Source organism: Schistocerca nitens, chromosome 8, assembly GCF_023898315.1.
Source record: "Schistocerca nitens isolate TAMUIC-IGC-003100 chromosome 8, iqSchNite1.1, whole genome shotgun sequence".
NCBI lineage: Eukaryota > Metazoa > Arthropoda > Insecta > Orthoptera > Acrididae > Schistocerca > Schistocerca nitens.
In genome coordinates, this window is record NC_064621.1 from 437,149,989 (window position 1) to 437,291,640 (window position 141,652).

The following is a 141,652-nucleotide window of genomic DNA, read 5'->3' on the forward strand; positions in this document are numbered from 1 at the left end:
ATCTCTACGATCGTCTCCATGGGAGAATAGCAGCCTGCATTGCTGCGAAAGGTGGATATACACTGTACTAGTGCCGACATTGTGCATGCTCTGTTGCCTGTGTCTATGTGCCTGTGGTTCTGTCAGTGTGATCATGTGATGTATCTGACCCCATGAATGTGTCAATAAAGTTTCCCCTTCCTGGGACAATGAATTCACGGTGTTCTTATTTCAATTTCCAGGAGTGTGTGTGTGTGTGTGTATCGACCATAAACAGCAATTTCTGACGTAGGGGTGTAGGCAAATATGTACTTGTGGAAAGGTTACGAAAGACTAATTACGAAATGATAATTTCGTTAACTAGTCCAGTAATTGGTAGGAACTTTTTTATAACACGTATATTCGCAATATATAGAAACAGGGAAACCATTGTCAACGAAACATTTTTTATGCATTCATACACATATGAAATATAATATGCTTGTGGATTCAATTATGTATTTACTCTATGGGAGCTACGGTAATTATTGAAATGTGTCATTGGTTTTAGGATGAGAGTTTTAATTGTAACTTTATTAAAAAACCCTTTATAACAATACTGACGATTGTTCGGATTTGTATATAAAGAGGCAGCCATATTGGCAAGGGGGGCAGTCTTATTTGTGATTTTGGATGGGAAGCATGTAGCTTTCAAAATTCACATCAGAATTGTAAGTATGTCACTAAATTATTTGAGTTTTGTAAAGATGCTTTGATTTTTCGAGATTACAATAAATAATCTGTTGAACCATAATACTTGATTAAAAAATATTCATTGGACTTTTGAGTCTATTTTACAGTCGTTGTCCAAGAATCCAGGACCACGACTGCGACAGATGAGCAAAAACACCCGATATTAACTTTTACTTCGAAATAAGTTACTTTTCAACACAGAAGGAATAAGTTGGGCTGAAAGCTAAGTATTAAATAATATTTTATTTGATGACAACATCGATCTGGCTCAGTTCAAGAAACTCACGCTGAAGATGAAGATCAACTTAAATTGAAAGGCAAGATCCCAGGTTACGATCTAGTTAATGCAACGTATCATCATGCATGTGGCGTGGTCACGTATATTCGATCTGCAATTGGACATGCCCACCTGTGTTCATATATGAACTTGTTGTTAAGACAGGAGAACCGTCAGTGAGTAATGTGTGCAAACCACCAAGCACTACCTGACCTCAAGAAGTCCTGCCCCACCTACCACACCCAGCCACACATGTGGAGGATTTTAATAGCCACCCCCCCCCCCCCCCAGGAAATACAGAACAGCTGATGGGAATGGAGTGACTCTTATCAACTGGGCAGAGAATGACAACACGGCCTTAGTTTTCGACCGAAAGGACCGAGAAAAATACAGGCCAGCAGCTTGGAGAAAGGAACACAACCCAGACCTCTGCTTTGTGACGACTGACGAAAACCACACACCACTAAGTTCTACAAGACGTGTGTTAACAGACTTCCGTCATAGCCAACACCGTCCAGACCTAGTCGAAATTGGAACTAATATACCACTAATAAATCATACAACGCCCAAGGTGGAATTTCAGAAAAGCAAAGTGGAATATCTACTCGAAAAAACTAGAGAAATGCGTGTGACGGATTCGCTCAACAGCCAGTAACTATCATAAATTAATAGGTACCGTTAAAAGTGCAGCAAAATGCCGCTGTCCTAAGGGGGTTCCGAAAACAGTATGAACCAGGCTTGGACAAAAAGTGTGAAATCAAGTACCAAAGATTCCTTGACAGTGGAGACTCTGAGATAGCAGTTGGCCTGCTGCACAGCCTAGACGATGCTCTATGAGAGAAATGGGTCGAAACCGTAGAGTCATTTGATTTCAAAACATCTAGTAGAAAGATCTGGTCTCTCCTCCGTAAACTAGGTGTAGCTAACAAATTACATCAAAACTCTACAGATATTTCTACAAATACTAGGGTGTTTACTGCAGAAAGAAAGAGCTTCACCAATAATCAACAACGGGCTACCACAGGGCTCAGTCCTGGCCCCATTGTTCTTCAATCTGTACATTTCCGACATTCCAAACACACAATCTATGAAGTTTGGCTACGCGGACGACTGGGCACTAGCTGCTCAACACTGATCATTTTAGGCCACTGAAGACATCCTGTGCTCCTATCTAAAGTCACTTGGCTACTTTCACAAACGGAGACTGTAACCAAACCTGAACAACACCGAAGTGTCACGTTTCCACGTTTGCAACCATTCAGCAAGAAGAGAGCTCAGTGTTAGTGTTATCTTTGAAGGGAAACGCCTTAACCATAACAACTACCCCAAAAATCTAGGAGTTACACTGGACAGGACGCTCTCTTAGAAGGAGCGCCTGACAAAGACTGCAGGCAAAATGAGGACGAGAAACATCATCCATAAATTGTGCGGCACTACTTGGGGCTCCGCAGCAGACACACTCCACACATCAGCAGCTGGGCTCGTCTACTCAGCGACAGAATACTGCGCTCCTGAATGGATTAAAAGCCCGTACACAAACAGAATTCATGTGGTGTTAAACGACACCATGCGCAACATCAGTGGCACAAAAAAATCTACCCCTACCGTATGGCTGCCAAACCTGAGCCATATATCACCATGAGAGATATTGCGGAAAAGTGCTCTCCTCAAAGAATACAACAAGGTAATTAATAACCCTCAGCCGCCCATACACAATGATACAGGTCACCTGGAGTGCAGCAGAGTTAAAACGAGAAGACCACAACTGCTCAATGCTAAAGAGATGACCTCCTCCAAATTTGACATACACAATTTGTGGAAACAACGTTGGCGAGAACACTGCCCACCAAAATGCCAAAGCTTCATCATAAATGAGAAGCCGCCCGGCTTCAGTCAGTCACGAAACGTGTGGACAACTTTAAACCTCTACGAATCCTGCATCTCTTCAGACAGTTAGTTCGTTAGTCGATAAGTTCGTGTTGTGTTCCCTAAGCGACAGTGCGGAACTGTAACGAAAACCTTCCGGAAGACAAGAAACAGGGCGTCAACTCGGGAACCATTGTCTACGGCGCTCTGATTCTCACAAGCAGAAAGAGCGGCTTGACTTTCACATCTCTGTTTACGGAGTCCATCGTACTTCTTATACAGGAGATATTCGTCCTCCAAAACAGTCATATGTATTTTTCATGGTCCTAAAACATTTCTATTTAGCTATATGGGCCATAATTTAAGAGCATCGGTCCTACGACCCTTCTTTTAAAAGGGAGATCGACGTCCGCTTTATTTTTTATTTTTATTTATTTATTTATTGAATTCTCTTGGTACCCATCCAAGGTCCAGCGACGTACAATCAGCTGCTGCTTGAAGGGGAGCAAGCTGTTTTGCTTCAGCTATGCAGCATCGTCCAACTACCTCGTCAAGTCTAGATTTTAGTGAAGCCGAGATGGGACAAAAGGAAAGGACGCTGGAATTATATAGCTCGTTGACGTCAGAGTCATTGAAGACTCAACTATGTTGGACGAGCACGGAGATGGAAGTGGGCTTTGGAATTTTCGAAAGGAAAATCATGGAGGCATTCACCAACAATGTAAGGAAACCCTGAGTGACTCAATTGTTTGTTGCTCTTCGGGGGTTCGAAACTCACGCCCTTCTCCTCTCTCCCCCCCCCCCCCCTCTCCCCGGCCACCCGGGAATGAGAGCCCAGTGTTTTAAGCATTGCACCATATCGTTCGATAATGGGCAACCGACATTTTTGTTTCTACCCCAATTCTTCAGTAACTATTCAGTGTTACTGAAGAGTGATTTTGTTAAAATTATTTCCTCGTGTACTGAAGAAACAATGCGTCACTCTGCCTCAACAACTTTAAAGCAGTATTATACTTTTCTTGCCTTAGTGTCGTGGGTTTTACGGCGTGATTTCGAAAGAAACAAAGCATTCATGCCTCTGAAAGTCTACATTTTAGACCTGCATTTTCTAAACCAGCCTGTAAAGATAAGAAAAGCGTTAGTTACTGTTCGCACATACTGATGGGACCTTAAATTTAAATAATCATACAATGGGTATGAGTAAATTTCAAGTTTTTCTTGTTCATAATTTTCGGTGACAGAAAACAGTGGGCTGATACATTTAGTATCTACATACTAACTGGTGGTTGTCTAGATAAAATTTTATACCAATTTTTCACTTAGTCACAAATTCTTCACTGCACAAACGAAAGTAATTACTATAACATGCACAACTTGAATACTCCTATTAAGTAAATATTAATGCAATCCTTCCAGTAAATTTATTAAACGATGAAATTTTGTTGTTAAGCTTCCAGTAAAGTTTGGGAATAATATTGCTCTATACAAACAAACTTTTAGAAGTCCAATGAGCTACACTAACACTCCAGTGAAATTAACTATAGTGAGTGAAAAATACAAACGTAAAACTCTTAATAAACTATTCACAAAAATAAAATGTCGCACAAAGACTACTAGTCTTTTTAAATGTAGGTTTACTAGTTTAGAAGACCTAAAAATGTTGATGAATTCTTGCATAAAAATAAGCAGTCAGTCTGTGCATGCAAATCGATAGGTGACTGGGAAAAATGTTAGATCGCAGTCTACGGTTCAGTCCTCAGTTAGTCGTGGTAGTTTGACTGGCATTTATCGCTTCTTTCACTTCTGACAATAATTTGTTGCAGTGAACATTCTAAATTACCCCCTGGTTTGGGGCACTTTAACTGTTCCGCCCCTCCACATTCATTACCACGTAGTAGGCTGTCAGTTAGAAGTTTGGAGGAAAGTAAGGGAAAATCACTTCTAATGAGACCACGCCAAGAAAAGCACTGCACATTGAGAACAGCTTACTTTTTACTCATGTGTATGTAAACAGGCCAACTGCCTTGCTGCAGTGGTACCGGTTCCCGTCGGATCACCGAAGTTGTCGGGCAAGGCTGGCACTTGGATTGATGACCGTCCGGATCTGCCAGCACTGTTGGCAAGTGCGATGCACTCAGCCCTCGTGAGGCCAGCTGAGGAGCAGCTTGACTGAGAAATAGCGGCTCCGATTACGAAATCTGACAACGGCCATCAGAGTGATGTGCTGATCACGTGCCCAACAATATCCGCATCCAGTGACGCCTCTCGGTTGAGGATGACTCGGCGGTCGGTCGGTGCCGTTGGGTCTTTGGCCTGTTCGGACGGACCTTTGTGTAGTATGTAATAGACACATAAGACACACACTTAATAAAAGTATTTAATTATTTCTCGAATTACACCATTTGCGTCGCAGCGTTCACCACGTATGTAATCAACCAAATACCTAACTAACTAACTAACCAACAAGTTCGCTCCCTGTGACTGTCTTATTGGAATATTGCACTGGTACACCTTTTGTACGAATTGCCTCGCATTTACATGATTTAGCGTACGCTGGCAGTCACTACATCAAGTGGAAACTTTTCACATCGCCCTGGATGTCATGGTCTTCATCGTTCGAACACTGGAGAGATTTGTTTAGTTTGCTTGGCAGATTGTTCATACTGCCTAGAATATCAACGATCCTGAAGTGTTTCAATGGGGAAATCATGACCCTATGCCCGCTTTTCTCAAGTTACTATCAAATTTCCAGGTATCCTTTGCTTCAAAATATTCCTTTACAAAACGAATATTACTGCTGCGGAATCAGTCAAGGGATCCGCCACCTGTAACTGCATCAAGAAAAAATAGAATCTTATCAAATGAGACAGGAAGAACATGTATAAAATATGGCAGTATTTATATTAAAGGAAAGGACATAATCGTACTTGATAGTTAATGCACAACGGACTCTTTCAGTAGATGGGTTTTGAAGTTGGCTAAAAATATGCGACATAGGAGATCAACGTGGGTCCCTTTCCGAATGTGACTGGTAGAGAATACAGAGGAGATTCAGAGAAGAGTTGCGCCACAGAGAGATACATTATTCATCAAGGAAAGGTTTACTGCTGAAATTCCGAGAGCCTGCGTCCCAACAAACGTCAGGCAACATATGAATTCTTCCTATGTGTATTTCACGAAATGTTCATGACGATGAAATCAGAAAAATTCGAGCTCACCAGGAGGCTTACAAGGAACGACACTCTTTCCGCATCCCATTCTAGAATGGAACAGGGAATAATAGCGATACACAAAAGACCCTCCATCACATACTGTAAGGAAACATGCGGAAGATAAATCTAGAGGTAGTTATTGACAAAAACAAGTACGTGTATTGAACAACACCTCGTGGAAAAATTAGATAACGCGTAACTTTCTTCCAGATCGTTTCAGAAAAAGAAACAAAAATATTTATTTCTTCGCGAATAAAACTGAATATGGGGTTTCAAAGGGTACTAATATTTGTGAAACTTTGATATATAATTTTCTCTGTCATATACAATAAATCATTAACTTACATTATCCTGCGGGCCTTTTGGAATTTGCCACTGCTGTGCTTTTCTACATAAAAGTAGGATATTTACGCAGCTGCCGAAAACTGCAGGCCATTGTAGCGCTGTTTACAGCGTATTCTTTTTTTTTTTAAATTTAAGGGTTGAAAACAGCTGTTACCATTATTACTCGTTTCACAGTGTGGATTTTAGATGGGGCATTCAACTGAGAAGATTATTTGTATGTTCACGTACTCTATAACAAAATCGTTAAATAACAAAAAAAAAAGTATATCCAAGTCATCTGGCTGCAGGAAGGAAGGAGGGAAGGAAGAAAGGCAGGAAGATTGGATTTAACGTCCCGTTGACATCGAGATCATTAAAGACGGAGCACAAGCTCGAATTGTCAAGGATGGGGAACGAAATCGTCCAGGCCCTTACAAAGGAAGCATACCTGCATTTGAACAACAAATACCATTCATCACATCCGGCTGAGGTTTCTTTAATTTTTTTGGTTATATATGAATGAATTACGAGTGTCAGAAAGAAGATCTTTGTTTTTTACAAGATGCAAGAAATGTTATTGATCCAATCGAAGAAACATTACTTTTGTTGATGTTGTTAAAGCCTATGCAGAAATGGGCTTGCTCTGAAAAGAGTTTATTTACTTTTGCATTAAAAAAACGATACTATTAGCCTACAAATAGCAGGCAGGTTCTGCAGTTTTGGAATATGCGTTGGTGATTTATTATTGTGGTCTTCATTTTGAAAACTAGTTTGATGCAGTTCTCCACGCTACTCTATCGTGTACATTCTTATCACTTTGAATTACTGTTGTTACCTACATTCATTTGAATGTACTTACTGTATTAAAGCTTTGGTCTGCCTCTTCATTTCTACCTCCCCCCCCCCCCCCACACACACACACACAAACAGTTCCGACCGTCACCAAACTGACAACTCAATGTCTCAACAAGCTGTGCCATACATTTCTTATTTTCCAAGTTGATCCAGTATCTCTTCATTAGTCCCGCGACCTACCCATTTAATCTACAACGTTCTTCTGTTGCACCACACTGCAAAATCTTCTTCTCTGAACAGTTTACCGTCCACCAAAACTTTATTATAGACAAATATCTTCAGAAAAGGCTACCCAACATCTAAGTTTATAGTAGATGTTAACGAATTCCTCTTTTCCAGAAATATATTTGCGGTATAGCCGGTCTGAATGCTACATCCTCTCTATTTCGGACATCTCCTTTTTGCAATTCAAACAGAAAACTCACTACTTTAGTGCGTCATTTCCTAATCTTACTCCTTTAACATTATATGATTTAACTCGACTTCATTCCAGTAGTACTGTTTTATTTTTGTTGATGTTAATCTTATATCCTTCTTTCAAGACACCATCTATTCCATTAAACTACTCTTCCAAGTCTTTTGCGGTTTCTAAAAAAATTAGAATGTCATCAGCACACTAAAAAGTTTTTATTTCTTCTCTCCGGACTTTCATTCCTACTCCAAACATTTCTTTGGTTTCCTTTACTGCTTTCTTAATGTACAGATTGAAAAATTCGGGGATAGGCTACAACCCATGTCTCACTCCCTTCTCAACAGCTGCTTCCCTTTCATGTTCTTCGACTCTTATAACTACCTGGTTTCTGTACAAGTTTTAAATAACCTTTCCCTCCTTGTATTTTATCGCTGGTATCTTCAGAATTAGGATAGTGTATTCCAGTCAACAAAGTCGATAGGTTTATGTAAATCTACGAATCCTATAAACGTAGGTTTGCGTTTCTTTAACCAATATTATAAAATGAGTGGCAGGGTAACTAATGTCTCCCGAGTTCCTACATTTCCCGGAAATCAAGCGGGTATTTCCCAAGGTCAGTTTCTACCAGTTATTCAATTCTACTATAAATAATTTGTTCCACTATTTTGCAAATAATTTTTCTCAGTAGCTTAAGCGTGTTAGCACCCGCTTTCTTTGGAATTGGAACTGTTACAGAGGGTATTTCAACAGTCTTATATATTTTCCACACCAGGTGGAATAGTTTTGTCGTATTTATCTCTCCCAAGGATTTCTGAGAAAATGCCGTCTACTCAGATCTTTTAGTGCTCTGTCAAATTATGCTCGCATTACCTGATATCCCAACTCATTTTCCTTTACTTTCTCTTACCTTTCTGTAATATTGCCTTCAAGTACATTGCCTAATACTGCCTTGACATCTGAGTTCTTGAAAGTCGACAGCTGCTTTTGTTTTCTCTAAAGATCTTTTTAATTTTGCTATACTATGCATCTATATTTTTTCCTAATTGTGCATCCATCTACAACCTTGCATTTCTCGTCTAACCATTCCTGGTTTGACATTTGGCACTTTTTGACAATCTCATTTTTAGACGTATGTATTCCCTTTTATCTACTTCATTTGTTGCATTGTTATATTTTCGTCTTCTGTCAATTAGATTGAGTTGATGAGTATTCAATCTAAATACAAATAGCTTTCCTTCATTTACTGGAGTCACCCTAAAATACCCTATCTGAGCAAAAGAATCCGGAAAATTATTAGTGGATATTAAAAAATTCTATTTTTCAAAAAATACCTACTTTATAGCGCACATTTTTCTGAATAGTTTGATGCATAAAACATATATATTTGAGACATTATAAGGCACGTTATTTGAAGTGTACCAAGATGCAGCGCCACACCTCTTTGCACAGCATGCTTCTATAATACGTAAGTGTATTTCGCTCGGTAGAATGCTAATGTTCAGAGAAGCTGCTGCGAAGGGCGTCTGATTCCAAAGGAGCGGCCTATTATCAAGCTCCGGGGCTTACAACGTCGGTTCTATTACCGGGAAGGATTTGTCCGACCTACACTAGTTTGAACAACCAAACATCATAGAATGTCGTCACAAAAAGGACACTACCCCAGGTAGTACCTCTTTGAGGGAATCTACCACTCTTAGGAGTGCAATCAGGGCTATGGATTCTGGGGAGCCTGAACCTAGACGCTTTGAAGACATTACGCATACAAAATTCAAGACAAAATAGAATTACTATTTTGGGACTTTGAACGTCAATTCTCTATTGAAAGTTGGGAAACACAAAGAGTTGACTATGATGATGGACAAACATGACATAACCATCTTGGCCATTCAAGAAACCAGATACCTAGATGAAGACACATTGGACATTGAGGGCTAAAGGATTTATAAAGGCAAAAGGGCAATCAAAATAGGTAAGAAAATGCTTGTACTTGGCACAGCTTTTGTTGTTCGTAAGAAGGTATTCAGTTGAATCGTGGAGTGCTTCAGCCCTTCTGAGAGACTTTCTATCCCAACTCTCAGCTATGGTAAGAAAGAATACACACTGATTAATGCGCATGCACTAATAAATGAAGACAGCAGACGTAATCCGGAGAAAGTTGAACAGTTCTGGGACCTTCTTGAAAAACAGTTAGAGAAAATACTATCTAAAAACATAAAGATCCTACTAGGTGACTTTAACGCTCAGCTGGGAATAGAATCGCAATTCAGATCAACAGTTGGAAAGTATTCCGCTCACAAGATGACTAACAGAAATGGTATAAGTTTCGTCAGATAATTTCAACATTTTACAAACACAAGCCAAGTAAACAGAGGACTTGGCGATCACCAGGCAATATGTGTGGAGAGAAACAGATTGATCATGTAGCAATCTGTAGGAGAGCAATTAAGGAAATAATGAATGTTTAAGTACAGAGAGGTGCCCAGTTTGACTCGGATCATTACCTCTCCAAGATCAAAATGAATTTCATCCCTCTCAATAAGGCCGTGAAAACCGGAAATGAAATTCATAAATATGACGTTGCGACGTTCAAAATCAATCAGGACATATTGGAACAATACCACCAGCAACTGACATTTGAATCTCATAAGGACATCGCCTCCAAGATCCAACAAGCACCTAATACTGCAATCCTGACTGATAAAAAGAGAAAGCGTAGATGGTGGAATGAGATTTGTGATGAGGTGGTGGCCCAAAGAACAAATGCCTGGAAAAAGTGGAACTCGGCTAGGAGACCTGAAGAAAATATGCAGCCAGAACTTTACGAAGGGCTAAGCAGTTAGAACAGATCGATCAGGATTTCCGAAAAAACAATGCCAGAGACTTTTGTCAGACGTTCAAGTCCAATTTGATAGTATACCAAGCCCTTAGTCTTTGTTTTAGAGACGAAAATGGAAAGCTCGGCCTGACCAACAAAGAAAACTGCACGATCATGTTTCGTCATTTTGTAAACCTACTTAATTGTGATGAACCTAAAGAAAGATTCCCTATATGTGTTTTGATCCACAAACTACCCATCTCATCTCCATCTGGTAACGAGGAGATCAAAGAGATCATCAACAACCTTAAGAATAATAAGGGAGCTGGAGAGAATGCAGTGGTGGCGGAACTACTGAAGCTGGCAAATAGTGGCTCTCTAGATGTACTAGTCCAACTTTGTGAGGAGATCTGGAGAACTGGGATGGTACCAACTGAATGGCAGTCAGTTTTAATCCAATCTCTACACAAAAAAGGTCATAAGAAGAATATCAATAACAATAGAGGCATCTCATTGGTATCTGTTCCATATAAGATTCTCTCTAAAGCAATACAGAACAGAATACAAGGTCATCTTAACCAAGTGATTGAGGAATATCAAACTGGTTTCCGAAAGGGCCGTTCTTGCCCAGTGGTCGTGTTTGTTAATTTTTAGAAGACATATGACTCCATCGATTGAGAGTCATTACTGAATATTTTGGAAGAGTTTGGGGTGGATGACACATCAAGAAAGCTTAACAAACAAAATCTCACTAACACAGTGTCGAAAATAAAATATATGGGTGAGATTGATGGGTGAGAACCCTTTACGATCAGAACGGGCGTAACACAAGGAGATGGACTATCGCCACTCCTTTTCAACTGCGTCTTGGAAAAGGTCATTCGAGGGCTGAGAAAGCTGTTAGTCAAGAAGAAAAAATGAAGAGCAGTTCAGACTTGATCATAAGAACAAAATGGTGTACATTGACTGCTTGGCCTTTGCGGATGACCTGGCCACTTTTGCTAACAACATAGAATGAGCAGTCAACAAGATCAATAGGCTGTCAGAATTTGCAGAAAAAGCTGGACACCAGAGCTCTATTCAAAAGACAAAATATATGACGAACATCTTTGATGGACTTGAATGGATGATCACCAACCTGGGAAAAATCGGACTAGTTAAGAATTTCAGGTATCACGGTGATTCATCCAGTAGAATGGATTACAACAAGAAGCAATTAATGTCAGGATGAGGCATACCAACTGACAAAGAATACCTATAACAAAAAGTCTTTGACTATATGTGACGGTAGTATCTGTTCCCGAAAGAACAGTTACCGTTGATGACAATGCAGCTTTGCTAGAATGAAATGATAATAACATGGACACCCTAGCAGCAAACAGACGTTGATAAGCTTCGTTAGGGACATGTTGAAAATGTGTGCCCCGACCGAGCCTCGAACCCGGGATGTCCTGCTTACATGGCAGACACTCTATCCATCTGAGCCACCGAGGGCACAGAGAATACTGCACCTACAGGGACTTATCCCTTGCACGCTCCCCGTGAGACCCATATTCCCCATTCCCACACGTAGCGTGTGCGAACGCGCACGCTATGCCCGAACTCGTACGGGACTTGGTAGATTACCAGAATGAGATTTTCACTCTTCAGCGGAGTGTGCGCTGATATGAAACTTCCTGGCAGATTAAAACTGTGTGCCCGACCGAGACTCGAACCCGAGTTCGAGTCTCGGTCGGGCACACAGTTTTAATCCTTGGTAGATTAATCTGGCATGACATCTATTAGGCGCACTACGAATGTAGTGATGTGGACATGTTGGCAAGGTGGGTCTCACGGGGAGCGTGCAAGGGATAAGTCCCTGCAGGCACACTATCCTCTGTGCCCTCCGTGGCTCAGATGGGTAGAGCATCTGCACATGTAAGCAGGAGATCCCGGTCGGGGCACACATTTTCAACATGTCCCTAATGCAGTATATCAACGCCTGTTTGCAGCTACGGTGTCCATTTAATTATCATTTCATTCTAGCAAAGCTGCACGGTCATCAACGGTAACTGTTCTTTCGGGAACAGATACTACCGTCATATATATTTTCCGCGAAACAAATTTCTGTAGTTAGGTACATGTAACATCCAAAATAAAGATCCTATTAGTTTCAAACTTGGTATGCTTATTAAACACGCAAAACTCTAGAATTTTCCAAATCTATTAAAAACTGTGGTAAAAATTGAGATGTTGTTGTTGTTGTTGTTGTGGTCTTCAGTCCTGAGACTGGTTTGATGCAGCTCTCCATGCTACTCTATCCTGTGCAAGCTTCTTCATCTCCCAGTACTTACTGCAACCTACATCCTTCCGAATCTGCTTAGTGTATTGATCTCTTGGTCTCCCTCTACGATTTTTACACTCCACGCTGCCCTCCAATGCTAAATTTGTGATCCCTTGATGCCTCAAAACATGTCCTACCAACCGATCCCTTCTTCTAGTCAGGTTGTGCCACAAACTTCTCTTCTCCCCAATCCTATTCAATACCTCCTCATTAGTTACGTGATCTACCCACCTTATCTTCAGCATTCTTCTGTAGCACCACATTTCGAAAGCTTCTATTCTGTCCTTGTCCAAACTTGTTATCGTCCATGTTTCACTTCCATACATGGCTACACTCCATACAAATACTTTCAGAAATGACTTCCTGACACTTAAATCTATACTCGATGTTAACAAATTTCTCTTCTTCAGGAACGTATTCCTTGCCATTGCCAGTCTACATTTTATATCCTCTCTACTTCGACCATCATCAGTTATTTTGCTCCCTAAATAGCAAAACTCCTTTACTACTTTAAATGTCTCATTTCCTAATCTAATCCCCTCAGAATCACCCGATTTAATTTGACTACATTCCATTATCCTCGTTTTGCTTTTGTTGTGTTCATCTTATATCCTCCTTTCAAGACACTGTCCATTCCGTTCAACTGCTCTTCCAAGTCCTTTGCTGTCTTGGACAGAATTACAATGTCATCGGCGAACCTCAAAGTTTTTATTTCTTCTCCATGAATTTTAATACCTACTCCGAATTTTTCTTTTGTTTCCTTTACTGCTTGCTCAATATACAGATTGAATAACATCGGGGAGAGGCTACAACCCTGTCTCACTCCTTTCCCAACCACTGCTTCCCTTTCATGCCCCTCGACTCTTATAACTGCCATCTGGTTCTGTACAAATTGTAAATAGCCTTTCGCTCCCTGTATTTTACCCCTGCCACCTTCAGAATTTGAAAGAGAGTATTCCAGTTAACGTTGTCAAAAGCTTTCTCTAAGTCTACAAATGCTAGAAACGTAGGTTTGCCTTTTCTTAATCTTTCTTCTAAGATAAGTCGTAAGGTTAGTATTGCCTCACGTATTCCAACATTTCTACGGAATCCAAACTGATCTTCCCCGAGGTCCGCTTCTACCAGTTTTTCCATTCGTCTGTAAAAAAAAAAAAATTGAGATAATGAACTCTAAAATTTGAGTTTTTTCTAAACATAAAGTTTAAAATGTAACAGCTCATTCATTTTTGATACACTAAATAAATTGTATAGTTTCATACACCTGTAAGTATGGTTTGTATGCTGTGTAAAATTCATCGAAGAATCTCTCTTACTTATGAAGAAAAGTGTACCTATAGCACCAAATGCAGCCAATAGTAAGTGAAAAAAATCATGAAATTTGACATGTAAAAAAAAATTATTTTGTTATGTTTTTTGAACTTCCACTGCTAAGAGTGTGAATCTTTAATCCTTCCTGGTCATGCTGACAAAGTTTAATGAATTTATTTGAAAAAGTATAGACAGTGTAAATTAAAATGTCCTGTGTTGCCTCTCCTGCTCCAAGTCGGCCCGTTTGACGTCCTGCCCCCCTTAAACGGTGTGTGTCCACCCTTCACCTTTATGACGGCGAGAAGTCTGCTGGACACACTTTCAGTGAGATATGTGACAGTCTTTGGAGGAATGGCAGCCCGTTCTTCCTCAGGATTCGAAACCAGGGAAAGTGGTGATGTTGGACGCTGGGGTCTGGAGCGAATAATGTTCATGTCTGGCTTGGCCAGTCCATTTAAAGAAAGTTATCGTCCACAAATCAGTGCTTCAGAGATGCCGCTTTATGTCAGGATGCGTGACACGGTGATACAAGTAATCATCCACTACGAACTGTTTCTCTGCAACTGTGTGCAATACACAGTGCTGTAAATTGTGTTCATATCCTTCCTCATTTAGTATTTGTTAAGTACAATAAGGGTTGAAGTTAAAATCTTCTGGGTTATTAGGCCGCGTCATGTTTCTTCTAAAATGATCGACGTTTCGACCCCTCTGCTGGGATCTTCCTCAGGATCTTCTGGTGTCCTCTAGTGCTAGAACACTGTCAGAGACGAGTGTCGCGTCCTCTTATAAAGGGGGAGTTTTCACGTGTTCGTGCTGGAGAAGTGATCGTATTGGTTATATGGCCACACTGCGAAGAAGAACTTCATGTTTACCACAACTTCTTAAATGGAATTCACCCCAAAATCAAATTTACCTTGGAGGCCGAGAGTGAGGTCGGTCTCCCGTTCCTAGATGTGTTGGTATACAGAAGATCTGATGACACTCTAGGTCACAGAGTGTACAGAAAGCCGACTAACACAAACAGGTATTTAGATGCCACTTCGCACCACCACCCAGCCCAAAATCAAGCAATACTCAACACTCTGTCTTCACGTGCCTTCCGTATCAGCGATGACGACAACTTGGAATCGGAGTTGAATTTTTTAAAGAGGACATTGAAGGCAAATGGGTATGATAGTTATTCAGTCGACAGGGGTTTTAGGCTGAATATTTATACCGCTAATAAGAATGACGAGGAACCGCCTTCTCACTCCGTCAGGTTACCGTTCGTTTCTGGGGTCACTGACCACATAAGCAGAATTTTAAAGAAAAATGGTATTCAGAAATCTTTCTTTAGTCAAAACAAAAGACTTTTCCGACGGAAAGCGGATGCACCTCATTGCTTCCACAATGCAGGCGTCTATCAAGTGACATGTGGCTGCAGCGAAGTGTATATAGGCGAAATGAGAAGAACTTTAAAGAACGTATTAAGGAACACGAACGGTACATGTGGCTAAAACAAAGTGCAAAATCGGCAGTAGCGGAACATCACGAGAAATGTGGCTCTGACATCGATTTTAATAGCGAACCTGTACTGGCTAAGGAAACAAACATTTATAGAAGAAAGGTCCGAGAAGCGGTTGAAATTTCTAAGAATGCATCTAATTTCAGTAAAGAGGACGACTATAGGCTTCCAGCATCGTGGCTCCCTGCCATCAAGGAAGTAAGTAAGCGGCCGCAGTGTGTGAGCGGCATAAACAACGCGCTGCAAGTCATCTTGGCGGACAATAATATTTTGGGTAAACATTCCCCCTCTCTTGCTCTCTCCGTTTCGAATCTAGCCAATGATGACGACCAACAAAAAGCCGTAGCAGGAATTTCAACCAATAACCCTTCCCCAGCGTAAGTGTGGAATAGTGTCTTTCTATCCAATGAAGATGAGCCGCCAATGGTATCCACAGGAGAATAGCTAACAACGCCCCTTCTTCTGCATCAGAGCGGGAATATTAGCCTATGACTATGGCCCACCAATGGTAGCCATATGAATTTTAACCAATACTATCACCTCTCCAGGACGGACGCGTGAAAACTCCCCCTCTATAAGAGGACACGACACTCGTCTCTGACAGTGTTCTAGCAGTAGTGGACACCAGAAGATCCTGAGGAAGATCGCAGCAGAGGGAACGAAACGTCGATCATTTTACAAGAAACACGACGCGGCCTAATAACCCAGAAGATTTTAACTCCAGTGACACAACGGCCACGGAAGCCTGCAGACTTACACCTAACCGCGAGGAACACTCCCCCCCCCCCCTCCCCCGCAAACTGTAACACCACTTCCTCCGTACTTCAAAATAATGGTTCAAATGGCTCTGAGCACTATGGGACTCAACTTCTGAGGTCATCAGTCCCCTAGAACATAGAACTACTTAAACCCAACTAACCTAAGGACATCACACACATACATGCGCATACACCACGCCTGTGCCATCTGTGGGCCTTTATTTCACGACTTTTGCTAAGCGAATGTGCTGCCCCCATTCATGCATTTACCTCGCTGTTTGAGGCCCAGGAGCGTGCCACTCTGGGAGGAATGGTTAGGGTTAAGGAGCAACTAACCGCCGCCTTTGAAAACAACGACACGGCGTTGCTGTTCCTCGTTCCAGCTGCTGCTGCAGAGGAAGCACTCTTAACGCTCGTCCGGATAGGGGGGCATTGTCCACTGACGCTTAGATTCCTCCTCCGGCAGGAGGATTCACCAGAACGTAGTTCGCAGATACCTGTACACCACATTTTAACAGAATGCGTTTTGTACCAAACTCTAAGTTTAAACGCAGCCAAAACCTCTCAGACAAACAGAAGCTAAACGATGTCAAAGTTAGCGTAAGGAGGGCTATGCGTGAAGCGTTCAGCGAATTCGAAAGTAAAATTCTATGTACCGACTTGACAGAAAATCCTAGGAAGTTCTGGTCTTACGTTAAATCAGTAAGTGGCTCGAAACAGCATATCCAGACACTCCGGGATGATGATGGCATTGAAACAGAGGATGACACGCGTAAAGCTGAAATACTAAACACCTTTTTCCAAAGCTGTTTCACAGAGGAAGACCGCACTGCAGTTCCTTCTCTAAATCCTCACACAAACGAAAAAATGGCTGACATCGAAATAAGTGTCCAAGGAATAGAAAAGCAACTGGAATCACTCAACAGAGGAAAGTCCACTGGACCTGACGGGATACCAATTCGATTCCACACAGAGTACGCGAAAGAACTTGCCCCCCTTCTAACAGCCGTGTACCGCAAGTCTCTAGAGGAACGGAGGGTTCCAAATGATTGGAAAAGAGCACAGGTAGTCCCAGTCTTCAAGAAGGGTCGTCGAGCAGATGCGCAAAACTATAGACCTATATCTCTGACGTCGATCTGTTGTAGAATTTTAGAACATGCTTTTTGCTCGAGTATCATGTCGTTTTTGGAAACCCAGAATCTACTATGTAGGAATCAACATGGATTCCGGAAACAGCGATCGTGTGAGACCCAACTCGCTTTATTTGTTCATGAGACCCAGAAAATATTAGATACAGGCTCCCAGGTAGATGCTATTTTTCTTGACTTCCGGAAGGCGTTCGATACAGTTCCGCACTGTCGACTGATAAACAAAGTAAGAGCCTACGGAATATCAGACCAGCTGTGTGGCTGGATTGAAGAGTTTTTAGCAAACAGAACACAGCATTTTGTTATCAATGGAGAGACGTCTACAGACGTTAAAGTAACCTCTGGCGTGCCACAGGGGAGTGTTATGGGACCATTGCTTTTCACAATATATATAAATGACCTAGTAGATAGTGTCGGAAGTCCCATGCGGCTTTTCGCGGATGATGCTGTAGTATACAGAGAAGTTGCAGCATTAGAAAATTGTAGCGAAATGCAGGAAGATCTGCAGCGGATAGGCACTTGGTGCAGGGAGTGGCAACTGTCCCTTAACATAGACAAATGTAATGTATTGCGAATACATAGAAAGAAGGATCCTTTATTGTATGATTATATGATAGCGGAACAAACACTGGTATCAGTTACTTCTGTAAAATATCTGGGAGTATGCGTGCGGAACGATTTGAAGTGGAATGACCATATAAAATTAATTGTTGGTAAGGCGGGTACCAAGTTGAGATTCATTGGGAGAGTCCTTAGAAAAAGTAGTCCAGCAACAAAGGAGGTGGCTTACAAAACGCTCGTTCGACCTATACTTGAGTATTTCTCATCAGTGTGGGATCCGTACCAGATCGGGTTGACGGAGGAGATAGAGAAGATCCAAAGAAGAGCGGCGCGTTTCGTCACAGGGTTATTTGGTAACCGTGATAGCGTTACGGAGATGTTTAACAAACTCAAGTGGCAGACTCTGCAAGAGAGGCGCTCTGCATCGCGGTGTAGCTTGCTCGCCAGGTTTCGAGAGGGTGCGTTTCTGGATGAGGTATCGAATATATTGCTTCCCCCTACTTATACCTCCCGAGGAGATCACGAATGTAAAATTAGAGAGATTAGAGCGCGCACGGAGGCTTTCAGACAGTCGTTCTTCCCGCGAAACATACGCGACTGGAACAGGAAAGGGAGGTAATGACAGTGGCACGTAAAGTGCCCTCCGCCACACACCGTTGGGGGGCTTGCGGAGTATAAATGTAGATGTAGATGTAGATATGACAGCCGCAACCGACTTACAGATAACCTGCCCTCTGTCTTAGCAGACAATGAATCGAATGTGATTCGTACTTTAAGATCCTGTATAATGTCTGATCTTCTACATAGTTTCTTATAAAGAAGATTTTAACATTTTTCCAGGGTGACTGGTTCATTCATTATTTTCCCCCTGATAAACAAGGAACTGTTTTCTTTTTTGCTGTTGTGCAGCTACAGCCTGTATTTTTACACTAAAATGACTTGAAACTTACGTCATGTGGTCTTCTGTGTGAATGGGTGAGTGTGAGTAAGAGAGAGTGTTACATATGTCTGAGAATTATATTTTATATTTTTCTTCTTCGTACATAATTTTCAAAAAAAATATTGATTTAAGGATGGGTCCGTATTCTTGCAAGTAAACAAATTATTGTTTTTTTTGTCATCCAAACATGTTTCACCACAGTTGTGGCCTCCTCAGTGAATTTTTATTCAAAAATGGTTCAAATGGCTCTGAACACTATGAGACTTAACATCTGAGGTCATCAGTCCCCTATAACTTAGAACTACTTAAAACCTAACTAACCTAAGGACATCACACACATCCATGCCCGAGGCAGGATTCGAACCTGCGACCGTAGCGGTCTCGCGGTTCCAGACTGAAGCGCCTAGAACCGCACGGCCACACCGGCCGGCTCCGGCCGGCTCTCCGTGCTTCATTGTAGACTCTACGAATAATGGCAGATAACGCTCTCCAGACATTCGCCAAACCAAACCCATCCACAGAGTCGCCAAATCACTCCATTCCAGGCATCCAGTGTCCAGTGGCCCTGCTCTTTACCCCACATCGAACCGACTGTTAGCACTGACCACAGAAACGTGTAACTCATGAAAAGCTGCTGGACCATCTTACCACATTCTTTCTAACTTCCCACTGACAGTCGTTGTCCTAGTTGGCTTTCAGGTAGCGCTTTGGAACTCAAGAGTGATTCCTTCCGGTGATTTCACGTGTTTTTCTGCAGCTACCCTCCGCAATGCACGACATTTCCTGTCCGTCAGTACACGAGGTCCGCCCGGTCTCGGTTTAGTTGTGATTGCTCCTTCGCATTCCTGCTTGACGGTCACATCACCGAGAGTCGACTCGTGCAGCGTTAGCGGGGTTGAAATATCCCTGATGGATTTGTGTCTCAGGTAACATCCGATTATTGGAAAATTTGTGGCAAGGTCCTTTGGGACCAAACTGCTGTGGTCATCGGTCCCTAAGCTTGCACACTACTTAATATAACTTAAACTAACTTACGCTAAGGACAACAAATACACGATGTCCGAGGGAGGACTCGAACCTCCGACGGGGAGAGCCGCACGGACCGTGACAAGGCGCCTCAGACCAAGTGGCTACCCCGCGCAGCATCATGCGATTATCAGTCCACTTTCGAAACCAATGAGCCCTCCTGAGCTACGCATTATGCTGTTACTGCTTGTCTGGTGGCAACGCAATACTTCCCGCCTCCTTTTATGTTGACGAGTGCGCCCCCCCCCCCCCCCCCCCCCCCGCGACATTTGGTGATCAAACCCTCATTGTGGGTGACCACACTTAATCTAATAGCATAATACCATCTTTGGTGGCACATAAATATGTCACTGAAGAAATCTTACTGCACATTTTCATTTATTGATACCGCAAGGGACTGTATTTTGAACTCATTATTTTTTCGTGTCAAGAAATATTTTATTTCCGAAACAGAAAAATTTAACATTACATTTGCGTTGCCTGTCATACATATATTAGACATTAGCACTGTCAGCCACAACTTACCTGCCATTATCTTGTACTGAAATTTGGGCTCCTATAGGAGTATACTGCCTTAATATTTTTCAATAAATTGTGTAAGGAAACTAGAAACTAATACACAGCAGTAATATCTTTAAAGTCAAACCATTGTACATACACTACTGGCCATTAAAGTTGCTACACCAACAAGAAATGCAGATGATAAACGGGTATTCATTGGACAAATATATTATACTAGAACTGACATGTGATTACATTTTCACGCAATTTGTGTGCATAGATCCTGAGAAATCAGTACAACCACCTCTGGCCGTAATAACGGCCTTGATACGCCTGGGCATTGAGTCAAACAGATCTTGGATGGCGTGTACAGGTACAGCTACCCATGCAGCTTCAACACGATACCACAGTTCATCAACAGTAGTGACTGGCTTATTGTGACGAGCCAGTTGCTCCGACATCATTGACCAGACGATTTCAATTGGTGAGAGATCTGGAGAATGTGCTGGCCAGGGCAACAGTCGAACATTTTCTGTATCCAGAAACGCCCGTACAGGACCTGCAACATGCGGTCGTGCATTATCCTGCTGAAATGTAGAGTTTCGCAGGGATCGGGTGGTAACACAACTGAAATGTAACGTACACTGTTGAAAGTGCCGTCAATGCGAACAAGACGTGACCGAGTCGTGTAACCGATGGCATCTCATACCATCACGCCGGGTGATACGCCAGTATGGCGATGACGAATACACGCTTCCAATGTGTGTTCACCGCGATGTCGACAAATACGGATGCGACCATCATGATGTTGTAAACAGAACCTGGATTCATCCGAAAAAATGACGTTTTGCCATTCGCAGATCCACGTTCGTCGTTGACTACACCATCGCAGCCGCTCCTGTCTGTGACACAGCGTCAAGGGTAACCGGAGCCATGGTCTCCGAGCTGATAGTCCATGCTGCTGCAAACGTCGTCGAACTGTTCGTGCAGATGCTTGTTGTCTTGCAAACGTCCCCATCTGTTGACTAATGGATCGAGACGTGGCTGCACGATCCGTTACAGCCATGCGGATAAGATGCCTGTCATCCCGAATGCTAGTGATACGAGGCCGTTGTGATCCAGCACGGCGTTCCTTATTACCCACCTGAACCCACCGATTCCATATTCTGCTAACAGTCATTGGACCTCGACCAACGCGAGCAGCAATGTCGCGATGCGATAAACCGCAATCGCGTTAGGCTACAATCCGACCTTGTGTGAATGCTCTGAAAAGCTAATCATTTGCATATCACAGCATCTTGTTTATGTCGGTTAAATTTCGCGTCTGTAGCACGTCATCTTCGTGGTGTAGCAATTTTAATGGCCAGTAGTGTAATTCGAAATTTATTTAAAAATGGTAATCGTGTATTTGTAACTGGAGCTGTATATTCTTACAACAACGACAGGCGTCTTATTGCTATCTTTGTCGTGAACAGGAGCGTCGGAACATGTTACTAACGAAAATGGTTTCGTGCTGGACTGTGTATGAAACGGATGGATTCATTGAAAAGCGGCCGGCTGATTTCCCTTCCCACCCTTCTTCTAGCTGAGTTTACGCTCCGTCTCTAATGACCCTGTCGTTGACGGGACGTTAACCCCCTAATCTTCCTGCCTTCCTTCCTGCTGTGGGAAACAGCTTACGTCGGCCGCCATGTCTACGGACAGCAGCGGATTGTTCTAGGCACGCTGTCTGAGAGGTAGGCACGGTATTTGATCTCAGCTTATTTTCGTAACAAGTCGGAAGTGCTCAAATGCGTCATTTTCTCTCTTCATGAAAAACCATTTTTATGTTTCCTGAATTCTTTATACTGAAATACCTCTGTAGATCATAATATTCAACGCTGAAAATTTCTTGTACTTTTATGAAAATCACAGGTTCAATGCAAACCCCGACAATTCTTCCAGCCCGTTAGAGTCAAACACAGACACTTCCATCAGCCCATAACGTCTCCAGATTGGGACATTAAAGACTGTGTGATTTTTGTAACCTATTACAAAAACGTCTGAATTGTACAGTAATTACTTTTCATCGGAGACATAGTCTGAACAATATAGCTACCATTTCTGACAACTGCTATTACAGATAATAATATATTTTCTGTTGTAAAAAAACAGAGGTCGTAATAGCCGCTACGTCTTCTGTCATTTACGTTGAGGATGTGTGTGTTATAATTGTTAATATATGTATGAAATGTTAGCCTCGTTATTTTTGAAAGTATCCTTCCGATCCATGATGTCAGTGTTTTGAACATTTAAATAATTTCTAGCAATTGATAGCTGTCGCGCGGCCAGAAAACAGAACATTGCTGGTGTGCAACAATTAGCCGCCATTATCCGGCAATTTCAAATACTACAAAACATTTCATGTCTTTTTCTACAGCAGCTGCCGCAAAGTATTTTAAAGCATTTCATTTAATAACAGCTTGCATAGCAAAGGATTTACTTTATTACAGTGTCAGTATTTACAATATTTTAGATACAAGTTACGTACAACAGCTTTGGCCTTGATTACGAATGAAAGAATCTTAAAATATATAAATTGTTTAGAAGCCTTGAATGATAAATGCCATAGGAACTTACCACAAATTTCCAAATACCACGTAATTTATAGGCAGACTTGGTGTCGGAATATCAATTAACGGACCCGACAGTAAGTATAAAATGACGTCAGCCAGTAAGCTCCAGCCAATTAGACCACGTGACACATATCTGTGCCAGCTCTTTCCCAAGCATTCCGTTTGAGTCTCCACAATCTGCTGCTTTACATTAGTGTTTGTGTGGTGTCACCGCCAGACACCACACTTGCTAGGTGGTAGCCTTTAAATCGGCCGCGGTCCGGTAGTATACGTCGGACCCGCGTGTCGCCACTGTCAGTGATCGCAGACCAAGCGCCACCACACGGCAGGTCTAGAGAGACGTACTAGCACTCGCCCCAGTTGTACAGCCGACTTTGCCAGAAGGGGATCACTGACCCATACGCTCTCATTTGCCGAGACGATAGTTAGCGTAGTCTTCAGCTACATTTGCTACGACCTAGCAAGGCGCCGTATTCAATTGATATTGAGATTCTATTTGTGGTGTCACCGCTAGACACCACACTTGCTAGGTGGTAACTTAAATCGGCCGCGGTCCTGTAGTACATGTCGGACCCGCGTGTCGCCACTGTGTATTCGCAAACGTAGCGCCACCACAGGGCAGGTCACAAGACACGGACTTGACCTCGCCCCAGTTGTACGGACGACATAGCTTGCGACAAGACGTATCACGTCTTCCTCTCATTTGCCGAGAGACAGATTAAATAGCCTTCAGCTAGTCCATCGCTACTACCTAGCAAGGCGCCATGTGTATCATTGCTAATTGCTTACTACTATGCAAGAGATGTATTTCAACAAGAACAAGACTACATTAAAGTTAAGTATATTAAAATCTCTCTTCTTTTCTTTATAGTTTTCATCCAGTCTCCTGTTTCAGAATTTACGCCCGTCTGCGTTAGTTTCGCGTGCACCTAGCCACTCATTGTGTCGAGACCTTAGGGAATCGACACAACACTATTAATGTATCATCAAGAGCGATGTTCTACAAATGTGGATTAAAGTTAAGTATTCCAGAAGCTACGAACTTTTCTTTATAGCATTCATTACGTATCCTGAGCCGGCCGCTGGTGGCCGAGCGGCTCTGGCGCTACAGTCTGGAACCGCGCGACCGCTACGGTCGCAGGTTCGAATCCTGCCTCGGGCATGGATGTGTGTGTTGTCCTTAGGTTAGTTAGGTTTAAGTAGTTCTAAGGTCTAGGGGACTTATGACCTCAGCAGTTGAGTCCCATAGTGCTCAGAGCCATTTGAACCATTTGAACGTATCCTGTTTCAGACCTCACGCCAGCCTGCGTGAGTTTAAGCGCGTGCCTTTCGGCTTCCTCTCATTGTGTCTAGGCTGTCTTGTCTAGACACAACAGTTTGTTGTTGCGTGGAAGAGGTTCCGTGGTTATTACAGCACGTTCTTCTGCTCCAGTAATGGAAAGAAAGAAGTAGAGGTTAAACTTACACAAAAAGAGATGAGTTCAAGTTAAGAAATTTAAGAAGATATGTCATAAGATCCTAACGGCTAATTTTCCTCCAGTGAAACCGATCTCAGACGGCTGTGGAGAAATAAAACACCTTTATGTTATGTACTGTATGTGCTTTAAATTATCCAACTCCCCTGCACTTTAGAATTAATTTTATATGTCATAGTTATTTATCACGACATCGTGTTTCGGCAACACTGGGAAAGTCGTAGAAAAGGAAACAACGATAATCAGTCGCAGTGAGTACATAGAAATTTAACAAAAATTTATACATGTTGAATGGAATAATTTGTTGAAGTCAGCGACTGCATAAAAATTTATCAAATATTTTCTCTGTTTCAGTCACTTTTTACCACTATTTATTGGCACGACACGTTTCGGCAGCGTGCTGCCATCATCGGCCGCGTTACAGCTACATTAACTTTTAATTACAGATTCCTTTGGAAAGTGATGATGTCTATTTGTTGGTGCACGCAGAATATAGAATTCAACTTCTCCAAAGGAATCGACAGTTAAAAATTAACGTTCATTTTATTGTAAAGCACCTAATAGAGACAGCATGCTATCAAAAGCGCGTCGTGCCAATAAATTTTGTAAAAAGTTAGTGACGCATAAAAATTATTTTTTACAAATAGAAATTTGTGCAGCATTTGGGACAGAACAAAATTTGGGAAGGATTTCACAGTTTACCACTGGAGAAGTCAGGTTAGGCACCTGAAACCTCCAGCACAGTGGCATAGCAACTTTAACGAAGCGAAATGAATGATTTTCTTTCGTTTAGAAGAACTGTGAAGATAAGGGGCGCTGCTTGTATTTAGGAAAAAAAATAAAGTATTTTCTATCTAGCCTTATGTTTCGCTGTTAAGTATATACCTGAAGAAGACAAAGATATCTGACGTTAACACATTTCTTACAAAATTATTACGGTGCCGAGTGGAAATGACGTAATAAGGACGAGTGTTATTGTCTGGTTGTTGCAGCGCAGGAAGCAAGATGAAGAGAGTATCTGCGAACCAAAGGATGACCTACGTATTTGAGAGCTGGATAATTCAGGAAAATACACATTCTTTTGAGGGAGGTTGTGACCTATGTTCCACAAATGTCCAATAATTGTCAGAAATGCATTTTGCTGATTTAATAAAAATTATACTACTTGTACAGTTATTTAAATACAATAATTTAAAACACCTTTCACGTCTGTATTTTGGTTCAGGCATTCAAATACAGTAATTCAATTTAACCAGCTTGTCAAGTCTAATCATTGGAATACTGCCATGAGTATCAATTTCGACACAAAACCCAACTTTCCAAAATATAAATTCTTTTATTTTGGAAACTGTGTGTTTGTCTTGCCCGCCTGATAAAAAATTAAGCAGCTTATCACACTGATATCATGTGACAAAAGCGTGGATAGCAAGAAGTGTAAGCCGGCCGCGGTGGTCTCGCGGTTCTAGGCGCGCAGTCCGGAACCGTGCGACTGCTACGGTCGCAGGTTCGAATCCTGCCTCGGGCATGGATGTGTGTGATGTCCTTAGGTTAGTTAGGTTTAAGTAGTTCTAAGTTCTAGGGGACTAATGACCTCAGTAGTTAAGTCCCATAGTACTCAGAGCCATTTGAACCATTTTTGAACCCAGAAGTGTAATGTTTCCAAATAAAATGTTTCTCGTATTTCCTGAAAAATTAGTGGAAGTGTAAAATGTCGTGCTTTGAATTTGAACGCTTCATTTGCACTAATCTCATCTGTTCCCGCATTCGACACACCGGAAGTATCAAAGACTTTAGTTGTCACAATCTTGTTACTTGCTTTCCGTAGAAGGGTTGAAATATCCGTGATGGATTTGTCACTCAGGTGACGTCCAGTGACTAGTGTACGTTCGAAGCCACTAAGCTCTCCTGACCGTACCAGTCTGCTGTTACTGCTTCACTGCTCCCTCTCGTGTCTTCTGGTGGTCAGTTTCGCATTACATGGGGATTTCCGGATACTTTTGATCTGACCATGTAAGTAGAACAAAGTTTACGATTCACAGGCTGACGACAAACACGACAGATGAGTCCCGATTTCAGCTGGTAAGAGCCAAGTTGTCAACAAGGCATTGTGCAACCTGGTGGTGACTCCATAATCGTGTGGACTGTGTTTACATGAAATAGACTGGGTCCTATAGTCCAGCTGAACGGATCCTTCACTGGACATATGTTTGGCTACTTGGAGACAATCTGCAGACATTCATGTACTTCTTGTTCCCAAACAACGATGGAATTTTTATGGATGATAAAGCTCCATCTCACCAGACCACAACTGTTCGGATTTAGCTCCAAGACAGTTAAAGCAAATGATTTGGCCACTCAGATCGCACGACATGATTCCCATCAAAAATGTATGGGACATAGTCGAGAGGTCAGTTCGTACACAAAATCCTGCGCCGGCAAAACTTTCGCAATTATGGACGCCTATAGAGGTAGCATGGCTCAGTATTTGTGCAGGGGACTTCCACCGGCTTATTGAGTCCATGACACTTAGAACTGCTGCACTGCACCGGCCAAACCAATCTCCGACATGACATTAGCCGGTGTCCCACGACTTGGGTCATCTCAATGAAAAGGTCTGATAAGTAATGCGTCTCTGAAAGTGTGTCGTCTTTATGTAACATAAGTTTGAAGATCAGATCACAGTCAAATCTACAAATTCACATTATGCACACAGAAGAGTCAAAGAGTTCAGAGTTGCTTGCTTTACAGAAGCTCACCATATGAGCAGTTTTTCGAGTGAAATGATAATTAAATAGACACCCTAGCTGCAAACAGGCGTTGATATACTTCACTGGGGACATGTTGAAAATGTGTGCCCCGACCAGGACTCGAGCCCGGGATCTCCTGCTTACATGGCAGACGCTCTATCCATCTGAGCCACCGAGGGCACAGAGGATAGTGCGTCTGCAGGGACTTATCCCTTGCACGCTCCCCGTGAGATCCACATTCCCAACATGTCCACACCACTACATTCGTAGTGTGCCTAATAGATGTTTGCCCATCATACTCATTACTCTCACGGGGAGCGTGCAAGGGATAAGTCCCTGCAGACGCACTATCCTCTGTGCCCTCGGTGGCTCAGATGGATAGAGCGTCTGCCATGTAAGCAGGAGATCCCGGGTTCGAGTCCTGGTCGGGGCACACATTTTCAACATGTCCCCATTGAAGTATATCAACGCCTGTTTGCAGCTAGGGTGTCTATTTAATTATCATTTCATTTCTAGCAAAGCTGCATGGTCATCCACGGTATGTGTTCTTTCGGGAACAGATACTACCGTCATATATAGTTAAAATGTGGCTTCCCGGCCATTGACCTTCTTGTGTGAAAGCACACGCTATGCCCGAACTCGTACGGGACTTGGTAGATTAATCTGCCACGAGTAATGAGTATGATGGGCAAACATCTATTAGGCACACTACGAATGTAGTGGTGTGGACATGTTGGGAATGTGGATCTCACGGGGAGCGTGCAAGGGATAAGTCCCTGCAGACGCACCATCCTCTGTGCCCTCGGTGGCTCAGATGGATAGAGCGTTTGCCATGTAAGCAGGAGATCCCGGGTTCGAGTCCTGGTCGGGGCACACATTTTCAACATGTCCCCAGTGAAGTATATCAACGCCTGTTTGCAGCTAGGGTGTCTATTTAATTATCATTTCATTTCTAGCAAAGCTGCATGGTCATCCACGGTATGTGTTCTTTCGGGAACAGATACTACCGTCATATATAGTTTTTCGAGTGTTCGTCGTCGGATTCTCTTCTACATGACTAAGGATGTCCTCTACAACGTCGAGAGTGCAGCGCATCTGTGAAGCACGACAGTCACCCCTCTGCGCTGGGGACGTAAGAGTATCTCTCAGCCGTTGTTAGAATGCGGGCAGAATAACGTGGTCAGTAGATGCGTAACTGGCAGGGCACGCGTGGGGAGAACGATAGTGGTGACGGTTGTGGGCAGTCATTGTCGGGGAAATTCCGAGTGCTCGAGGGGAGGTGCCGTTCTAAAGTGCAGGCTAGGCTTACATTTTTTGAAAATAGTAAGTGGAGCCCCTCCATCCCCACACTTGCGTGGTGACTGGTGACCATTCAGAAAGATCTACTGTGACCTCTACTTTGGTTAGTATCTGAAAAGAATTCCGCTGAAAATGTAACAAAAGCAGCAATTTATTGCCGGCCGCAGTGGACGAGCGGTTCTAGGCGCTTCAGTCTGGAACCACGCGACCGCTACGGTCGCAGGTTCGAATCCTGCCTCGGGCATGGATGTGTGTGATGTCCTTAGGTTAGTTAGGTTTAAGTAGTTCTAAGTTCTAGGGGACTGATGACCTCAGATGCTGAGTCCCATAGTGCTCAGAGCCATTTGCACCATTTTGAAGCCAGAAATTTATTTTCGCATGGCTTGCAGAGACGCGTCATGACAGGCGCATTTTGAGTAAAACCTACATTTGTCTCGCTGCCATGTTAAAATTTGGTTCTTTTGCCAAAACACAGCGGAGTTTACAAACGTCACCTAACTAAAAGATGTGCAGACGCAATTTCGAGAGAATTCTGAAGCAGTGGCTTATTGAATTCATTAAGTGAGGCACTGAGAAAAAGAAAGGTCAATACCTTATGAAAAAGCACATCCGCAGTACAAAAATAAACGTGTAATGTCTTCACATATGTTGTTCCAAAATCCACTGTATTTCTCGTTTCACAAGCTATCAATGGCCTTTAATAATAACATTTTTTCATCGAAAAAGTCTGTAGTTAGTGGAATAACATGGCAGAAATGAAGTTTTGCATATACCCATATTGCAAAATACTCTCGTATTTGCATGCTATAATTTGCCAAAATCACAATTCGATATCTCAAACCGTTTATGCAATATCAGAGTTGTTGCCGATATTTCATTCTGGCTTTATTGCTGACGCTCTCTACTGAAAATGAGTGTGGTACATAAATTAAATTTTCTCGAGATTGGTGACAGAGACCTCCACCTAAGCCTAAAGAAAAATTCAGTATGTTAGCTAAACTTCATTAGCAGCGAATTATTATATAATATGCACCAAACGCAAAATCATAGCGACACCTATTTTTCATTGCAAACTTTTTTCGAATTTCACGCAGTGTCTTACATAAATGAAAATATCTATGATCATTAACGAAATCATGGGCATGTCATCAAGGAACTGGAATGTAAAGCTACAAGTAAGGCAGAAACGATTTTTTTTTACCGAATTGTTTCTGTAAAATCGTTAGAAAAAGACTGCATGGCGAGTCTGTCATCGCAGTGTGTTGCTAACCAGCCAATAGCGTGCAAACATATAGGACGTCCCGTGTGAAGAAACGAATGATCTCACCCAGCACTATAGACGGAAAATGGTCACTGTGCACCAGACACCACATTCTGGGCAGACAGTATGTCAGGGACTGACATCGGAGCCTCTTTTCAGTTTGTGTGTGTACCATGAAGTGGGAGATTTGAAAGTTATCCAAACTTGAAACTTATTTTATATCCATATGGTATATTTCTGGATGTGGTTCTCTTATTTAAAACTTAATCCACTAAGGCTCATTCTACAGCCCTTAGGAGCCTGTAATGGGAATTCTGAAATTCCCTGTATTACTGAAATTTGAGTATTTTAGAAACCATTATGAAAATTAAACAATTTACAAAATTTAGTGCGCCAAAGTTCAGTATTTAACACGCATAAGTATTGCAAATTTGTTATTTGTTTACATAGAATATGTTTTCAAATGGTTCAAATGGCTCTGAGCACTATGGGACTCAACTGCTGTGGTCATAAGTCCCCTAGAACTTAGAACTAATTAAACCTAACTAACCTAAGGACATCACACACATCCATGCCCGAGGCAGGATTCGAACCTGCGACCGTAGCGGTCGTGCGGTTCGAGACTGTAGCGCCTTTAACCGCTCGGCCACTCCGGCCGGCAGAATATGTTTTCTTACTTAATACTTCATAAGCGTTCCTTTCTCATTGTAAACCAAGATAAATTAAAATTGTAACAACATAAAGTAATTCTTCTTAGTCTACAAGGTTATCTATTTCAGTGACTGCTTAGAAACTATGATCCAGGAACAGCAATGTGAAAATAATAGTTTTCCGTTCCCAACAGAATGTTTTATATCCATGATTCCCCTTGGCTCTCACCATTGGGGTGCATGATTACGTTGAGTTCCCATGTTAGGTGAGCTTGTCACTATAACTTCATAGACATTTTACCTTGGGCATAAGGAAATGTATAAGGACATTGGGGTAGGAGGATATGAATAGGGGAATGTGGTCAGGAGGAGGTGGATAGGGAAAGAGGAAGATGAGGAGATGGCAAGAGAGATGGTGAAGGAGGAAATGGATGGAGAGAGAGGGACAGGAGACTATGAATAAGGGAAGGTGGGAAGGACGAGATGGATAGTCAGAGGGAGCATGAGGAGATGAAAAGATGGATTGGGACAGGAGAAAATGTAGAGTGAGAGAGTGGCAGGAGGAGAATTACGGACATGTTTTATGCTCAAGAATTAAGACGGTTTTTGAAAATGAGCATATCTTCTATAAAAATCAACATGGATTCGGCAAACAGAGATCCTACGAAACTCAGCTCGCTCTGTTCCTCCGTGAGGTCCACAGCGCAGTGGACAAAGGCGCTCAGATTGATGCCGTGTTCCTTGACTTCTGTAAGGCATATGACACCTTCCCGCATAGTCGTTTAATGAAAAAAATAAGAGCTTACGGAGTATCGGAGCAGACCTGCGATTGGATTCAAGACTTTCTTGCGGACAGAAATCAACATGTCGCTCTTAACGGAACAAAATCGACAGATGTAAAGGTAATATCCGGAGTATCACAGGGAAGTGTGATAGGGGCGTTGCTGTTTACAGTATATGTAAATGATCTGGAGGAAAACGTCGGATGCTCTTTGAGGCTATTCGCAGATGATACAGTTGTCTATCCCAGAGCAGCAATGCCAGAAAACAGTAAAAATCTGCAGAACGACCTGCAGAGAACTGATGATTGGTGCAGGCTTTGGCAGTTGACCCTGAACGTAAACAAATGTAACATTTTGAGCATATATAGGAAAAGAAATCCACTACTGCACAGCTACACTATTCATGACTAATAGCTGGGGACAGCGTCTGACGTAAAATATCTACGCGTAACTATCCAGAGCGACCTTAAGTGGAATGACCATATAAAAACAGATAGTGGGAAAAGCAGACACCAGACTCAGATTCATCAGAAGAATCTTAAGGAAATGTAACTCATCCACGAAATAAGTGGCTTATAAGGTGCTTATTCGCCCAATTCTTGAGTATTGTTCATCGATCTGGGATCCCTGTCAGGTAGGACTAATAGAGGAGGTAGATAATATCCAACGATGAGCGGAGCGTTTCGTGACGGGGTCGTTTAGCTGGCGAGAGAGCATTACGGAGGTACTAAACAAACTCCACTGGCAGACGTTACAAGAGAGGCGTTGTGCATCACAGAGAGAATTACTATTGAAATTTCGGGACAGCACTTTTCAAGAGGAGTCGGACAACATATTACTTCCCCCCACTACATCTCGCACATTGACCACGAGGAGAAAATTCGAGAAATTAGAGCAAAGACAGAGGCTTACCGACAATCATTCTTCCCACACGCTATTCGCGAGTGGAAGAGGGTTGGGGAATCAGATAGTGGTACCGAAAGTACCCTCCGCCACACACCATTAGGTGGCTTGCGGAGTATGATGTAGATGTATATGAGAGGAGAAAGAGAGCAGGGGAGGAGAAGGTGAAACAAGGAGAGTTGGAAGAGGAGATGGACAGACGGAGGTGAGAAGATGAGGTGGACAGTGAGATGAGGGGAAGAAGATGAGGACACAGAGGGGGGGAGAGGGGAGATGTGTGCAATATATGTGTCGAATATGTATGGGAGCGAAACCGCATGGAACAGGCTAATATAAAAAAATTCGTAACAATTGTTGATGTGAACGGACAAGGGCCACTAAAAGACTATGTTGATAGGGATATTCTAGGCGCTTCAGTCTGGAACCTCGCTGCTGCTACGGTCACAGGTTCGAATCCTGCCTCGGGCATGTGTGTGATGTCGTTAGGTTAGTTAGGTTCAAGTAGTTCTAAGGCTAGGGGACTGATGACTTCAGATGTTGACTCCCATAGTGCTTAGAGCCATTTGAAGCATTTGTAAGAGATGTAATCAGTATTCATTGCTGTTGCTGATTGGCCAGGTTGGCGAGGGCATTGCAAAATGATGGAGTTGAACAAGCAGAGGTGGAAAAGTGTGTTTTTAATGTTGTGTGTGTCCGAAATTATGACTAAAAGAAGAATTGGCCGAAATTTATTTCGGAAAATCACAAGTTCTCAGTGTAGTATTCCAATAAGGAATAACTGTGATCAAGAATCACCCAGAACATCGATTCTTTAAGAACTAAACACGTTTCGTTACCAGATCTTGCATAAATTGGAAAAAAATTCAGTGTTTTAGAGTAAACTGCATGTATATCTAAATTCTGTATCAATGTTCGTCAGCATTAGAAGAGAAGTGTTACATAACGTAACTACACTGGCAAAGGAAACAAGAAGCAGTACCGCCAAATTGAAATTCTATCACGACTGCTACCTGAAACGCGTCATACCATCACCATACTGCGACTCTGGATCGATCCAAGACGAATACCACGAGTTTTTAGCTGCCCTCGACGCAGAAAGGAATTTGCTTGCATTTGTTGACACGCTTGACAACAATGTATATAGACATTTGCAATTTGTTCTTGAAATTGTTGCCGAAAAAATTAAAATATAAGCGATCATTTTGGGTTTGTGATTGTTTGTTTATTTTACTTATTCAGAAATTATACAGCGAACAATTTCACTAGGCCACCAATCACAAAAATGCAGTACACAAACTGGTTTCGGGGATGGTGCCCGCTTAGTGCTCCGTAAAGTAGGGAGGATTTGAATTCTGAAAGTGGGCCGGCACACTGTCCGCCGAGCCTCCCTCCCCCGGCGTCGTCACGTGACCAGAGGCGGCGGCAGTGAGTAGCGGCGGGTTGACGCAGGTCGGCGCAGTCGCGGCGCGGACAGCGGACGCGGCCCAGCGCGCAACCGGCACACGCAGGTGAGTGTCCTGAAGACGCACCGCGCACAGAGTCCGAAACGCCACTTCCACGACGTTACGTTTTTAGTGTTAGGTGGACAAGCAGCTCCATCGTCAGTTTACTGCACAGGGTATCACGTCCTATTACAACAATTACGACACGATTTCGTCAAGTCAGGCGCATATTTCTTAAAATTTACTGACACCAATTGAAAAGGGCCAATCGAAAGCTGCTGTTGTGAAGCGAATACATCAAAGGACTTACTTCCATGTTCATCTGATTTTAGTCATGAAATGACCAAATCAAATAATTAAAGCAGTCTTAGAGCGAGAAGTTAGGAGAAAGAAGACGATAATTATAACTTGATGCGAGAATCTTGAGAGGTTTTGTCATATTTCGTACAAAGGAGATTGTAACTAATAGCTGCAAGTTGTATCTGTTTATTCGTTTTACTTCTACCAGCCACTTTGACACTGTAATTTGAAGATTGAATTTATTGAAGATCAGTTGTCATACAGCAAATTCAATTCTGAAACAGACGATAAGCACGTATTAGTATAAATTATCATTATACTAATTTCAAAGTGGTTTATGGAATAAAATGTGATACATGTCATTGGTATATCATTAACGTATACCTTAGCAGGAGAAAGAGCTTACGAATGCTATCTGCCTGTCTCTCTCTCTCTCTCTCTCTCTCTATTACACACACACACACACACACATACACACGCACACACACACATACATACATACATGCAATCTATCGCATTATGCAAACAAATATTACACTGAGTACTAACACCCTCGTATTGATCGCGCCGCGCGGGATTATCCGAGCGGTCTTAGGCGCTGCAGTCATGCACTGTGCGGCTGGTCCCGGCGGACGTTCGAGTCCTCCCTCGGGCATGGGTGTGTGTGTTTGTCCTTAGGATAATTTAGATTAAGTAGGGTGTAAGCTTAGTGACTGACGACCTTAGCAGTTAAGTCCTATAGGATTTCACACACACCACCTTCGTATCGATAACATTGGAACGTATGACGATGGCATTTCAGCAATGGAATATATTTTTAATAAACGTACATTTACATCAGTTCTCAGCACATCACAATGAAATGAATGTATCTTATAGTAGAAAGTATGGAACGCTAAAAGGGTGACTGCTTAAATGCTGTAATGCTGGTCTCTGTAATTACACGAAACTCACATAAATATGTAGGCCTCTGTGGCTGGAATCAATCTCATTCAAATGCTTCTAGTTGTACCATCTCACCACTTTTTAAGATACTTAAGATACTAACCAAGCAGGGAATACACCCTAAGGAAAGCGTCTGCAACAGGTCCGAGACGTTGGTTATTTTAGTATTTGTCCCACTTTAAGTGTTTTAGTAGGTAACACGACAGTACACCCAAGCTGATTTTAACATTTCAACCTTATCTTTGCGGTACATACGGCAACGAAACTTGGTGGGGGGCTGTAATATATGCCTAAAGTCCCTCCTTAACGCTTTAGTCATCGTGTTTGGGGCAACTGGGCGCCTTCTTTTCACACATATTCCGACGCTCATTGCAGTTTAACTACAAACGCAATAAATTAAGTGTGATGTGTCATTCGACCTGCTTTAACTATTCGTAAAAAGTAGATTAAGAGATAATAAAATTAGGAGAGATACAAACAGTTTTATTGAAACACGTAAAATCCTTGTACACGCTGTTTATACACATAATTTGCCTGATTGTGGTATATTTCGAAACACTCAGACATAAAAATATCTGTATTACGATTTGGACATCATCAGAATGTTTCTTTTCCGCATGTTTTTTCCTTTTGGCTCTTACTGACATCGTTGCGCACTTTGTAGGCATTTTTGGGCGCGATTTTTTCTCACCAAGTGGTATCTTTTCGGCAAAATGTCTCTCACCTAGTCTGCCCAGTCCAGTAATTTTAGAAGAAAGCATCTCTCGACGTGCCGCGAAAGAATTTCCTGGGAGAGAGCGCACTTCTTTCAGCCATACCCCACCCCATGTCTCCTTGTGTAGCATGAATGCATTCGTGGTGCCCAGCACAAATGGGAGAACACTTTTGCCCTCAATCTGAACTGAGGTCTCTTGAAAGGATAACAAGGAATCATTTGGTCTGATTTATCCACTCAACTCATAACATCAAAACACGAGGCGCTATTTTCGAATACAGATAGATCAGAATGCTACCAGGAATCCTTCATCGTGCAGTCTACGTGCTTACCGATAGAGGGAAGAAAGCGGTAAGGGAGCTACGAAGTTTGACGAACGGTACGAGCAAGACTTGAGTGCCGTCCGTTTCACGAATCCTCCTTGGGTTCCTCGCTAAAGTACCTACTAATACTAGTTCTTATGGGGTAGTTGAGAACTATTTTCAAGTGTCTGCAAGTAAAGGTATTCCGACATTCCCCTAAATCTCTCTAGTGAGATAAATAAACTTGTGACCATTCTTGCTGTCCCACTTTTGTTTATGTTAATTATAATAACACCACACACTTGAGCAGTGTTCTAGGATCGGTGGCAGGAGTGGATAGTAAGCCGACTTGCTTTTTCTTGTATCCTTCCAATGGACGGTCAGCCACCTGCTTTCTTTACGATTGAGCCTGTGTGTTGAAAACGTATGTGTAAAAGTACAGTCATGTAACACATTAACTTCAACCAAAAACGAAGAAATGTTTTACTAAGCGAAGATGAAAGTGAAACTGGATTACAAATCGTGTTTCGAAGAAAGCGGGAACGATCGGATGTGAGTGATGGCGCTTAATTTGTCAGAACCTATGAGAGGAAACCACTGAAAGAAGTCGATATCTTGTGCGTCTCCATCAAGTCACTCCGGAGTCGCCTTATTGCACACATCTGGACAACAAGGATTCAGAACGTTCTACTGTTCACTTAAGCGGCTTTTTAGACATATAAACAATAATAAAATTTGAATCCCAAAGCATCCAAAACATATCTTACGACCACGGTATTAATACGAACACAACATGAATACAAATATCTGGGTGAATCAGTACGTGGGGATATGAAATGATCACATAGCCTCAATCGTACGTAACGTAGGTCGTAGGGTTCCGTTCATTGGTAGGGTACTGGGAAAATATGCTCTACAAAGCAGATTACTTAGGAAACATCCGTGCGATCCATTCCAAAATATTGACCAAGTGTGTAGGACACGTACCGAATAAGACTAACATCGGATGCTGTTACCGACAGAGCTATCCGTACGCTTGTTTAAGAAACGTAATTCATTTCTTTAGCTACTAAAACAGAAGCGAAATATTTGATTGATAGTCGCCTGCGCGGGTACAGTATTCTGAACAACAACAGGTGAACAAAGATTTATTTTTTTCCTTTTTTTTGCCAAGAGACTCTGTGGTTAGTAATTTGCTGTGCGTCAAGGTTACATTGTATTACACAACACGAGTTTAAATTCAATCCTTTCCTGATTTAAATTACGTCGATCTCAAATGGCTTACACGAGCTTATACCGTAACTTTTTGTTGTTGTTATAGTCTTCAGTCTGAAGATTGGTTTTGTGCATCTCTTCATGCTAGCTTATCCTGTGAAAGTTTCTTTACCTACGCATGGCTAATGCACACTATATCAATCTGAGCCAGCTTACTGTAGTCACGCTTTGGTCTCCCTCTACAATTTTTAATGGCACTCCCCAAACACACACTCACAGACTTCACTCTGTTACCAAATTAACCTATTCCTTGATGCCCCATGATGTTCGCGAAAGGCAAGCGTCGTTCATTCAAAATCAGATGCTATTCCGGGTTTTATTCAAGGAGATCACAAGTAGTAATTCCTGTCTGAATTTAATATATACAGTTGTTGTTGTTGTTGTTGTTGTGGTCTTCAGTCCAGAGACTGGTTTGATGCAGCCCTCCATGCTACTCTATCCTGGGCAAGCCTCTTCATCTCTGAATAACTACTGCAACCTACATCCTTCTGAATCTGCTTAGTGTATTCATCTCTTGGTCTCCCTCTACGATTTTTATCCTCCATGCTTCCCTCCAGTACTAAATTGGTGATCCCTTGATGCCTCAACGCGTCCTTCTTCTAGTCAAGTTGTGCCACAAACTCCTCTTCTTCGCAATTCTATTCAGTACCTCCTCATTAGTTACGTGATCTACTCGTCTAATCTTCAGCCTTCTTCACCACATTTCGAAAGCTTCTATTCTCTTCTTGTCTACATTGTTGATCGTCCATGTTTCACTTCCAAGCATGGCTACATTACATACAAATACTTTCATAAAAGACTTCCTGACTCTTAAATCTATACTCGATATTAACAAATTTCGCTTCTTCAGAAACGCTTTCCTTGCCATAGCCTGTCTACATTTTATATCCTCTCTACTTCGACCATCATCAGTTATTTTCCTCCCCAAATAGAAAAACTCATCTACTACTTTAAGGGGAGATATAATCAATTTTAGTCCAAAAAATCGATTTTTCAAAAATATTAATTTCTTGATCTACATAGTTTAATCTATGTTGTGTATGAATTTTATCGTGACAGCCTTTAAATTGTTAAACTGATTAACTCTGCGCTGGCGGCCACTCCCACCTCTTCCGACATTTTGGAAACTGCCTGATTCAGCGGAATTTTTGTCAGTGTAAAGGCTATTTTCTTCCAATATCTTTGGCTGACATCTGTATCTCTGGCTGACATCTATATCTTTGCCTGAAAACTTTCTTGCATGTGGTTTATTTACGTTTTGACAGTACTAACAGATATTAGTGGGTGGAAGGTTGAATTCGCAAACCTTTACGTGGAAGTCAAGATTTATTCATAATGGGTGGTGGAAAAACTGTGTTTAGGAAACAGAGGTTTCATGGAAATCGGTTTACTAACGAAAAAAAGGAAGCAGCTCGAAATGAACACAAGCTCTCAGCTTCAGCATCGAAACTTGGGACGGGGGAATTGTACAGGTGGTGCCCAAATAGCAAAACTCATCAACTACTTTAAGTGTCTCATTTCCTAATCTAATTCCCTCAGTATCACCTGATTTAATTCGACTACATTCCATTATCCTCGGTTTGCTTTTGTTGATGTTCTTCTTATATCTACCTTATAAATGGTTTACTACAGCCACATTTCGAAACTTTCTGGCTGATATATACTATCTGATCAAAATTATCCGAACATTCCTATGTAATGCGGAGTCCGGTGCTAGACGTCACGAGAGGCAGCCCTTCCAGTATAGAAGACGGCAGGGAGCAATGTATCGCCATTAGAGAAGCAGTAACACCGGAATTTGTCGATCAGGAGAGTTCAGCGACTTCGGAAATGGACTAGTCATTGGATGTCTGTCACCTGAGTAAAGCCGGCCGAAGTGGCCGTGCGGTTCTGGACGCTACAGTCTGGAGCCGAGCGACCGCTACGGTCGCAGGTTCGAATCCTGCCTCGGGCATGGATGTGTGTGATGTCCTTAGGTTAGTTATGTTTAATTAGTTCTAAGTTCTAGGCGACTGATGACCTCAGAAGTTAAGTCGCATAGTGCTCAGAGCCATTTGAACCATTTTCACCTGAGTAAGAAATGCGTTAGGGAAATTTCAACCCTTCTAAATCTGTCCAAGTCAACTGTTGGTGATTGTCAACTGTAACCTCGAAGTAACAAGCACAGGGAAACGAAGACCAGGCGGACTTCATGTATTGACGGACACGGTCCGTCGAGCATTGCAGACGTACAGGATTCGTATCAATTGGATTACGATGAGGAATAATTCTATTTATTGCACCAGAAGTATATTGTAAAAAATCGCATCATATTAGCGGAAGGATCAGTCGTAAATTCAAAACTTCTACCAGCAGTACGTTTAGCACACTGCCTATGGGTAGGGAGTTAAAAAGAGTGAGGTACAATGATTGAGTAGCTCATAAGCCACAGATGTCTGGCGACGCTTGATGGAATGGTGAATCACACTGTACCCTGTGTCAATTCGATGGGAGGCCCTGCGTTTGTCCAATATCAAGAATGGTCCCCGTTATCAAGTGTAGTGCCAACACTGAAGTACAGAGGGGTAGTGTTACGGTATGAGGGTGTTTTTCGTGATTAGAGTGTAGTCCCCATATTGTGATCAAGAGAATGCTTAATGAGGAAGGATAAGTACACACTCTAAGGCATTGTGCTGCGGACAGCAGAGGTGCAGTCCTGTATGTTTCAGCATGGCCGTACACCCTGTCATAAAACAGCATCTTCTAAAGAATGGTCTGTGGAGAGTAACATTTCTGAAATGGACTGGCCTGCCGAGAGTCCCGACTTGAACCCAGTGGAACACCTCTGGGATGTGACTTCACAGCAGACTTCAGCGTCCAACACTACTACCCTCTTTGGTTTCGGCTCTTGAGGAAGAATGGACTGCAACCCCTCGACAGACATTCAGACACCTCACTGAAAGTGTCTCCAGCAGAGTTCAAGCCGTCATGAAGACGAAGGCAGGGCATACCGCACGTTAATATCTTCTAATAGCAGTAGGTGGGGGTTGGGTTGGGTTGTTTGGGGAAAGAGACCAAACAGCGAGGTCATCGGTCTCATCGGATTAGGGAAGGATGGGGAAGGAAGTCGACCGTGCCCTTTCAAAGGTACCATCCCGGAATTTGTCTGGAGAGTTTTAGGGAAATCACGGAAAACCTAAATCAGGGTGTCTGGACGCGGGAGCAGTAGGCGTCCAGATACATTTTATGAGATCGTCGGCAGAATGCATTCAATCTACGCCCCGTAGAAATGACATACAGTAGCTGTAGCACCTCTGAAACAAATTCAATTTTATAGAAAGGGGATGCGTACTTTTTCCGTACTCGACTGCCGACTAAATTGCTTGAGCATGTGAAATCCTGTTGTGTAATTGTGAATCCTTGGTCGCATGCTGGTTCTGTTTTTATTAACATTTATTTATGACAGAACCGCTATCGGCGGCTACGTTAGGCGCCTCTGCGTAGCAGTATCATCACTTCTACTCGTGCTCGTCCATCGTGTAATTAGACACTTCACTTAAATAAAAGATCGAATGTATTGTCTTCAGTGCCCGCTATATTTATGAAAAGTAATTTCCTTCTTTTACATAACTATTATTTTAAACTAATGAGACAACGTCAAATATTTTTGTTGTGGCCTTGAGCTCAAACAATTGAAGTAGCTCTTCGTGCTTGTACGTCCTGTGGAAGCCTCTTCATATCTTGAACGCCTGTGCATCTCGACGTAACTGTTGCAACCTACATCCGCTTCAACCTGTTTTCTGTAGTCAAACCTTGGGCTTCCTCAACAATTTTTACTCCCCCTCCCTCTCACTCACACACACTTGCTCTAGTAACAAACTGACTTTTCCTTGATGTCACAAGACCTGCCCAATCAACACATACTTTCTTTGAGTCAAGTTCTACCATACATTTCTATTCTCCCTAATTCGACTCGGTATCACTTCACTGGTTATCCGATTTACGCATCACCTTTCTTCTGTTACACCCTGGTTATCCGATATATCCATTAGCTTTCTTCTGTAACACCACATTTCAAAGGGTTATCGTCTCCCCGTGTGTGCGCTGTTCACACTCCACTCTTCTCTACCACAAAGTATGGATACTCAAACACTTTCAGAAAAGGCTTCCTAGCACCTAAATTTTTATTACAGTCTAATAAATTTCTTAAGCAGAACTTTTATCGCTGCAGCCAGCCTACACTTTACACCCTGCTCTACTTTTTCATCGTCAACTATTTTTCTGCCTAAGTAGCTACTCCTTTTAGTGTCTTTTTGCTGGTCTAATTTCCCAATCATGCCCGATTTAATTCGATTACACTCCATCACGGGTGTTTTATTTTTGTTGGTGTTAGTCTTACAACTTCTTTTCAACACACTATCAATTCTCTGTCAAGGATGACATTCACTATGTGTTCTTGCCTCAGTGTAGATGAGGAACATCTTTTCCAACGTTATTTACAAAAATTGTAACTCCCTTGTTGACGATAGTTGAAGTCTGATGATGGCCCTGCGAGCCGAAAACCGGCTAACTACATAAATATATCCGTATAACATACACAATATTGTGCTTTTCGTTTATAACTATCCATTCATTTCAACTGGTCTTCCACGTTCTCTGCCGTCTGTTTCAGAAATACAGTGTCATTCGCAAATGTTAAACTTCATTTCTTGTTGCTATGTCGTGGTTAGGAGGGATAACTTTTGGAACATGTCACACGGTGTAACGATGGAAGGTATGAGACCGGCATTCCTGTGTGTAGGCTATGGGGTCGATGCATATGTTCCTGTGTAATTAATATCCTTCAATTCTTGCACAACGAATATTTTCATAAATAAAGCTTTCAGGCCTTTGCTTCGTAAAACAGATAAGGATAACCTCACCTATTGCATAGCCAAGAGGTGGGGGAAAACCAAGTTTGGATTTCGTATGCGTTAAGGAACCCATCAATAGCTACGGAACGCAGTAATTTGTCGCCAGATAGCTCGATCAGTCTGCAGATCGCATTTGAATGCGCAAATAACAGGTAGCAACCATAGATCACCGGTCGTTCTCAGTTCCCAAATAATCCACAGAATCGCTCGCAGCGAATTACCTGTGTATCTCAGTATTGCTGTCCGCCTGCGACAAGTTTGTCTGGCTATTATGCTTGTTTTTGCAGTTTTGCTTCGTTACGCTATGGTCTTTCCGTTAAAATTTGTAGAGTTATTCAGGGAGCACGAACCACTTCGAAAAGTGAAGCCAGAAAATTGTCACATACCTTAAGGACAGACAAAATGCAAAATTCATTTATGCTATTAGATTTTTCAGTGATCAGAATTTTGAGACTTGAGCTGCAGAACTTGAAATTAATGAAAAGTTAATAGTAACAGTGACAACACATAGGATTCTGTTGATGATTTTAAGTTATTCGTGAAACAACTGAATGCATTAATAAACTACTTTAGTAGGATGGGTAATATTAAGTGAGGATTTTAATTTCAATGTTTTATAATATACCTTTTCTAGGCTATACTTCAGTCACTTTCTATTCTACATTACGTAATTCTCCTGTCATATAATTTACAACAGGAGTTATGGGAACCAGCAGCACTGCCGTTGGTAAGATTGTTAAAGACACAGCGAGATAGTAATGCAGTAGTAAAACTACAACGTGCATAAATGAAAAAAGGAATCGAGCGCTTCAAGATGTGTTTCCGATATATAGACCAGTTTTACCGGAAAATATTATACATTCTGTAACATAAACTGTTGTCCTAAGAAATTAACATGCGTAGGTAGATTAAATGCCCTTACGCTCCAGGTTTACAAAAAGAATCAGAATATGATGCAATCCAAGGGAAAACTTTAGTTAACATTAAGTGACATCGCAAATTATATTATGAAATTATATGCAAAGTTATCAGAGCGCAAAAATCTGCATTTTCAAGAATTGATAAGCTTCTCTAGCAACAAAAACAAGGAATCATAAAACTGAAAAAAAAAGATTAAATATAAAGAATGAACTGATCTAAAATAGCCCCATAATTGCAGACACTTTCAATAATCTTTTCGGTAGGCTTAAGTACCAGATACTTTCGGTCCGAACAGTTCCTACTGCTCCCAAAACAACGTTCAAAACCAAGTTTAATAAAATATAACGCCATTTTTACGAGTATAAGTCGGCTTACGTTGGAGAACTACCACCGCTGCTAAACATTGCAATTCTTCCATAACAGAAATTTACGACACTCTCATGTTCGAAATACTGGTTTGTGAGTGGCTCGTATGTGATGGGCACAAAGGAATCGACCGACTGCAGAAGATAATTGCTGACGAAGTTACCAGCGATATATTACTGCTGTGTGTGTGCGTGGGGGGGGATCCTTTAAAAGACGTTAAGACCGAAGTTACCTGTACTTGGGACGTCTGCTTCATTGAAGCCGACAGGAAGGACTTTCTCCAGAGGGCCTCGTGCGGGTGTCGTCTGCTCCTTAAACAGCGACACAAAGGATCGTTAACACCCACCGGCGACAACACGTGGCCCCGCGCATCCTTCTTCTGTCACCGAACTGTGAGGCAACGGCGGTGAAAGTTGTTTGGAGACGCTCCTGCTCCGATGCAGATGGCACTGGCGTCCCGAATACGGGAAAAAAGAGCAAATACTTTACATAAAATAAGGTGTCGAGGCCGGCCGGGACACAGGGACGAAGCCTCGTTGCGTAACGAACGTTTTGAGAAGGGAGGTGCTTTGTTGGTGACTCCATCGTGGGAAGATATTCAGGCTTGACTACCCAACTCACCCCACAAGAGTGGAATGCTAACATACTGAAATAGCTACCAGTGCAGGGCATTACAGTGCCACAGTAACCACACCCACCAGAAAGTTAGTCATCCGCAGCAGACATCACGCTGATGCCAGGTAATACCGTCCCTGACCTTGGTAGTGCCCCCAACCAGTCGAGAAAGAGAGTTCCCAGCTTTCTTCAGATACGCCATAGAAATGGCGATTATCACTGAAACAACCGGTTTTCGCTTACACCATTTCTTATCGTCTTCAGTTTATTCTTCACTTTCAACATTTCGTTGACATGGAACAGCAGTTTTATTTAAATTCCTTAAAGCGTTTATTAATCGTTGTATCAATAGTTGTAGTATTCATTAGGCGACTAGTTTCGAACCTTACGGGTTGATTTTCAGGCCTGGTTTTTTTCCTTTATTATTATTTTAATACCTGTACATCAGGTTGGCTGGCAGAAACATACTACGCTGCTCTTCAGCCTCAGTGTGGACAATGAGAAAACATAAAGAAGACACATAATAGACTGAACATATTGATGGTCAAAAAACAGTAGACACAGAATACAAAGAACACGGAGCCGTTCACACTCGACGAAAAAACACACTGAAACACGTTGGCACGGTGCACAAACACTGACGACTTCGACGGCACGGTGAACGGAGGAGCGTGACGGCGAACACTAAACACAAACACGATGGTACACACACGAGAAACCGATGGCGATGATCTCCGGCGCGCGAATGTCCACGTAGCGTGTGCTTGCGGCCTGGTCTACTAAGGCTACAAAAACAAGACATAGTTGTCAGTAAACGGTGAATACAGATGAGGTATTACAATAAAAAGTTCAAATGTAACGGAAATTAGTTATTTGAATACAAATATACCTGCACCGACAGTTCCTGATCTTGCTAATAAACACTGAGTGGTAACACATGCTCCATAAATGTTTGCAGAATTAATGCCACAATCCACAGATGCCTGTTACGAAGTCAAAATCAAACTGGAGGTTAACGTAGCCAGCAGCAGCAGGAAACTTTCGATGGCGCTAGCGTCGCGTCTTACGTACAAGCGCACGTCCTCAAACAACGGGCGTGTCGCGTTTTAAAATGGGGATGCGTCTAAGCACCTTTGTTAAACCTTACATCAGTGCAGTGAATGACAACAACATATATAGAGGTATTACACAAATGCAAATTCTAGTGTGACGTGTACCCGTCACATATTTGAACAGAAGACAATGATTTCATGTTCAAGTGCGCGTCCATGGCCAAAGGACGCATCGAATTAAAATAGGGAACATTGAATACAAAGTACACTGGAACAAATCACATTTGTTGCTCCATTACAAATTTTGCGTTGTACGTACAAATGGTTGTCTTTCAAATACCTACATACATATAGTTGTTGTTGTTGTTGTTGTTGTTGTGGTCTTCAGTCCTGAGCCGGCCAGGTTGGCCGAGCGGTTCTAGGCGCACCAGTCTGGAACCGCACGACCGCTACGGTCGCAGGTTCGAATCCTGCCTCGGGTATGGGTGTGTGTGATGTCCTTAGGTTAGTAAGGTTTAAGTAGTTCTAAGTTCTAGGGGACTGATGACCTCAGAAGTTAAGTCCCATAGTGCTCAGAGCCATTTGTACCATTTTTCAGTCCTGAGAGTGGTTTGATGCAGCTCTCCACGCTACACTATCCTGTGCAAGCCTCTTCATCTCCCAGTACTTACTGCAACCTACATCCTTCTGAATCTGCTTAGTGTATTCATCTCTTGGTCTCCCTCTACGATTTTTACCCTCCACACTGCCCTCCAGTGCTAAATTTGTGATCCCCTGATGCCTCAGAAGATGTCCTACCAACCGGTCCCTTCTTCTTGTCAAGTTGTGCCACAAACTCCTTTTCTCCCCGATTCTATTCAATACCTCCTAATTAGTTATGTGATCTACCCATCTAATCTATAGTTAGCATACATAAATATTTAAAAACAATACATATCGTTTGTTTAGCCAATAAGTTCTGTAAAAAGAAACAGTTACATAGTCCTACTAAAACAGCGTGTTATAGCACCGAATCATTACTACATCGCGTCATGCGCGACCGCCTTGAAATCGCCTTCTCCAATACTCAAAGTCCGTATCTGTTCATGCGAGTCCTACTGTGAACTACAGATGACGAATACTGAAATACGGATACTGAAGCATTTTACGAAATTACAAACAATTTTCCTTTACTCGTCATGCATGCCGCATGAAGAACCTCTTTCATATAATGCCACTACGATTACGCCACCCTGCAGATGTACCCATCACACCAAACTTGCTAATCCAGTTGCAGATGCACTTAAAATGGTTCAAATGGCTCTGAGCACTATGGGACTTAACATCTATGGTCATCAGTCCCCTAGAACTTAGAACTGCTTAAACCTAACTAACCTAAGGACATCACACAACACCCAGTCATCACGAGGCAGAGAAAATCCCTGACGCCGCCGGGAATCGAACCCGGGAAAACGGGCGCGGGGAGTGAGAACGCTACCGCACGACCAGATGCACTTAAACGCTCCCCTACGAAACATTGTTTCAAATTCAAACATCCTGATTTAACATGTTAGCTGGCTTCATATGCACCTCTAACTACGGATTACACTCAAATGATGTGACATACACTACAAAGCGCTCTCGTGTGAAAAATTGTGCTGCGTGTCATACAGTGCGCAGTACTATACTATTTATTCTCTGTGAGAACATCATACCTATTTTGGGCACCTAATGTAGTAACAAAAATTGAAACAGCCACTATACACTGAAGAGCCAAATAAAAACTGGTACACCTGCCTAACATCGTGTAGGACCCTCGCGAACACGCAGAAGTGCAGCAACACGACGTGAGATGGTCTTGACTAATTTCTGAAGTAGCGCTGGAGGGAAATGACACCATGAATGCTGCAGGGATGTCCATAAATCCGTAAGAGTGCGAGCGAGTGGAGATCTCTTCTGAACAGCTCGCTGCAAAGCATCCGAGATATGCTCAATAATGTTCATGTCTGTGGAGTTTGGTGGCCGGCGGAAGTACTTAAACTCAGAAGAGTGTTCCCGGAGCCATTCTGTATCAATTCTGGAAGTGTGCCGTGTCGCATTGTCCTGCTTGAATTGCCCAAGTCCGTCGGAATGCACAATGAATGAATGGATGAAGGTGATCACACAGGATGCTTACGTACGTGTCACATGTCGGAGTCACATCTAGACGTATCAGGGGTCCCATATGACTCCAACTGCAAACACGGCACACAGTACAGAACCTCCTCCATCTTGAACGTGCATGGTCCATGGATTAATGAGGTTGTTTCCATATCTGTACACGCCCATCCGCTCGATACAATTTGAGACGAGACTCATCCGACCAGGCAACATGTTTCCAGTCATCAACAGTCCAATGTCGGTGTTGAGAGGCCCAGGCGATGCGTAAAGCAAAGTGTCGTGCAGTCATCAAGGGCACACGAGTGGGGCTTCGGCTCCGAAAGCCCATATCGATGATTTTTCGTTGAATGGTTCACACGCGGACACTTGTTGATGGTCCAACATTGAAATCGGCAGCAATTTGCGGAAGGATGGCACTTCTGTCATTTTGAACGATTCTCTTCTGCCGTCGTTGGTCCCGTTCTTGCAGGATCTTTTTCCGGCCTTAGTGATGTCGGAGATTTGATGCTTTACCGGATTCCTGATATTCACGATACACTCGTGAAATTGTCGTACGGGAAAATCCCCAATTCATCGCTATCTCGGAGATACCGTGTCCCACCGCTCGTGCACCGACTATAACACCATGTTCAAACACTCTTAAATCTTGATAACGTGCTATTGTAGCAGCAGTAACCGATGTAACAACTGCGTCAGACACTTGTTGTCTTATATTGGTGTTGCCGATCTCAGGGCCGTATTCTGCCTATTTCTCTGTATCTGAATACGCATGCCTATAACAGTTTCTTTGACGCTTCAGTATATGTAACCTTAATGCAAAAACCACATACCATTAATGAAATAGAATTAAATTAAAATTAATGAAATTTAAGAAGTCAAGAAATAAAATTTTAAAAACTTAGAAATCAGGCCACTGTGTCCGACTTGCGTGTACGAGCACATTGCACATTTGGACACTCTGCTTAAAAACCATTTAATCCTAGAGATTGTGCCATACACAACTTAGTCCCTGTCAATATCCTTGCATTAACACTTAGCGATTATCGGGAAACGGAACTGGCGTCCCAGAACGTGTGATAAAAGTCTTGCACACTGTACGTACAGACCTACCGCCTAATATAATAGACTACGCCACACAGCAACAGGTGCATTATTGTCTCCGCGTTGAGATACCGATTCTTATGTCGTGGGTTTGTTGCTAGTTTCTACTGGTGTTTTTGTTATTAATATACGGGGTGTTTCACTAAATGTGTTTGCCTCTGTAAGTTACGAAGTATCAGCAACATGTCAACGTACTCGTTGTTCGTGTATGCCATCTTCATTCGATGTCCGTAATTGTGGTATATTGAGCCCAGTTTGTTTGTGTGGCTCGAACTGTCGGGTGCGGCGACAGTCGGCAGTCTAACAGCGCATCGAGGAAGCTTCTCGCTCCGTGACACAGGCGAAGTTACAACTCGGCCGCACCACATTTAGAAGGCTCATTGCGTTATGCGCAGCGTGTGTGGTATCTGCCCCTGAAACTTTGAAGGGTTGTAGCTCCCAAACTAGAAGTGATGGGAATGAAATTTAAATTGATGTATACACAGCTGGTGTTACTGATTCCAGTGCATGATAGAAACAACTATTGTTCCATTAAAAAAATTGTATCTTTTTGCGGTATCTCTTTGGATAATAATGCAATAAACTATGTTCATAGCTCCACAGATATTGTAACGTTTCTTATGGTGATCTACCGCAATAAATATCTCCGTCGCCTATTACTTCGTAATTTACAGAGGCAAACACATTTAGTGAAACACCCTGTATAGTGCTGATCGCTCTTGCCAATTTCTAACCGCGCTGCTGCTATGGTCGCAGATTCGAGTCCTGCCTCGGGCATGGATGTGTGTGATGTCCTTAGGTTAGTTAGGTTTAAGTAATTCTAAGTCTAGCGGACTGATGACCTCAGATGTTAAGTCCCATAATGCTTGGATCCATTTTAACCATTTTTTCCAATTACTACAATATTTCAAAGCAATTGAAATTTTATGAATAAGCATTGCTCGTTTTTAAAAAATATTTTGCTTAAACAATAAAAATTTAACACTGCTTTTATGGCAAACTGATATGCCCGTTTTTTACCCGATTGTTAATAAAAAATGAAAGGAAGTCATATTATGGCCGAGACAAAACAAATACCGGAAAATACCACTTATTGGAACTCAAATACCGGTAACGGTTTTAACCAGTCGGTTTTTCCCATCTGTAGTATGCCACATCCTGCTGAAGCCACGCGTTAACGAGTAAATCTAGTGGAGATAGGAGGTACTAAATTACAGGGATCTAGAACGCTCGTCTTCTAATATTACAACAGCTATGTTGTCATAGCTGCACGCTTGCGTTCCTGGTTTGACGAAACACTCAGGCAACCCATCGCACTTCGACCGACCCACCAAATCACTCTATCTTAATCCCGTAGAAATGTCTGTGACTACGTGGATAAAGATGAGTGATTTGATGGGTAGGTCGAAGTGCGATGGGTTGCCTGAGTGTTTCGTCAAACCAGGAACGCAAGCGTGCAGCTATGACAACATAGCTGTTGTAATATTAGAAGTGGAGCGTGCCCAGAGCATACTCTAGCATTAAGACGTAGAAGAAACGACCGTTCTTGGACAACAAGAATGTTGAAATACAGATGTGGTTCACATTCAAGATGCATGGCCACCACTTCTCAGTCAGGTATTTCCTCAAGTGGCCTCACGCGACAGACCTCCATTCCAGACCTCCCCCCACGGAAAACTCCCTGACAGTGCAGGGAATTGCGCCTGGGTCCTCCGCATGGCAGTGAGCCGTGTAGACCACTCAGCTACGGAGGCTTTGTAGAATACCTTCATAATTACATACGAAAAACACAGTATTGTGTATGCTCTATAGCTCTGCGTCCAAGGGTGGAGACATCTCCTAAATGGCTGTGTCTGTAACCGGTTCGCGTGCCTCCGTGGCTAAAATACGAGGGCAAATCAGAACGTTTTTGCCCCTATTTTTTCTTAGCCGAATTACGGCTGTAAATGCGAACTCAAACTATCCATTCTCAGCTTTGGGCCTTTTTTGGTTCGTGGCGGCCGTATTTGGTGGTAGCTCCGCCGCACTGCGCTGCTGTCAGTTGTTAAAGATGGCGGTTGTGCTTCACAACTCCACGATGCTAGAGCAACGAAGTGTGATTCGTTTTATGTGGAGCAAGGGACGAACGTCCATCTAGACCTACAGGGAAATGTGGCCCACATATGGAGAAAATTGTTTATTTTGAGAATTGTGAGGTGGTGGTGTTGTGAGTTCGACAAAGGCCGTGAAGTCTTGCATGACAATGAACGGTCGGAGAGGCCGCGTTCGTCGCCGACTAATGACATTTCCCGCCTTGATGTAATGGTGAAAGCAGATCGGTGAGTGCACATCACGGCCATTATAAAGCAGATCGGCGACTGCACATTACAGCCGTTAACCGCGAGGTTGGCATATCGAATGGGAGTGCTTATGACATCATTCATGGGGCCTTAGTGTACCGGAAAGATTCTTTTTGGCGGGTGCCTAAGCAGTTGGAAGACATGATGAAAGGCAAGCGAATGATGTCTTTACTGAATCATCTGGAGCGGTACTCCAAGGAGGATGAAGTTTTCCTAGACCGCATTGTTACTTGCGATGAGACGTGGATACTGCATTTCACGCTGGACTCCAAGCAACAGAGCATGGTGTGAAAACATCTGGGTTTTCCTGTGACAAAAAATTCCGTTCTGTGCCATCTCTTGGGAAAGTGATGTTTGTGGCCTTCTGGGATAGCTGCGGACTGCTCCTGCTGGATTTCATGCCACAAGGTGAAATCATCAATGCCGACAGTTATTGTTCCACACTGTCACATCTGAGGGTTGTCATCAGGCGAATGGGCTGAGGGATTCTCGATGTGGACTCCACGACAATGCAAGATCACTTGTGGCAATCAGAAATACCGAAAGCTCTGAGCATTTCACTGGGAGGTTCTGGACCACCTACCATACAGGCCAGACATCGCCCCAAGTGATTTCCTCGTTTTTGGACCACTGAAGAAGTTCCTCGCAGGACAGCGATTCACAAGTAATGATGAAGCCAAAACAACATTCCGACGGTGGTTCCATAGTCAGCTGGACGAATTTCACCTCAGGGCATCTCAGATTTAGTGCTGTGATGGGACAAATGAGTGAACTGGTGTGGGGACTATGTGGAAAATAATGTAAGGTATGTAGAATAGGATGTACTTTTATGTTTTTCATTACCTATGTAGTCGAATTAAATCGGGTGATGCTGAGGGTATTAGATTAGAAAATGATACGCTTAAAGTAGTAAATGAGTTTTGCTATTTGGGGAGCAAAATAACTAATGATGGTCGAAGTAGAGAGTATATAAAATGCAGACTGGCAATGGCAAGGAAAGCGATTCTGAAGAAGAGAAATTTGTTAACATCAAGTATAGATTTAATCGTCAGGAAGTCGTTTCTGCACTATTTGTATGGAGTGTGGCCATGTGTGGAAGTGAAACGTGCACGATAAATAGTTTGGACAAGAAGAAAATAGAAGCTTTCGATATGTGGTGCTACAGAAGAATGCTGAAGATTAGATGGGTAGATCACATAACTAATGAGGATGTATTGAATAGAATTGGGGAGAAGAGAAATTTGCGGCACAACTTGACTAAAAGAAGGGATCGCTTGGTAGGACACATTCTGAGGCATCAAGGGATCACCAATTTAGTATTGGAGGGCAGCGTGGAGAGTAAAAATCGTAGAGGGAGACCAAGAGATGAATACACTAAGCAGATTCAGGAGGATGTAGATTGCTGTCGGTACTGGGAGACGAAGAAGCTTGCAAAGGGTAGAGTAGCATGGAGAGCTGCATCAAACCAGTCTCTGGACAGAAGACCACAACAACAACAACAACATGTGTACCTTACTTTGGCTAAAAATCGGTGCAAAGACTTTCTGATTTGCCATCATATATGTAGGATGACAGGGGTGACTGACGGCTGCAGAGGTTTGTACAGGTGAATAGATGGACAGCTGTTGAGTTTCTGACTGCCCAGATGAACCAAGAGGCTATCAACAGTGACTCCTCAATGACTTTGCAACGAACATTGCTGTATAAGGGCCACTGCATTAGGTACCTGGTTCCTGCACCCATGCCGGCTGCTGTTCATTGGCTACGATGGCTGGAATTTGCACGCCAATACCGCAACTGAAAGTCTACCGAGTGGGGACAGGTGGCCTTTTCAGATGAATCACGATTTATGCTCCATTGGACAGATTGCCGTTGGTATGTACAGCGTGTGACATAGGAATCCAAACACCCTACGTGCGTCAGGATCTGGGCAATATTTTCATGGCATTCCCTGGATGATCTCCTCGTTCTGGAAGGCACAATGGATCAACACAAGTATGCATCTATCCTTGGGGACCATGTCCACCTCTAAACGCAGTTTGTTTTTCCTCGCCACGATGGCATCTGCCAGTACGACAATGCAATGTGTAACACAGTTCACAGTGTACTTGTGGGGATCGACTAGGAAGATTTGGAAGATTTTACCATGGCCATCAGTGTCCCCGATTTAAACCCAATGGAGAATCTCTGGCACCAACTCGATCAGGCTCGTCACACCAGTGATTCTCAACTGAGAAACGTAGCGCAGCTCTCCACCGCACTGGAATCGGCATGGCTCCACAACATTCTGGTACCTTCAAGAACCTCACTGACACTCTTGCCGAACATCTCACTGCGGTCCGCCCTGTGAAAGGTGGTTCAAATGGCTCTGAGCACAATGGGACTCAACTGCTGTGGTCATCAGTCCCCTAGAACTTAGAACTACTTAAACCTAACTATTCTAAGGACATCACACACATCCATGCCCGAGGCAGGATTCGAACCTGCGACCGCAACGGTCGCGCGGTTCCAGACTGTAGCGCCTAGAACCGCTCGGCCACTCCGGCCGGCTGAAAGGTAGTTATTCAGGCTTTTGATAGGTAGTCGTATTAACGTGACTGCACGGTGTGTGTACCGTTAATGAACACTCCTTCTCTGTTTCCCCTGTTTAAAGATCTGAAAACTACCTCTAAGACTCAGGAGAATAGTTTTGATGGTACGGATTCTCTTGTCTTGAATTCTGTTTCAGCATCTGTCCTGATGAAGTGGTTTGGAAGCTGCAGTAATGACTTGTACATTCTTCAGTATAATAACACAGGTTGGGTCAATACACTGTTCCTTGAAGGCTGTCAGCACCCTGATCATCTAATAATGATAACATATTTTATAATTTGGTAGTCTTCCTCGGATAGTTGACATAAAAGGTTTCTAAGTATGGTACGGCGTCATAATGTAAGAGAATATACTGCAGAAACCCGCGTTTCGGCGCAGGGTTGCATTGATCTCCGTCTGGGTCTACCGATGTGTGGCCTTCTTCTGGGTTTACTGGTGTGTCACATGCCAGTAGACCCAGAAACATGGCACTGTAACGGTGATCAAAACGTTGATTTCTCCAGCATAGGTTTTTACATTATGATGTGGTACCATACTCAGAAAACTTTTGTTTTAACGTATATATTGTTCAACCTCTGTAACACTTGGATGAGGCCTGGCCCATTGCACTTCTAGATTGTACATTTTTCATTTGCCGCAAGTGTAACAGCCGGAGAATTGTTCTTCCAAATCTCTGGACGTGCCCAGGTAAATGCACTCATATTGATGTAGGATGCAACAGTAATTCGAAGACGGAGAGGACTACACAGAACATAGTAGCGTAGGGATCAGCATCAAACAAGTCTTAGGCCTGACGATCACAACAGCAACGTTGATTCGCGAAATCCATTGTTACAGAACTCTCATAACTAATACAGTCGTTCAACAGTCACGGTGTTAATGCAGGAAACGGCAAATATTGGAGAACCACATTGTGACATTCGTTTCCAGAGGCGTCAGAACTGCGAAAGCGAGGGGTGTAGTAAAAACGAGCCAGGCAAACGTTAGGTAATGTTACGACGTACATTTGGGAAAATTCCCACAGTCCCTACAAGAACCTTGTGCAGAACTGGGGTGAAATATGCATTTTATGACTTCGACGTGGGAAGCGCGCTCCTTGACAGGTGCGTTGAGTCAACATCGCGCGAAATATAGCCCCGCACCCAGGCAAGCGGCACGTGACATTTTCGGAAGGCAGACGCGCTTTCCAAAACAAACCGAGGACGCAACTCCGAATACGGATATCGTTTACGAGCTGTTGTGCCTAATTACGGACATTATAACTACATTTTTTTGTTTTTACATTCTCAGTTGCATGGGACTAAACTGCTGAGGTTATCGGTCCCTAGGCTTAAAACTACTTAAACTAACTTACGCTAAGGACAGCTCACACACCCAAGCCCGAGGAAGGACTCGAACCTCCGACGGCGTTAGCCGCATGAACCATGGCAAGACGCCTAAAACCGCGCGGCTACCCCGCGCGGCTGACTAGAGCCATTATAAATTACATACCATTCGCGATAAGCGTCGTCATTCCATTATGCAGCTGATGGTTGTCCATATTCGCAACTACGAATACATTTCATGTATTCCATAACGGCTGTACTACCACACTCCCTGTTCCTTCGAACACGCATGCACTAGTAATACATTCAGAATTTTTTCAGATGATATATTTATCTGAAACGAATCATAGTCTGTGAAAGGCACAACAAACGTGCAGGATCATCTCGATTAGATTTAAAAGTGGAACACAGAACGACAACTTCCCATAAGTGTTCAGAAATTTAAAACTCTACACTTCATAAAAAGTGAAAATGTTGTATCGTGTGACTACAGTGTCAGTGAGTCATAGATGACATCTGTCAACCCATACAATTACGTGGGTGAGAAATTTGTAGGAACATGAAGTGGTATGATCACGTAGCCCCAGTCGTGGGTAAAACTCACGTCAGACTTAGTTTCATTGGTAGGATACAGGGAAAACGCAACTGTCTACAAATGAGATTGCTTACTAAACACTCGCGAGGCTCATTCTAGAATACCGCTTAAGTAGGTCTGACAGGGGATACTGAACGTGTGCAAAGAAGAACAGTACGCGTGGTCAAAGATTTGTTTGAACCATAGGTGAGAAGCACAAAGGCCTTAAAATAACTTGAGAACTAGTATTAAGTAGGGAATCTAGGAATGTACTACAAACCCCTAGGTAGATGTAGATGTTGTGCCGTAGGGACAGTAAAGAAAATATGGAATAATTACTGCACGCACAGACGTGAAAGCAATCATTCTTTTGTGTGCGTGTGTGTGTGTGTGTGTGTGTGTGTGTGTGTGTGTGTGTGTGTGGTTTAGGGACGTTCAACGACGATGTTATCAGGGGCCACCGGAAAGTGGTGGGAAACTGGATGAGCCAGACCCCCGATAACACATTATAAACGTCGTCCTAAAATTTTTGGGAATAAAGAGGAGAAAATGCGAGAAATTGGATAAAAACCAGTCTGAGATAAAATCTCTCTCACTGTCCCCCAATCTCATCCATGATCAGCCGCACAATCACACTAGCTCATATCATGGAAAGCAGCGTTAAAGACGTCCAAATGTTCTAAAACTTAAGTGTATCTTAATAAGACAAAAGGAAAATGAAAATAGATTCACGGGAATATTTGGCTTCCTGGTCACTTACAAAAAATCACGAATGAGCAAACCCCCGATAACACTTTATAAACGTCGTCCTAAAATTTTAGGGAAAAAGTCGGACAATTTACAAAACCTTAAAAGTCGTATCACAGTCGTTTGATTGCCAATTAGAACAGAGAGCAAATCTGTCGGCAAATGGGCACCTGCCCTTTGGTCTGAAAATAAAACACATTCCGTTTGTAGTAAAATGTGGCGTACTGTGATCTGTACGCCCCAAGCACCGCACATTGGAGGGCGCTCTGATCAGGCCACGAATTTCCAATCGTCTAGGGTCGAACACATACCGTCAGGAGCCCAGGAGGGGCGCCGTAGGCGATGTCCTGCTGTTAGCAAAGGCGATCGTGTCGGTCGTCAGCTGCCATAGCCCATTGACACCAAGTTTCACAAAGCCCGCATCTCGTGGTCGTGCGGTAGCGTTCTCGCTTCCCACGTCCGGTTCCCGGGTTCGATTCCCGGCGGGGTCAGGGATTTTCTCTGCCTCGTGATGGCTGGGTGTTGTGTGATGTCCTTAGGTTAGTTAGGTTTAAGTAGTTCTAAGTTCTAGGGGACTGATGACCATAGCTGTTAAGTCCCATAGTGCTCAGAGCCATTTGAACCACTCAAGTTTCACAAAGCACTGTCCAACGGATACGTTCGTCGTACGTTCCACTTTGATTTTTGCTGTTATTTCACACAGTGTTACTTGTCTGTTAGCACTGACAATTGTACGCAAATGTCACTGCGCTGCCGGCCGGAATGGCCGAGTGGTTCTAGGCGCTACAGTCTGGAACCGCGCGACCGTTGCGGTCGCAGGTTCGAATCCCGCCTCGGGCATGGATGTGTGTGATGTCCTTAGGTTAGTTAGGTTTAAGTAGTTCTAAGTTCTAGGGGACTGATGTCCTCAGAAGTTAAGTCCCATAGTGCTCAGAGCCATTTGAACCATTTTGTCACTGCGCTCGGTCGTTAAGTGAAGGCCGTCGTCCACTAAGTTGTCCGTCTCAGAGGTAATGTCTGACATTTGGTACTGTCGGCAATCTCTTGACACAGTGGATCTCGGAATACTGAATTCCCCAACGATTTCCGAAATGAAATGTTCTATGATTCTAGCTCCAACTTCCATTCTGCGTTCAAAGTCTGTTCCCATCGTGCGCCCATAATCCCGTCGGAAACCTTTTCACAGGAATCACCCGAGTACAAATGAAAGCTCCGCCAATGCACTGCTTTTATACCTTGTGAATCCGATACTATCGCCGTCTGTGTATGTACACTACTGGCCATTAAAATTGCTACACCACGAAGAAGACGTGCTACAGAAGCGAAATTTAACCGACAGGAAGAAGATGCTGTGATATGCAAATGATTAGCTTTTCAGAGCATTCACACAAGGTTGGCGCCGGTGGCGACACCTACGACGTGCTGACATGAGGAAAGTTTCCAACCGATTTCTCATACACAAACAGCAGTTGACCGGCATTGCCTGGTGAAACGTTCTTGTGATAGCTCGTGTAAGGAGGAGAAATGCGTACCATCACGTTTCCGACTTTGATAAAGGTCGGATTGTAACCTATCGCGATTGCGCTTTATCGTATCGCAACATTGCTGCTCGCGTTGATCGAGATCCAATGACTGTTAGCAGAAAATGGAATCGGTGGGTTCAGGAGGGTAATACGGAACGCCGTGCTGGATCCCAGCGGCCTCGTATCACTAGCAGTCGAGATGGCAGGCATCTTATTCGCATGGCTGTAACGGATCGTGCAGCCACGTCTAGATCCCTGAGTCAACAGATGGGGACGTTTGCAAAACAACAACCATCTGCACGAACACTTCGACGACGTTTGCAGCAGCACGGACTATCAGCTCGGAGACCATGGCTGCGGTTACCCTTGACGCTGCATCACAGACAGGAGCGCCTGCGATGGTGTACTCAACGACGAACCTGGGTGCACGAATGGCAAAACGTCATTTTTTCGGGTGAATCCAGGTTGTGTTTACAGCGTCGTGATGGTCGCATCCGTGTTTGGCGACATCGCGGTGGACGCGCATTGGAAGCGTGTTTTCGTCATCGCCATACTGGCGCATCACCCAGCGTGATGGTATGGGGTGCCATTGGTTACGCGTCTCGGTCACCTCTTGTTCGCACTGACGGCATTTTGAAGAATGGACGTTACATTTCAGATCAGTTACGACCCGTGGCTCAACCTTTCATTCGGTCCCTGCGAAACCCTTCATTTCAGCAGGATAATGCATGACCGCATGTTGCTGGTCCTGTACGGGCTGGATACAGAAAATGTTCGACTGCTGCCCTGGCCAGCACATTCTCTAGATCTCTCACCAATTGAAAACGCCTGGTCAATGGTGGCCGAGCAACTGGCTCGTCACAATACGCCAGCCACTACATATGAACTGTGGTACAGTGTTGTAGCTGCATGGGCAGCTGTACCTGTACACCCCATCCAAGCTTTGTTTGACTCAATGCCCAGCGTATCAAGGCCGTTATTACGGCCAGAGGTGGTTGTTCTGGGTACTGATTTCTCAGGATCTATGCACCCAAATTGCGTGAAAATGTAATGACATGTCAGTTCTAGTATAATATATTTGTCCAATGAATACCCATTAATCATCTGCATTTCTTCTTGGTGTAGCAAATTTAATGGCCAGTAGTGTACATACCGCTATCCCATGACGTTTGTCCCCTCACTGTAAAACGTCTGTTAACAATCAGATGATGAAATGATCGCTATCTACAGAAAATATGAAGGACAGCGTAATTGAAGAAAGGATTTTTCAACAAAGAAAACCTGATCGTGTAAAACATGGTGGCAACGATAAAGTATACTTCGAGTGACTATACGTCTTTTAGTATTTCTGGCGGTGTTGAGTTCTAAGTTTAGCGAGAGTGAAGGTGACTTTTAAGAAACCTTGAAACGTGCGACATCCGTTAGCACTGGAACTCGGATCTCTCCGAACCTCGCTGTGGAGCTAGCCATATTGCAGTAAGCCACCAGCGAAAATACGAAAAACACAGGCCCGCGTGCTTAGCTCGCCGAGCGCGTCCGGTGCCAAGGCTAACCTTCACCTTAACGAATTCATTTCTCGATGTCCCTCTGCGAATACTATTCGTCGAGGCCAGTTTTGTTTAGCGGCGTCCGATGTTCACCTCGTAGCGTCTTTGTTGCGTAACGGAATCCCACTGTTGGTCACTGTTGCCTTCCAAGTAGGAAGCCCGGGGCAGAGTCGACCGCAGAGGAACAGTTACCGCCGTGGCGTGCGAGTAACTGTATCACGAGCCTGCCTGGGTGTCAGCCCACCCGCTGCTCGACTGACCAACGGTAACTTGCTAGTGCGCGGCGATTGTGTTGAGCAGTCCAGAGCGTGGCGGTGTAGGGGCACGGCCTGACGCGTGTTTGCCTATTAATAAAAGAGAAGGTCAAGTGTGTTAGTTCGGCTACAGGAACGAGCCGAATCTGGTTTGAATCTAGTTCGAAGGCTCTAGGACAGTGGTTGCGAACCACGTGCAGCTCTATGGCCGCATGTGTGTGGCTCCTCCACAAAATATCATGTGCGGGCGCTCTGAACTATCACACCCACACGCAGAGTCGGTTTTTGGCCTATTTGGAATAAGTAGCGTTAGACGGGCGTTTATGTGAAACTGTCATACACTCTCAGGAGTCAGACCAGGTCCTATGGCAGCTACCCGCCGCGCTTTTGTTGCGTTTCACAATGTCTTCGAAAGTGTGTATTGGATAATGCCTCGGTCGGGCGCTCGAGATAATTTTTAACGTGCTGAACTTCATACAAAATGAAGCAGTGAAACGAATATCTTTTCCGTTTAAGAGCGTGGAACTGTTTCTCGTGAAGTGTGCAAAAAGGCATGCTACCTGGTGACAAATTAGATAATTATGTTAATAATGAATAATGATCGTCTCGAATGCGATATAATTATATCTCTGAGTCTGGAATAGGTGAAAAAGACAATGAAAGTGACGAAGAAGTATAATCTTGTGTAATAACAAATAAAAATACTTGTAGTTAAACTGGTTTTCTTATTTTTATTTCTGCATACTTAGTTGATGTTTATGTGATAATTAGGCGCACTACGAATGTTGTGGGTGGACATGTTGGGAATGTGGATCTCAAGGGGGGCGTGCAAGGGATAAGTCCCTGCAGACGCACTATCCTCTGTGCCCGCGGTGGCTTAGATGGATAGAGCGTCTGCCATGTAAGCAGGAGATCCCGGGTTCGAGTCCCGGCCGGGGCACACATTTAGTTAGTAATTGAAGAAAGGATTTTTCAACAAAGAAAACCTGATCGTGTAAAACATGGTGGCAACGATAAAGTATACTTCGAGTGACTATACGTCTTTTAGTATTTCTGGCGGTGTTGAGTTCTAAGTTTAGCGAGAGTGAAGGTGACTTTTAAGAAACCCCAATGAAGTACATCAACGCCTGTTTGCAGCTAGGGTGTCCATTTAATTATCATTTCATTGATGTTTATGTGTCATCTTTAGGCGAGTGCACTGAAGCGAGGACAGCTGGAATAGCATTCCTGATTCATAAACAGCTAAAAAAACTAGAGTTTATTATTCGTTACTTATTTGGGTCTACATAATTCGTTCGAATAGTGATTTTCCGGAACCATCAGGAGTAAATTGAGAATTCTTATCCGTGATAATGTGACATCATGCCTAAAATTAAAAAGTACAACATACGAACCCGGAGATATATACAGGATGAGCGAAAAGCGGTAGACGAAACAGGTCTTCAAGTCGAGTGCCAATGGGAGAGTTGGAAGGGTTGTATACGCAGAATTTAAAAACCACTATATACAAACCTAACTTAACCAAACTTCCCAAGGGGATATAAAGCTATTGTTCACATTAGTTTTTGTCACTCATTGTAATGATTTAATTTCATGGGTACCCTGCAATTTCATTTGATCAATAAATAATATCGTTAATATGTATGTTATCAATTTTTATTCAACGTACCTAAAGTTTAAATAAGTCTCCAATCTTAACTTAATCTTTATTAAGCTATTTCTAGGAAGCATTGTGGAGCGAAAATATTGAGAAAGGTATGTTGGGTATGCTGAGATGGTAGAGACAAATAAAAAGGATGACGAAAGCAGATAGACGAAACTCGTCTGCAAGACGAATGTGGGGGGCAGAGCGAACAATTTATACTTCAAATAGTTCAAATGGCTCTAAGCACTATGGGACTTAGCCTGAGGTGATCAGTCCCCTAGACTTAGAACTACTTAAACCTAACTAACCTAAGAACTTCACACGCATCATGCCCGAGGCAGGATTCGAACCTGCGACCGTAGCAGCAGCGCGGCTCCGGACTGAAGCGCCTAGAACCGCTCGGCCGCAACGGCTGGCAACAATTTATACTGAACAATTTGTTATGAATTACATTTAAGCACGAAGCGTGTTATAAAAGCAGATTTTATAACCAGCTAACGGCATGTTCATAAATGTAATAAATGGTTCAAATGGCTCTGAGCACTATGGGACTCAACTGCTGAGGTCATAAGTCCCCTAGAACTTAGAACTACTTAAACCCAACTAACCTAAGGACAACACACACATCCATGCCCGAGGCAGGATTCGAACCTGCGACCGTAGCGGTCCCGCGGTTCCAGACTGTAGCGCCAGAACCGCTCGGCCACCAGCGGCCGGCCATAAATGTAATAGTTGTCAGCTGTTATTTTACTGTTTTACTACGGAATCTGGAAAATGTGTTCTACGGAGAAAAGGAGCATTTTGAGTCTTATTTGCCAACTCTTTTAAGATTCGCTGCGTGATAACCAAGGAAAGTAAGGAACGAGAAATGTCAGACGTTTATCGTCATTCTTGCGGTAATTTTTAAATTTAGGGACCAAAACAACGTAAATAAAACTTAATTAACGAAAACAGCTCAATTTATAATAATGTGGGACATCCCAATCTTTGTTAAAACTTTTTCGTTTCTCTAAAGACCATGAAAAGATGCAATACAGTAAGAAACGCAAGTAAGGAATGTGAAACATACCACGTACATATTGAGGGTGATGGCCAGCATGTTTCGTACACAACTTTGCCTAGCTGTTTGTCATTGTATTTTGGTTTTGTTGCAGGACAATGAGGACTTCGGCAGCGTGGTTCCTGGCCGTCGCCGGCCTGTGTGTCGTCGTCTTCTGCCCGTCTCTAGTTTCGGGAAATGGTGAGCACTACTGTACTTCATTCATTAACATCAGCACGCAAAAATATGCTACTGTACGAAAACAGGAAGAAGTGAGCGCCTCCCTAAATATATGTACAGTTGCTTTATCTCTCGTTCTTTTCAGTTGGGTGGTAGCTTCTGAGCGACCATAGCTTCTCATTTCGTTATTCAAGCGCTAACGACTCGATAATTTGCTGTTCCAGACAACAGTCTTGGACTTTGGAAGTACTTTAGACGTTCAGTGAAATTTCGGAAGAACTGCCAGACGTTGTAGCTTGCTACGACGATGTTTCGGAGCAGAGTCTTCTGGCCATCTTCAGGTGTATACTGGCGAAAGTACACTGATTTCCCGTATTTAAAACCCCGACGGCGCATGCGCAGTGTACTGAGTCGTCACTGAGCATGCGTTGTTTGAGTGCATGCGCTTCTGCTGCAAGTCTGAACGCTGCTTTGAGCGCCCGCCGTGGTGAAAGCGAGCCTCATCGATATCAGATCGATCGTCTACGCACACTATAATCGCAGAACTATGCTGGCTGCGCAGACCATGAAGTTTTTTTCTACGACAGTATTCTATGCGTTATCTAATGGTAAAGCCCTATCCCCAACAGTTAGGAACCCAGTCGCAGTTCCACTGATGTAGTACCAACAAAAGTTTGAATTCCAGCCCACAACTTCTGTCTCAGTGTATATCATCGGATGACCACTAGAAATACGGAATTTGCTGACTTAGCAGGCGATGCCAGTATGCTGCTGATGTTCCGCTGGCTATACCTTTATAAACAATACGTATCTTTTACCGTATATAAGATAAACGTAGAATCTGATAAATGCCGGCCTTTCGCAGCTCTGTGTCGTCTTTATTTTTCATAGAGGACGAAAGATCGCTTTAATCTTATGTGTTCTTAGTACCATGAGTATTTTCGCGAAAACGTATCGAATAGACTAAAACTGTATGCCGGATCGGTACTTTTGCGGGCAAGTGATCCACCGACTGCATTATCCAAGCACGACTCTCGACTCGTCCAGGCAACTTTATTTCCTCCAGTACCTCACCTCCCACCTTCCAAACTTCTAAGAAGTCGGTCGTGTTCTTAATGAACACATTTTCCCGTATATTAGTGTTAAAAAATGATATCAAGTCCCTTATTATATTCTTCTGCCATACATTACCACCAAAAAAAATTCACTGTTAGTCTAACAAAGTACGACGTTTATGAACGTGCCTCTTTTCCCTCACAGTAAGCGTTGGACTTGCCTCCTTTCTCCCCTGCATTTTTATATTAAAATCACATTTCTTTGACCAACCTCTTTCGTGCTTAAAGCATTTTTGCACTGTACCGACTCGGTTGAAGCATAAAATGACTTCCGCAAGAAGTAGACGTACCCTTTTTCCAATGTGATCTTCAAATTTGAAACAGATTTACATCATCGCCTCTTGTCTTCTTGCTTGATGACCAAATGCTGAAGGTTGTTACCGTACTACGAGGCAGGTTGCGTTGTGAAGGTCAGTCAGTACTGGATGCGAAGCACAGCCACTCCCGAGAGACAACCCTGGTGTCTCAGCTCGTTCTGCTGTGAAATTGTTACTTGAGCTGCGTTAGCTTCGACCTTCTAAGGAAATTGCTTGTATGAAACGTCTGTGCGGAAATTAATGACTGGAAAAAGAATGAAGATACTTGTTTAACACGTGACATGTTTGTGGTAGACTGCGAAACTGCGTACTTCTGCTGTATGTCATAGAGTTCAAGGGCGCTTTGACATTGTCGATAACTGCGTACTTGTGAGAAACTACCAGATTTAGATTCAGTTGTTACTCGTCAAAGTAACAACAGCTGCTCAGTAGTATGTGTGGTCTCCTCTGTTCTCGCGACCGAACGTGTACAGAAAACGGATAAACATTTTATTTCAGGAGGTTGAAAAGCGTAAATCTGACAATAAAATTACTCGTGATTACGGTAAGCCACAGCTAACATTGTACGGCAAACAGCCAAAGTTCTTCTTTTTATTGCACCTGATGTTTACAGGGATTCTTCGCTGTCATCGTAAACAATACCAGTGAAGCTTAGTTTTATAACTGGTTTCACGGGTTTTCAATGTTTTTTTTTCTATCATAAAATAAATGTCGTATGACTAGGGCCTCCCGTCGGGTAGACCGTTCTTTCGATCTGACGCCACTTCGGCGACTTGCGCGTTGATGGGGAGGAAATGATGATAATTAGGACAACACAACACCCAGTCCCTGAGCGGAGAAAATCTCCGACTCAGCCGGGAATCGAACCCGGGCTCTTAGGATTGACATTCTGTCACGCTTACCACTCAGCTACCGGGGAGGGACTTTTTCTATCATGAACAAAATAATAACATTATTTCATCAACCTTGTGCAAAATCTGAACATTTAAGCATGGAATTAGCATTGGCAGCGAAGGCGACAGGGAGACCTGTACGCAGAAGCGACAAAAAGAGACCTTGCTTCATGTAACATGTCGTAATAGCATAGAACGCTAATTTCCGGCTGGCATGAATCATAATACTTTATTCGGCTAATTAAATCCTGTTAGCAACCAACTGGATTGATAGTTGTGTTGTGGGGTCAAGCATACGCAAAAGTCCTCGAAAGGTGAGGCGAAGTCATAACATACACCTTTATTTATTTACTTTTTATTTTTAGAGAAAAACCGTAATATAAAGTATGAGGGGCGTTCAAGAAATAACGCAACACATTTTTCGGAAAGCAGGTTGGTTTTATTCAGGTTTCCAGTAACATATTATTCCCCACTCTTTTGGCTAAAAACATCATAATTTTCAACGTAATCTCTGTTCAGTGCACCGGACTTGCGCCACCTGGGTGGAGGGGCCTGTATGCCCGCGTAGTACCACTCTACCGGTCGACGTCGGACCCAACACCTTGCTGCATCAAAAACCTCTCCATCATCTATGTACTGATTCCCGCGAAGTGTGTCTTCATTGGGCCAAACAGATGGATGTAGGAAGGTGTGAGATCGAGGCTGTAGAGTGGATGAGAAAGAGCAATCCAAAGAAGTTTTCTGAGCTCCTCTCGGGTGTACATACTTGTGTGAAGCCTTGCTTTATCACGGAGAACGAGAAGTTCGTTTGTATTTTTCTGGCAACGAATACGTTAAAGTCATTTCTTCAATTACCTGAGGGTAGCATAACATATTTCAGTGTTGACTGCTGCACAATGAGGGAGGGCACCAAACAAAATACCCCTTTACAGTCCCAGAAGACCATTGCCGTGACTTTATTGGCTGAGGGTGAAGAGGTGGTGTGGCACCATTCAACGAAATGTCATTTTGTTTCCGTTTAGAAGTGATTCTGCCTGCAGGTAAGCAATGGTCGTTGGTATGTAGACCTGGTGAACGCTGTGCCGTAGAGTGCATTCGTTCAAGACACACTGGCCCCAACCTAAAACTCTCGTTCACCTTCTGGAGGGGACGTAACCAGCGCTTGGTACGTGCAGAATGTTGTTGGATCCGTTATTTTGTCGTTATGCAATAGAAAGGTAATATGTTGTTCCAACAGGATAATACTCGCCCACGCATTGCCCGTGAAACTCAACATGTTCTGCAAGACGTGCAGCAACTTCCCTGGCCAGCTCGATCTCCGACTTGTCTCCAATCGAGCATGTGTGGGATGTGATGGTAGAGAAATGACTCGTCCAAGTCGTCAACCAACAACTCTTACAGAACTAAGTGAGCAGGTCCAGCAGGCGAGGAATAACGTATCCCAGGACAGTAACCGCTTTCCGCACGATCGACTGACTGCCAGAGTCAGCGCCTGCACTGCTGCCCATTGAGGCTTCACCACGTACTAATATGGGTGTTTCAGTACGGGTCGATACCTGCACGATCGACTGACTGCCAGAGTCAGCGCCTGCACTGCTGCCCATTGAGGCTTCACCACGTACTAATATGGGTGTTTCAGTACGGGTCGATACCTGCACGATCGACTGACTGTCAGAGTCAGCGCCTGCACTGCTGCCCATTGAGGCTTCACCACGTACTAATATGGGTGTTTCAGTACGGGTCGATACCTGCACGATCGACTGACTGCCAGAGTCAGCGCCTGCACTGCTGCCCATTGAGGCTTCACCACGTACTAAAATGAGTGTTTCAGTACGGGTCGATACCTGCACGATCGACTGACTGCCAGAGTCAGCGCCTGCACTGCTGCCCATTGAGGCTTCACCACGTACTAATATGGGTGTTTCAGTACGGGTCGATACCTGCACGATCGACTGACTGCCAGAGTCAGCGCCTGCACTGCTGCCCATTGAGGCTTCACCACGTACTAAAATGAGTGTTTCAGTACGGGTCGATACCTGCACGATCGACTGACTGCCAGAGTTAGCGCCTGCACTGCTGCCCATTGAGGCTTCACCACGTACTAATATGGGTGTTTCAGTACGGGTCGATACCTGCACGATCGACTGACTGCCAGAGTCAGCGCCTGCACTGCTGCCCATTGAGGCTTCACCACGTACTAATATGGGTGTTTCAGCACGGGTCGATACCTGGTGCCTCAAAATCACTAGTGCTGTTGATACATAAATGTAATCATTTCGTGTACTCCATATGCACTGTTGCACCAATAAACGTTGAGTGAATTAGGAACCTCTAAATGGGTGTACTAATTATTTTTCCGGCAGTGGATTTGAGTGAGCATAAAACTCTCTTAATGTTATATACTAAGAAGAACTTGCAAAAAGCTCGCCTGTGAGTGCCTCCGGACTAAGCTTACTGGTTTCCACCATACATTTATCTGTATGTTAGTTTCATTGAGACGAGTGTCCGCCTCCGGTAGCTGAGTGGTCAGCGCGACAGAATGTCAATCCTAAGTGCCCGGGTTCGATTCCCGGCTGGGTCGGATATCTTCTCCGCGCAGGGACTGGGTGTTGTGTTGTCCTAATCATCATCATTTCATCCCCACCGACGCGCAACTCGCCGAAGTGGCGTCAAATAGAAAGACTTGCACCCGGCGAACGGTCTACCCGACGAGATGCCCTAGTCACACGACATTCACATTTATTGAGACGCCTACTGGAACTCAAGGGTTCAATTGGAGAAATAGAATCTGGTACTTCCACGCTTCGTGGTCTGAAGTACCATGTCTTAATGTATGTACCCAAATCTTAACGAAGTTATAGACTGGGGTGGCCATTTCTTATGGTAATTGTTTGAAAGCCTCATCTATGTCTTACGCTTGCTGAACTTATAAACTAGCGTCTGTGCTCTTGCCGGCCAGAGTAGCCGAGCTGTTCTAGGCGCTACAGTCTAGAATCGCGCGACCGCTATGGCCGCAGGTTCGAATCCTGCCTCGGGCATGGATGTGTGTGATGTACTTAGGTTAGTTAGGTTTAAGTAGTTCTAAGTTATAGGGGACTAATGACCTCAGTAGTTAAGTCCCATAGTACTCAGAGCCATTTGAACCATTTGAATCTGTGCTCTTCCACTTGTTCCTTGGAAAGATGTGAAGAAGCAGTAAAAAGCAGACCAGTAAGTCAACCCAGAGGCTCATTTCCCTATCACCTCCTTAGCCTCACAGCCAAGTCTTTCTGTTCTATCTCCAACCACAGAGACCTCAACAATCTCAACTTGACCCTGTCGTCTTTTCAGGTTTGTACACAGCCGCTTGTGTACCAAAAAAGCGAGTTTGGGGAAAAAAGCTTTATACCGCTCCTCGAGTAAAAGAAATAACAGGCTGAGAGGGCAAAACCTGAAGCATTAAGGGGTTGTTAATTTGGTAATGGGAGTAAGTACGCGGGTGAAGGGGAATGGGAAAAGATGTAGTTTGACACCAAGGCACAACTTCAAACAGAAGTATTAGCTATACAGGTTCAAAAATGGTTGAAATGTCTCTAAGCACTTTAGTTTCTCCTCTGTAAGAAAACTTTATTTTGTTTCCTCTGTCACACGTGTGAGAGGTAAGAGACACAGCTGTAGTTGTGAGCTACTGTGTGTGACGACTACAATACCTGTGTGCCTGTGCAGTGGGCGACCGCGGTCGGGTGGTCTGCTACTTCAGCAACTGGGCCATCTACCGGCCCGGCATCGGCCGCTACGGCATCGACGACGTCCCGGCCAGCATGTGCACCCACCTCGTCTACTCCTTCATTGGCGTCAGCAACGTCACTTGGGGCGTGCTCGTCATTGACCCGGAGGTAACTGCAGCGCAGCGCATTACATTGCTCAGCGATCACTCGACAGGGAATCATTGCAAATTTCTGAAAATTTAACTGCTAGTGAGTGTTGCTCTGCCTAATGTATATTCGTTCGACAAAATAGGTGACACAACATCCACATAACATGGCAATTCTTGACCCTTAAGTTAAATACCAGCAACAAAACAACGGTCACCCAAGAGAGACAGCGCGCTATCGTGTACCACCTCCTCTAGACTTCATTATGGCCTCAATTCGGTCAGAACGCTAGCCCACTAGTTTCTCCCGGTAAGCCATAGCCAGTTAAAGACAGTCATTAATTATTAGATTCTGTAAAACTCAAAATTACGGGATATTGACTTATATACACTCCTGGAAATTGAAATAAGAACACCGTGAATTCATTGTCCCAGGAAGGGGAAACTTTATTGACACATTCCTGGGGTCAGATACATCACATGATCACACTGACAGAACCACAGGCACATAGCCACAGGCAACAGAGCATGCACAATGTCGGCACTAGTACAGTGTATATCCACCTTTCGCAGCAATGCAGGCTGCTATTCTCCCATGGAGACGATGGTAGAGATGCTGGATGTAGTCCTGTGGAACGGCTTGCCATGCCATTTCCACCTGGCGCCTCAGTTGGACCAGCGTTCGTGCTGGACGTGCAGACCGCGTGAGACGACGCTTCATCCAGTCCCAAACATGCTCAATGGGGGACAGATCCGGAGATCTTGCTGGCCAGGGTAGTTGACTTACACCTTCTAGAGCACGTTGGGTGGCACGGGATACATGCGGACGTGCATTGTCCTGTTGGAACAGCAAGTTCCCTTGCCGGTCTAGGAATGGTAGAACGATGGGTTCGATGACGGTTTGGATGTACCGTGCACTATTCAGTGTCCCCTCGACGATCACCAGTGGTGTACGGCCAGTGTAGGAGATCGCTCCCCACACCATGATGCCGGGTGTTGGCCCTGTGTGCCTCGGTCGTATGCAGTCCTGATTGTGGCGCTCACCTGCACGGCGCCAAACACGCATACGACCATCATTGGCACCAAGGCAGAAGCGACTCTCATCGCTGAAGACGACACGTCTCCATTCGTCCCTCCATTCACGCCTGTCGCGACACCACTGGAGGCGGGCTGCACGATGTTGGGGCGTGAGCGGAAGACGGCCTAACGGTGTACGGGACCGTAGCCCAGCTTCATGGAGACGGTTGCGAATGGTCCTCGCCGATACCCCAGGAGCAACAGTGTCCCTAATTTGCTGGGAAGTGGCGGTGCGGTCCCCTACGGCACTGCGTAGGATCCTACGGTCTTGGCGTGCATCCGTGCGTCGCTGCGGTCCGGTCCCAGGTCGACGGGCACGTGCACCTTCCGCCGACCACTGGCGACAGCGTCGATGTACTGTGGAGACCTCACGCCCCACATGTTGAGCAATTCGGCGGTACGTCCACCCGGCCTCCCGCATGCCCACTATACGCCCTCGCTCAAAGTCCGTCAACTGCGCATACGGTTCACGTCCACGCTGTCGCGGCATGCTACCAGTGTTAAAGACTGCGATGGAGCTCCGTATGCCACGGCAAACTGGCTGACACTGACGGCGGCGGTGCACAAATGCTGCGCAGCTAGCGCCATTCGACGGCCAACACCGCGGTTCCTGGTGTGTCCGCTGTGCCGTGCGTGTGATCATTGCTTGTACAGCCCTCTCGCAGTGTCCGGAGCAAGTATGGTGGGTCTGACACACCGGTGTCAATGTGTTCTTTTTTCCATTTCCAGGAGTGTATTTCATCAACTGTTATTCTACTGAGGAATACCATTTATATATTCACTCATCGAATTTCACAAGCATTAAATAATAAAATAGTGTCGGTTGGTATTTTCTGCGACCTGTCTAAGGCATTTGACAGTGTGAATCACAATATTCTCGTAGAAAGATTCAAGTTTTATGTGACTGATGGTATAGCCAACCAGTGGATAATATCATAGCAAAAATAAAAGAGCGCAGAAAGATTTACTTCGTAATTGAACCAATATAATCTGGAGACATTATTCTGGCTGGGGAGAAATCAGACATAGGGTTCCCCAAGGCACAATCTTAAGTCCTTGTATGTGTAAACGGTCTTCCTCCTAATATACAGCAACCAGAATTAGTTCTTTTTGCAGAGGACATTAGTACGGTAATGAATCCAAGTAAAAATAGAGAAACTGAAAAAAATAGTAAAGATGTTTTGAAAACTATCAGCGACTTGTTTTCTACGAAAGGTCTCATCCTCAAATTTAAAAGACGCAACACGTTCAGTTCTGCACAACTAGGGAGGGGTACTACACAAATGGTAAGTGTAGCACACGGTGAGGAAATAGTAAATACGGTGGAAACTTCAAAATTCTTTGGTTTTCTTATGATGAGAATTTGCACTGGAAAAAGCACATTTTGGAACTCCTAAAACAATTTAGTTCAGCCACATTTGCACTTATAATTGCTAATCTTGGGATAAGACAACTCAGTAAGCTGACATATTTTGCATATTCTCTGTCACACGGGACAAAGTTCTGTGGTAACTCATATTTACGAAAGAATGTCTTCATTGCTCAAAAACATGCTGTAAGCGTAGTATGTGGTGCACATCCTCGGTCATCTTGTAGACAATTGATTAAAGAGTTTGGCATTCTGATATTGGTTCACAATGCATTTATTTCATCATGAAGTTTGTTGTAAATAATCCACTGCAGTTCAAAAGGAACAATGACAAGTATAATTACAATACCAGAAGGAAAAATGACATTCATTGTTCCACACTAAGGTTGTCTCTATTACAGAAAGGGGTGCACAATGCTGCATCAAAAAGTTTTGATAACTTACCCAGTATATAAAATGTTTGACAGATAGCAAGGTAAAATTTAAAAACAAAATTAAAACTGTAATGTTAGAAAGGTATAGGGTAGGAATTACTAAGTTTATAAACGTTCAGCACGATGCCATATTTAAAAATAAGTTGTCATGTGTATATAAAATGACTCTTTCCATATCATTATGGCTTATGGTGCAGAGATGCATTGAACATGAAACTAACTAACTAACAAAGAGTCTCAGACATTTACTACTGGCAGCAAATCGGTGGATTTACCACACCAGTCGAGATAGGATAGGGTCCTTGACTGTTCGTCAAAGCCTTTGAACACAGATGTTGTCATCGTGGCAGACGGGAGTATCCGCAGCTTCCTCACTATGAAGATGTAGAAGACTGGGCAACAGCTGTCCACAGAGGATGTTGAAACAGACATACAGGTTATGTTCACGGTAACTTGAATCGTTGGGTTCTACTCATGTTAGGAAAAGAACTTCAAAACATGACAGAACCATCTATGGCTTGAAATAAAACGTACACACAGTGTGGGCTACGAGCCCTGGTGAGTCGTCAGTGCACTCGATGCTGTGCATAACTGGAAAAGAGACAAAATGGCGACTTTTCGGACCCGCCTCAAGTGAGCTGTTGTCCAGTCTCTGTGTTTGGCCCACTAAAGACAGCCATCTTGATGTGGCACTTTGAGAAATGATCTTTTGCGAAACACCCAAGTGTCCATGGTTGGAATACCCATCGCAATGCTCGCTCTGAAACTGGTTTAGATAGCAGCATTCGCCAACAGCAGAAATTTCTGTCAGGTTCGAAAGCAATTGCAACTGATAAGATGTGACACTATTCTCCGGTCGTTGATCTTTCTACGACCACTGTTCTTTCGCCGTACAACATGGCTGCCACTGTACACCATTTCGGGTAGAAACTTGGACAGTTCATGTTGATACACCAGCAAATGAGGGTCATCATTTATGGTGTGGTCATGGACGCGTCCAAACACAATGGCTCATTTCTGTCACGACTCCACATAGATGCATTTTACTCTGTAGGTGTCCGCCTCTGAGCAGAAGAACACGGCAAGTGCCATAACCCGATTTTCTTCGCTCAGTGGAAGAGGAGACAAAATAAGAGAACACAAGTCTCGGCTTAACTGTAGATACTCGACCGCTTCTGAGGAAACGACCGTCAGTCTTCAACGTAATTAGGTGTGTGTTCGAAACGCGATTATTGTTTTCATCTACTTTTTTTTGTTTATCTACCGATGTCCGTAGAAGGTTATTACACGAAAGTTTCTTATCAAAATTGTGGATCCAAAGGAGTTATATTAACTGTAACATAACAACCAAGTTTCACAATAAGTTTTATAAATTTATTATGTAGTATATGTGTGTATGGTACTTACAGGGGTTAAAATCTTCTTAAATTTTCATGTTCTTATATCAGTTTTTAATTCTCCTATTTTGTTCATATGTTTATTCTTCAGGAGGATTTGTTTCGTTCTCTTGGATGATATGGATCGTAGAAACATTCGAAACATAGAATATTCCAAACGCCACGAGCATCGCGTGAAGGCAGGTTTGCCACAGCGAGATTTCTTCGTGTGAATCCCACTCAGGAAAGAAGTCTTTAACATTGCTGAAGATTTCCCGCGGTAGCAATAATGTCTCGGCAAACCACACACAACGGATCACTTTTCCGAAACATGGCGTTTGCGATTTGATTATGAATCAAGATACGCTTCTGGAATTACACCAAAAACAATTTCAAATAATTTTTCTATTCTTTGTTTTTCTAAATACGTTCACCAGAGCCCGCATCTCGTGGTCGTGCGGTAGCGTTCTCGCTTCCCACGCCCGGGTTCCCGGGTTCGATTCCCGGCGGGGTCAGGGATTTTCTCTGCCTCGTGATGGCTGAGTGTTGTGTGCTGTCCTTAGGTTAGTTAGGATTAAGTAGTTCTAAGTTCTAGGGGACTGATGACCATAGATGTTAATTCCCATAGTGCTCAGAGCCATTTTGAACGTTCACCAGACATACAATTATTAGACGAATTAAGACAACGTTATTTCCACACACACTGGAAAACATTTGTGTAATAATCTTCTATGGACATGGGTGGATAAATGAGTGTCAAAAATAGAAACAAAAGTCATACTCGGGTTTCGAAAACGGGACGCAAAAGTGCGAAGCCGCGACGCGAGCCACTGTACCACCACTCTTACTGAAATGCTAACTCGCTAAAAGGCACAGGAACGGTCGAATATCTACGGATAAGCTGAGATACCTGTTGCTTATTTTGAACCATCTTCTAACGAACAAAGTTTCTGAGAAATAGGTTTTTGACTCTTTCCGTGTTCTCTTCGTGGGCCATCAGTGTGGCTGAGTGCTATGCGGAGGACGAGAGATTTTATCCGCCCGGGGCTGAGTGTTGTGATGTCCTGTTCATCATTTCATCATCATCGATGCGCACGCCGCCTAGTTGTCGTCAAATAAAAAGCGATCTACTAGTCAGCCGAACAACCTAGATAAGGACCCCCGACTAATAATGCAATATGATCATTTCATTTCACTGTGCTGATTCTATACAATCGACAGGCGGATACACATCAGTTCTTTGATATTACTTACGTAAGCAGTGGACGGTCTCATGACTGCCTGGTACTACACCATCCACAGCGCTCCAGAGAGAATGTGTGCTGGCTGGTGTGATTAATATTTTCTTTTCCGAAGAGCATAACTTCGTTCAGTGAAGTCAGTTATCAGGGAAGTGAAATACCATGCTCTGAACACGGAAATTTATTGGTATTTACTTTTCAAAGAGTTGCATGGCATACGATGATGTACGAGAGGCACTCAATAAATAATGCAACACATTCTTTCTCGGTCAGTTTCAGTTGAAAAAGCACCGAAATTGTCGTGAGACATTGTGGAATATTTCCCCATTTCAGTCCCTACAGTTTCATGAAGTTCCAATGGGAGTCGGCGCTAAGCGTAGCTTTCAAAATGGCGTCTGTATGGGCGTTGAGTTGCCGGTGCAGAATTTTGTACACGAACTGACCTCTCGACTATGTCCCATAAATGATCGATGGGAATCATGTCGAGCGATCTGGCCGACCAAATCATTCGCTCGAATTGGCCAGAATGTTCTTCAAGCCAATCGTAACAATTGTGAGCCAGTGACATGGTGCATTGTCACCCATAAAAATTCCATGGCCGTTTGGGAACATGACGTCCTCGTGATGACTGGGTGTTGTGTGATTTCCTTAGGTTAGTTGGGTTTAAGTAGTTCTAAGTTCTAGGGGACTGATGACCATAGCTGTTAAGTCCCATAGTGCTCAGAGCCATTTGAACCATGACGTCCAATAATTGCTGCAAATGGTCCCCAAGTAGCCGAACATCCAGAGGACCAAGTCTATTCAATGTTAACACAGCCCATACCATTATGTAGCCATCACCAGCTTGCGCAGTGCCTTGTTGACAACTTGGATCCATGGCTTCGTGGAGTCTACGTCACGCTCGAACCCTATTATCAGACTTACCAACTCAAATCGGGACTCATCTGAACAGGCCACTGTTACCCATTCGTCTAGGGTCCAACCGATATGGTCACGAGCCAAGGGAAGGCGCTGCAGGCGATACCATGCTGTTAGCAAAGGCGCTCGCGTCGGTCGTCTGCTGCCATAGCCCACTGACGGAAAATTTCACAGCACTGTCTTAACGATACGTCGGTCGTATGTCCTACGTTGATTTTTGCAGCTATTTCACACGGAATTACTTGTGACAACTCTGCCTCTTCTCTCGGTTGTTAATTGAATAGCGACAGCCTTTGCGTAGTCCATGATAAGAGACAATGCCTCAAATGTGGTATTCTCGGCATACTCTTGACGCTGTGGGTCTCGAAATATTGAATTCCTTGACGATTTCCGAAACAGAATGTTCTTTGCGTCTAGCTCCAACAACCACTTAGCGTTCAAGTCTGTTAAGTCCCGTCGTACTGCCATAATCACATCGGACACCTTCCTCGTTATCAGCCAAAATAACGTGGCAAGATACCGACGTCACCTAGGTGAAATCCCTAAACCTCGTGGAAGTATATGCTCTGAGTGAAAAGTGGGGTACCAGATGCCACCTGCCTCAACAACTTTAAAAATTTTCCAACAGTTTTGGCATGCCATCACATTCGCACTCTATTTAACATGCAGCTCACCACAAACTCCCACAAGCTCCCGAAACAGTAAGTCACTCATACCCACTAGTCCATTGCTACAAGTCGCTTATACCCATCCACTCCCAGTTGTCCATTCTCAATTACTCTTTCAGCGCAACTCATTGTCATCATCCCCTCGTCACTCTGACACTCTGTCCCTCTTTTTCCCTCACACTGCCATTGTCTTCTTCGCTCTTTATATAACACAACCACTGTTTACTATCTTCCAGTATTTATTACTTTTCCGCATCTTTACCAATGCCATTGTCTTCTCCCCCGGCATAAAAAAGCGCGAATATGTTCGCATGGCATTTTTTTTTTTTTTCAAAATTAAAAGTTACTGAGGAAGGCAGGATGCAGGGGCTTATACCCAACTTTTCAGTCTTTTAAATAAGCAGGAACATATTCGCATTTTTTATGCTCCGACAGGAGCATTTTTCCGCTGGTTTCCTCCTTGTCCCTGTTGCGGAAGGGCATGTAACTCATATGAAAACAAGCGTATTGGTCAGTAAAACTTAGATAATTTCCTTATGTGAAATTGAAATAACACAAAACCGCATTTTAAGTGAAAAAAATTGCGTACGTTTCAGTGCTACAACAAGGGGTACCCAGGTGATGAAGGAGACACTTTGCTGCGTATTTCTCCTTACTACGTCAGTTTATAATCTACGTTTTTGCCGCACACCGGATTTTACGTGCGTATTTTACGTACTCGGTTAGGGTAACTATGAACCTCTGTAGCTCAAAAACGGGTAAAGATATGGTGGAAATTTTCAAGATTGTTCGAGATCGGGGTCTTAGGAATACATCGTAAAAATTTCAGCCATTTTCTGTGCATAGCCGTCTTGGAATCCTCGACTGAGTTTTGGTCCGCTGGTGACGGCGAAAATATAGTAAAAATACGCTATTTCTGGGGTCTTTCGAGGAACCGCCGATGAACTGATGATGACTCCATAAGGCACATCAAGCTGACCGATTTGCTCCATTTGCCTAAGCAGGAGAAAGTGTGTGATCTGTACTGTAGGTTGTGACGCTCAGACGATCCTTCCATTGGTACACAAATGGTCCGTACCTAGCCCAACGGCTATCCAAAACACTTGACGCTACCTTTTTACCACCAACAGAACTCGAGGTATGGACACCGGAAAATCCCGTTTTATGCCACGCGTTTTGGAACATTTTAGGGATGCATGCTGTCGCATTCATACGATTATTTATAGCGGTTTTGGGTTGCACTAAAAATGTCTTCCGCGCAACAAATCGAAGTGCTGAGCACAATTCAAAGAAGATTTTTATTTATTTATTGTTCCGTGGGACCAAATTAAGGAGAAGTCTCCATGGTCATGGAACGAGTCAATACATGAAATTATAAGACGATAGTAGAAACAGATAAAATGAAATACAAGAAACGTATTCAGGCGACAATTCGTAAGTTTAAATAAAGAAAATCAATAATGTAACACTGGAATTTGCTTAATTTTTCAGCTCTTCCAGGAGCTCCTCGACAGAATAGAAGGAGTGAGCCATGAGGAAACTCTTCAGTTTAGACTTAAAAGCGTTTGGGCTACTGCTAAGATTTTTGAGTTCTTGTGGTAGCTTATTGAAAATGGATGAAGCAGAATAGTGCACAAGAGTCAAGGAAGTGCATTCCACATGCAGATTTGATTTCTGCCTAGTATTAACTGAGTGAAAGCTGCTAACTCTTGGGAATACGCTAATATTACTAACAACAAGCGACATTAAAGAAAATATATACTGTGAGGGCAATGTCAGAATTCCCAGACTATTGAATAGGGGTTGACAAGAGGTTCTCGAACTTACACGACATACAGCTCGAACAGCCCGTTTTTGAGCCAAAAATACCCTTTTTGAATCAGAAGAATTACCTCAAAAAATAATACCATATGACATAAGCGTATGAAAATATGCGAAGTAGACTACTTTTCGTGTTGAAATGTCACTTATTTCAGATACTGTTCTAATGGTAAATTCATAGTCGTATACGATGTATATGTATGTGTGTGGCGCTTTTCGGCAGAACGACGTGGAGAACCACGGCTTCGCCAACTTCACGGCGCTGAAGAGCAAGTATCCTGGCCTGAAGACGCAGCTGGCCATCGGCGGCTGGGCCGAGGGCGGTCGCAAGTACTCCGCCATGGCCGCCGTGCCGGCCCGCAGGCGCAGCCTCATCGCCAGCGTCGTCGGTGAGTACCGAGTACCACAGTACCTAGTACCGAGGATCTAGAACCCAGCAACGAGTACCAAGTATCAGGTACAGACCATCGAATACCTAGTACCTAGTAACGAGTACCACAGTAGCTAGTACCGAGGATCTAGTACCTAGCAACGAGTACCAAGTACCAGGTACAGACCATCGAATACCTACTACCTTGTAACGAGTACCAAGTATAGAGTACCTAGTAAAGAATATTGAGTACTTAGTACCGAGTGCTTAGTATCAAGAAACCAGTAACGAGTACCGCGAGTACCGAGTACGGAGGACAAACGAGAGCGCTCACCCAGTCTGTGTGACCACCTCACTGTCACACACCCACCGTCACCAATGTTTGTAACAGTCAGACATTCCACGCAGGCGTTGCGGGGGAGCATGTACACTATAGGCACACATCGCTAGCGTCTCTCCTTGCGTCTTGCATAGCTGTGCCCCTTACGCACAAGATTTCACACTTTCGTAGGTACATCGACAGTGGTCACTACAAATGATTAAAAGGCTGCTTGTCGAACGGCATTGAGTTTTGAGTCATTTTAGGAATGCCAACTCATTTTCATTAATCACGAATACTAGCCTTGTGGAATGTGTACCACCAGTATTCTCATGAAATGCATTCGCAGTTGCGAATATGAAAATCAGCTGTGAAATGGAATGACGACAGTGAGAATTTGTGCCGAACCAGGACTCAAATCCAGATTTCGCGCCTCAAGCCAAAGGCAAGCATGTTAAAGCCAAAGTTTCTAACTTAGAATGGGTAAACGACTGACCTGCATCGGGGATTATGTGGAAAATAGTCGAACCTACTTGGAACACTTATTATACTTTGGTTTAAGTGTATGTGTATGGTCGCGACTGAAAACATGTAGGGTCAAATACGTCTTAGTTGACCCTCGTAGTGTGTCGTAGTAGAATGACTGCCTTCAGTGTCTCCAGTAGTGGACTGTGACGCCATGTCGTGGAACATGCTCCCTGTAGAGATTGAAGGTAGCTTGGACGTTTAATTTGGAATAAAAATTGCCTAACAAAACCTGTAAGATTTATACCAATATATCTGATCTTTAATAAAGAGCACTGAAACAAGAGTAATTATTAACTTCACCCCAAGTGAGGCAGAACACTTAGAAGCAAATACAACAGAGAAAGTGGAAAGCAGTATCAGCTATAGCATTAGCAAGCAGAGTTCGTAGTATTTCATGAAAACTGGTTAGGCACGAAACGAAATACGAGGATCTTTGACTGGCACACACTGACAGCTGTGCTTCAGCATCCAATTTAGGCATCTTACCTGTGTAGCGCTTAGCGTATTTTGAGTTTTATTTCTCCACTGCTACAAATATATGACCTTGAGAAGTACCGTGAAACTTTGTATACGTGTTTTACAGACATCTTAACAGTTTGGTACCAGAAAGTGAATTTTCCTTAAAGATATGACGGGCAATGGTAGTGTGCTTTTTCGCCACAATATCATAGCTCAGATTCCACTTTATTCGCGTTTTTTCGATAACGGAGTAAAAAGTGAGAGCCATTTTTTTTACGTTTCCTCTTGCACTTATTCACATTTTAGAATATCTGTTCTAATGATTACGTACGGGGTGACAATTACTGAACCATATTTGAAAAACGTAAATTAGTTACAAACTGCGGCACGCGCACATTATAGTCAACATGTAAACGTCACTACACATATTCGGATTTAGGTTATGACATGTTCGATGTGCCTACCATCATTGGCGATGATGTGGCGCCGACGAATAGCGAAATTCTGCTTGACCGCTGAAGTATCGGAACATCGATGATGTCGATTACCTCCTGAATAGCTGTTTTCAGCTCAGCAATGATTTTGGGGTTATTTCTATACACCTAGTCTTTAATATAGCCTCACAAAAAAAGAGTCGCATGTGTTCAGACCCGGAGAACATGGCGGTCAATCGAGGCCCATGCCAATGACCTCTGGGTACTGAGACCCAGAATGCGGTCCCCAAAGTGCTCCTTCAGGACATCAAACATTCTCCTGCTTCGATGGGGTCGAGCGTCTTGCATGAATCACATCTTGTCGAAATCAGTGTCACTTTGGATTATGGAGATGAAACCACCATTCAAAATCTTCACGTACCGTTCGGTAGTCACCGTACCATCAGGGAATACCGCACCGATTGTTCCGTGACTGGACACTACACACCAAACAGTCATGTGTTGAGGGTGAAGAGACTTCTCGATTGCGAAATGCGGATTCTCAGTCCCCCAGATGAGCCAGTTTCGCTTATTGACGAACCCTTCCCAATGCAAGTGGGCTTCGTCGCTAAACGAAACCATAATGCGCGTACTAATTCCCATCATACCCCGCGGCTAACCGTGCAGTTTGAACGTCCTAACACAAACCGTTCAAAAGTTATGACGATTTTATTTCGTATAGTTCAATAATTTTCACACTGTGCAAGTGACTGCGGCGAAGTATCACGAAAAAAAAAACAATGCATTTGGACCTATGAAATTGTTACAGTAAATGCGGTATGCGATTTGTACCACTTGCTTGTACACTATTATTTTCAATTTTTCTTTATTTGCCTTTCCGCTTTTTAATAGACAAGTAAAATATTAGCATTTTCTCGACATCTCTTCAGAAAAGGAAAATCATACGGTGCGCGCAAGAAAATAAAAATACAATTTCAGTGCTCGTATTTCGGAGCAATATAAGAAGTGGCGCCAACAATATATTTTTTTAGTTATTCTGTTGTACTGATTGATATTGTTGAATTTGTTCTAATCAATTACGTTACAAGACACTGAACAGGAAATTGTCTTATGCAGAAATGCGTAGTTACACACAAGTGTTTGCATTAATTGAGGGAAATTAATCAAATTGTCATGTATAAATTTTATCTGCATATGAACATAGCACCAATATGTAAACAGTGACTGGTAGCTTACTCAAACAGACTTTCAAATTTATCTAGCACTTGTCTCATAAACACATGGCCATAAAATCACAGAAATTATCTCTGTAATAAAAGAGTTTATAATACCTGTCTCCAGAATTTTTCAGTATATACAGTGCCTCACAACAATATGATATTTACAGTTGTACATTTGTTGTAGATACCTATGAAAAGTATCTGAGCATCCTTTCACGCCGGCCGGAGTGGCCGTGCGGTTCTAGGCGCTACAGTCTGGAGCCGAGCGACCGCTACGGTCGCAGGTTCGAATCCTGCCTCGGGCATGGATGTGTGTGATGTCCTTAGGTTAATTAGGTTTTAGTAGTTCTAAGTTCTAGTAGACTGATGACCTAAAAAGTTAAGTGGCATAGTGCTCAGAGCCATTTTGAACCTCCTTTCACATACTTTTTCTCTTTACATCCGCGACAACGACAGTATTACTCCATAACTGTTACTAAAACTCAAACGTGCGCAGAAACGTTTATGCAATAAGGCGAATACATGTAATATTCAAGCTGAGAACATGCGCAGTAGGCCATACTCACTGCATACATACACACACACACACTATGAGTTTAGCCAGAGATATTGCATGTTACACACTCCAGCATAACATGTTGTATTAATACTCGTATCTTTGATGCCGATAAAAAAAGAAGCCAGATTTGTTAATTCTTGCTCGTACAGTGACTAATTCGTGAAGATAGTATGAAGAACAAAAATATTTTTGTCCTGCACACACTTGTAGAGGCATGTAGCTTTGGAGAAGGACGTTAAGTTGCGTCTCGGCTGCCCGCAGAGTACATGAAGCGCTACGGCTTCGACGGGTTCGACCTGGACTGGGAGTACCCGGGCGCGGCGGACCGCGGCGGCAGCTTCTCGGACAAGAACCACTTCAAGTGCTTCGTGCAGGAGCTGCGCGAGGCGTTCGACGCGGAGGGCAAGGGCTGGGAGATCACCATGGCCGTGCCGCTCGCCAAGTTCCGCCTGCAGGAGGGCTACCACGTGCCCGAGCTCTGCGAGTGAGTGGCGCGCACGCGTTCTGCCGCCTCCCACTGCACCGCGTATCAGGGTTTCCTTACGTTTCGTTTAGCCGAGCGGAGTGGCCGCTCGGTTTGAGGCGCCGTGTCACGGATTGCATGCCGGCTTCCACCGGAGGTTCGAGTCCTCCCTCGGGCATGAGTATGTGTGTTGCTCTTAGCATAAATTAGTTTAATCAGTGAATAAGCCTAGGGACCGATGACCTCAGCAGTTTGGTCCCTTAGGAATTCACACACATTTGAACATTTTTACGTTTCATTCGTTTGTGGAGTGAGAGAATGAATGGCTGGCAAGTATTATGTACCGATTTCCAACACATCTCCTAGCTATCTGGAGTTATTTTTGGTCTTTGTACACTACTGGCCATTAAAATAGCTACACCAAGAAGAAATGCAGATGATAAACGGGTATTCATTGATCAAATATATTATACTAGAACTTACATGTGATTACATTTTCACGCAATTTGGGTGCATAGATCCTGAGAAATCAGTACCCAGAACAACCACCACCGGCCGTAATAACGGCCTTCATACGCCTGGGCATTGAGTCAAACAGAGCTTGCATGGCGTGTACAGGTACAGCTGCCCATGCAGCTTGAACACGATACCACAGTTCATCAAGAGTAGTGACTGGCGTATTGTGACGAGCCAGTTGCTCGGCCACCATTGACCAGATGTTTTCAATTGGTGATAGATCTGGCGAATGTGCTGGCCAGGGCAGCAGTGGAACATTTTCTGTATCCACAAAGGCCCGTACAGAACCTGCAACATGCGGTAGTGCATTATCCTGCTGAAATGTAGGGTTTCGCAGGAATCGAATGAAGGAAAGAGCCACGGGTCGTAACACATCTGAAATGTAACGTCCACTGTTCAAAGTGCCGTCAGTGCGAACAAGAGGTGACTGAGAGGTGTAACCAATGGTACCCCATACCATCACGCCGGGTGATACGTCAGTATGGCGACGACGAATACACACTTTCAATGTGCGTTCACCGCGATGTCGCCAAACACGGATGCGACCACCATAATGCTGTAAACAGAACTTGGATTCATCCTAACAAATGACGTTTTCCCATTCGCGCACCCAGGTTCGTCGTTGAGTACACCATCGCAGGCGCTCCTGTCTGTGATGCAGCGTCAAGGGTAACCGCAGCCATGGTCTCCGAGCTGATAGGCTATGCTGCTGCAAACGTCGTCGAACTGTTGCTGCAGACGGTTGTTGTCTTGCGAACGTCCCCATCTGTTGACTCCGGGATCGAGACGTGACTGCACGATCCGTTACAGCCATGCGGATAAGATGCCTGTCATCTCGAGTGCTAGTGATACGAGGCCGTTGGGATCCAGCGCTCCGATCCGTATTACCCCCCTGAACCCACCGATTCCATATTCTGCTAACAGTCATTGGATCTCGACCAACGCGAGCAGCGAAGTCGCGATACGATAAACCGCAATCGCGATAGGCTACAATCCGACCTTTATCAAAATCGGAAACGTGATGGTACGCATTTCTCCTCCTTACACGAGGCATCACAACAACGTTTCACCAGGCAACGCCGGTCAACTGCTGTTTGTGTATGAGAAATTGGTTGGAAAGTTTCCTCATGTCAGCACGTTGTAGGTGTCGCCACTGGCGCCAACGTTGTGTGAATGCTCTGTAAAGCTAATCATTTGCATATCACAGCATCTTCTTCCTGTCGGTTAAATTTCGCTTCTGTCGCACGTCATGTTCGTGGTGTAGCAATTTTAATGGCCAGTTGTGCAGTAACGGGACAGGATCCTCTAATCAAATATCCAGGCCAGCAGTAAAAACTTGCAGTCTCGTCGCGAGAACCCGCTTCACACATTGGATGGCTTCAGGGGGTTCACCGTCATTGCCGATGAATAGCAAAGCTTGTTACAGAGGATGGGAAAGAGCAACAGAAACTTAATCCCTCAATGAATTTTTCATTCTGCAGTAAAGTTTATGCCTATATGAAAGGGACTGTGTTCGAGTCTCGGCCCGGCACACAATTTTAATCTACCAGGATTGTCACCCAGCAGCAGAATTTAGTTCATACACGTGTACTTCTAACAGACTGTCTTTTTTATTACTGCTTTTTTTTATTTCACTGTATTCATTTGTTTAGATGTATAATCGTTATTCTTTCCTTTTACCTCATGTACGTTCACAGATACGAGTGTGCCGAAAAACACTCTTTGACCAGTTTGTAAGATTCCATTTCAGCATTACATTGAGCAGTCGAGCAAAGGTACCAGTATTTTAACGATGCCACTGGCAGTTGTGGCTTATCGTTCATTTGCGACAAGACGTTCCATGGATCAGGTTACCTTCCATTCACAAAGCTGTTGCACTCAGCGACTGTTATATTGACTTGTAAATTATAGATTGCAGCGATCAGGCGTCCTTTTTAAATTTTATTGTGCAGATCTAGATTTTGGCTAGAAGCTAGCCATTCTCAATGCTAAGAATACGAAAGGTACACAATTAGATGATGTTATAAAAAGCTACAAGTAATGGCTTAACTCGTATGGTTTGTCTATTACATACCACTATTATATTATAACCAACCGATGTGTTCTGCATGCAGCCTGCCTTCGGCAAACAGTAGTCTTCAATGAACTGTGGATGAAGCCCGACCAATAGGAATTACATGCATTGAGCGAAAATAATAGTGGTATGTAATATACAAACCATATAAGTTAAGCAATTACTTGTAACTTTTTACGTCATCTAACTATGTACTTCTTGTATTCTTAGCATTGAGAATGGCTAGCTTCTAGCCGAAATCTAGATCTGCACAATAAAAAATTTAAAAAGGTCGACTGATCGCTGCAATCTATAATTTACATTTTCCATGGATGTTTGTAGGCTCTACTAAAATATTCGGGTTAGGCCACGTCTTTTTCCAGAATAAATTTTGGAACAGCATTCTCAACAACTGCAACTGCCATTTTAAATCTTATTTATTGTCGACTATGTCGTAATTCAGATATAAAATATTTGGTCTGTTTGTTGAGCGAATTTCATTCACAGTGAAAAAGTTTGGATAATCCCAAGCTGTGTATGCAAGTCGACTGGAGTGCGGGACAACTGGGGGGCCTAGTCTGAGGACACAGACACTGTAGAGCGGCCGTATGGCCCCTCTGTGTTGCAGGCTGGTGGACGCGATCCACGTGATGTCGTACGACCTGCGAGGCAACTGGGCCGGCTTCGCCGACACCCACTCGCCGCTCTACAAGCGACCCCACGACCAGTGGGCCTACGAGAAGCTCAACGTCGTGAGTATTACACTACACTTTGTCCCGTCACATGTCTCACTCAGCCTAACTCACGTCAACCTCAAATACGTGCAGCGAACATCAGTAAAAAAAACATTAACACCCTTAATATTAAGCAATTTGTAGAAACATTATTGGTTCAGAACAGAGAATTAGCAATCTCAACAGAGTTTCCATTGCCATATGCAGATACCCTATCGTACAAGTAGTTTGAAAAGTTCTGTACAGCCTGAAATAGTGCCTTGAGCCTGAAGGAGATTCTACCTTTTCCAAACCAACCTTTGCTCTTCCAGTACCTCTCCTTAATTTGTTTAGAGTCTTTCATTTCCTGGTCGTCTTAAATATCAACCCATACACGTTCACAGATATGCATGCGGTGTAAAATAATTTTTGAGAATTTTATAAAATTCCGTTTGAGCATAATAAAGGCCATATTATTACATTATCGCCTGTTAGGTTGATGCTTCCACGTCTGCTGATGGTTACGACTATCTTGCCACACCTCATCTGGATGCAACGCATGTAGAAACACTACTGGGCTACTCAAGAAGCTTTCCCTTAATCTCTTAATTAGCAGTTACTTTCCGTGCAAACAATGATCTCGATCACATTATAGCTCTTCGCGTCGCAATAGATGGCACGATTTTCAACTTTCTGAAGATGCTATTCATCCGCCGATATCAGAAAAGACAGTATGGAGTTAGGAAGCAGACGCAGGGGCAGACTAGAAAAACGCACGGATAAGCTACGAACCCCTTTTATTTCTTTCTCGAAAACTTCCCCTCTTTCATCTCCTTTGACTCTCACAGCTGCCGGCTGTAAACTTTATACACTGTGCAACAGAATTAAAGGATCACTTTTTCGAAACCCCGTAATTCACACCTGTTGCGACGCTTAGTTTTGAAGTTTGATTCAAAGGTGCGTACAACCTTCCTCAGTAATAGTACAAAAGCGTGCCTCCCTGCGACGTCAACCTCGATCTTGATTATGCTTCTACCGGCAAGGCGTCGACACAGGCGAGGATAATGCCATATGTCAGAAGTTCATGTGAGCCGTGAGGTGGGTTCATGATACCACATTGGTACTAAACGTCATCACAATTCTGCCCAACGCCACCGCGTGCGTGTCACAGAATGGGAAGGTCGTCACAGCCCCTCTAACTCACATTCCACCCCTGTTTGGACACCTCTGCGATGGAGGCTGGAACTGTGACACATTCCGTTGTGTGTGAATCAAATGGAGGAGTCCCTCTAAACCCTCCCTCAATTCGGTAACGCCGTCGGTGCCATCCACGCAACGTTGTTGAGCACGTTAGAAGTGTATCTTCAGAAATTTCGGCACTAAATCAGCCTGGCGGGCTCTCTAGTGCCTGATGGTTCGGCAACCCCTTCTTACCCCTAGGGTTGGGTTTGCCTACCTTCAGGCGATAGAGCAGCCGCCAGGCTGAACTGGCGCCGAAGTTCCTGGCAGGTACATTTGTAATGTGCTCAACAAAGTTGCGTGGGTTGCACCGACGGTGACCGAATAGAGGAAGGGTGTTAGAGGGACCCTTCTGCATTTTATTCACGCACATGTTAATGTTTCACTCCCGTAAGATCCCGCCACAAGAGGGCGGAAAATGGGAGGGCTGAAAAAGCGTAAGTACCCTTTTCTGCTTCGTTCAAATTTTGTCAAATGGTTTGGAACAGTCTCTAGTGTTCCAGCCTGTACAGAGAGCATCAATTGCTGTCGCGCTGCACTCCAAAGGGGAGCGATCACTTTCAAAGTGAACGCAGCCCCGCAATGTCTTTAGAGGAGGGTTGAAACATCTGAGGCTGTCCGTAGTGTCAAAAGTAGTCAATAACATCTCCCCGTTGCTCATCGCACTGCGAACTTTTGTTTCCAGGCACGAAATGTGCGGGGAATCAACGCTCCAGTGGCAGGGGTGGTTTCATTGAGGTCATTTTCGTGTCAGTTTTGAGCGGCGGTGTGTCTGAAATATCTTCCTCGCCCACCTATAAGAACAATGCGCAATTTCAATGCTGGATGTCACGATTCTGATCTCCATCACAGAGACGACGAAAGAAGAGTTGAAATGTTGATAAGAGGGGCTGTGATGATCTTCTCATAGTACGACACATTCACGTTGGTGTTGGGTAGAACTATGATGAAATTTGGTGCCAATGTGACATCATTAATCCGTCTTACGACTCACATGAATTTCGTGAATTTCTGAGCTTTGTCCTTTCCTTCGAATGTCTAGACATGTTGGTGTTTGAAGCATCGTCGAGCCGAATACTGTACGCACCTCTGCGCCAAATTTCAAACTTAAGCGCCGAAGAGGGTGGGAACTACGGGACTTTGAAAATGTGATCCTTTAATGCTGTTGCTCAATGAAGGTAACCTCTCACTCCCTGTACTTTGTTCCTGATAACTCCAAAATTTCAGCGCTGTCTAAATCTTATCTAAACATGTTACAGATGTAGATTAGCCTTTTTTCGACCTGTCTACAAAGATAAGTCACAGCACCATGAAAATACAGTTAGCTTACTTGGGGAGTGACCTTGGACCTGTGTCGTGGTGTGACATTGGTGTAAAATGTTGTTGCTTGTTACCTCTGAATACTGCAAGGTCGTTAGACAAATAGCCATGAAATAACACATTCCAAACATATTCTAAGGAAAATCGACACAGCTCTCCTTAGTCAATAAAAATGCTTATGATGAAACTAGATAAGTGAGTGCAATGCTCGTGAGAGAGGATGGCTCAGCACTGTTGCCAATGTGACAGGTGAAAATAGCGCTTATTTTATGAAAAAGCAGGGTTATGCAGCAGAAACTTCCCACTCTTGGTGTACAAAACACACATTAACAGACACGAGGCTGGCACTGCCCTAGTGCAGTGTCTCCTCGATTATTTGACTGCTTCACTCCAATCACCGTGGTGGGACACATAATTTGATTGGATGACCAAAATTTTGAAGCTAAACTAACAGTCTCCCTCTTACTGGCCGGGTGCTACCACATTATATCAACGTTCGATCTTCGCGCAGAAAAACCAAAAATGTTGTACTCAATTATTCACTGAGGATGGCAGTGATGGCATGGCGTCTCCTACCCTCAGCCAGGCTTATCACTGGCTCTGCTCACAAAAGCACGGATCCGACCACAGCCCCACTTCTGCGAAAACTCCCTGTATCCTCTCCTAATGAGATTCACTGACTGCCTTCTGTCGACAAAACGACTCGCAGACCACACCACGAGTGCACTTTCCCAAAGCAAAGCCTTCCTCCGAAACCCACATGTCCAATATTCTCTATAAAATATTCATTATTTTGTGGATATTTTGTGCTTGAAGTCTGAGGGTATTTCATATGTCTCATACATTCTGCATACCTGCTAACAGCTTTGTCGTGGTTGGTTGCCCCAAGTACATTTCTGAGTGACTCATTTACTCTACGTGCCTTGTTTTGACTGGAGTCTTTCGGTAATCTGTCAAATTTTTCCTTCAAGTTCTCAAGGTTTTCGGTGCGGTAGTCTTCAAGTGTTCGTCTGTTCTGGTTTTTTTGCATCTGTGTGACGTTCTGTCATAGGTCAAACAAATCTGTTACCATTTGTGCTGCCCCTTGCATAAGCTGAGTATCTCGTGATAGTCCTTTCTGGTATGGTTGCCATAAACTTGCTCGGTCCTCTAGGGTGTTTCGCAGAAGTGTTCTGCAAGCAGTCTCATTTCTAGACAGATTGCGTTTTCCTAGTATGAACCGAAGTCTGCCCCCTGTTTTACTTAGCACTGCGACTATGTGATCTCTCCATTTCGTACACCTACAAATTGTTACCCCTGTTATGTGCATTAGTTTCCTGATTCTAACTGTGGCTCATTGATGTTGTAGTCAAAAGATACATGTTTTCGATTACTGGAGCACACAACTCTACAATTCTGAACGTTTAAAGCAAGTGACCGATCTTTGCACCACACTGAAATCTTGTCAATGTCTGGCAATATTTGTGCAGATTTTTTCAGAGAGAATTTAATTACAGATAACTGCATCATTTGCAAAAATGATGAGGTTACTACGAGGGGTATTTCTTAGATAAGACCCATTTGCGAATTACAGTAAGAGTGCAGTGCGTGCGCGCGACGACTCCCAGCATGCTTTGCGCCTGTTTAGACACCATTTGCAGCTGTACTGTCTGTCTGTGTGCTGAGTTGTCGAAGCTTATAATGTTTAAGAAAACTAAGTACCCCGACAATTGTGAGATACGACCTGTAATTCGATTGTCGAGTGGTAAAAGCTCCAGCATGCCGTACAAAACAGACGGCATGGTATAGTGTCTTCCAGTGTTATGTTGCTTCACGACAATGCAAGGCCACATATTTCTGTGCAAGCATAAGGTGGGAACAATTAGATCATCCAACTTACAGTCCAGACCTTGAACCCAATGATTTACACCTGTTTCGGGACTTAAAGGAGTTCGTTGGTGGTCTAAGTTTGAAAGACGACGAAGAAGTGAAAATTGCAGTCATTGATTGGGTTTCTTTACAGCCGGCAGATTCCTTTGATGCCATAATTCAAATACTTGTTGAGCATTATGACAAATGATTGAACAGAAACGGCAATTATGTAGAAAACTAGGTAAAAGTAGGTAGAAAAGAAAAAAAATATATTTTAATAGTATTTACAGTATTTTTATTGTTATTAAAAAACAAATCCTATTTAAAAAATACATTCGTAATAACAGACTATTATCTAGCGGATTATTAATGAAGAACATGAACAGCAAGAGACCCAACACACTTTTCTGGAGCATGCCTGAAGTCGATGATTCTTCGTCCAACATAACATGTTCCCTCCTCCCTACTAAAGAATCCTCAATCGAGTCATAAGTTTCGCTCGATACCCCATGAGTTCGTACTTTCGATAATAAGTTGAGGTGTGATACAGAATCGAATGCTTTTCAGATATCAAAAAACATTGAGTCCAACTGACTTCATTGCTGTCACGTGAGAAAAGCAGGGATTGAGTTCGCATGGCGAATGTTTCTGAAATCCACGCTGCTTGGAGGTCATTCTGTTCGAGATACGTCATTGCGTTTGAGCTCGTGATATATTATAAGATTTTAGAACATATGTATATCATCTTCCTCTTCCTTCACAAAAATGTTATCTTTGTTTCCGTTCTTTTCACTGAGGTGACGAGAGTCATGGGATAGCGACATGAACATATACAAAACTGATGGCCGTAGTATCGCGTACACAAGGTATCAAAGGGCAGTTAAAGGACTGAGATGTCATTTGTACTCAGCCGACTCATCTGAAAAAGTTTCCGACGAGATTGTGGCCGCACGATGGAAATTAATATACTTCAAACGCGGAATGGTAGTTGGAACTAGACACATGGGACTTTCCATTTCGGAAATGATTAGGAGTTCAGTATTCCAAGATCAGTAGTGTTAAGAGTGTACCGAGAATACCAAATGTCAACGTAACCTTCCACCAAAGACAACACAGTGGCCGACGGCCTTCACTTAATGACCAAGAGCAGCGGCATTTCCTTAGAGTTATCAGTGCTAATAGACAAGCAACACTGCTTGAAATAATAGCAGAAATCAATGTGGGACGTACGACGAACGTATCCGTTAGGACAGTGCGGCGAAATTAGGGGTTAATGGGCTCTGGCAGCAGACGACCGATGCGAGTGTCTTTGTTAAAAGCACGATATCGTTGCAGCGCCTCTCCTGGGCTCGTGACCATATCGGTTGGACCCTACACGACTGGAAAACCGGGACCTGATCAGATGAGTACCGATTTCAGTTGGCAAGAGCTGGTGATAGAGTTCGAGTGTAGCGAAGACCCCACAATGCACATGGACCCAGGCTGTCAACAAGGCACTGGGAAGCTGGTGATGGCCCCATAATGGTGTGGACTGACTGCGTCCTCTCGTCCAGCTGAACTACTCATTGGCTGGAAATGTTTATATTCGGCTACTTGGAGACCATTTGCAGCTATTCATGGACGTCATGTTTCCACACAACGAAGAAATTTTAATGGATGACGTTGCACCATGTCAGAACATTCTGGACAAGTCGTGCGAATGATTAGGCCACCCAGATCGCACGACATGAATCTTGTAGAACATTTAACGGAGTTAATTGAGAGGTCAGTTTGTGCACACAATCTTGCACCGGCAACAGTTTCGCAGTTATGAACGACTATAGAGGTAGCATGGCTCAATATTTCTGGAGGAGACTTCAGCGACTTGTTGAGTGCATGCCACGTTCAGTTGCTTCACAACGCTGGGCAAAAAGAGGACCGGCTTGATATTAGGAGATATCCCATGACTTGTGTCGCCTCAGTATATGTCAACTTCCTTTTCCTTCACACCGTGTTGTCTTCCAGTTTCTCTCCTCTGTATAGCCTCTCTGTGTATTCCTTCCACCTTTCAGCCTTTCCTTCTTAGCCAGTAATACACTATATTAGCTGTCCAGGAATGACGTGACGTCGCCGCCTGTGTTTTGCAGCACGACGGGCTGAAGCTGTGGCAGGACATGGGCTGCCCCGCGTACAAGCTGGTGGTGGGCGTGCCCTTCTATGGTCGCAGCTTCACGCTCAGCGCGGGCAACAAGGACTACAAGCTCGGCACGTACATCAACAAGGAGGCGGGCGGCGGCAAGCCGGGCAACTACACGCAGGCCAAGGGCTTCCTCGCCTACTACGAGGTGCGTACGCTACCTGTGCGCACAGGTCATCGCCTTGTCTCAACAAAGAGGATGTAGTAAGCGATGAGAAAATAGAATACTTTTCGTTAATCCATAAGAAAGTGAAGAAGACTGAAAAAATTATACGGATCCATGAGTAACTGAGCCATGGGCGTGGTTATATCGATTACTGTGTTTGAGGAAACTCTTTGCCTAGTGTTGCTTACGAGGAAAAGAGAGCAAGTCCCATAACCGGATTTCCCAGAAACTACGGTCGGTGAAAGAAGAGTCAAAATAAACAAATACGTGTCTCGGCTTGGCCATATATAGTCACCAATTTCTGGTAAAACGAGTTTTCGGGGTATTTTATTTGCCTTTTAGCGAGCGACTGGTTTAACAGGAGTGGTACAGTAGCTAGCGTCACGGCTCCATAATTTTGCGCCCTCTTTTCGAAACCTATTATTATTTTTCAATTTTCTAGGAATGACCGTAGAATATTACTACACGAATGTTTTCCAATGTTTATTGAAATAACGCTGTCCTTAATCGTATACTAATAGTACGTCTGGCGAATTAACTTAAACAAATAAATAAATGACAATTTATTTCAAATTGTTTTTGGTCGAATTCTTGTGTGTATCTTGATTCATAATCACTTGTAAGCACCAGTTTTCGATAAAGTAATCTGTTATGGGTGGTTTGACGCGAAATTTTTGCCAGCGCACGAAATCCTCAGCAATGTTAATGACGTGTCTTTCCCAAATGAGATTCATGCAAAGAAATGTCACTGTGGCACACCTGCCTTCTGGAGACGCTCGTGGTGTTCGGAATTTCTATGGTTCGAATGTTTCTACGTCCGGTATCATCCAAGGGAGAGCACGAAATCTTCCTGAAGAAAAAAAAAATCAATAAAATATAAGAATGACTATAATAACTGTATAATAATGAAGTATAAGGATATGAGTGTTTAAAACACTGCAACCCTTGAAAATACCACACACACACACACACACACACACACACACACACACACATATATATATATATATATATATATATATATATATATATATATATATATATATGACTGTTAAACCCAGTAGTAATTTTACAATTAATATGTCGCCCTTGTACCCCCTAAATTGATAACAAAAAATCGTGTAGTAACATTTTACGGACATGGGTAGATAAATGAAAAATAAGTATATAAAATAAATAAAAAGGATGATTGGGTTTTCAACAGAGGGTTCGTGGTATCGAGGTTTGTACCTCGTAACCGTGGTGATTGCTCATTGTATCTGTACGGCTCATGTTAATTTCGCGGGGCGAGCGTTCGCCTACTGGGTAGTTGCAACTTCACCCCAGCTATGCGGTGATGGGTCATATTCTGCATATTCTGGAATTGGACTTCAGGTATGTTCCTGCTGCCTTGACTGCAGGATGTGGCCACTTACGCTGTCCATGATTTGCGTCAGCCTGGAACAAAAACGAATGTGAGAAACTTTTTTGTGGGCATTGAGTGTTGGTCAAGATTGACGAGACGATACCCCTTCCCTGTGCAGTCATCTCTGAGAGTCGTTTGCTTTTTGACGTTAAAAAGATTCGAATCGTTGTACTGGCCGTGTATGGGCGATGCCTTTCTGTGGACCAGCGCCCTGTCGATAAGAACTGCTGTAAAGCAAGTACTTATTTGATTGTAAGAGGCTATCAGTTTTAGAAGGCGTGTGTGTTTTCTAAGTTCAACATCTTTGTATGTTGTTCCCTCACTTTAAATGACCTTTTATATTTTTTCTCTTACCAGATACTAGTGCATCAAATGGACTCAGTTGTACACCCTCGTGCTTCAGTTGTGACAGGGGGACAGCCTACTGATTTCGTGCACTTGGTGTCTACATTTAATTTGTATTTTCTGTGTACGTTTTAGGATTTGTCAAGCAACTGTCTGGAACGTCGGCCGCACTTCGAGCCGTTACGGCATTCGCCTAAATTGCGTGCTTGAGGTGCTAAGACTGCCTGGGATTTCGTTACTCATAAAAGTGCTTGGTGAACGCCTCGGTCTGCTTCACAGGCGTATACATTATTCTAAATATTCCGGTTTCTATGAATATGCAGTTCTATTTAGCTGCTTCACAGCCACATACGCAACGCTTTAAAACTGTAAAAATTGTCTCATCTTGTGAGATATAGTGGTGCAAAAATCTGCTTCAGTGGTTCAAATAGCTCTGAGCACTATGGGACTTAACTTCTGAGATCATCAGTCCCCTAGAACTTAGAACTACTTAAACCTAACTAACCTAAGGACATCACACACAACCATGCCCGAGGCAGGATTCGAACCTGCGACCGCAGCGGTCGCGCGGTTCCAGACCGTAGCGCCTAGAACCGGTCGGCCAACCCGGCCGGCTCTGCTTCAGTGACGTGTACATTATTTCACGTTTCTGCTTTCTCTGCCTGTACAAACTAGTGAGATAACAATTTCTTCTGCGTGTTTTTCAGCTGCGTATTTAAATTTTTTTTTCAAATTCTTGGTATTTACTGGTGCTTCTGTCTGTTCTGTATTCTGTCTGCTTCACAGACATGCATATATTATTTCTTGTGTCAGCTATTTGCTGATGTGTATTACAGAATCTCTCTGAATAAATGTATGATAAATTTTTAGCTATTTCGCAGAACCTAAAGCTTTGTTTTAAAACTTGGCCTATGTGGCGAGCAAATATTACTCGCTTTCAAATTTAAAAATCGCCCTCTGGGACAAATCAATGAACAATTTTACTTCATACATTTTATTTTCGCTCAGAACCTACTACTCGCAGATCATCGTTCCCTACAAGTTCAACGGTGGCGAGTGTGGTTCTGGTAGTAGCAATCAGTCGAGTAGCGCCACAGACTTCCTCCGTGGGGGAGTGGGCGGCGTGGCCGACTGTCATGCTGGGGCACCCGGCTTCAACTCCTGGTACTGCCAGACGTTTTTCTTTCGTGAGAGGACTAACATGGGGCGTACTCAGCCTCGTGAGGCCAACAGAGGAGCCAATCAACAGATTAGTAACGATTCCACGGTCAACAAATCCGACAATGTCCGGGAGTGTGCTGTCCACATGCTTTTCTATGCCACATCTGATGACGCCATTGGCGGAGGACGACACGGTGGTCGGTCAGGCGTGATTAGCCCGTCTAGGGCAGATCGCGTGCCTTTAATTTACAAATCACTGAACCGCAAACACTCTGATTTGCTTTTATTAGCACTACATATTTTCAGCTTGTTGTATGAAACTTTCAAAACTGGTATTGCAATGTAAAATTTAGATTGGAAGGAAGATGGATTTAGATTGGATTTGTCACTGTCGCTGTAATCCAATTGAACTGAAGGATAGAACTTGTAGACAGAGTAGTGTATCCTGTAAAATGAAATACTTACAGCATTTTTATAATCTTGCTTCCTTGGTGTGCCTCATCGGAATACTTGTTCAGCCTAACTTACGTTGGACAATAAAACAGTCTCCACTGTTTGTAGTCCATATCTCCTCATAATTTTTTTTTTGTTAAATGAAAAAACTTGCTGGAGTAAGCACAATAGTAGCAATGATAATGATTTAAATACGGGTAGTTTCTTACTGAAAGTGAATAACAACCAAACACTGTTAATTGTTTCGTTACTTAGAGAACAGCGCCCTTGTTGGTTCATCTTCAGATGGCTGTTCAGATTTATCTTACTCCATGAACACATAGCTGACCATAAAATGTTCCCCATTTCTAGCAATAGTGAATGTATCTTAGAGTTGTGGTACCTTCGAAATTCCTTCTGCATACTAAGAATAATGGTGAATGCTATTCTGGTTAGTGAGGTCAAAACAATAAGTAAAGAATGACCGGTAGTGCTATGGAATATAGTGGGACGCTACTGAGGGGACCGGGGGGTACTAAGGCGGAGGAGCAGCAGGCATGGCGGTAGAGGTGGGTCAGAGATCATCTACATCTACATCCATACTCCGCAAGCCACCTGACGGTGTGCGGCGGAGGGTACCTTGAGTACCTCTATCGGTTCTCCCTTCTATTCCAGTCTCGTATTGTTCGTGGAAAGAAGGATTGTCGGTATGCCTCTGTGTGGGCTCTAATCTCTCTGATTTTATCCTCATGGTCTCTTCGCGAGATATACGTAGGAGGGAGCAATATACTGCTTGACTCCTCGGTATGTTCTCGAAACTTCAACAAAAGCCCGTACCGAGCTACTGAGCGTCTCTCTTCCAGAGTCTTCCACTGGACTTTATGTATCATCTCCGTAACGCTTTAGCGATTACTAAATGATCCTGTAACGAAGCGCGCTGCTCTCCGTTGGATCTTCTCTATCTCTTCTATCAACACTAACTGGTACGGATCCCACGCTGCTGAGCAGTATTCAAGCAGTTGGCGAACAAGTGTACTGTAACCTACTTCCTTTGTTTTCTGATTGCAGTTCCTTAGGATTCTTCCAATGAATCTCAGTCTGGCATCTGCTTTACCGACGACCAACTTTATATGATCATTCCATTTTAAATCACTCCTAATGCGTACTCCCAGATAAGTTATGGAATTAACTGCTTCCAGTTGCTGACCTGCTACATTGTAGCTAAATGATAAGGGATCTTTCTTTCTATGTATTCGCAGCACATTACACTTGTCTACACTGAGATTCAATTGCCATTCCCTGCACCATGCATCAATTCGCTGCAGATCCTCCTGCATTTCAGTAGAATTTTCCATTGTTACAACCTCTCGATATACCACAGCATCATCCGCAAAAAGCCTCAGTGAACTTCCGATGTCTTCCACAAGGTCATTTATGTATATTGTGAATAACAACGGTCCTACGACACTCCCCTGCGGCACACCTGAAATCACTCTTACTTCGGAAGACTTCTCTCCATTGAGAATGACATGGTGCGTTCTGTTATCTAGGAACTCTTCAATCCAATCACACAATTGGTCTGATAGTCCATTTGCTCTTACTTTGTTCATTAAACGACTGTGGGGAACTGTATCGAACGCCTTGCGGAAGTCAAGAAACACGGCATCTACGTGGGAACCCGTGTCTATGGCTGGGTTTCACACGATCGTGTTTTTCGAAACCCATGCTGATTCCTACAGAGCAGATTCCTAGTCTCCAGACAAGTCATTATACTCGAACATAATACGTGTTCCAAAATTCATGTGGGAGAGGCAGGAATAGTGTGGGGAGGACCTAGGAACACTCAGACAGGAGCAGTCTAACTGTCTCTGGATGAAATTTAATGACACAGTCTAGCATCAGGATCTATACTAAATGACGGATACAAAAATAACAAGCTTACGAAAGAGTATAACGGGTGTAATTGGTGATGAGAAGCAATTTTTTTGTTTTATAAATTTAGTGATAATTCTTACTTCTCTGAAGGGACTCAGATAGTTGTTAATTCAGTGATGTGTTTGCGGCTTACAGATATGTCTCGAGATCCAAGAAGTGGGTGGATGGACGGAGAAATGGGATGAAGCTGGAAAGGTTCCATATGCATACAAAGGTAAGCTCAGATTCTATACCAAGCAAGTGGAATGCTCAAGTCTTACCCAAATCTTAATCCCGATTTTTACATTTACCAGTTCAATGTTTGCGTCAAAATTCAGTATCAGCTCAGCGACCGCCTAAAAATCGTGCATCGAAATATCCAGTTGTCCCTTTCCTCAACTGGAGGGTTCGAACACGCACAATAGTTTTCCTACACCTGGGAAACCATACATTGATTAATTGACACAGGGAAGAAGGCACTGTGAGACCTTCGTCCGAACGTACTCACGATTCATAACAGAATTAATGTCTTTAAAATAAAGAAAGTGTTAAATTTAATATTGTTCATTTCGCACGTGAGGTGGACGGTTGTTACGTTTACACAGTGATAAAAGTAGCATTCAGCCGTAATTGTGTGTAGGACATAAATTATGGTTGAATACTAACAATTATTACTGTATTGAAAATGTGTTTCAAAAACCTGAGAACACTTTAAAAATTTTATTGTAACCGAATGATTAGAATTACAAAGTCACAATATAATTTGAAAGAGTAAGCTTCTAAGTTTTTTTCAACAACAATCAATTCACATACACTCCATGTGGGAACCATGTGTATTCCTACGAACGTCGATGAGATAATCGAACTCTTTCCACACACGGGCCAACATGTCTTCCGAGATTGTGGCTGTTGATTGTTCAGTTCTCCCTTTCAATCTCACAACATGAAGCAAACTATCTCTTTTTCATAACCCCATAAAAAGAAATCACAAGAGGTAATATTAGGTGCCTAAGAGGCCGTTTTAGCGCTCACTGTTCTGTGCTCCACCAAGAGCAATCGAACGATTTGGTAGCACTATGTTCAGATAGGCCGTAACATCATGCTGGAAATGTGGGGTGCACCACCTAACTGAAGGACGAAGTTCTCTGATTCTGTTTGCAACAAGGGCAGTAACCAGTTCCTGAAGTAAGCACTCCCCAGTATAGTTTGTTCTTCAAAGGAGAAAGGCCCATAAAATTTCTTGTAAGACATGGCACAAAAAACATTGATCTTCGGAAAATCTCGCTCGTGCTCAAAAATTTTATGCGGGTTTTCTGTTCCCCAATTCCAACAATTGTGTCTGTGAACTTTCCCATTTTTATGAAATTTTGCCACGTCCGATTAACTATCGAATTCACAAAACCATCGTCTCCAATCTGCAATGCACAGCAAAACGTGAATCATTGGCGTTCGTCTATAGGATATATCTTTTTCACTAACCGTAGTCTGTACGGTTTCGTGTTTAATGTTTTAAAAAAGACACGCCTCCAGTCGTTGTTGACATTTCCGACTCAATTGAAGCTCTGTGCAGAGATTTTGCCGGATTCCTTGTGAATACTTCTCTCACTGGTTCAGTGTCATTTGCATTCATACCTGGCCCACTACTTCTCTTCTTGTCACAGAAACATCCAGCTTCAACAAACTTCACATGCCAGCCGTAGATTGCCTTTCTCGTTTCTGCTGCTTTCACGTACTTCGCCCTAAATTTTCGTTGGACATCCGATGCACTCTTTGTTTTTGTCAAATTGTAGCAGGCAGAAAACCTTCTCAACTCCAAAAAGCGCCGTATTGAATGTGACGCCACCTAGCGACCATACTCGTACATGGAACTACACATCAAACCTGTAATGAGAAGAAAACCTTACAGGTTTACTCTTTCAGATTATGTATATTGTTACTTTGTAAACTGCCACAAAACATTTTTAAAGTGACTCTTGAAACATCTGCCGCTATATAGATTAGGATTTATTAGGATTTGCATGGGCTGCGAGACACTGACTTTATGTTACTCCCTGGTCGCAGGTACTCAGTGGGTGGGCTTCGAGAATCCAAAGAGTGTACAGATCAAGATGGACTTCATCAAGGCGAAGGGCTACGGTGGCGCCATGACGTGGGCTATCGATATGGACGACTTCCGCGGAGTATGTGGCCCAAAGGACGCCCTCATCTCCGTCATGTACAACAACATGAAGGACTACATCGTGCCGGACATTCAGTACTCCACCACCAAGAGGGTGAGTAGCGAGGCCACTACCGAAAAGTAGTTCAACTTTTTATATGAGTCTGCAGGCTTACAAGGCGTTCTCATTGAAGGTAGAATTTGGTGGGTGATCACAAACCGTCATTTTACGCGTCAAAGTTCTTCTTCAGAAGTAGACGTCTTGATCCCACTATTGTAATATTCGTAAGGAGTCTTCTGATGTTCCCAGCTTGTTGCAACTAGGGACATCAAAAGACTCCTGAAAAATATCCGGCCGGCCGATGTGGCCGTGCGGTTAAAAGGCGCTTCAGTCTGGAACCGCGTGACCGCTACGGTCGCAGGTTCGAATCCTGCCTCGGGCATGGATGTGTGTGATGTCCTTAGGTTAGTTAGGTTTAATTAGTTCTAAGTTCTAGGCGACTGATGACCTCAGAAGTTAAGTCGCATAGTGCTCAGAGCCATTTGAACCATTTGAGCCAGCCAAAAATATCCAAGCAGAGGGTTAGAAACGCCGAATATTGAAGAAGTTGTTTGATGAGACTTGATTACCCAGACGATTTTATTTTAAATTAATTATATTTTTCCCTACAACTGTGCATAATAATATTGTAGCAGCAATAGGATCCCACTGGATCATAGGAAGAAAAAAACCTGAAGGAATAAAACACTTTAGAGTCTTCAGAACCAGAGTAGGTTTTACTATCATATTTCCACACAAATTTAAATCAATAAATTAATGTACAGGAGACGCATCAAAAATTTCTTAAAGACCAGAAATACAACTGAAACAGGTTATGTACAATCTTAAAAAGATCAGTCACTAATTGCTTACAGCCCCCAGCGAAAATTTTCTACATTTTTCAATGAAAAACTAAAACATTTTACAGAATAATAACATTTTTACATAAGGATTGAGAATAACTTTGACTTTTGGAACTACTAAGTTCATTTTAGAAAATGTTTTGCCTTTTAGTTCTTTATAGATTTTCATGGGAGCGTAATGTGGAGTCCGACTATCTGTTTGTGAGGAAGTGACAAGAGTCTCTCTTTGTAAATATGTTGCAAATATTGAAAATTGTTTCCTGCAACGAAATCTGCATTTTTTATGAAGAGAAACAATTAATAATGGAATACAAGTATGCAAAATATTTAGCTTTCCATACAGTGGTCACTACACATATTTTTCATAGCTTTTTTGTAGTGACAGAACTCTATTTAGACTGCCTGCTACCTCCAAACAGTAATTCTATGCCCTACAATAGATACAAAATATCTATGGTAGTGCACTGAAAGTATTCTTGTCAGTAACCAAATACAGTATTGTCACTGCAGATGCAACCTTGTTTGATTTATTTGCCAGGGAGTGTGAATGTATGTGGACCATGATAGATATTTACTTCCCAAACGTAATCCCAAAAGTCTGACAGAATTACTTTCGTTAAGAGTCTAATTTTTACAAGTAATTTCTACTTTATTTGAATAAGACTTCAGAATTTCACACACCCCGTTAGTTGAATCTTTGTCGCGTTTAATTTCAATCAGTTTGGATCAGACGAACATTCTACTTTGTGTGGCATATGCCTGATACTTGAAATAATTTGTTCTGTTGTTTCATGTGTGATTTCAGATGTGTCATCTGAAAACAAAACTGAGTACAAATTTATATTTGGGGATTAGTTATTTATATAAAATAATGCCAACATTGGGGTTCGCTACAAAATTATTCTCTAGTCTATGAACCAATTACCTGATGTAACAACTGGCCATTGCTTTCTCTCTCTCTCTCTCTCTCTAGGGGACTGATGACCATAGCTGTTAAGTCCCATAGTGCTCAGAGCCATTTGAACCATTTGAATCTCTCTCTCTCTCTGTTTGTCTGAGCCACATAAAAACATTACCTCTGATTTTGTATCTTTCCGATTACAGAACAGAACGGAGTAGTATGCGCTATCACGGAAAACCCTCGTTTCCTTCCGGGACTTGTCCCATGTTAAATTATTTATTTTCTACAAATTTAGTGATGGTACATACTGTGCTGTTATCTTTCTGAAGACAATTCATTTTGATGCGAGCATATTATATTTTTGTGTGAAATTCCGAATTTGAATTGCTACAATTTTTCAAGTACAGTTGGTATGATTGCGAAGAGACCGGATGAATGTTTCCTAGCATTAGCTTTCACGCTTTCTTCTGCAAGAGTTTTACCTCAACTTATCTTAGAGCATCTGGAAATCGTTCTTCTTTCGGTGATTGATAAATTATTGCAGATCAAAACATCACTATATCAACACAAGATAACGAGCTAATTATAGTTTTGTGCGAGTATTACGCCCAAACCTGCTATAAGGATCACATGTACGTTGAGATGTTAGGTACTAGTACAGTGTAGTAAATCTCATGTAAAAACATAATGAGAAGAGAAACTTAAATATGTGTGTGTACGTCTACACGTCTGAAGATGGGCAGAACATGCTCGAAACTTCCAGCGTTATGTAAGTTAAACACGAAATAAAAGTAAATGCAACTGGTAGCAGTCTGTCAAAATTATTTCACGCTGTCAGTCTCTAGACTTCGCTACTACAGCACAGTTAGTTACACAGGTCGACAAATGTTGACTTTTTGTCTGTGGTTTCCACGAAAATATGAATTTCTGACTAAATCGACTCCGTTGATTATGAACCTGAAGCCTGTTTCTCCACTGCACGGCGCTTTGCATCACCAAAAAAAAAAAAAAAAAAAAAAAAAAAAAAAAAAAAAAAAAAAAAAAAAAAAAAAGGTTCAAATGGCTCTGAGCACTATGCGACTTAACTTCTTAGTCGCCTAGAACTTAGAACTAATTAAACCTAACTAACCTAAGGACATCACACACATCCATGCCCGAGGCAGGATTCGAACCTGCGACCGTAGCGGTCGCTCGGCTCCAGACTGTAGCGCCCAGAACCGCACGGCTACTCCGGCTGGCTGCATCACCAACATCATCACCGTCACCTCCGTCGCTGAAATCTGTACCCAATGAAATCGGAATGCAATTACAGGACGATGGAAGCGAATTGGAACAATAAAATCGTTAAAAAAAGGCTCTTGAAAGGCATATGAATTAGAAGAAGCGTATATTATGGTGGACACTTTCCAGGTGGAGGTGTTACTTCTGTTTACGTTTGCCCATGAATGAACGCTTAATATCCTTCCTTTTGTGTGTAACTTCTCCTTCACGTATGATGCACCAGCAGTAGTCAGACATCATGTCTATTTCCAAATGACCTTGATAACGATGTTCCAGAGTTTTAAGTTCCTGATGGAATCGTTCATCATGTTCCTCTAATGTGTCAGCCAAATTTTCTTGAAAATTGTCTAAGTGTGACATTAGAAAATGTAGTTTTAGAGAAGCCTTGTTTCCTAACTGTTTAAATGACTGTAGCATATCTTCTACTATTTGCTCGTAATCAGGCTGCTTATTCTGGTCAAGCAAACAATGCACAACATTTTTTTAAACTTTTCCAAGGTTGCTGTTTTATTTCCGCCATTGTATTTTCAAAATACTCATCAGACATCAGCTCACGTATATCTGGTCCAACAAATATACCTTCTTCCAACTTTGCAGCCGATAGATTTGGGAATTGACCACGCAGGTGTTGGAAACAATTTCCTGTTTTAACGTTTATTCACAATGTTCTTTGATCCCACTATCAGGTTTTGCCTCTTAGGCCACTCTCTCCTTCTCTAATCCCAATGTTATGCTCTACTGTCCCATTCACACATATAGCAAAGCATCTTGATGTACCCTGCTTGCTGTCCAAGAGGAATGTCAATCACTTTAAAGCCCCCACACATAAACCACTGGTGTTCTTAATACTTTACATTTTGAAGAAGTACTTTCATGGTACTGTATGTCTGTATTACTATTGGAATTGATCCTAGTTCATTTCCAATAGGTAACAATATTGCTTTCAAACTTCGCTTTGAAGACTCTATAAATAATACACATTCTTACTCTCATACTTCTGAGATCCCTCCTTCGTCACTAATCCGGCAACGTCTTTACAAAACAGCATCAAATCATCTTCATCAAAAAATTCCCTTAACTCTTTATCTCGATTTCTGTACATTGAATGTGATGTACCGTGTGCAAGTAAATTATTTTTACTGAGACCTGATCCCAGAAGTTGAGCTCCCTCTTTTGAGAGTCCCAAGTCTATCACCAAATTGTTAAGTTCTGTTTGAGTAAGAGGTTTTGGTTTGCTATCGGTGCCACACTCGGAATAATCATATTCACTACTTTCTTGACTTACCTCTGGTTCAGAGAATTCAGATGTACCGTTGTGTTGGTGGAGAGAGGTCGGCAGCCCTGGATCAAGAGGGACAGGTCTAATTGCCGAATCTAAGTTCGGATACAAGATTTTGTTTTCCCGTCAATTTTGTCATAAAGAAATAAAAATCATCGACATTGTTCTTCTGTTCGCGCCGTACCATGGGAATAGCGAAGTTCAAGCACTTAATTTTACCTTCACTCCACCTGCTTAACTGCTCCGCATGTATGACGCACAATGTGTGGAGCAAATGGCTTGTTCTGATCTCCGAGATTCATGCCGAAATAAGCAAAATATGATTTCTGCACAAACTGTGTTATTTGTCGACGTCTTGTACTTATCACGTAGGTTCCATAGATACAACGAAATGTATCTGGGCTGTTCACACACTGCCTTCCTCATATTTTTAACATGGCTTCAGTGAAATAAAATCACTCGCAACAATGCATGTAAGCACCTTCTTCCAGCTGTAGCACTCACTCGCCGATTTCTGCTGGGATAACGGAACGTCAGCTTAGAATCTCACTATCCCCCTCTACTTCACTGACCTACAAAAAATGCAATGTTGCCACATTTCTGTAGTTGTGGACAAAATCTTCCCAGGTGTTACTGAAAGCAGGGTGCGAGTAGTAGTTGAGGATAAGCTGGATGATAATTAGTGTAGCTTCAGGCGGGACCAGATCTACATCTACATCTGGCTCTGGCTCTGAGCACTATGGGACTTCTTTGGTCATCAGTCCCCTATAACTTAGAACTACTTAAACCTAACTAACCTAAGGACAACCCACACATCCATACCCGAGGCAGAATTCGAACTTGCGACCGTAGCGGTCGCGCGGTTCCAGAATGTAGCGCCTAGAACCGCTCGGCCACTCCGGCCGGCTACATCTACATCTACGTGATTACTCTGCTATGCTTGGAAGAGGATTCAATGAACCACCTTCAAGCTGTGTCTCTACCGTTTTATTCTCAAACGGCGCGCAGGAAAAACGAGAACTTAAATTTTTCTTTGCGAGCCTTGATTTCTCTTATTTTTTCTCTCTATGTAGTTGGGTGACAACAGAATGTTTTGACGCAATCGGAGGAGAAAACTGGTGATTGAAATTTTATAAGAGTATCCCCTCGCAACGAAAAACGCCTTTGTTTTAATGATTGCCACTCCAATTCACGTATCATGTCTGTGGTACTATCTCCCCTATTTCGCGATAATACAAAACGAGCTGCCCTTCTTTGAACTTTTTCGATGTCATCCGTCAGTCCCGCCTGATGCGAATCCCACAACGCACAGCAATACTCCAGAATAGGGCGGACAAGTGTGGTGTTAGCAATTTCTTCAGCAGACCTGTTGCACCTTCTAAGTGTCCTGCCAATGAATCGCAGTCTTTGGTTTCCTCTACACACAACATTATCCATGTGATCGTTCCACTTTAGGTTATTTGTAATTGTAATCCCTAAGTATTTAGCTGAATTTACAGACTTCAGATTTGTGTGATATTGGAGAAGCAGTAGCGGTTCACTGCTAAAGGCTCTGAGCGCCATATACCTTGCAGTTATGTGATAGAAATTTAAATTACACTGCATAACGTAGAGTTCGAAGCCAATAGTAAGTTGGAAGGAGGGAGAGCTGTGCAGAGACAACTGAGGATGATGGGAAAAAATTGAAATCATTTTCATTTTCAGGGTTGGCAAGTTAGTGAAGAACACGACTTACTTTCCAAACGATAGAACCCATGTCGAGCTGTGTTATCGTTGCGGTAGCTGAAGACACATGAAGTTGTAGTCTGCCGACGGATCGTTGTTGCGAACCTCACGACCTCACGTACTGCGCTTCTGAGTGAGTCCCCTTTTGCAGCCCGACTGGGACCGGCCGCCCCCCTGCGACGGCAAGAAGCCCGGTGCCGCCCCCGCTAGCACCACGACGCGCCGCCCGACCGCCGCCCCCACGCAGAGCACCACACGCCGACCAGCGCCGACCACCACCGCCGCCCCCTCCTCCTCGAGCAGCACGACCACGACGAGGAGAACCACTACCGCCTCCCGACCGTCGACGCAGCCGCCTCCGGCTGCCCCCGACGACAACGAGTTGCCGCCGGCCGCCATCGACTGCAGCGACGGCGACTTCGTGCCGCACCACGACTGCAGCAAGGTGCGTCAACCCATTCCCTCCACCAGCACTTGCTTCCGTCATCGGTGTTCTGCCTGGCATGAAGCAGCCAGCCAAATTTCTGTTCCTGTATCAGTCTCTTCATCTCAAACCCGCACCCAACGTCCTCTGTCACTGTTTGTGTGGAGAATGAGTCAAATATTTTTACCTCGTGATGGGTTCATGGTATCGAAATGAGCTTTTTGGAAAGCGATAGTTGTAGGGGAGCACGAGATTTCGTGGCTCGTTTAATCCTCTTAGCTCGCGCATCAACGAGTAATTGAATCAAATATGGCTTTCTAAATGAACGATGTAACTTTGTAGCGGCATTCAAAAGATCTTGAAAAGGTGAGTGCCGTAGTATAACGCTTGTTATTTTTGGAGTAGAAACTTTTCGGAAATTCATCCGAGAAATGCGCTAAATTTGAAAGTCAAGATGGCCGGAATCAACTGTAACATGCGGACTGGCCTCTTCTACAGGATGATTTTGCTCAGTGGGTACAAATTGAAGGAAACCGTCCCTGAGAGGCTAGGGAGCTATAAATATCATATTACCATATGGCAGGAAATGTGTTCCAAGGCAGTTACACCCACTTGAAGGTGCAGAGGTAAGTCTATAGGTAATAAGACCTACAAGCCTTGTAAGTGATACAGATAGTGGAAGTTGTCATGGAGAATGTTCTACACGGTAGTCAGACGGGTCACCTATCTGGTGCTGATATCGAAGTCACTGTCACAGATCGTGAACCTGATCCTTCAAATGGGTGTATCTCCATTGGAAGGTATTTCCTTCCAAATGTCCATATGACCTTTTTTGCTTCTTATTCTTTCAGCGATCATTTCCTGCCTGTCCTATACAGGGTGAATCACATAAAACTTGCACCGCAAACATTTCGGAAATGGAAATGCTGCTGATATGCGGTTTTCACAGAATGGACAGGTAGTCAGGGGCACGTACTGTTAGCCAATCAACAGATTGTAATAACACTTAGAAAATGTGTTTTTGCGCAAACATACACTTTTTAAATGGAAATTTGCTATTGACATTAACAAACTAAACGTAGGATTAATTAGAATGTCAGTGGTGTTTCTTGCTAGTGCGAGACGTTTACGAGATATCATTTTTGAAAAATTCCCACACCAACACTTGTACAATACTTGTGGTAGCACACACTTAACAACAACACAAGTACATACAGTAGTTAGGTGGATTGCTGGCCAGTGACGAGACAACTGATCATCAGAGGTTGTGTTTAAGATGACCATCGGGAGCGGAAATATACGCTTCCAGTCTGTTACGGACATGGAATAAAAGTGCCAAAGGAAAAAAACCTCTTCGATAGTTGGGTCGGGTCGTAAGAGCAGTAGCGGTTTTCTTACTGCTTGCGACAGGTCATGCAAGGGTAGGCTTTGTTAATAGTGGGTATCATGCAGGTCGATACCTTTGTCATTGTGCGGTGGTGTTACTCGGCGGCTGCTGCTGGGTGCCGGTGTTGGCTTCTCGGTCAGCATCAGCATATCTGTAACAGGTTCGTCATCATTTTGTGTCCGATAGGTCATATATCGGATTCACAGTGTACGGTAGTGTTGGCGGTCTGTTTGTGCGTTAGTGTGCGAGCTTGTCGACTTCCCTGCTGTAGCTTGCTGGTCGGCTTTAATAGCAGCTGGCATATCCAGTCAGTGTTGCTGACTTGCAGGGGCTTACCGAAGTTGTCGCTTGTGGGTGTCCGAAGTTGTCGCTTGTGGGTGTATGTTAGTTCGCCATAGGTGGTTATGCCCTATCTAGTAGAGTCTTTGGCCGCTTATGCTTCCATCTATGGATCATAAGCCAAAGAGTTATTGTAATTTTTAACGTTCTCCATCTGATTTTTGTATCTAATTAAGCTAATCCATTATGGGTTCTGTAAATTTCGATCGTTAGCTAGCTAGCTGCGACGAGTTAATTCGTTTCCATGAACTGGTTATAGAGTCATTTCAGGCTGGCATGCAGGAGTTTACACGTTCATTCTGACAGCATGGTGTTGGACAGCGGAGATCGATTCATTGCGACATGAAGATAGGACACATTTCCGTGCATCGCCTAGTGTGTCTAGTCCCCCCTCCCCCCCCCCCCTCCCCATCTTTTGGTGTGGATCGGTTTCATCTGGCATTGGAGTGACGGCAATTCAAAATTAGGGCCTTAATATAACGGCCGAAGATGCTAGGTGTGACGTACTACTTAACAGAGATTTTTAACAGCTGTAAATGCCATAAGCTGTCGAAGCAGAAAAAACTCATTTTTTGATTGTTTATGGGAAAAACTCTCTTTCGTACCTCGTACCTCAATTCTGAGCGCTCGCAGAACTCTGCGTGAGCGCCCGTAAATGTCCATTCACTTCGCTGGTATAGGGATGCTGTATGTATATGTCTGTTGCAGTACTACCGGTGTGTGTACGGGAAGCCGGTGGAGTTCAGCTGCTACGAGGGCACCGTCTGGAACCCGCAGCTGCGCGTCTGCGACCGGCCCAACGATGTCCACCGGACAGACTGCTCCATGGCCAAACTACACTCCTAGTTCACCAGCACCTGTCACAGCTTCACCTCTAACTTATTACTCCCTAGTTTCTGTATCACATCCAAACCACTCTCAAATAAACCATTTCTTTTTCAAATGCCTTCTTTTTTTTCTATTAATCAAACTTCCAGAATAGCTCAGTTTTTTACAGGGCTCTTGCTCCACATCAAAGGCAAAAAAGGTAACTAACACCGAGGTTTCTGTGTCGCTTTCAGAGGGATGGGGTGTGAACTGAGAGAAGACACTGTAGCCAGGATTTAAGAGTGGTGTGATGAACGTTGACGACGGAAGGGGGCTGAATTCTGCCCGCTAGCCAATGTGCTGGCACTCTCTTTCTTCTTCCTTTTTTTGTGAGCGCTTACTCATTAATTCAGTGGAGTCCCACATCCTATTCCATAAAGCTCATCGTGAAAGAGAGCCTTGATGGGTGTGTAACGAATCAAGATACAGATTAACAGGTGGAAGAAGCCCCTGTAGCCTTCCTTTGTAAATTGTACTAACAGTAAATAATGAGTAGTATTAATATGATTGGCAACTACTTCTGGTTCACTTTACACACAGTATTAAATAAATTATTCTATATTTTGGGGAGTGGTAGTACAGACTGGAAACAAGACAGGAAGTCTAGAAGGGTCTAAAATACATACCTTAAGAGCTATGAGCATTTGTTCAACTTTGTTACTGTGAAACACATCTGTTCCACTGCAAGCTCTTTGGTGTTTGCAAAAGACTTACAGAATGGAGTAAACAAATAAGGACAAATAGTTCTCTTATTTTCCGTGGATACAGCATAGAGTAAACATCTGTTAGTGTTGTTACCGCAACCCATATTCATTGTTCTGGATAAGTACAGCGCGTACATTATCTCTAATGGAACCAGTCTGTGTTTTGATACGTTTTTGAAAAGCTTTTACGTTGTAATTTTATCTTTGCGCTTCCCAGGATAGTGGAAACCTATTACTCCACATGGGGAACGGCAGCGATGATCTTCTCTGATGTTCTGGCAAATGGAAGCAACCGTCGAATCCGTGTCCTTTATGCTGAAAAATACCCAGAATATAGGGCACCACCTGCATAATTATTCAGCCATCTTTTCTAGCGACTAACAGACTCGGTCCCATAGCTCCAACAGCGGCAGATCGTGGCAGACCTCGCACCATCTGTACTGCTGTTGTCGAGGAAGGAGTGTTGCAACGAGTGTGAGAAGATCCTGGAACTTGTGTGCGTAGAATTTCGGCATCTATCGGGGTTACTCATCTTCTAGTATGGGAAATCGTGCATCAACAGTTGCTACATCCATATCATGTACAACGTGCGGGACACAAGCTCAGCATGCCGGAATGTAGTTCTGCCCATGACTGTTGCAAAGGTGTGGTCAAGATCCACTTTTCACAACGAGGATACTACTCATAGACGAGGCTGGTTTCAAGCGAGACGAGAGTGTCGCTTTTCATAACCAAAATGTGTGAGCTGGTGCAAATCCACAGGCAATGATGAATCAAGGCGTCAGAGCTGATTCTCAATTAATATATGGGCAGGAATTATTGGCGACAGACTAACACAAGATTAGAAAGGATTTTTCAGGTCCTATCAAACGAGACGTCTGTCCTGCTAGAGGAGGTACTATTCCAACAACGGCTGGAGATGTGGTTCACGCACGATGGAGTACCATGTCCGAGAACATCTCACACAGACGTTTGACACTCGAGTGCTATCTTCGAAAAATTTTCGTCATTTCTGTCGTTGCATCTGACACATACATGGCATAAATTGCAATATGTACCCACCTTTTACGATAGTATTTTAAGGGAATGTGATAAATAAATGCAGGTGCACTTCATTTTGCCCTTTTATAACCACAAACCTACAAAACTGCTGATAAACTCTTGTAAAAGAAAAAAAATGTAGGTAGAGGTACTTAAACTTTAAGAAATGAATAACTGAAAAACTGCGGCCTCTACCAAAAACAGGTCCCAGTGTAAAATTTAACTGCATTAAATTTCCTAGAAAGAGGTGCTGTACATTTTTTCTGTCGGACTAATAATAGTTTTCACGTAGCAAGTGAGAGAATATGACAATATTGCACCTGGTATTTGGAAGTGTTGCGAGTTGCAACCCTGTGGGAGGGGCAGCTGAAACACCCTGTATAATAACATTATTGCAGTAACGAATCATTATTCTCATTCCTCAGAGCAGTTTGCATTTGTTGAAATCTACACAAATATTAGCATCAATAATATAGTTATATCTGTATTTTATGTTATGACTAATGAACTGCCAATATAATTTCGTTGTGGATAAATGATGCTCTGAGAATTGTTTAGGGCAGAAAATATCTCCTGATATATCTCTAATCAGTTACTTAACCTATTGAAATTTGTTCTTACGAGAATGTAGACGAACAATTAGATAAATGTTGCACTACTTTCAACTGCCGGCCGGAGTGGCCGTGCGGTTCTAGGCGCTACAGTCTGGAACCGAGCGACTGCTACGGTCGCAGGTTCGAATCCTGCCTCGGGCATGGATGTGTGTGATGTCCTTAGATTAGTTAGGTTTAATTAGTTCTAAGTTCTAGGTGACTGATGACCTCAGAAGTTAAGTCGCATAGTGCTAAGAGCCATTTTTGAACTTAAACAACTCAGAATCTAGTGTAATGTTAAGAATAGATACGGCATACTTGTTAGACGACTGAAGCACACTATTTTCGATTAACTTACAGTGAAACTGGAAACTTGTATCCTACTTCGCATCGTGTCGTCGGAGCATGGACTGCCACACACTTTCAAACAACCACCGACATTGTTAAACAGCTTCGCAGATACCACTGACAGGTTGACGAAGCACTCTGCATTAAGAATGTCCGTTGCATGAACTAGTTGTAGTTGCATATCCATAAGACACCGATCGAAATGATTGAGATCTGGCAAACGTCGATCGTGTCATGCATAAATATTCGTCTCTTCTTAATTGCTGGGGTAGAAACTGTAAGAAATCCACGAGAGTATTCTGAATAATTTTCTGTTATACAAAACTGTGCACTGAAAATGTTAATGGCTCTACACACGCAGTTTGCAAATACTTGCTATTTCATCTCTTCCAAATGGTGCATTGTGAATAAACAGAAGTGAATATACTAACAAGGATTTGCAGCTTGTAAAATAGAGCAAAAATTCTTCTGTCTTTGTGACTGGCTGGCAAAAGGTATTTCAACCGCTGATGATATCGTTACAGGATCAGCTCATGCATTACTTCCCATGTGGTGCTGTCCGACTTATACTACAGCGATATATCTTTGATAGCCTGCACAATGCGTTCTTCTTGGTTTGGTGTACAAGCGAATATTGATATACCTCAATCTATTCCATGGCTCGGCTGTCGTCTGCCTGAAAACTGCTAATAGAAGGACATGGACGTCACAGCTGCTTGTTGGATCAAAAAGAGCAATTTTACCACAACTGCCGGGAGCAGCCACCGAAAATCACCCATCGAAACAGATGTAAAGTTTTGGAGCAAGGTTAAGGAAGGTCAGAGTGGCAACCCAGTGGCAAGATCACAACCACCACGAATTTCACGGTCGCGTAAAAATTTGGACACGCTGATTTGCTGGCAACATTATTAACAATGCGCTCACCATGGAGAGTAGTCCTTTTTGAATATTACCGTTTTCCATCGCGACTATAGTTAGTGTTGCACTGAATGACGTCTATAGTCCCCCCTCCCAAAAAAATCTAATATACCCTTCATAGTTTGCTAAGATGCCCATCCTCTCGTATTGTCTACTGTTACCTCCTTACCTCCAGTCTATGCAGGTATAAGCAAATGGTGTTGAACACTAGTGAATTATTCTGTGAGTGCTCATTCACCAGCGTAAACGAGGCTTAACATTTTCGTGCTATTCTGCAGAATAATTAATAACAAACTGAAAAGAATAGCTGATGCCTTCTTACTGGAGGAAAAAAGTGAGTTCAGAAAGGATGATCACGCTGTCACAATATTACACTAGTGCGGCAGATAACTGAAAAGCGACGAGAACATAATCTGGAGACTTACATTGCATTTGCAGATTATGAAAAAGCCTTCGATAGAGTGAAAAAATGTATGCTGTGGAACATAATGGAACGACGAAGTTATCCTAAACATTTAATACAACTGATAAGAAGTTTGTATTTATATTACGAAATTTTGATTAATACAGGCAAAGAGAGAACAGGACCAATAGCATTTCACAAAGGAGGGAGACAGTGGTCCAGTCCCTCATGCAGTTTATTTAATGACATTCTTAGACACTGGAAACAAGAAGTTCACACAGGAATAAAATTAATTCCAAGAACCACACATTTAAATACTCCTCTTTGCTGATGACCAAACAATTTTACAAAAGAAGGAGAATGATCTAAATTTGCTCCACATCACCCAGACTTAATAGGCAAAGTATTTAACTCTAAAGTAACAGTAAATAAAACCAAAATTATGTCCTGTAAAGGAAAATATATAGTCCATTCTAAAATAATGCTGAATGGAAAATCAGTTAAACAGCTATCTCACTTTCAGCAATTAACATGTTATATAAGTTATGAATATTTTAATTGGATTGGAATCCATTTTATCAATATGACAATGACATCTACAACAAGCGAAACAAGTTCCAAATGATACATAGAACATTAGCCAAAAAAATCAGAAAAAAAACAGAGATAAAATTCTATAAAATAATGGAAAGATCTATGTTCACATACCTAAGTGAGAAGTGGACAGTAAATAAGAAAGACCAAAGAAAGATGCGGTCAGCTGAAATGAAATTTTTAAGAAAAGTAAAGGAGTGTTCTCCGAGAGATCAAGTAAAGGATTCACAAATAAGGAAAGAATTAAATGCATATCGGTTCTACCCCGTTTTGGCTACCTGATGCAGCAACCGCTTATGAATATTTTAGAATGAAAACAATCGCAGTTGCTGAGCCTACTTTAGTACATGTAAAGTTCTTTCACGTATCTGATAAGACATTCGACGACCGCATGTTATATACGGACGCTTCTTATTCTTATTTAATGCCCTTCAGCGGCAATTGACGGATAAAGCTTATCCAACTATATTTTTACGTAATCTGATGATGACTCATAAGAGCAAAATACGTAAATGTTATTAATAACAACAATTTTGCAACTGAGACTGTTTTCATTAGAAAATTAAATACGTTGTCCATGAATGAAAGGCCAGAATACGGAATAACAAAATAGAAGAAGCACGTTGAAAGAATGGGGGCAGAAAGTATAGTCAGACATTTAACAGACTACAGTTCTAAAGGAAAGAGAGATACAGGAAGACCAAGGAAAAGGTGGCTTTCGTGAAGACAGAAAAGGCTATAAAGTCCACTCCTTAAGTGAAGAGAAGACGTTTCTGCAAAACTGTCAAAAAACTCGGAACGCGCTCTTGAGTGATTTCACCAGAAATCTATCCTTGGAGGTCGTATGTAACCGTAGATGATAATTGTCTTCCGTCAGAAGGATGATGTCTTTCAGTAAGATAGCCCACATTGCCATGAGGCAATAGGCATGGAAGTGGTTTGGAAATTATTTCACTGTACGCTAAACTCCTCGTATCTCCAGCCAGTTAATCATTTTCATCGTCACATTGCGACGTTGTCTAAGGGATATTCTGCTGAGCAGTAGCTTATTTAACCAGCATCCCATACCAGCAAATCAACTGTGTCTTTGCCTTCAGGTACTCGTATCTTAAGCCGGCCGGGATGGCCGAGCGGTTCTAGACGCTACAGTCTGGAACCGCGCGACCGCTACGGTCGCAGGTTCGAATCCTGCCTCGGGCATGGATGTGTGTGATGTCCTCAGGTTAGTTAGGTTTAAGTAGTTCTAGGGGACTGATGACCTCAGATGTTAAGTCCCATAATGCTCAGAGCCATTTGAACCATTTTGAACCCGTATCTTAGGTAACTGGGAAATGCATGCCTCTGTTTAAAAGAATAGTTTCATAATGTCTCAGTGTGAGCCGCACACATCTGCTTTCATGCCTGGCAGCTACCCCGCTGCAAATTATAACCTGTAGCTGTGATCCTGCAGTCATTGTATTGAATGGCTAGCATTACGAATTACCAGAATATACAGAAATATTAAATAGAAGAGAAATGAAGAATTAATAAAAATGGTTTTATTCTAACGTCAGTAACTGATGTAGAGGACACCAGAGAAGAACAGATCTGGAAAAGGTCTTCGACCGTGTCCAGCATCAGGTTATTTGGCATGTATTTCGATCTCAGAGTGTTCCTGAAGCCTAAGTCGGATGGTTCCAACTGATGTATCGACATGTCTCCAGCAATGTCCAATGTTCAGTGGGAACATCGCCTCCTTTTACTATCAGTGTCGGAGTACATCAGGGTTCAGCATTGTCACCTCTACTGTTCATCCTCTATATGGACACTGTGACATACGACCTACAGTCAACCCACCCTTGGTCACTCCTATGTGCTGACGATGTTTCACTGGCAAGCGGACGCCGTGAAGACCTTGAGGAACAGACGCTGCAATGGAATCAACGACTTGGTCAATTTGGCCTCCGGCTGAATATCAAGAAGACAGAATACATCGAGTGTATTATTCAAACTGATGGGACTACCAAAGTCGGTGTAGAAAACCTGAAGGAACTGAGACAATTCAAATATCTTGGCTCATTCATATGCAGTGATTGTGAAAGTCTACCGGATGTCCATACCCGTGTTAACACAGCCTGGATGAAATGGAGCCAAAGATATTAGACTGTAAGACGCGCAAAAACCAAAATTTTTCATGGAATAGTTTTCTTAAAATCGAATGCTAACCAAGTATCTCACAGCAGCCAGCAAGTCTTCATGGACAGAACTGGGCACACTGCACGCAACCGTCAGTTGTTTATAAAAATAAATAACTCGAGAACGAAATGAGATATTGTTCTGCTCTTAATTTTAAATAAAATATCGATATCTTATCTACATTTCATACACTGCAATGTAATAGCTAAAATCGACCATACGAAATACATTTTTAACTGTGCAAACTCTTTAAAAGAGTGGGCAACATTTTACTTAATTTGATCCAGTGCAGTAACTATGACTAATAACGAAACGAAATTGATTCCTACTGGAAGATGTGCAAAAATCATTTTTTTTCAGCGAACATTTTTCTTAAAATCGGATGACAAGTACTTCACAGCGGCGGGAACGCCATCCCAGAGCACTGGTATCAGCATTTGGAGAGCGGTACTGCCACGACAAAGCCGCGCTCAGCACATGATGCAGAGAGCACATCTGTAGCAGCGAAAAGATAAAATGGGATGATCACATATAATCATTACTAAAGAAGGCGAATGGAAGACTAACATTTGCGAGAAGGGTTCTGGGAAAGTACGACGCACCTCTAAAAAAAATCGTATACAAGATGAAAGTGCAACCAATTATAGAACATTGTTCCAGAGTTTGGAAGTCTTACCATGTAGTCTCTTGCTACATACATGCTTGCCAAGAAACATGCGCATACAGGATCGTATAGGATATACATAAGTTAATAGAAATTCTAGGGGAACGTACACAGAAACCTCAGAACAAAGAGGACGTGGTTCTTGCGAAACCATTTTGCATTTATTTAGAGAACCTGTGTTCGCACAAGATTGCGCACCCCATTCTCCTGCCACTAATTTACATTTGCCCGGCCGGCTAGCCGCGCGGTCTAACATGCTGCTTCCCGAGTGGGAAGGTGTGCCAGTCCCCAGCACGAATCCGCGGATTAGTGTCGAGGTCCGGTGTGCCGGCCAGCCTATTGATGGTTTTTAAGGCGGTTTTCCATCTGCCTCGGCGAATGCGGGCTGATTCACCTTATTCCGCCTCAGTTACATTATGTCGTCGATTGCTGCGCAAACACCATTTCCACGTACGCGTACACCATAATTACTCTACCACCAAACATTTGGGGCTACACTCGTCTGGTATGAGACGTTCCCGGAGGGGAGGGGGGGGGGGTGTCGACTGGGGGCCGAGCCGCACAGTAAGCCTGGTTTCGGTGTGGTGGGCGGACTGCTGTGGCCTGTTGTGGCGTTCTGAACCACTGAGGGCTACGGCGGGACGAAGTCTCTCCGTCGTTTCTACGTCCCCAGTTTAATACACAATACACCCTTACATTTTGCGTAGCGATCACGAGATTATGATAAATGAGATTAGGACACCTACTCATTTTATGTGCAAATGGAATAAGCCAGAAAATCTACACTGTGCTCTCCACCATGCACTGTATAGTGGCTTGAGAATAATTTAAGTACACTATACAACCAAAAGTATCGGACACCCCTCTTCAGTGCGGAATTGACCACTAGATGTCACGAGAGGCAGATTCGTGTTGTCAGAAGTGAAGCAGTAGTAGCAGAACGGGTCCGTTAGGAGAGATGAGCGACTTCGATCATGGACTAGTCATAGGACTTCTCCTCTGTGATAAATACATCAGCGACTCTTTAGCCCTTCTAAAGTTGCCGAAGTCGACTGTTGGTGGCTTGGTTGTGCAATGGGAACGTGAAGAAACAACCGCAGCTAAACCAAGATCAGGAAGACCACATGTAATGACGGACAGGGCCCGTCGAGCACTGTGAAGTGTGGTTATAGAAATTGGCGTGAAACTAGCCGAAGAAATTAGTAGTGACTTCCAAAGTGCTATCAGCAGTCAAGCTAGCACAATGACTGTGTGTAGGGAGTTAAAAGGAATGGGTACTATGGACGAGCATCAACAATAAACCATACATCCTTGTGCTAAGCGTCGCTTGGCGTGGCATAAAGAGCCACGCCTCTATATAGTTAATGACTGGAAATGACTGATTCGGTTCAGTGAATCAAGCTGCATCCTCCGGCTATCCGATGGAAGGGTATGAATCTGAAGAAAGCCATCGTGTGCTGTGCCAATAGTGAAGTACAGATGTGATGGTGTTACGATATGAGAGTGTTTTCAGTGGCTAGGGCATCATCCCCCTACTGCGCTTACAAAAGCGCCAAATGAAGAAGGATATGAACACATCTGACAGAATTCTGTACTGCGTGCAATAGAGGAATGGTTCAGAGACGGTGATTGTATCAGCAGGACAATGATCTCTGTAGTAAAGCAGCATCTGTGAGCCAATACTTTCTGGACAATGACATTCCTGAAATCGGATGGGCTACACAGGTCCCTGACCTGAAGCCTCTGGAAGACCTTTTGAATCAGTTAGAACATCAACTTCGCTACATACCCTACCGTACAACATTACTATCTTTTCTAGTTTCGGTTCTGGTTGAAGAATATGCTTCTGTTCCTGCACAGAAATTCAGACACCCTACTGACAGTATCTTGACAGAGGTCAAGCTGTAATAAAGTTAAAGGGTTGGTACACCCCCGGTTACTGCTTAGTAACCATTCTAGCCCTTTGGTGCCGTTATGCCGTTCCCCGGGTGCTGAGGGTGCCACTGGGGTTTGCCTACATTGCTATGGACGTCTGTATGCATCCTGAGCTGGCGACCTCTCGCTGCTGGATACGAGTTACTCCAATATCTCGATGAATAAAAATGTTTCGAGTAATTATCATGCAACATATGTGCCTACCTGCGTGGTATAATTTCCAAAAACCTCGTTTCGAATCTTCAGTCGTTTATGAGATATGACGACTGTTATGACCATACGAGGTGCATTCAAGTTCTAAGGCCTCCGATTTTTTTTCTTCAGACTGGAAAGAGATCGAAACATGCGCATTGTTTTAAAATGAGGCCGCGTTCATTGTCAATACGTCCCAGAGATGGCAGCACTGTACAGCAGATGGAATTTTACCGCCAGTTGCGAGAATGAGAACTGTTTTAAATACTTAAAATGGCGACGTTTTACCTTACTTGAACAGCGTGCAATCATTCGTTTTCTGAATTTGCGTGGTGTGAAACCAATTGAAATTCATCGACAGTTGAAGGAGACATGTGGTAATGGAGTTATGGATGTGTCGAAAGTGCGTTCGTGGGTGCGACAGTTTAATGAAGGCAGAACATCGTGTGACAACAAACCGAAACAACCTCGGGTTCGCACAAGCCGGTCTGACGACATTATCGAGAAAGTGGAGAGAATTGTTTTGGGGGATCGCCGAATGACTGTTGAACAGATCGCCTCCAGAGTTGGCATTTCTGTGGGTTCTGTGCACACAATCCTGCATGACGACCTGAAAATGCGAAAAGTGTCATCCAGGTGGGTGCCACGAATGCTGACGGACTACCACATGGCTGCCCGTGTGCCATGTTGCCAAGCAATGTTGACGCGCAACGACAGCATGAATGGGACTTTCTTTTTGTCGGTTGTGACAATGGATGAGACGTGGATGCCATATTTCAATCCAGAAACAAAGCGCCAGTCAGTTCAATGGAAGCACACAGATTCACCGCCACCAAAAAAATTTCGGGTAACCGCTAGTGCTGAAAAAATGATGATGTTCTGGGAAAGCGAGGGCGTAATCCTTACCCATTGCGTTCCAAAGGACACTACGGTAACAGGTGCATCCTACGACAATGTTTTGAAGAACAAATTCCTTCCTGCACTGCAACAAAAACGTCCGGGAAGGGCTGCGCGTGTGCTGTTTCACCCGCACATCGAGCTAACGTTACGCAACAGTTTCTTCGTGATAACAACTTTGAAGTGATTCCTCATGCTCCCTACTCACCTGACCTGGCTCCTAGTGACTTTTGGCTTTTTCCAACAATGAAAGACACTCTCTGTGGCCGCACATTCACCAGCCGTGCTGCTATTGCCTCAGCGATTTTCCAGTGGTCAAAACAGACTCCTAAAGGAGCCTTCGCCGCTGCCATGGAATCATGGCGTCAGCGTTGTGAAAAATGTGTACGTCTGCAGGGCGATTACGTCGAGAAGTAACGCCAGTTTCATCGATTTCGGGTGAGTAGTTAATTAGAAAAAAAAATCGGAGGCCTTAGAACTTGAATGCACCTCGTATGATTCGCGATGTGCAAGCATGTGAACGGGTGCGTCGCGCACGACGGTCTGTCGGAAGTTAAAACATAATAACTGGAGAACGAAATGAGATATCGTTCTGCTGTTAATTATAAATAAAATTTATATCTAATCCACATTTCATTGACTGCAATGTATAAGTGTGGTGTCACAGCCAGACACCACACGTGCTAGGTGGTAGCTTAAATCGGCCGCGGTCCTGTAGTACATGTCGGACCCGCGTGTCGCCACTGTGTGATCGCAAACCTAGCGCCACCACAAGGCAGGTCTCGAGAGACTGACTCGAACTCAGCCCAGTTGTACGGACGACAGAGCTAGCGACTAGACGTACGAAGCCTTTCTCTCTCATTAGCCGAGAGACAGAATAGCCTTCAGCTAAGTTAATGGCTACGAACTAGCAAGGCGCCATTAGCCTTACAGTGATTGTAATTAAAGTCTCCTTTGTGCGATGTACCACAATGATTGATTAAAGATAATTATTATACCAGCTACGTACTTTTCTTCATAGCATTAATTACGTATCCTGTTCCAGTACTTCACGCCCGTCTGCGTTAGTCTAGCGTGCCTTTTAAGCCACCTCTGTCTACAAGGTGTTGGCCCAGCTGCCGACACATCACATGGCGACGAGTCTACAAAGGATCTTGTGTTTTACTTTTGCCCTAATTTCTTTGTGTCATGGCTTCGCCACAATCTCCAGATGTACTGTCCGAATTTTATCGCTTGCAGAATCAGCAGACGCAGGCGTTATTGGATGCTCTTGGACAGCTCGTCAGGGTCAACGTGCACTGCACACCGATGCGGCCGCCGCCGCTTCATCGCTACCGCAGCCACAACATGCTGTTGCACCTCAATTCAGACCCTTTGATGCAACCCACGAGTCCTGGCAAGAGTGGTCCCGGCAATTCGCCTTCCACCTCGCCGCCTACAGAATTCAAGGTAATGAGCGGCAGCCGTTTTTGCTTTCTTGTGTCGGTGTGTCCACCTACCGTGTGATAGTGAAGTTGTTTCCCCGGCGCGACGTAGCAACTCTGTCCTACGAAGAACTTTTGTCTGCTTTAGATGCCTATTTCAAGGAATCAGTAAATGTCGTTGCAAAAAGGTATACGTTCTTTCGTACAAAACGTACGGCCGGTCAGACTAATAGGGAGTGGGTTGCGACATTGCAAGGACTTACTAGGGAGTGTGCGTTTGAATGCAAATGTGGACTTCCTTATTCAGATACTATGGTACGTGATGCAATAGCACAGAACGTTTCTGATGTTCGCATATGGGAACAGATTTTGAAACTAGTTAATCCCTCCCTTCAACAAGTGATAGACATATTGGGTAGGCAAGACACACTTGACTTTGCTCAGGACTCATTTGCAACTTCGCCGGCAGTGTGTCACATTAACCGGCCCGCCGGGCCCGCTGCACGGGACGCTCAGCGGCCCTCGCGCCCGTCAGCGCAGCGGCAGCCTAGCTCGCAAACACGTGCGCCGCGTAAGCAAGCTAATGCAGTGAAATCATGCCCGCGGTGTGCAACTCGACATTCGCGTGAAAATTGCCCGTCACGCCAAGCTATTTGCTTTTACTGTCATAAGAAAGGACATGTCCAAAGTGTTTGCCAGAAAAAGCTCTGATCAGACACTCACACCAATTCCAGGCCCTTTGCTTCGCGCCGGAATCGAACCAAGGTAACTCAGGCTCGTGAACCTTCGCCCATGGATATTCATGTAGTTCATTCCACCCCGTCCGGTGACGGTGTTCATTCCACAAAAAGTGTGCGTCGCCGTCGACGGAAGTCCCGTCACGTCGCACGTGATTCTGTCCCAGTGTCTGTTCCAGTTGCACAACACAGTCGCTTTTGTCGTCAGCAGGACAATAAACATTTTGTAGACTTAGACTTTGCCGGCAAAGTGATCCCATTCCAGCTCGATACCGGAGCTGCAGTTTCATTGCTCAATCACGACACGTAGAACCAACTGGGCAAACCTCCATTGCGTGCCGCAAATGTTCAGCTCAATGGTTACTCCGGCCAGAAAATACCAGTGTTAGGACAGTGCAGCCTTCTTGCAACATATAAGGGACAAACAAAACTTGTGTCATTTTACGTTCTTCGTTCTTCTACTGCAGTGAACTTGTTTGGTTTAGATTTATTTCAGTTGACAGAATGAGATTTTCACTCTGCAGCGGAGTGTGCGCTGATATGAAACTTCCTGGCAGATTAAAACTGTGTGCCCGACCGAGACTCGAACTCGGGACCTTTGCCTTTCGCAGGCAAGTGCTCTACCAACTGAGCTACCGAAGCACGATTCACGCCCGGTACCCACAGCTTTACTTCTGCCAGTATCTCGTCTCCTACCTTCCAAACTTTACAGAAGTTCTCCTGCGAAACTTGCAGAACTAGCACTCCTGAAAGAAAGGATATAGCGGAGACATGGCTTAGCCACAGCCTGGGGGATGTTTCCAGAATGAGATTTTCACTCTGCAGCGGAGTGTGCGCTGATATGAAACTTCCTGGCAGATTAAAACTGTGTGCCCGACCGAGACTCGAACTCGGGACCTTTGCCTTTCGCGGGCAAGTGCTCTACCAACTGAGCTACCGAAGCTCAGTTGGTAGAGCACTTGCCCGCGAAAGGCAAAGGTCCCGAGTTCGAGTCTCGGTCGGGCACACAGTTTTAATCTGCCAGGAAGTTTCATATCAGCGCACACTCCGCTGCAGAGTGAAAATCTCATTCTGGAAACATCCCCCAGGCTGTGGCTAAGCCATGTCTCCGCTATATCCTTTCTTTCAGGAGTGCTAGTTCTGCAAGTTTCGCAGGAGAACTTCTGTAAAGTTTGGAAGGTAGGAGACGAGATACTGGCAGAAGTAAAGCTGTGGGTACCGGGCGTGAATCGTGCTTCGGTAGCTCAGTTGGTAGAGCACTTGCCCGCGAAAGGCAAAGGTCCCGAGTTCGAGTCTCGGTCGGGCACACAGTTTTAATCTGCCAGGAAGTTTCTTTATTTCAGTTGTTTAACTAGTCTATAGTAAATCAGGTCCTCTCAGAGATTCAGACTGTGCCTTCCGCCAGTGTTTCTAGTCTATGTGAAGAATTTGCGGACATTTTTCCACCGGGCCTTGGTTGCGCTAAGAACTATGAAGCACATTTGGAACTGAAAGTAAACGCGCAACCGAAGTTTTTCAGAGCGCGCAATGTTCCCCACGCATTGCGTGATGAGGTCGCAAGAACATTAAACGATTTAGAATCTCAAGGTGTAATTGAACGTGTGCAGGCTTCTCTCTGGGCCTCACCCTTAGTAATTTTGCCAAAACCTTCCGGAAAATTGAGACTTTGTGTGGACTTCAAGGCAACTGTGAATCCACAACTAGTAACTGCTACTTTTCCTTTGCCCCGCCCGGAAGATCTTTTTGACAAACTGTGCCCGGGAAAATATTTTTCAAAGTTGGACCTAGCAGATGCGTACTTGCAAATACCTGTGGACGAAGAATCCCAGCGCGTCTTGGTGGTAAACACGCATCTTGGCTTGTATCGCTTCAAAAGACTGCCTTTCGGGTGTGCATCCGCCCCTGCATTGTTTCAGCAATATTTACAAAGTATTTGTGCGTCGGTCCCTACTGCTGCGAACTATCTGGACGATATTGTGATCTCCGGAAAGACAGAAGCCGAACATTTGCGAAATCTCCGAACATTATTTCAGGTCTTGCGACAAAATGGTCTTCGCTTGAGGAAGGACAAATGTGTGTTTTTTGCTCGGGATTTACCCTACCTGGGCCATGTCCTCAATGCCCAAGGAATACATCCGAGTCCAGAGCACCTCCGTGCCATACAGGATTTGCTGTCACTGCAGAACTTGAAACAGCTGCAAAGTGTGTTGGGGAAAATTAATTACTACCATAAATATGTTCCCCATGCCTCTTCCATTTCAGCTCCGCTTCATCGCTTACGCCGTAAAGGTGTTCCGTTCGTCTGGACGACGGAATGCGAACGCGCCTTTCGCCAGTTGAAATCGGCGTTGCTTTCACATACTTGCCTTACGCCGTTCGATCCCCAGAAACCCCTTTTGTTGATGGTAGATGCATCGGATTTCGGGATCGGTGCTGTGCTTGCGCACAAAGATGGATCGCATGATCGCCCTATTGCCTTTGCGTCAAAATTGCTCTCATCTGCGCAAAGAAATTCTTCGCAGATAGAGAAAGAGGCTTTAGCTCTCGTGTTTGGTGTTACTAAGTTTCACGATTTCTTGTATGGTCGTCACTTTACCATCATCACGGACCACAAACCTTTGACATCGCTTTTTCATCCGAACAAGCCGGTACCTCCGCGTACGGCGCAGAAATTCATTCGCTGGTCTCTTTTCCTCTCGCAGTACCGCTACGATATCTTGTATCGGTCCACTGCTAAGCACGGAAACGCTGATGCGTTGTCCCGTTTGCCTGTTGCTGCGGATAAAGCATTCGATTCTTCCGAACTTGCTTGCATGTTCATTGTTGCGGAAACCGATGACGTGGTCGCATCATTTCCGATTGATTTTCGTCGTGTCGCTACAGCCATGGCTGCTGACCCTGTCCTTGCTCCCGTTTTGCGTTTTGTTGCTACGCAATGGCCCTTATCCAAGTCACGGATCGAGGATCCGCTGGTTCGCCGAATTTTTGCTCACAAGGAGAGACTTTTTGTACGACGTGGTGTTTTGTTGTTGCGTTCTGATAATGATCAGTCCCGAGTCGTGGTCCCACGTTCGTTACAGTCCTCTGTCTTACGGCTTCTTCACCACGGACATTGGGGTATCGTGCGTACGAAACAACTTGCTCGTCAGCACTGTACTTGGTTCGGAATCAATGCTGCGATTACGAATATGTGCTCCTCTTGTGTGGCGTGTGCCGAACAACAATCCGCACCGCCGCGGAAATTCTTTGCATGGCCGAAAGCCACTTCCCCTTGGCAACGCTTGCACATCGATTTTGCTGGTCCATTCTGGAATGCTCGTTGGTTGGTTGTGGTCGATGCTTTCAGTAATTTTCCTTTTGTTGTCCGGATGTCTTCCACGATGTCTTCTGCCACAATCCAAGCCTTGTCTGCTATCTTTTGCATTGAAGGTCTTCCGCAGACTATTGTTTCCGACAATGGCCCACAATTCATGTCCGCAGAATTTCAGTCCTTCTGCACGGCCAATGGTATTCAACATCTGACGTCCGCGCCGTTTTCGCCTCAGTCAAACGGTGCCGCGGAACGATTGGTCCGGACTTTCAAGTCACAGATGTTGAAATTGAAAGAGTCGCATTCTCGGGAGGACGCATTATTGCTCTTTTTGTCCTCGTATCGCTCTCAGGCTCGCGATGGTCGCTCGCCGGCTGAGTTGCTCCATGGTCGTTCTCATCGAACCTTGATGTCTTTGCTGCATCTGCCGCATCAGGTTCCTGTGCAGCGGCAGACTCCTGCTTTTGCTCCTGGCGACGTTGTCTTCTATCGCACCTATCGCGGTTCACGGCGTTGGCTCGCAGGGCGCATTCTTCGCTGCCTCGGCCGCGCGATGTATTTGGTTTTGGGGGCCTCTGGTGAGGTGCGTCGGCATCTCAATCAGCTGCGCCTCTGTCGTCGCCCGGGTTCTGCCGCTCCCCGTCTGCTTTCAGCGACGGAGCCGTCAGGTCAGCACCCTGGGGACCCATCTACTGGCTCGCCTCATCCCCAGGTGTTACCGACGCTGCCTTCCGTTTTGCCTCATGGCGTCGCGCCGCCGCCGCAGCCGCCGCAGCCGCCGCAGCCGCCGCAGCCGCCTCCGGCGCTGCCCGCAGTGGACGCGTCGCTGCAGCCGCCACGCGCCTCCCTGGGTCACGCGCCGCCGATCGCTTCCCGTGACCAGCTGTCCTCCGCCATGGAACTCTTGCCCGCTCCGGACCAGATGTCGTCACCGCGCGTCGGATTCTCCGACCACATGGAGGTCGACTCTTCGGCCCCTCCTGTCTCTTTACGGGCGCATACACCGCATGTTCACGTGCACCCTGGACTAGGTTTTCAGGCGTTTCCTAGCTCCCCTCGGACCGAATGGCCGGGTGCGGGTGGCACAGCCTCGCCTGTTGTTAGGCTCCCCACCTCATCACATACGTCAACATGGGGTCCTCCCCACGGCGGGCGGAAGCCTTATCTCACGACCGTTCGCCGATTTGCGGGGGGGAATGTGGTGTCACAGCCAGACACCACACGTGCTAGGTGGTAGCTTAAATCGGCCGCGGTCCTGTAGTACATGTCGGACCCGCGTGTCGCCACTGTGTGATCGCAAACCTAGCGCCACCACAAGGCAGGTCTCGAGAGACTGACTCGAACTCAGCCCAGTTGTACGGACGACAGAGCTAGCGACTAGACGTACGAAGCCTTTCTCTCTCATTAGCCGAGAGACAGAATAGCCTTCAGCTAAGTTAATGGCTACGAACTAGCAAGGCGCCATTAGCCTTACAGTGATTGTAATTAAAGTCTCCTTTGTGCGATGTACCACAATGATTGATTAAAGATAAGTATTATACCAGCTACGTACTTTCCTTCATAGCATTAATTACGTATCCTGTTCCAGTACTTCACGCCCGTCTGCGTTAGTCTAGCGTGCCTTTTAAGCCACCTCTGTCTACAAGGTGTTGGCCCAGCTGCCGACACATCAATAAGTTAAATGAAATACACGCAAAATTTCCGCAATGCGTTTTCACCTCTATAAACGCTTTAAAATGTCATGCAGTGTCTTACTTATTTTGATGCAGCGCAGAAAGTATGATGGATAACGAAAAGAAATTCAATTCTTTATCTTGTAAAGATATCAGGCTTCAGGCTGTCAGATGTGTAAAACTCGAATTTTTTCGCCCAATAGTTTTGTTAAAATCGGATGATAAGTATATCATAGAAGCCAGTAAGTCTGCATGGACGGAACTGGGGACGTCGCACTGGGTCGTCTGTTGGATGTAAAACCCAATAACTCGAGAACAAAATGAGATAATGTCCTGCTCTTAATTTTGAATAAAATTTCGATATCTTATCTACATTTCATTCACTGCAATGTATTAGATAAAATCAATCATACGCAAAGTCCCATCACGGTTCGCACAGCTCCTCCCGTCGGAGGTTCGAGTCCTCCCTCGGGCATGGGTACGTGTGTTGTCCTTAGCGTAACTTAGTTTAAGTTAGATTAAGTAATGTGTAAGCTTAGGAACCGATGACTTCATCAGTTTGGTCCCATAAGATCTTACCACCAATTTCCAAAATTTGCGAAGTTTAGACAACGCGTTTTTACCTTTCCAAAGTCTTTTAAAATTCTGTGCGATGTTTTACTTAATTTGATGCAGCACAGTTACTGTGACGAATAACGAAAAGAAATTCAATCTGTTATCGAGCGACGATATGAGACTGTCAGACGTGGAGAAATCAAATTTTTTCAGCGAATTATTTTCTTAAAATCAGATGATAAGTATAACATAGCAGGCAGAGCCCCGTCTGTCAATACAGGCACCACTATTTGGCGAGCAGTACAATCATAATAAAAGCCGCCCTCGGCACGAAATGCAGAGAGCACGTACGAGGGTGAGTCAAATGAAAACCTTAAATTTGTAATAACAAATCGAAATTTCACGCCGTTATCCTGTAAGCTGGTAAGCGTGCTACAATCAGCGTGCAGAATGGCCTGTAGGTGGCAGCATAGTGCAGATGCACACATACCGTCGCAGTATCAGTATAAAGATGGCGCCCCACTTGCGACTTGCACCAGGGAAGAACAGCGTTCTGTTATTCGGTTTTTGCGTAGTGAAGGTGTGAAACCTATTGAAAATCATCTACGAATGAAGGTCAGTACGGTGATGTTTGTCACAGCAGCAGGTCTACGAATGGAGTAGGAAGTTGGCAAATGGTGTGACTTCAGCGGAAGATGCTCCTTGTCCGGGTCAGGCACAACGAGTTGTGACTCCACAGAACATTGCAGTAGTTGAAGCCATAGTGAAGGAAACCGCCGAGTGACACTAAATGACATTGCAGCATGTTTACAGATTAGTCATGGGTCAGCACACCACACTGTGCATGATGTGCTCCAGTTTCACGAAGGGTCTGTAAGATGGGTGCCGCGGCAGCTGACTCCTGAATGAGAGAACGACGTGCTGATGCTTGTGAAGAACTTCTTCGGCGCTTTGAACGAGAAGGTGATGGCTTCCTTGCAAGAATCGTTACTGGGTGCGAAACCTGGGTTCACTTCTACCAACCGGAAATTAAGAGAGCGAGCAAGGAATGATGCCATTCCTCATCACCAAAACCAAAGAAGTTTCGAACAGAACAAGTGATTTCCATATGTTTGGACCAGTCAAAGACGGAATGGGAGGAAAGAAGTTCCATTCTGATGAAGAGGTACGCCACGCGGTGCATGAGTGGTTGCGTGGACTACAAAAAGAATTTTTTTCTAAAGGAATTTATGCACTTTGTAAGCGCTGGAGGACTTGCATTGAGCGTGGGGAAGACTATATTGAAAAGTGATACAGCTTTGTGCCACTTCCGCACAATAAATAATATTTTTAAAAATATTTAATGTTTTCATTGGACTCACCCTCGTATTTAGCAGCGAAACGGCTGATAGGTGTCTGGATACATCTACCAGGTAGTGTGGGATTATGAGAAAAATAAGGGAGATTAAGGCGTCTACACAGGTATTCAGGTGCTCACTTTTCTGTTGATCAGTACGTGAATGGAATGGGAAAGAGAATCGAAAATATTGGAGCGATGTACCTTCCCTCATTCACTGTGATAGAGGCATAATATCGCTTGGAATTTCTGGTCCTGCAGACTGCAGTGAGTCGCCATGGAAGTGAGTCTACAACTCCCTGGTACTCCTCTGGAAGCAGATGACACCAAATCGTTTGCAGTGTAGTAGCTAATTCTGGTCTGTTCAAATCTCGGCTCTGGGATGGTCATTTCAGTCTATGTACCTCCCCTGCATGTTCCTGGAACTATTCCTCGGCGACGTGAGAGCGATGTGGTGGCGCGTTATCATCTAAAACACTGCAGAACAGTCAGACTGTTGGAAGGACAAGAAGGGATGCAGATGGTCCCCCGTGCACTATTCAAAGTCCCGTACATAACAACTAGGGGGCCCATTCTGTACCAGGAAAATGCATCCCAGACCGCAGCAGAGACAACACTGCCTCGACCTTCTTGGCAGGCGGGATCCATCGCTTGATGTTCCTCCCATCGGAATGGTGCTGTCAAAATCGTGGTTCGTCCTACCATATCACGTTACGCCAATGTTCCAGTGTCCATTCCTGGTGATTGGCGACAAATGAAAGCCGTTGGCGCTACTGACGATCTATCTCAAATGTTATCGGCCACGGCCATCGAGGGTGGGTGGACGGCCGGTAGTTCGTCTGTTGTGGACTGTGACGCCCTCATTCAACTATCCACGATACACCCTGGACACTACTGAACGTGTGAAGCCGAATTCCTGCACTACTGCCGAAACCGAAATTTCCACCCGTCGGGGAACGACCACCATATACCGTTCGAACGGCTTCAGCTCACCACGACGTTTCATGTTACACAAGTCACTTGCACAGCCACTTCTCAGAATGTCTCCTATACAACTGCAGCTGGCACAGGGGGAGTGTGGTGCAACACGATAACACCTGCGCCATCTGTGCCCCACTATCCCACGGCATTTGCTAAGTCAGTGTACGATGGAGGAGACTTCAAGTAGATGCAGATGCAGCAGCGCAGAAGACGCGCGGCCAGCCGCGAGAGAAACCGGTAGCCGGTATGCGGGCCGAGGCCGCTGACCTGCTCCCGCAGAACTAGTTGTCCGGCACTGACCCTGGCGACGGTCGCGGGCATTCGGCGGTCGGCGGTCACCCACCTCCGCGCTCTGGTTGGCCGGCGCCCTGCCACACGAGCGCCGCGGCAACACGTCCCGTCGCAGCACGAGCCGAGCGTCTGATATTAATTGACCCTATCCGCCTCTGTCTCGTTTCTTCCTTTAAGCCGTCCTCGCATGGGACGAGGCAGCTAACGTCGACATCTACGCGGAAAGGAAATGCGACCTCTCGCTAGGTATCCGGACACCAGGCTGAATATGACTTACAAGTTCGTAGCGCCCTCCATCGGTAATGCTGGAATTCAGTACGGAGTAGGCCCACCCTTAGCCTTGATGTCAGCTTCCACTCTCGCAGACAAACGTTCGATCAGGTGCTGGATGGTTTCTTGCGGAATAGCAGCCCATTATTCACGGAGTGCTACACTGAGGAGAGGTATCGATGTCGGTCGGTGAGGACTGGCACGAAGTCGGGATTCCAAAATATCCGAAAGGGATTCTATAGAATTGAGGTCAGAACTCTGTGCAGGCTAGTCCATTACAGGGATGTTATTGTCGTGTAACCACTCCTCCACAGGCCGTGCATTGTAAACAGGTGCTCGATCGTGTTGAAACATGCAGTCGCCACCCCAGAAATGCTCTTCGACAGTGGGTAGGAAGAAGCTTAAAATATCAATGTAGGCCTGTGCTGTGCCACGCAAAACAACAAGGGTTGCAAGCCCCCTCCATGAAAAACACGAGCACACCATAACCACCGCTTCCGAATTTTACTGTTGGCACTACACACGCTGGCAGATGACGTTCACCGGGAATACGCCGTACCCACACCATGCCATCAGATCGCCACATTGCATACCGTGATTCGTCCCTCCACACAACGTTTTTCCACGGTTCAATCGTCCAATGTTTTCGTTCCTTACACCAAGCGAGGCGTCGTTTGGCATTTACTGGCGTGATTTGTAGCTTCTGAGCAGCCGCTCGACCATGAAATCCAAGTTTCTCACCTCCCACCTAACTGTCGTAGCACTTGCAGTGGATCCTGATGCAGTTTGGAATTCCTATGTGATGGTATGGATAGAAGTCCGCCTATTACACATTACGATCCTCTTCAACTGTAGGCGGTCTCTGTCAGTCAACGGACGAGGTTGGCCTGTGCGCTTTTGTGCTGTACATGTTCCTTCACGTTTCCACTTCACTATTACACCGGAAACCTAGGTATGTTTAGGAGTGTGGAAATCTCTCGTACAGACGTATGACACAAGTAACACACAATCACCTGACCACGTTCGAAGTCCGTGAGTTGCACAGAGCACCCCATTCTGCTCTCTCACAATGTATAATGACTACTGAGGTCGCTGATGTGGAGTACCTGGCAGTAGGTGGCAGCAAAATGCACCTAATATCAAAAACGTATGTTTTTGGGGGCGTCCGGATACTTTTGATCACGAAGTGTAGCACCGTCAGTACACGGGACGAGCTGGTTAACACGATTTGCGCTCTCATCGCTCTCCAGCGGTCATTGTCGGTTTTATCTGGGTCGCAAACCACACAGTTTCCTTACGCAAATCGGGCCCCACGAGAAACACGTGCTTCGCAAAGAACTTGTGACGTCACATTAGTCGGCTTGTTCGCCACTCCCGCGAACGCTCAGCTCCGTGCAAGGTCCACGAGAAATCATTATTTAATTAAAAAAGTACCCACTAAAGATCCTATCTTCGTCGTGTGCTATCTGAAGCTTGCATGCAGCCGGCCGAAGTGGCCGTGCGGTTAAAGGCGCTGCAGTCTGGAACCGCAAGACCGCTACGGTCGCAGGTTCGAATCCTGCCTGGGGCATGGATGTTTGTGATGTCCTTAGGTTAGTTAGGTTTAACTAGTTCTAAGTTCTAGGGGACTAATGACCTCAGCAGTTGAGTCCCATAGTGCTCAGAACCATTTGAACCATTTTTGCTTGCATGCATGTAAACGAGCAGTCAAGAATTATTGATACGTTATTTTGCATGGCCATCTTCTGCAGCAGCTGTTGGAATCAGTTACTATTGATTATCCGTCTCGAGCTTCCTGCAACTTAATTGTCCGTGGTTATTCTGCAAATTGGATACAAACGTTTGTACATTTTTGTTTGTTTTAGGCGAAAAACAGCGTTTGTTTATAAAGTTGGTGTGCAAATTACTTACAGTGTTTATTTACATATTCTGCTTCTTGCCTCCTTGCTAGCAGCAGTTGACATCGAAAGACTTGGATTCACGTATGTACTTGGCAGGTTTGCCATGCTGCAGTATTTCTTGCGCTGCATTATTTACACTTCCCTTGTGTAAACTGAACTGAAGTTACCTGTGTTTCTAACTCTGCACAGCAACAGTGTTTATGTCTGTTCGTTTGTTTTGGTTCACGTTATGAGTGTTGCCACCATGTGAAACTACTTTTGCCTCTTCTAGTAAACTCGTCAGAAGATCAGAAAAAATTGCAAAACGATTTAGAAAAGATAGTTGTGTGGTGAGAAAATTGGCAATTGACTCTAAATAATGAAAAGTGTGATGTTATCCACATGAGCGGTAAAAGGATCCCGTTAAACTCACGTTACATGATAAATCAGTCTAATCTAAAGACCGTAAATTCAACTAAATATCTAGGAATTACAATTACGAACAACTTAAATTGGAAGGAAAGCATAGAAAATGTTCTGGGGAAGGTAAAACAAAGACAGCGTTTTATTGGCAGAACACTTAGAAAATGTAACAGATCTACTAAAGAGACAGCCTACGCTACGCTTGTCCGTCCTCTTTTGGAGTACGGCTGCGCAGACTGGGATCCTTACCCAGTAGGACTGACGGAGTACAACCAGAAAGTTCAAAGAAGAGCAGCACGTTTTGTGTTATCACGAAATAGAGAAGACAGTGTCACTGACATGATATCATGATACAGGATTTGGGATGGACACCATTAAAACAAAAGCGTTTTTCGTTGCGACGGAATCTTCTTACGAAATTTCAATCACCAACTGTCTCCTCCGAATTTTGTTGGCGCCGATCTACGTAGGGGGAAACTATCATCATAATAATAAAAATGAAATCAGAGCTCGAACGGGAAGATATAGGCGTGCGTTTTGTCCGTGCGCTGTTCGAGAGTGCAATAGCAGAGAATTATTGTGAGGGTGGTTCGATGAACTCTCTGTCAGGCACTTAAGTGTGATCTTCAGAGTATCCGTGTAGATGTAAATAAGAATATCCATTTCGCTTTGGTAACAAGAAAAGATGGTTGCTTGTAATACGCTGACGTTCTGCTTAGACGGACGAATGATGGCGACATTGACACAAGCGTGAATAAAACGTCAAAGGGTCCCTCTACGATCCCGCAGTACGGCAACACCCTCGCTACCACCCGTACGTCTGTTATATGATTACTTTAAAAACGTATCTGTATAGAGATGGTCAATCATTGATTCCTAGGGGCCGATGTGACAGGCAACCATTTCGATGTCCCTGATCTTAGTGGCCCTAAGTCACTGAACTAGCGCCTGTTGGCTGCACGCGAAATGTAAGGGGTTTCGGAAGGGATGCATGTTACGCCGACACATCGGAATCAATGACTGCTTGTTTCTCCTCATGTGCACTTTTAAAATGGCCAACAAAGACGTGTAGGTGGTAAAGAGGACATTGCCGAACTGGTCGCCACACAGGAAGGTTGTAGGCACTTCGAGCCAAATTTCAAACTTCTGCATCGCAATGGGAGACAATTGCGTCATTTAGAAAAATGACCTTTTAATTGTGTGGTCTTTAACTGAAGTAAAGGCATAAGTGGATAGTTTGCTCATGGATCTCGTCCACCTAAACTCTGTGTTCAGGGAAAACCAATATTTTACCCGAGAGAGTAACAGACAACTGTCAGCGGAAGTCAGTAGCTAGCCATTTGGGAATGGCGGGGGTGGGGGGGGGGGGAGTAGCATGCCGGCAAAATCCATAACTTTGTCGCAGTCACTGTATGCAACCACCAAAATAACTATTGCCGAGAAATGTAGCACCAAAGGGCATACAATCGAGTATGGTAAAAGACAGCGACAGCAACACCGTTGTGGGGCTCTATTATTATAGAATATGTTATGGTATGTACGGCGAAAAATTTCGTTAACCGCGGTAATGGCTATCAGTTAGATAACGCTTGGAATACCGTCATTTCCACTCTCAGCGAGGCCGGCATAATGCGCCTAAAGACAGTACGAACGGCAACCCATCCGACAGTTGAGTTCCGCAGTTTCACCATCGAAGGCGCTTACCGGGTAGAGTAGACAATCTCGTTACTACCGATTTTGAGATATTTTGGGATCCAGCACGGCGTTCCGTATTACCCTCCTGCACCCACCGATTCCATATTTTGCTAACAGTCATTGGATCTCGACCGACGCGAGCAGCAATGTCGCCATACGATAAACCGCAATCGCGATAGGCTACAATCCGACCTTTATCAAAGTCGGAAACGTGGTGGTACGCATTTCTCCTCCATACACGAGGCATCACAACAACGTTTCACCAGGCAACGCCGTTCAACTGCTGTTTGTGTATGAGAAATCCGTTGGAAACTTTCCTCATGTCAGCACGTTGTAGGTGTCGCTACCGGCGCCAACCTAGTGTAAACGCTCTGAAAAGCTAATCATTTACATATCACAGCATCTTCTTCCTGTCGGTTAAACTTCGCGTCTGTAGCACGTCATCTTCGTGGTGTAGCAATTTTAACGGCCAGAAGTGTATGAAAGGAAACAGACTGCAACAAGGGCCCAGCGTGGAGGACATTCCCTGAGTGATTTAGTCGTTCTGAAAAGCAGAACGGATCAACGCAAGTATGCGTGTAACCTTGGGGACCGTGTCCACCAATAGATGCTCTTCACTTTTTCTCAACACAATGGCATCTACCAGTAGGAGAATGCAGTGTGGTTGTGTGTGTGTGTGTGAGTGTGTGTGGTTAGAAGAGCACCAGCATGAATTTACCGCACTCCAGTGGCCATTAGAGTCTCCAGATTTAACCCATCCTAGAATCTGTGAGACGGTGTGCGTACCGTTTGCGCCACGGATCCTCAACAGTGAAACCTAGCGCAGCTGGCTACTGCACTGGCTCCACATCTCTGTTGCTACTTTCGAGAACCTCACTGACTGCCTTGCCGCACGTCTTGCAGAGGTCCGCATCGCAAAAGGTGGTCATTCTTGCTTTTGGCAGGTGGTCACATTATTGTGACTGAATGGCCTATTTCGTGTCTGCTTACGGGCTAACCAATGAACGGTTTCCAACGCAGGCTGCATTGGCACTTTTCCAGACGCCATTAACTTCACACACGTACTGATGTTTGCGACGTCACAAATGGTGTGCACACTGACAACCTGTAACGTGATTAAAAACTTTAGATACATCTTCTGTGCATTCTGATCTTCATCTTCTTACATCTTCAATCATCAGGTTTGTTAGCAGCAGATCGCCATGTATTTCTTTACTTGCCCTTTCCTCTTGAAAGTGGTTTAGGTGGTACAGCGAGTATCCTCCATGATCTTCCTGGTGTATTCTCGATCTGCCTTTTGTATTTTTCCCTTCTGCCGTGCCTTCAACGATACCTTTAAGGGTACGGTTGTGTCGAAGAAAGCGCTGTATCACTGTAAGAGATACAGAGGCGATCGAGGGTGTCGGGACGTGCTCCAGTTCACTACTACTAGCGCCACGTCATCATAATGTGCCTGTGCACAGCATACAAAGTACTGCGCCGTAATCAAAGAGTGAAATTAAAAATTGAAATAGCTTTTCCGAACTTCATCAGTGTATGCTTCAGTACATCAATGTTAAAATTGTTCAATCTCAGAATGATCAGATGAATAAACTTTGCTAAATACATTATGTTAAGAAAAAATAAATAGCGATAAGTCATGCAGCTAGAAAGCTAAAAATTGTTCAGAATGTGTCACTGTATGTCACAATGAAAAGTTACAAGTCTCAACTTGATCAGAGCAATATTTCGGTCCAAATCGGCGTGTCTTCGAAAAATTAAATGATCTAAATATTAGTCTCAGAAACATGAACATTCGTATATGGTCTTAGTTTGACATAAGAATATAAACTATGTGACTTAATTAAGATACCTCTATTAGTTTTCAAGTTATTTACTAAAAACTAAATTTGGGACAAAAACGTCCTTATTCATAATAGATTAAGGATAATTTGTATTTATGACAGACAGTTCTAATTACAGCATTTAATTACACTCATTAAGTAATATCGCTGTACCAAGTCTCAAGACTTTAGTGTAAATAACAATCAATATAATGACTCTTAAAGAGTAGTTCAGAGGTCTTGTTCTATTGTCGTTTTCCATTTTAAATTCTATCCGTCAATGTTTAAATGCAGTCAGGTTAAAACTTTTTCAGCAACTACAGAAAACGTAATTTAATTATACAAAAATTATGAAGATTGCACCTTATTAAACAACAGAGAAATTAATTAATACATGTCTGAGATAGGGGCCATTTAATACCACCGATTGACAGATGTTCTGTTCGGCGGTCCGCTTTGCCCATGTACAGGTATAAATGCAGCCAGAGAGGCTGTAACAGGAGGCTGTTCGCATTGAGCTATCAATCTGTCCACGGCAGTCAAACGATGGCATACGCTGTGCCTCAGATGATGTCACGGCCAGGCTGCTACCGAACGCGTTTTCGGTAAAAGTAGGAAGTGAACTCGCAAGGACTGTACACCGTCCTGGATCGGTTAGTTTTCATTGACGTAATATTTGTTTGCCTCCCTTAATGTTGACAAGTGCTGAAATTATTTTCCGCTTTTGTGAAGAACAATTAACTTAAATGATTGGGAGTCAGGGCGGTACACTATTTTACTTGGAACTAACCGTAGAGGTCGCCTCTGAAGTGTTAATAATGCTGTTTCTGATAGGGACATTATTACTATTATCAGAATATTATTATGTTCGTTCAGGTGAACTATTAGTGAATATATTAATCAGTTAGAACTCAGAACTTTTCTTTATAGTCATAGTCCGTGATCCCACAGAGTAAATAACAACTAGGAACATTTTCTTTCACCGAGCACAAGAATAATATGGACTTGCAGACTGGAAATTATCGTCAGTATGTTCTTCATCGGTTTCTGACTGACGGCAAAAATAATTTTCAGACTCTTACAAACGTCGATGAATATGATAAATCTACCTGCCGCCCCACACCATCATGTCTCAGCAGATGGCCAACCCACGTGTCCCTTCTGTGTTCGATTACCTTCAGGAGACAAGGCCTCTCTTCCTCCGCTCTGTGGAGCACCTCTTCAAAAATGGTTCAAATGGCTCTGAGCACTATGGGACTTAACATCTATGGTCATCAGTCCCCTAGAACTTAGAACTACTTAAACCTAACTAACCTAAAGACAGCACACAACACCCAGTCATCACGAGGCAGAGAAAATCCCTGACCCCGCCGGGAATCGAACCCGGGAACCCGGGAGCACCTCTTCGTTTGGTATCTTATCTGCCCAGGAAATCATGAGCATTCTGTGGTAGCACTACATCTAGAAGGCTGTTATTTTATGTTTTACTCCTTCTCGAGTGTTCGTGTTTCACTTCCATACAGCAGCACATTCTAGACGTCTTTCTGGATCTGAAAGTTTTCGTCTCTTGCGAAAAGCAGCTTTTGCCTGGTGGATTTGGCTACAAATATCCTTTCTTGACGTTCTGTATGATGTAAATTTACTATCTAACTAGACAAAGGATTCGATAGTTTTCAGTCACTCATTTTTAAATGAGCATTGGGACGTGGTGTTTTGTCTGCTCACAACTAAGACTTTTGTTTTACATTTATTAATTTTCATATTATAGGAATTTTCATACTATACGAAATCATTAGCATATTTCGGCATGTTTATTTTCTTACCATAACTTTTTAATTCATCTTATAGCTCCTAGTGTCTCCCTAGGTTCATCTATTGCCTTCTTAATGTACCCATTGAAGAAGTCAGGAGATAAGGAGCGGCTCTGTCGTACAGTCTGCTTAATAATAGTTTTTACTTAACGTCCTCCACACCTCAGCAGCCAGCTCTTCTCTATATTGTCCCTGCATCACTCTTCTGTCCTTAGACTTCATGCCAAGGTCTCTCAGCATCTTAAAGAGCTGTCACCAGCCTACCCTGTGAAATGCCGTTTTAATCGTAAGCCGAGTACTGCTTCTCGTAAGTCTACCCCTCTTCTAAAGTCAAACTGGTCGTCTGCGATCTTTGCGTCTGTCCAGCCTTCTATCCGCCCTAGACTAATGGAGGTCAAGATCTTCGAGGCGTGTGTTACCAAACTGAGGGTCCTATATAGATCATATCTGTTTGCAGATGCTCTCTTTGGTATCGGTACTGTGATACATTTTTTAAATTCTGTTGGAAGCTCCCCGGTTTTGTATACAACTTGTATGAGTTGGACCAGTTCTTCATGTAGCCTTTCTCCAGCAGTCTTGATGAGTTCTACTGGTATATCATCAACTCCAGTGGCTTTCCCCAAGATTTTAGCTGCCTGATTGCAAGGTGCAGTCATCGTGCAAGGTATTCTCCCACTCTTCTTTGGTTTCGATCTTCTCAGCGTTCTGCAATTCCAGAACTTCATTATTTCCAACATACTGGTTTTCAAGATATTATTTCCATCTTTCTAATATATCTTTCTGCTCATATAATACTATTCCATATTCATTTTGGACTCTACTGCCTTTTATTTGTTTCCAGAAAACTGATTAACTGATTTATAGGCAGATTCCAGCGTTCCTGCCGTGATCATTTCATTTATCTCTTTTCACTGGTCCTCCAAGAATCGTTGTTTAGTCTTTTTTGATACTTGGTTGATTCCTCAATGCTCTGTTTTGCCTCTGTTCTTCCTCAGTCTTGACCTGTTTTAGCTTACATCTTAAATTTATTTTTGTTATTATGCCTTCTGTAATCCATTCCTTTTTATGCTTCGCCTTCTGTCTCCCAACTACTGGTAGGATATTACTTTTCAAGGACTCCCATCTTTCTTCAACATTTCTGGTGTTGTTCGTAACTATAGGCATGAGTTTGTTCCTTATATTCCTTAATCTAGTCACATTCCATTTTTCACAAGTTCTTTTCTTCAGTTTTTTGAACTTCAGATCACATTCTCCTATCACTACGTTGTGGTCATTGTCTTTGCCTGTGCCTGGGCAGCTTCTTAAGACTCTTATTTGATTCTGGAGCCTTTGTATAACTGGAATGAAGTCGAAATGATATTTCTTCCTATCTCCAGAGGTTTTCCGTGTATACCTTGTCCGTGTATGGTGTTGAAACCACGTGTTACATGTCACTAATTGATGTTCTGTACAGAATTCTACCAATCTATATGCCTATTAACTTCTTTCTTCAAGCCCAAAAGCTCCAACTATAATGCCATCTCTGCCTCCTAATATGTATCTGTGCATCTGATATGTATCTTTTTTCTGTATGTCTTCTAGTTTTCATGTAATTGTCTTCTGAACCCTTGAAGTAGTTATGAATAACCCTGTACATAACTATAAATTGATTTGCTGACGATGCTGTTGCAACAGGGCAGCTGAAACGCTAGAAAATTGTAGCGAACGCAGGAAGACATGCAAAATAATGACTGTACATGCAGGCATTTGCAAGTGACCCTGAACATAAACTAATTTAAAGTACTGCACTCATAAAGCGAAAAGACGTTACTGTGTAATTGTAAGATTTCTATACAAACACATCTATTAAATATGCGTACTCAGTTATTTAAAGTGGAATTGCCATATAAAACTAATATTAGGAAAGACGTGTACCAGGCAGAGATAAACTGGAAGAATTTTCTGGAAGTAACGTCCCCACACGAAAGAGATAGTTCACAGTACTGGGGCCATCACATATGCCCCGTGTGTCGTAATTGTGCTCTTACCGATTAACTGTCGCTCACGCAGACACTATCTCTATATTCAGTCTGTTCCTATATCAAACTAATGTCACACATTCTTTACTGTTGACTACAATTTCTCTGTTTGTTTCCACGAAGATGCTACTTCAGTGACTACTTTGTATTAGAACTGCTGTCATCGAAATAATAGCTTTACCACTGTACTTTCGTAAAAGTAATCAACCCACAATATAAATTGACGGACAAATTTCGTCGTAACTGCACTGCAGTTACAATAATAATTAAATAATTAGATTCTGGGTGTGATTGAATGTTTAACTAATCAGTGTTCAGATGTACTGTGACATACCGAATGATATTAATGTTGGCCCGTCCTTAACTCTAACATACTTGCATCATGTCCTTAACATACTTGCACATGATCTGTGCGGATAAATGTCACACTGGATTTGCCCTTCTGCATTTACAATATAGGAGCCCTTGTGAATGTACGGTGTAGATGCCCTCCTGCTCTTACAGTTTTTATCCTACAATATATGAGTCCTTGTGAATTTACAGTTTCTCCCTACGAGAACCTGCAAGTGAGAGTTTGTTTTATACCGTAGCACGCGAATGCTGCACTGCTAGTAAACCGTCCACCGTCTTTAAAATTTGTTTCTCGAAATGTTTTAATTGACCGAGCTGAAAAAGAATTGGTAAAACTACCGCGTTCATATAATTGTGTACTAGCAATCTGTTTATTTTTGGAAAGTGAAGAAGTGAAATCAGAGAGTACTGAACCTTGCGCTGTAGAGCTTCCATTGCCTCCAGCTGCTGGCAAGAAGGTCTCTGGACCCCAGCTCCGTCGTTGATTAGCGTCCACTGGTAACACGGCGATGTCTCCTTCCCGAAATTAAATAAATTAACTGAAAATTTACCGGCACCCAAAATACCACTATGTAACGCTGTTCAACGACAGGTAGAATTTATGAATGGGATGCACGGAATTATTCCGTAGAACACGCTCACACACACAACTTTTATCGCAACAATGTATCCCAAGTAATTATTCACTTTGCTGGAGGGAAATCAGTTTATTCAACGTTTTTATTCTCAACGTAAGCGATATGCTCTTACAACCAAAAATGTAGCTCCAGTTATAACACCAATATTAGTGGTTGGCTCTGAGCACTATGGGACTTAACTTCTGAGGTCACCAGTCCCCTAGAACTTACAACTACTTAAACCTAACTAACCTAAGGACGTCACACACATCCATGCCCGAGGCAGGATTCGAACCTGCGACCGTAGCGGTCGCGCGGTTCCAGACTGTAGCGCCTAGAACCGCTCGGCCACTCCGGCCACCATTATTAGTGCTACCTATACTTATTGACTTCTTTGTCTGCTGATGTTTAATGTACCTTCTGTATCAACAAGCTCTTTGATGTAACATCTATGTAAATGTTTTGTGCATTATTTATATCCATTTCTGTCACCATAATTAATGTATGTGTGTAATTTTGAAGTTAATGTTCTGTGTAGGAATGGAAATGTTAAAACTTTACTTGTAGCACTGGTTCGTGCATAGGGAACTTAAGTGGTCCCTCTACAACGAAAATGACTTGACAGGAATGGAAAAGGTGGATTTGGCGGTCGAACTGCAAGGCTTCTTAGGGGTAAGGGTTAGCTGGTGGCTACCATGCGAAGTACTCGCATCGTATATGCTGAATGAGACAAGAAGTGTACCAAGATTATTTACTATATCCTCAGACGTGGAAGAATTTGGGCTCATTATTGATGCCATACTTTGGTAGCGCTGTACTACAAAGACCCAACGCTAAAAAGAGAATTTTCAGATCTTGTTATATAGCAAGAGCCACGGATACTTTTGCCGCCTTTTTGAATAGCCACAGAAAATCACCACAGCCACAATCTTCGTCTCAAATGGTTCAAATGGCTCTGAGCACTATGGGACTTAACATGGTCATCAGTCCCCTAGAACTTAGAACTACTTAAACCTAACTAACCTAAGGACGTCACACAACACCCAGTCATCACGAGGCAGAGAAAATCCCTGACCCCGCCGGGAATCGAACCCGGGAACCCGGGCGCGGGAAGCGAGAACGCTACCGCACGACCACGAGCTGCGGACTCTTCGTATCAAATAAGCAGTTCAGTACTGTATTCCTGCATGGACTAGTTATGTGGTTCCTTATTCAGTAATAAGATTGTGTTCTTTTGACTTTATATTGAAAGCCCGCATTTTATCCTTAGTCATTTACCTAGACAGGGTCCCATTCCAGGTTCTACGATATTTCCGAGTATCCTATTTTGCTGAACCGTGCTTTTGTGGAGTATTAAACTTCTTTACCATTCAGTGAGTTTTGTTTCTGAAATAGTCCACGCGCTTTTTTCTTAGAAGGATGGTTAAATTTTCACCAAAGTTCAATTGGAAAGAAATAATCTAAAGTGTTTCGCTTAATTGTCATCCTTGTTGAATCTCAGTTCAGTATTGAAGTTTCCTCATTGACCCGTAAACTTGAAAGGCCAACTTAAGGAACAATTAATGTACAGTTTGTAAAAATATGTATATTACATGTGTCTGCAGTTAACAGTGTTTTTCATACTGTGTTTTAACAAAGCTAGTCAGACTTGATCGTGCCGGCCGGTGTGGCCGAGCGGATCTACGCGCTTCAGTCTGGAACCGCGCGACTGCTACGGTCGCAGGTTTCGAATCCTGCCTCGGGCATGGATGTGTGTGATGTCCTTAGGTTAGTTAGGTTTGAGTAGTTCTACGTTCTAGGGGACTTATGACCTCAGATGTTAAGTCCCATAGTGCTCAGAGTCATTCGAACCATTTTTTTGAGACTTGACCGTAGCCACTGGTAGAATAGTTTCTGCCCCC

General features: G+C 43.6%; 1 protein-coding gene and 1 non-coding gene across 2 annotated transcripts; both read left to right on the forward strand.

Annotated features, from left to right (window-relative positions):
• The first annotated feature begins 33,713 nt into the window (after positions 1–33,713).
• On the forward strand, positions 33,714–108,168 carry LOC126199007 (endochitinase-like). The gene is made up of 11 exons (XM_049935687.1): positions 33,714–33,781; positions 62,039–62,124; positions 68,134–68,303; positions 77,409–77,574; positions 81,336–81,558; positions 84,735–84,858; positions 91,356–91,553; positions 96,985–97,063; positions 98,890–99,101; positions 105,227–105,520; positions 107,934–108,168. Exons 2-11 carry the CDS (start codon positions 62,043–62,045, stop codon positions 108,069–108,071), a joined length of 1,686 nt encoding a protein of 561 aa, XP_049791644.1. The 5' UTR covers positions 33,714–33,781; positions 62,039–62,042; the 3' UTR covers positions 108,072–108,168.
• Positions 60,105–60,179, forward strand: Trnat-ugu (transfer RNA threonine (anticodon UGU)). The gene has a single exon. It is a non-coding gene; the product is annotated as a tRNA-Thr (tRNA).
• Positions 108,169–141,652: the final 33,484 nt, after the last annotated feature.

Coding starts and splice junctions, on each gene's coding strand:
- LOC126199007 (XM_049935687.1), top strand. CDS start 62,043: ATGAGGACTTCGGCAGCGTGGTTCCTGGCCGTCGCCGGCCTGTGTGTC. Junction 84,859..91,355: donor CCTACGAGAAGCTCAACGTC/GTGAGTATTACA, acceptor TGTGTTTTGCAG/CACGACGGGCTGAAGCTGTG. Junction 99,102..105,226: donor AGTACTCCACCACCAAGAGG/GTGAGTAGCGAG, acceptor CCCCTTTTGCAG/CCCGACTGGGACCGGCCGCC.